General features: G+C 45.5%; 1 protein-coding gene across 3 annotated transcripts; it reads left to right on the top strand.

Moving 5' to 3' along the window:
* The first annotated feature begins 36698 nt into the window (after window positions 1–36698).
* Window positions 36699–138190, top strand: RPRD1A (regulation of nuclear pre-mRNA domain containing 1A). 3 transcript variants are annotated; one of them, XM_075314937.1, is made up of 7 exons: window positions 36699–36979; window positions 47807–47936; window positions 48197–48303; window positions 68809–68933; window positions 93669–93795; window positions 93919–94094; window positions 137438–138190. In XM_075314937.1, the coding sequence occupies exons 1-7, from the start codon at window positions 36829–36831 to the stop codon at window positions 137585–137587; spliced, it is 966 nt and encodes a 321-aa protein (XP_075171052.1). In that variant the 5' UTR covers window positions 36699–36828; the 3' UTR covers window positions 137588–138190. The 3 variants fall into 3 exon arrangements, with proteins under 3 accessions (XP_075171052.1, XP_075171053.1, XP_075171051.1); XM_075314938.1 differs by lacking the exon at window positions 137438–138190 and adding an exon at window positions 107868–108743; XM_075314936.1 differs by lacking the exon at window positions 137438–138190 and adding an exon at window positions 104123–105594.
* Window positions 138191–144179: the final 5989 nt, after the last annotated feature.

Here is a 144179-nt window from a genome sequence, read left to right as displayed (position 1 = left end):
TGATACTCCTTTTTGTCATGTGCTCCAGAGACACACCCTACCAACTTAAACTTCCATGCAGGCCACAGGGAGAGAGATTTCCTGGATGGAATATATGCAGTTGAAATCTTTCCTCTCGTACCAGGACAGGGAGAGAAGGATGAGAACACCCCCTACTCATTTTGAGAAAGTATTTTTACAGGGGTCATCACCTGGACATTGCATCTCACTCATTTATAAAATGCTGAACCAGAGAAATAGGGTTGATAAACCTCACTTTGTCTGTAGGTGGGGAGAGGAACTGGGAGAGGATATTCCAGAGGACGATTGGAGCAGAGCGTACCTGTGGACCCACAAGCTTTCCTTGGCATGCGCCGATCAAAAGAAAAGTTACAAAATTCTCTCAAGGTGGTACCATTACCCGACTAAATTACATGCTATATTTCCCTCTGTGTCTGATGTGTGCTGGAGGTGTGGCACAGACACAGGTACAATGCTACACATATGGTGGAGCTGTACTAAGCTGCAACCCTTTTGGGACTCAGTGTTCTACCTGTACAAAAAGATTTGTGGAGGTGAAATAGAAAAGTCCCCCCAGGTTGCCCTTCTTTCTATGCTCCCAGGAGCTATTAAAACACAAAAAAGGGACATGTTGCGATTTTGCCTGTCGGCTGCCCGTATGATTATCCCACGATTTTGGAAACAGACTAGATGCCCTACGGTGCTGGATTGGTTGGAGGAGATGACAAACCTCCAGAGAATGGAGGAGCTGACAGCAGAACTAAATGGGAACACAGAAAAATTTACTACAGTTTGGGGACCATGGACTATGTTCATGGAGTCCCCAGAGTTTGTGGAGAGTTTGGCGAGCTTTTTGAACTGAAAAACGGTGGGGAGTCTCATTCCTCCCCCCCCCTTTTTTCTTTTCTTTTCTTGCTTTCCCCCCTCTCCCCTCTTCTCTCTAATTTCCTCTTCTTTATGCTTGTATCTTTCCTCTTCTTTCTTTCTTTTCTGAACATTAATCTGCATTTTTCTAGTTTCATTTTTTATATGAAAAGCTTTATCAATAATTCATAAGACAGTAGACATACAATGAGAATGAGTATATTAGGATACGGGAAGTCAAAAGAAGTGGGAATTCTGACCTATAATTTATAAGTGGTTGTATGGTAATAGCACAAAGATAATGACTGCCGAGACCCACCAACCGGTTCCCCCTCCCCACCGCGCAATGAAGGAGACCACACATGGAATATCTTTCTTTTGTTCTTTATTGAAGGTATCCACGTAACACCATTCAATTTTGATATAAAAAGGGGGTTGCTTGTTATTTTGGCCACAGCTTTAACCACAGGCACAAATCCGCCTTAAACCTGAGGGAGGAGGCCCGATGCCTACGGCCGTCCGTGGCAGGTTGGCTCTCACCAAATCCCTCTTCCACCGGCTGTGACTTCCGAACTTGTAACAAAACCTTCTTAAGGGAGGGAGGGCGGGCGATGCTCACCCTGAGGGCAGATGTGGTAAGAGAAAGGAGGGACTCCGGCAGCTGTTTATATGCCCTGTAGGAGGTCCCAGCAGGGAAGGGGGGCAGCGGGGGGCATTGCACAGTGGGGAGGAGGGAGAGGTGACCATGGGGGGGACGTAGTGAGGGGCTCAGCAGTCAGGGGCAGCGGCAGCGGCAGCGGCCGCAGTGCCCTCCAGACTGCCGAGACCCACCAACCGGTTCCCCCTCCCCACCGCGCAATGAAGGAGACCACACATGGAATATCTTTCTTTTGTTCTTTATTGAAGGTATCCACGTAACACCATTCAATTTTGATATAAAAAGGGGGTTGCTTGTTATTTTGGCCACAGCTTTAACCACAGGCACAAATCCGCCTTAAACCTGAGGGAGGAGGCCCGATGCCTACGGCCGTCCGTGGCAGGTTGGCTCTCACCAAATCCCTCTTCCACCGGCCACGGAGTGGCGAAGGCCCACGCCTGAGCTGCGACCCCCACACAGGGCCCTCATGGCCCGCTCAACCCCGTCCTGGATGTCTGACAGGAAAATATCCAGACCTATGTCATTGAGGCTAAAACCATCCTCTAGCACCAATCTGCTGATCTCTGATTCCAGCAACTCATGTCCCAGCACTATCCCTCTTCCTGATGCTATAAATTTGGCGATCTGCATATTGACATGCCGCCTTGACCTCTCCACAGCCGCTATGTTCCTTGCCCCTATCCAGCTTAATCTTGGTAATATACTGGACCATACCACCACTACGTTGCTGAAGAAGCCGCTAAACCTATCCAGGTCTGCTTGCATGACCGCAAGCAGTTCCTGGATCCTCACATTTACCAGGTCGTTCCCACCCGCGTGGATGACTAACACTACTGGGCCCTTGGCTATCCTTGCTATGTTCACTACCTCGGGCAGGACCTGTGTCCAGGCCATGCCCCGAACTCCTCTCCAATGGAACTTGAGGTGATGAAATCCCAGCTCGCTTCCACCTGGTCTCGACTCGGCCCGCCGTGCTGCCCAGAATATGTGTGAGTGACCTAGGATCCAAATGATAGGTCTCGCCGGATCTAGGAAGAAAAGCTGTTAGCAACTGTACTCAGCATATTTATCATAGTGTCAGCGTTCATCATTGTATTAGTGTTGTCATAGCTTTTGGTGGCGGAACTACGGGACTGAACGGTTAGCAATGATTAGTTATCTGAGGGGTGTGGAAAGATGTAGTGACTGCCGAGGCTGGTTCGAGGTTAAAACTTGTGGTAAAATTTGGCGGTTGCCAGGGATCGGGGGGTTAAATTAGATCTGGCCTAATATAGCGGAAGAAACAGTCTGATTTCCAACGCCCTATCCGCTTTATCTCCTCGTTCGAGAAGCCGGCCCTTGCTGCCTCGGTTGCTGCGCCTATGCGGAAGGAGTGCGTGCTATAATCCCCTGGCTGTAAGCCCAGGTTGGAAAGTGACGTTTTTAGCAAGGCTGAAAACTGCGTTGCCGTGAGCGGGGATCCATCCGCGTGCTCTAAAAAGAATTTATTGGGAACCCGAGACTCTAAGTAACACTGCAAGATAAGGATGGGACAGAGGGGGCCGGGAAACGGGAAAATGGGGAACCAAACTCCTCTACCGAGCTGATCTGTTTTAGAGCGCCTTATGCGAACCCGTACTCCACCATTGCAAATTATAACGTCATCGCGTAGCAGACCCCCGGGACGAGCTGATGATCTGCTCACTAATTCACTGACTCGCAAAGCCCCAAAGAATGCAAGCGAGAAGGCGGCCGAGAACAAGAGGACCTCGCTGTCATTGGCACATACGTCGCCTAGCTGGTTTATTATGCCTGAGAGGATGGCAAATGAAATGGGCCTTCTGCTTTCAGTGCACTGCCGCTTCCGCTTCCAGCCTTTAACGGCCTGCGTAAACAGGAAGGACTTGGTGACATCAGGCCATCCACGAACCCGGAAGTGAAAGGCTATGCCTGCGAGCCGCTGCTGCGCCACTGTACCCGACACGCCATTACTATGCAAATGCGCTATATACCGAGCAACGGAGTTGCTGAGAAAATAAGCAGACACCTGGCTAGGCAGCGGTTGTGCTATATTTAACCATTCGTTCCAAGCCTTACCGTACGAACGCCACGTAGATGGAGCTAGAGATGCCTGGACCAAAGGCATGAGCTGTCCTCGGGGACCGTCCAAAGGAACTGTGGACAGTTCTGGCCAATGCTGTCCGCTTCCGGATGTAATACACGAAACTTCTGAAATTCAAAACGTGATCAGGCATCAGCAATAGTGTTATCGATCCCTGGCACGTGACGGGCCCTGAACCAGATGTTATGCTCGAGGCACTTGAGGACTAAATAGCGCAGTAAGCTGATCACTGGCGGGGAAGAAGATGCCAGGTGGTTAATGGCGTGGACGACACTTATGTTGTCGGTCCAGAAGCAGATTCGTTTATTCGCCAGCTGATCTGCCCAAAGATCCGTAGCTACAATTATAGGGAACAGCTCAAGTAAAGTGAGGTTTTTTGTCCAACCTGACAAGTGCCATTTTTGGGGCCAGCGACTAGCGCACCACTTGGGACCAAGGAAAACTCCGAATCCGGTGGACCCGGCAGCATCCGAAAATAGAGATATGTCAGAGCTGGAAACCTCCTGTTCCTGGAAACACGTGCGTCCATTGTAAGAAGCTAGAAAAGACCTCCATACACGTAGGTCCTCCCGTAGGGCGCTGGTGATGCGAATCCTGTGGTGGGGGGCAGCTATGCCCCTAGTGGCCAGGCAAAGCCTACGGGAAAAGATCCTTCCCATAGGCATGACTCTACAGGCGAAGGCGAGCAAGCCTAATAAAGATTGCATTTGCGCCAGGGTTACCTTACGAACCGCACAGAACCCGTCGATAAGCGATGTTGTTTTTTGGACCTTTTCCAGTGGCAACCGAAACATCATGGTAATTGAGTCTATTTCAATTCCCAAAAAGGAAAGGCATGTCACAGGGCCAACTGTTTTTTCGTTTGACAGCGGAACCCCGAATTTGTCCGCTAGTGCCTGGAATGAATTTAACGCAATAGCGCATGTTTCCGAGTTGGCGGGGCCAACGAACAGGAAATCATCTAGATAATGGGTGACTGATTTGATCTTTACCACGTCCTTAACCACCCATTCTAGGAAGGTGCTGAAGAGCTCGAAGTGAGAGCAGGATATGGAGCAACCCATGGGAAGACACATGTCATAGAAGAAATTTTTGTTGAAATAGCACCCTAGCAGGTGGTGACAATCAGGGTGCACTGGTAGCAGGCGAAAGGCGGACGCTATGTCCGATTTAGCCATTAATGCTCCTTGCCCTGCTTTGCGTACCAGTCCGACTGCTTTGTCAAAAGACGCGTAGGACACTGCTGAGTCCTCTGTGGGGATGCCGTCATTTACTGACCTCCCGGCCGGAAAGGATAAGTGGTGTATGAGGCGAAATTCACCCTTTTGTTTTTTAGGCACAACCCCTAGGGGTGAAACGCGAAGGTTTGGGAATGGTAATTTAGTGAATGGGCCTGCTACGCGGCCTAGTGCCACTTCCTTGAGTAATTTGTTTTCCAGGACCTGTGGGAGGTTCCGGGCAGATTTTAGGTTGGGGGCAAAGGTTGGTTCTGAGGAGAAATTAAAGGGGATAAAGAAACCGTGGGTGAAACCGTCTCTGATGGTGTCAGCCGCCGCCTTATTGGGGTAACGTTCGAGCCATGGCTCCATCTCGTGCACGATCACTGGGGTCCTTGGGACCTGGTGGTGCATTTTTTGCATGGTGCCTTGTTGTTTGCTTATCGCATTTGGTGGAGGTGTGATTTCCCCCGCAGGATGAACACTCATGCTTGTATTTGCAGAGACCTTGATACCTGCAATGGCCTTCGTTGAAGAGCCAGCAGCAACCTGGTCTGCGAACATTTGCGGCTCCCGGTGTGCCGTGGTTTGGGGAAAATTGGCCTGGAAAGGACTGAAAGGACTTTTGCGCCATCATGAGTCTGAGCCACGAATCGGTTGCCTTTACACCCCAACCCAATTGTGGTTGGAGTGCCAGGCGTCTCCTAAATTCTTCATCATACTTCCACCAGGCTGATCCCCCATGGGTTTTATAGGAGTTGTAAATGGTGTCGCAGTAAGTGAAGAGTTCTGAGCATCGTTCGGGGTGCTTCTGACCCATCACGCACCCCATAACGCAGAAAGCCTGCAACCAATTATTTATGGTCTTGGCTACGGTGGATTTTTTAGCGAATTGGCGGTCGTTGCCTCGTCTTTCCTTGTCGACGGTGTTTTGATCCGCAGATATTAGGGACCAGATATCCACATAATCATTAGCCCAAATTTTTTGGACTGTTTCCGGGGTTAGGTGGGTTCCAAGCGGTGAAACACCACAATAGAACATGTCCCTGTGTAGGTCAGGGCGCTGATGCGCTATGTCTTGGCGTTTTACGAACGCGGGGTTAACTAGAACTAGTCCCGACGGTGAACGAACCGCTTCCCTCATTACTCCTGGATGGGTCCCCCCTGCCCAAGCGCTGGTAAAGCTGTACTCACCGGCCGATGTGGTAGGTTGGTCCTCTGGCGCCGCCATCTGAGGTAGTTCTTCGGGTAGTGGTTCACTGCCGTGGTGGTGATTAGCAAACCTTTCGCCTGGAGGGCCGCTTAGTGAGCGGCTGCGGCGAGAGTCGGATGACGCAGTGCTGGATGGCGTGTGGTGTCTCCTGCGGGATGATCTCTTGCTGCGGTTGGATGAACAGAAATGGTGATTGTGCCGTGAGCGCCGGGATTGACGCCCGTGGCTATCTCGGCTTCTGCTGCGGGAAGTGGACGGTGATCTTCTGTGGTTATGACCCCTAAGGGGTCTACGATGGAGAGCTGATGATCCTGGCTCGGCTGACCCCACGCGTGATGAGTGCCTTGCTTCTATCTGCGGTTGGCTTACTGGCAGGATGGGCGATGGATGGATTGCAGGGGTTGGCAGGGGGTGCAGGGGGGGTAAATCTAATGGAGGAGTACCTTGGATTTCCTGCGGTTGTAGCTGTCGGTTGGAGCATGGCGGTGTCAGGGGTAAAGATGGATCCTCTTCACCATGGAACTCCGTGCTCTTGCTAGGGTCAGATTGGGGAAGGTGCCCATGATGGTCCCTGTATTCCTGGTGCGAGTCAGAGTGTGCTGATCCCTCCGCTGAAGAGCTTCTGCTTTCTGATGCTCCCATAATGTGGCCTGGATGCTGATGTGTGATTAGAGGGCAGTGGAGATTGCTGGCTGGAGGGTGGGTGCTTGACTGCTGCAGACCACCACGTTCGCTTTGTAAAGAATGCGAACGCTGGGCAGGAAATGCAGTTATAAAGCATGTTTGTTTATGACTGCATTTCCCTTTAAATTTGCCGCTTTTACTTTTAATGACATCACTTCCGGTCCGGGGGCCGAAAACCGGAAGTACAGTATAGTCACATGGTTGCCGAGTCACAGGAAGTGACTCGGCTGCCATGGATACCGGATGTGACGCAGCCTCAGCATGGAGCGGTAAGCAACATGAGGGGCGCGTCATGCTGGGCGGTGCAGAGTGCCTGGGGGGAGGCGCTCTGCATTGTGGTGGCGAACGTGATGCCAGGGTGGGGGCAGCATTCCTGAGGGGAGGGGGAGCATCGCTGCGTGGCGTGGACGAACGCGATGCCTGGTGGGGGGCAGCATGCCTGGGTGACGGGGGTGCAGCGCTGCGCGATATATGTGAACGCGATGCCCGGTGGGGCAGGGGATAGGTGGCCGGGGGTGAGAGCGGACCGGACCTTCTGGACCGGGCCGCCCTGCGCCTGGGGTCTGTTGTGGGGCTTAGACGCTGCGGTGGACGGGAGGGCCTGGAAGACCTGCGCCCACCGCTGCTGGGAACCGGCAGGAGGGAGCTGGTGCCCACAAGGGAGGCAAGCCAATCGGCTCCCTCCCGTCCGATCCTTTCTCTTACCGCTGCTTCCAGGGGGTCCATCGGCGATGCTCACCCTGAGGGCAGATGTGGTAAGAGAAAGGAGGGACTCCGGCAGCTGTTTATATGCCCTGTAGGAGGTCCCAGCAGGGAAGGGGGGCAGCGGGGGGCATTGCACAGTGGGGAGGAGGGAGAGGTGACCATGGGGGGGACGTAGTGAGGGGCTCAGCAGTCAGGGGCAGCGGCAGCGGCCGCAGTGCCCTCCATTGAAGAATTCCAAGAAACTTAGTAATGTAACAATTCCTGGATGTTATCCTGGCAATGAGAAAATGATGTTTATGTATTGTAATTGCAAAAATGATGTTTATATGTTGACAACAGTTTCATCAATAAAACAGATTTGAAATAAAGAAGCAACATGTCAATTATTTTTGCCATTTTGGCAGTGTTTTGCTAACATTGGAGTCAATGAGATCTTTCAAAAAGCTCCTATTTCAAAATTCTAGCGTTTAACATGCTTTTTTGATGCAGCAAACATGCTGTTTTGACAAAATAAACGCATGCGTTTTTGCCTTTATATTAAGGGCATATGTCCCTTTACACACACACATAGTCCGACAATAAAAATAATGAAAATCCATAATTTTTCTTTATTTTATAAATAAATATTTGAACACAGTTAGAATTCTATTAAAATTAGCTATTCTTTGTATGATTTTAATTACGATATTTGTTATCTTTTTTTCCTTTTTTTCATAGTGTTTGTATGTTTAAACTTTATTTAGTAGTGTATTTGTAATCAAAACGCATATGACTTTAAAAGGAATGTGACACGGTTTTTTATTTTTGTATTAAAAATAGTGATTATAAATCAAGTATTTTTAATACAAAATGAAAATCGCTGCTTATTTAGTTTTTATTTAATTCTAATTTTACTGGAGGCACTGGGGGCTGCCATGCTGGATTTGCTGTGTGTGTAACGACAGTTACTCACTCCTTTATGGCAGCCCCTGTGCATAGAGAACAGTGGTCAGGATCCGACCCCATCATTTATGTTACAGTGGGCATCTGCTGTGACCTGGACGCGCCCCCTGGGCTGTCCAGATCACAGCAGAGGGAAGAGATCAGCGCCATTATTGTGGAGCTCACAGCGTATGCTGTTTGCTCCACTATACCCCTGTCAACCGCCAGGATGTGTGAGTACGAGCCGCTTCCCCTCCCCCCGTTACCATCTCCGATGACACCCCCTCCCTCCGCTCTCCCCAGCCCCACTACTGCTACCGCCACCCCTCCCTCCCGCTGTTACCATCTCTAATGACACCCCCTCCCTCTGCTCTACACAGCCCCCGCTCTGCCCGCCGCCGCTGCTGTGTGTGTGTGTTTGTGTGCCACTGCATGTGAGTACCGCCGCTGCTACCATCTCCAAAAACAACCCCCCGCTCAATATACACCCCCCGCTCAGTGTAGTGTATCTAATCCTATCCTGTGTGATACTGTCTGCTGAGACGTGTATGTAATCCTATCATGCGTGATACTGTCTGCAGGGCTGTGTATCTAATCCTCCTGTGTGAAAATGCTGAGCCGTGTATCTAATCCTATCCTGTGTGATACTGTCTGCTGAGCCGTGTATCTAATCCTCTCCTGTGTGATACTGTCTGCTGATCCATGTATCTAATCCTCTTCTGTGTGAAACTGTCTGCTGAGACGTGTATCTAATCCTATCCTGTGTGATACCATCTGCTGAGCTGTGTATCTAATCCTATCCTGTGTGATACTGTCTGCTGAGCCGTGTATGTAATCCTATCATGTGTAATACTGTCTACAGGGCTGTGTATCTAATCCTCCTGTGTGAAACTGCTGAGCCGTGTATCTAATCCTATCCTGTGTGACACTGTCTGCTGAGCCGAGTATCTAATCCTCTCCTGTGTGATACTGTCTGCTGAGCCGTGTATCTAATCCTCTCCTGTGTGATACTGTCTGCTGAGCCGTGTATCTAATCCTATCCTGTGTGATACTGTCTGCTGAGCCATGTATCTAATCCACTCCTGTGTGATACTGTCTGCTGAGACGTGTATCTAATCCTATCCTGTGTGATACTGTCTGCTGAGCTGTGTATCTAATCCTATCCTGTGTGATACTGTCTGCTTAGCCATGTATCTAATCCTATCCTGTGTGATACTGTCTGCTGAGCCGTGTATCTAATCCTATCCTGTGTGATACTGTCTGCTGAGCCGTTTATCTAATCCTCTCCTGTGTGATACTGTCTGCTGAGCTGTGTATCTAATCCTATCCTGAGTGATACTGTCATCTGAACTGTGTATCTAATCCTATCCTGTTTGATACTGTCTGCTGAGCCATATATCTAATCCTATCCTGTGTGATACTGTCTGCTGAGCCGTGTATCTAATCCTCTCCTGTGTGATACTGTCTGCTGAGCCATGTATCTAATCCTATCCTGTGTGATACTGTCTGCTGAGCCATGTATCTAATCCTCTTCTGTGTGAAACTGTCTGCTGAGACGTGTATCTAATCCTATCCTGTGTGATACCATCTGCTGAGCTGTGTATCTAATCCTATCCTGTGTGATACTGTCTGCTGAGCCGTGTATGTAATCCTATCATGTGTAATACTGTCTACAGGGCTGTGTATCTAATCCTCCTGTGTGAAACTGCTGAGCCGTGTATCTAATCCTATCCTGTGTGACACTGTCTGCTGAGCCGAGTATCTAATCCTCTCCTGTGTGATACTGTCTGCTGAGCCGTGTATCTAATCCTCTCCTGTGTGATACTGTCTGCTGAGCCGTGTATCTAATCCTATCCTGTGTGATACTGTCTGCTGAGCCATGTATCTAATCCACTCCTGTGTGATACTGTCTGCTGAGACGTGTATCTAATCCTATCCTGTGTGATACTGTCTGCTGAGCTGTGTATCTAATCCTATCCTGTGTGATACTGTCTGCTTAGCCATGTATCTAATCCTATCCTGTGTGATACTGTCTGCTGAGCCGTGTATCTAATCCTATCCTGTGTGATACTGTCTGCTGAGCCGTTTATCTAATCCTCTCCTGTGTGATACTGTCTGCTGAGCTGTGTATCTAATCCTATCCTGAGTGATACTGTCATCTGAACTGTGTATCTAATCCTATCCTGTTTGATACTGTCTGCTGAGCCGTATATCTAATCCTATCTTGTGTGATACTGTCTGCTGAGCCGTGTATCTAATCCTCTTTTGTGTGATACTGTCTGCTGAGCCGTGTATGTAATCCTATCATGTATAATACTGTCTGCAGGGCTGTGTATCTAATCCTCCTGTGTGAAACTGCTGAGCCGTGAATCTAATCCTATCCTGTGTGATACTTTCTGCTGAGCCGCGTATCTAAGCCTATCCTGTGTGATACTGTCTGCTGAGCCGTGTATCTAATCCTCTCCTGTGTGATACTGTCTGCTGAGCTGTGTATCTAATCCTCTCCTGTGTGATACTGTCTGCTGAGCCGTGTATCTAATCCTCTCCTGTGTGATACTGTCTGCTGAGCCGTGTTTCTAATCCTATCCTGTGTGATACTGTTTGCTGAGCCGTGTGTACCTAATCCTATCCTGTGTGATACTGTCTGCTGAGCCGTTTATATAATCCTCTCCTGTGTGATACTGCCTGCTGAGCCATGTATCTAATCCTCTCCTGTGTGATACTGCCTGCTGAGCCGTCTATCTAATCCTCTCCTGTGTGATACTGTCTGCTGAGCCGTGTATCTAATCCTATCCTGTGTGATACTGTCTGCTGAGCCGTGTATTTAATCCTCTCCTGTGTGATACTGTCTGCTGAGACGTGTATCTAATCCTATCCTGTGTGATACTGTCTGCTGAGTCGTGTATCTAATCCTATCCTGTGTGATACTGTCTGCTGAGCCATGTATGTAACCCTATCCTGTGTGTTACTGTCTGCTGAGCCGTGTATCTAATCCTATTCTGGGTGATACTGTCTGCTGAGCCGTGTATCTAATCCTCTCCTGTGTGATACTGTCTATTGAGCCATGTATCTAATCCTCTCCTGTGTGATACTGTCTGATGAGCTGTGTATCTAATCCTGTCCTGTGTGATACTGTCTGGTGAGCCGTGTATCTAATCCTATCCTGTGTGATACTGTCTGCTGAGCCGTGTATCTAATCCTATCCTGTGTGATACTGTCTGCTGAGCCGTGTATCTAATCCTTTCCTGTGTGATACTGTCTGCTGAGCCGTGTATCTAATCCTCTCCTGTGTGATACTGTCTGCTGAGCCGTGTATCTAATCCTCTCCTGTGTGATACTGTCGGCTGAGCCGTGTATCTAATCCTCTCCTGTGTGATACTGTCTGCTGAGCCGTGTATCTAATCCTATCCTGTGTGATACTGTCTGCTGAGCCGTGTATCTAATCCTATCCTGTGTGATACTGTCTGCTGAGCCGTGTGTATCTAATCCTATCCTGTGTGATACTGTCTGCTGAGCCATTTATATAATCCTCTCCTGTGTAATACTGCCTGCTGAGCTGTGTATCTAATCCTCTCCTGTGTGATGCTGTCTGCTGAGCCGTGTATGTAATCCTATCATGTGTAATACTGTTTGCAGGGCTGTGTATCTAATCCTCCTGTGTGAAACTGCTGAGCTGTGTATCTAATCCTCTCCTGTGTGATACTGTCTGCTGAGCCGTGTGTACGTAATCCTATCCTGTGTGATACTGTCTGCTAAGCCGTTTATATAATCCTCTCCTGTGTGATACTGCCTGCTGAGCCATGTATCTAATCCTCTCCTGTGTGATACTGTCTGCTGAGCAGTGTATCTAATCCTATCCTGTGTGATACTGTCTGCTGAGCCGTGTATCTAATCCTATCCTGCGTGATACTGTCTGCTGAGCCGTGTATCTAATCCTATCCTGTGTGATTCTGTCTGCTGAGCCGTGTATCTAATCCTATCCTGTGTGATACTGTCTGCTGAGCCGTGTATTTAATCCTCTCCTGTGTGATACTGTCTGCTGAGCCGTGTATCTAATCCTATCCTGTGTGATACTATCTGCTGAGCCGTGTATCCTATCCTCTCCTGTGTGATACTTTCTGCTGAGCCGTGTATCTAATCCTCTCCTGTGTGATACTGTCTGCTGAGCCGTGTATCTAATCCTCTCCTGTGTGATACTGTCTGCTGAGCCGTGTATCTAATCCTATCCTGTGTGATACTGTCTGCTGAACCATGTATCCAATCCTATCCTGTGTGATACTGTCTGATGAGCCATTTATATAATCCTATCCTGTGTGATACTGCCTGCTGAGCCGTGTATCTAATCCTCTCCTGTGTGATACTGTCTGCTGAGTCGTGTTTCTAATCCTATCCTATGTGATACTGTCTGCTGAGCCGTGTATCTAATCCTCTCCTGTGTGATACTGTCTGCTGAGACGTGTATCTAGTCCTATCCTGTGTGACACTGTCTGCTGAGCCGTGTATCTAATCCTATCCTGTGTGATAGTGTCTGCTGAGCCGTGTATCTAATCCTATTCTGTGTGATACTGTGATATTGTCTGCTGAGCCGTGTATCTAATCCTATCCTGTGTGATACTGTCTGCTGAGCCGTGTATCTAATCCTCTCCTCTGTGATACTGTCTGTTGAGCCATGTATCTAATCCTCTCCTGTGTGATACTGTCTGATGAGCCTTGTATCTAATCCTATCCTGTGTGATACTGTCTGCTGAGCCGTGTATCTAATCCTATCCTGTGTGATACTGTCTGCTGAGCCGTGTATCTAATCCTCTCCTGTGTGATACTGTCTGCTGAGACGTGTATCTAGTCCTATCCTGTGTGACACTGTCTGCTGAGCCGTGTATCTAATCCTATCCTGTGTGATAGTGTCTGCTGAGCCGTGTATCTAATCCTATTCTGTGTGATACTGTGATATTGTCTGCTGAGCCGTGTATCTAATCCTATCCTGTGTGATACTGTCTGCTGAGCCGTGTATCTAATCCTCTCCTCTGTGATACTGTCTGTTGAGCCATGTATCTAATCCTCTCCTGTGTGATACTGTCTGATGAGCCTTGTATCTAATCCTATCCTGTGTGATACTGTCTGCTGAGCCGTGTATCTAATCCTATCCTGTGTGATACTGTCTGCTGAGCCGTGTATCTAATCCTATCCTGTGTGATACTGTCTGCTGAGCAGTGTATCTAATCCTCTCCTGTGTGATACTGTCTGCTGAGCCGTGTATCTAATCCTATCCTGTGTGATACTGTCTGCTGAGCCGTGTATCTAATCCTATCCTGTGTGATACTATCTGCTCAGCCGTGTATCCTATCCTCTCCTGTGTGATACTGTCTGCTGAGCCGTGTATCTAATCCTCTCCTGTGTGATACTGTCTGCTGAGCCGTGTATCTAATCCTATCCTGTGTGATACTGTCTGCTGAACCATGTATCCAATCCTATCCTGTGTGATACTGTCTGCTGAGCCATGTATCTAATCCTATCCTGTGTGATAATGTCTGCTGAGCCATGTATCTAATCCTATCCTGTGTGATACTGTCTGCTGAGCCGTGTATCTAATCCTTTCCTGTGTGATAATGTCTGCTGAGCTGTGTATCTAATCCTATCCTGTGTGGTACTCCTGCTGTCCTTGGTGGCACTTTAGACATTTCTGGTTACCAACAAAATGGATCCGCACTGTGTCTCTACATTTCATTCTCTGTTCCTTTGGAAACACCCAAATTGGGAGGGGGAGGTGTGACATCACACACAGGAGAGCAGACTCCGCCCACTTTACTGCAGCTGTAATGTGAGCTTTTTCTACAGTGGGATTTCTGTAGGATTTCAGAAGCTGCTCCCCCTAGTGTTTAACAGTGGAAAATATCAAACTTTTTAATTTTTTTTTTAGATTTTGCTCAATTAAAAACAAATAATAATATTTAAACAAAACATTAAAACATTATTACTTTACATTTTTCCAGTTATTAAAATTTTTTTTTTTTTTTACGATTCCTTCCCTTTAAGCAATGAAAAAGCATGTAAATCGTGGTAAAAACGTGGCCAAAACGCTGTAAAAACGCAAGCGTATTTTTAGCACTTTTGTGGTCAAAAGCAAATTTGACAAAGACAATTTCTGCCAGAGAATGCGTTTAGAACTGCAACTACCTCGACGCAAAGTGCGCACATAGCCTTACACATCTGCAAATCTTTTGAGTTTCTCTGGTAGAGGACAGGTTAAGAAACGCTGACATCTTTTTTTGTTTTGCTTCTTTTCTAACATCTTTTTTATTATTAATAATTATTATTATTGAAATTGTATTAAGTACTAGTCAGCAACTTCCAAGCAATAGCAGCTGAAAATCGCTTTGTGTCTTTGAAAACCTGAAGCTGTTAAAAGAAGCTAAAAATACTGAACGTATGCGCAGCAAGTGCTGATCTTCATTCTTTTAACGTTTAGCACTTTTTCAACTGTGTTAGGCTGCTTTCACACTTCCATCTTTTTCCATCAGTCACAATTCGTTTTGTGACTGATGTGACAGATGCCTTGGAGATTGTGGTACAACTGATGGGACGGACCCGTTAAAAAAACAGATCCATTGTAGCAGTTTGTACCTGGCAAAGAGACTCCAGCTGTGGCCGCGGGTTAACTGAGTGACGTCACCGCTGACAGCCCAACTCACTTCAGTTGCTCCGTGGAGCTCACAGAGAGTGGTCTTGCTCTACGGCTGGTCCGGTCAGCTTCCGATATATCAGAGTTGAAAGCGTTGTGGGACCTCGTGTGCATTACGTCAGAGCTGGAGGGGTATTTGGGGATTAATAAAGTGGTAAAAGAGGTTTTTTTCATATTTTATTTCAAATAAAGGATTTTTTGGTGTTTGTGTTTATTTTCACTTACAGGTTAATCATTGGGGGTGTCTCATAGACACCTGCCATCACTAAGCTAGTGCTTAGTGGCAGCTATGGGCTGCCATTATCTCCTTATTACCCCGATTGCCACCGCATCAGGGCAATCGGGATGAGCCGGGTAGAGTCCCGGGACTGTCGCATCTAATGGATGCAGCATTTCCGTACAGCTGCTTGCTGATATTTTTAGGCTTGGGGTGCTCCCTATAACGTGGGGCTCCCAATCCTGAGAAAACCAGCCCTCAGCCAAATGGCTTTACCTTGGCTGGTATCAAAATTGGCGGGGACCGAATGCCGGTTATTTTTAAATTATTTTACTGCAAGATATAGACCTGCCCACCGGCGGCTGTGATTGGTTGCAGTGAGACACCTGTCACTCAGCGTGGGGGCTCGTCTAACTGCACCAGGCGCTAGTGGGCGGGGGAAGCAGTGAATATGAGATGGAATAATGAGTGGCCGGCATTTTCAAAAGCAGGAGAAGTCGTCGGAGCAGTGTCACAGCCGTGCAGCGCCATGCCGCGCCGGTGATCGGTGAGTATGAGAGAGTGGGGGAGGGAGAGACCGACTGACACAGAGAGAGACCAACCGACAGACAGACAGAGGACAGAGAGAGACCGAGAGACCGATCGACCGACAGACAGAGAGACCGACATAGAGAGAGAGAGAGATTTTATAACCAGAAAGGAATTTACACATCTGAGCATGTTCTGTTGCTAAAAGATGGAACCATCGCCGGAATCCGTCATTTGATGGATTGGACTGATTTAGGGGCCCATAGGCTTCCATTATAACCAACGCCAGATGCCGACGGAATCCTGCGCACTGTGTTTTTTCGACACTACAAAAAACGTTACATTTTGCATTGATTACACCTGGCGGTCAGTCATTCCATGACTGATCAGTCGCATAGCAGATGCAATGCAGGGCCATCAGTCGCAATCCGTTGTTAATACAAGTCTATGGGAAAAAACTGAATCCTGCAAATTATTTTGCAGGATTCAGTTGTTTCTCTAAGTGACGGATTGTGACTGCTGGAAAAAGACGGAAGTGTGAAAGCAGCCTTACAGAGTAGATCCACTGTAGTTCTCGGTTCCACTTGCGCAGAGCTCCTAATGCTAATGACTGTGATTGGATATAGCTGCGGAGGAGAGGGAAGGAGCACTTTCTCCCCATCTCCTCCACTGGCCTGTCTCTGGGTATATGGCACTGCGGTCGGATGACATGCGAGTGCAGTGCGATGTTTCACACGCTCCCATATACTTGTATGGGGGTGTATAGGTCAGGTAAAGAGAAAACCGGTTTAAATGCCGCGCTAAAAACCACTGATGCTGTAGATGAAAACGATTTCCTTTATTTCATAATTCTACGCGTTTCAGAGACATCTCCGTCTCCTTCCTCAGGAAAAGAAATCATATATCGTATATGATTTCTTTTCCTGAGGAAGGAGACGGAGATGTCTCTGAAATGCGTAGAATTATGAAATAAAGGAAATCTTTTTCATCTACAGCATCAGTGGTTTTTAGCGCGGCATTTAAACCGGTTTTCTCTTTACCTGACCTATATATTATATACTGCATTCCGGGGCCGCTGCTAAACCACAAAAAGGCACTCACATGCGATCATAAGGAGTTGTGACTTGCACAACCCTACCAGTTGAGTGTACCTCTTTCTGTCTCTCTACCCTCATACCGGGTAAGACCCTATTGCGCTTTTTCCCCCTACAGCTCTACAAGTTGTATGGGGGTGTGTGAGCCGAGACTCGCTGCCAAACGCAGCATGCTGTGATTCATTGCTCATACTGATATGGCATGAGAGATCAATTGCAGATGGACACTGCCCCATTATTCTGCACTAGAGTGAGAATAATCCGATCTTTTATCAGATTGCACTTGTCTGTGGAAAATGCACAAATGGAACCGAGGCCTTAAATAGATATGGTGTGCTCATACGCAGTTTTACGTTGTCAGTAAGGGGCGCAACCAGGGCCGGACTGGGACTAAAATTCAGCCCTGGCATTTGGGGGTGCACAGGCCCACTTTTCGAGTGATGAATGTTTAATATATTTTTGCACTTGTATGTGAGTACTGTATGGAATTATGTGAGCACTGTATGGCACTATGTGAGTACTGTATGGCAATAAGTGAGTACAGTATGGCATTATGTGAGTACTTTATGGCATTATGTGAGTACTGTATGGCACGTGAGTACTGTATTGCATTATGTGAGTACTGTACGGCATTATGTGAGTACTGTATGGCATTTTGTGAGTACTGTATGGCACGTGAGTACTGTATGGCATTATGTGAGTACTGTACGGCATTATGTGAGTACTGTATGGCACTATGTGACATTTTTGCAGTGTGTAGCAGACCTTGATGTATTTTCTGCTCTTTGCTTCCCTGATTTGTGGATTGTTCCACCACATACCTGTGTCCTAATCACTCTACAAGTCACTACAGGGCATTGTACCTGTGCAGACAGGTCCAGGTCTAATATCACTGATAACACACTAATTAGTACTCGATTAATGACTCCGCGCCCCTCCCCACACACACACAATACAATAAACCCCCATTACACACACACACACACACACACACACAATGCACCCCCATTAGCCCCCCCGCCCACACACAATACAATGCCGCTCCATTACCCCTCCCCCCACACACAATACAATACACCCCAATCACTCTCTACACACATACACACAATACAATGCACCCCCATTACCCCTCCACCCAAACACAATACAATGCACCCTCCATTACCCCCTCCCCAGACATAATACAATGCACCCCCATCACACACACAAATTACACTACCCCATAACTACACACTCCTGCCCTCCCCCTCCCTCGGAATACAGTACTCCCCCTCTGCCTGTCATAAATAGAGATGAGCGATGTTCGAGGTTCGCCAATTTCATGTTCAAGTGATTTTGGGGGGTGTTCGAGTCATTCGACGAACTCGAACGATTTGCTAAAAGTTCGGCAGTTCGAGTTACGTTCGAGAACGGTTCGATCACCAAAAGCGTGGCTTTTTACAGCTACGTGTGCAGGGAGCCATCGCTGGCAGCCTGCGGTAAGCTGGTAAGGGTAAATATCGGGTATCCAAGCAAAGCGCTTTGCTTAGTAACCCGATGTTTACCCTGGCTACGTGTGCAAAAATCCCGGAAGCCACACAGAAGCACTTCCGTGTGACTTCCGTCGGATGCCGCTGCAATCTGTGTCCCACTCCAGCCCCAGCCCCGCGGCTGCCCGTTCAGCAGTGTCCACAGGGGGATGACAAGCGCTGCCGTCAGGAGGTTAGTGAAGTTCCTTAACTGCGGTGAAGAAGTCCTGCCCTCCCGACGTCAGCGCTGTCACTGTCTTCCATGACCGCCGCTTGTCACTAGAGATGAGCGAACCGGTCGTGGTTCGGCTCGACTTCGGTTCGCCGAACGGAGGTCTCGTTCAAGTTCGGTTCAGCGAACCGGTTCGGCGAACCGCTCAAACTGCATAGGAAACAATGGGAGGCAATCACAAACACATAAAAACACCTAGAAAACACCCTCAAAGATGTCCAAAAGGTGACAAACAACTCACAACACAACACAAACACATGGGAAAGTGACAAGAACAAATTCTCATGCGAAAACAAAACAGCATTATGAGGAAAAAGAGGACGAGACAAAGATATAGGCATGGCATGCCCTTCTAAAATCATCTAAAACACCGCAAGGTGACTCCAAGCGGAGTCTCCCTTTTTTTCCAAAAATTGGGCCACACAGACACAGGCACTTGTGCCCCAGTTGTACACTTCACAGGTAGATTTGCATCAAGCACATTCAAAAATACGCCATCCTTAACTGTCCCCAGGATGACACCGGGGTAGGTAGCAAAGTCTTTACTGATCCCAGATCTGTTCATCTTGGCTCCTTTTTAAAAACACAGCAAACAAGGGTTACTCCAAGCAGAGTCTCCCTTTTTTCCAAAAATTGGGCCACACAGACACCCACCCCTTCAGTGGCAGCACTTGTGCCCCAGTTGTACACTTCACAGGTAGATTTGCATCAAGCACATTCAAAATACACAAGCATTTACTCTCCCCAGGATGACACAGGGGTAGTAAATTCCTTGTGGATCCATGACTTGTTCATTTTGATGAACGTTAGTCTGTCCACATTGTCACTGGACAGATGCGTGCGCTTATCTGTCAGCACACACCCAGCAGCACTGAAGACACGTTCAGAGACAATGCTGGCAGCTGGACACGACAAAATCTCCAAGGCGTAAATGGAGAGCTCTGGCCATTTTTCAAGATTTGAAGCCCAAAATGAGCAAGGCTCCAGTTGCAAAGTCATGGCATCGATGTTCATTTGGAGATACTCCTGTATCATCCTCTCCAGCCGTTGACTATGTGTCAGACTTGTTGTCTCTGGTGGCCTTGCAAAGGATGGTCTAAAAAAATTATGAAAAGATTCAATAAAATTGCTGTTACCAGCACCAGCTACGGTGCTGCTGGTACGGCTAGACTGTTGAAGATGACGAGACCGTCCCATGTTTGTCGAGTTACAACTGGGAGATTCACTCCCTGCACCACGGGTGTTTTGTGGAAAAGCCGAGTTAAGATCGAGTAACAGCTTTTGCTGATACTCCTGCATACGTGCGTCCCTTTCTATGGTTGGAATTATGTCACAAAATTTGGACTTGTACCGGGGATCTAATAGTGTGGCAAGCCAGTACTCATCATCACTTCTAATCTTGACAATACGAGGGTCATGTTGGAGGTAGTGCAGCAAGAAGGCGCTCATGTGTCTGGCGCAGCCATGCGGACCAAGTCCACACTGTGTTTGTGGCATAGAGGTGCTAATCGTTCTTTCTTCCTCTAACATCTCCCCCCAACCTCTTTCAACTGAAATTTGACCAAGGTCTCCCTCATCCGCTGAGTCTTCAATGTCCATGGACAGTTCGTCCTCCATTTCTTCATGCTTTCCTGCACCTTTCTCAACATTTCGCCTGCTACCATGCGCCCTTGTTGATCCCTGTCCCCCATGGTTCCATGCCTGCCGCCTTGGTGATGATGAATGTCTGGACCTTGGTGATGTTGTTGTCTCTTGCGCATATGAATCCTCCTGTAGTTCCTCCCCTTCCTGTTGTCCCCCTGAGTCCAAATAGTGTTTAGCGTGTGCTCCAGCATGTAAATGACTGGAATTGTCATGATGATAATGGCATTGTCAGCGCTAAACATATTCGTCGCCATGTCGAAACTGTGCAGAAGGGTGCATAGGTCCTTGATCTGAGACCACTCCATCAGGGTGATCTGCCCCACCTCTGCATCTCGTTGGCCCAGGCTATATGTCATGACGTATTGCACCAGTGCTCGGCGGTGCTGCCAGAGTCGCTGTAACATATGGAGAGTCGAATTCCAGCGTGTCGGCACATCGCATTTCAGGCGATGAACCGGGAGGCCGAAAGACTTCTGGAGCGATGCACGTCGCTCAGCTGCGGCGGTTAACGGCGGAAGTGAGCAGACAGATTTCGTGCCCTGTTCAGAAGGCCATCTAGGCCGGGATAGTGTGTTAAAAATTGCTGGACAACAAGGTTCAACACGTGAGCCATACAAGGCACGTGTGTGACCTTGCCCAGGCGAAGGGCCGCACCCAGGTTTGCAGCATTGTCGCACACGGCCTTACCAGGCTTCAGGTTGAGTGGAGACAAACTCAGTCTCCAGAGCTGCCCACAACTCAGCCGCTGTGTGACTCTTAGTTCCAAGACATTTCAAGACAAAGACCGCCTGATGCCGTTGTGCTCTGCTGCCAGCATAGTAATGAGGGGTGTGTGATTCCTTCTCCGAAGTTACAACGCTGGTGGCCTGACCAGGCAGGCTTGGGGCGGAGGTGGAGGACCCAGACGAGGTTGAGGAGGCAGAAGCAGTGGAGGAACTTGGACAGACAGAGGATTGACACACAAGTCGTGGGAATGGCAAGACTTGTGCAGCAGACCTTTCACCATCTATCACCATAGTTACCCAGTGCTCAGTCAGCGACATGTAACGTCCCTGTCCATGCTTACTGGTCCAAGTATCTGTGGTGAAATGCACCCGTTCACACACAGAGTTTCTCAAGGAAGCGGTGATGTTGTGTGCGATATGCTGGTGTAGCACAGGCACACCTTTCTTAGAGAAGTAGTGGCGACTGGGCATCTGGTACTGGGGCACAGCGACAGACATAAGGTTTCTAAAATCCTGTGTGTCCACCAGGCGGAAAGGCAGCATTTCGGTAGCCAAGAGCTTACAGAGGGATAAAGTCAACCTCTTAGCTTTGTCATGGGTCGCAGGAAATGGCCTTTTATTTGTCCACATATGAGGGACAGAGATCTGGCTGCTGTGTGTAGACGGTGGTGAGTAGGGTGTCCCTGGAAAAAAGCAGGTTTGTGAGGAAAGTGCAGGCGTAGACATGATGTTGCCTTCATCCAACGTTCGGTGCTATCGATGTCTGAGAGAGCTGTACACACGCACTTGTTTCTCCTTCCAAACCAAATGACGACCTACCAAGCAAACTGCCTGTTGCGGTTACAGTGGTGGAAGTTGTGCGTGGAAAACCAGGTGTGACAGCTGTCCCCACAGTCCTAAAAGATGAAGAGCGCGTGGATGCACTGGAAGGGGCAGGCGGTGGATGGTCCGTTCCGCTAGGCCGCGTTGCAGCACGGTGAGCTTCCCACTGGGACATATGATATTTATTCATGTGACGATTCATGGAAAAAGTTGTCAAACTGCGGAGGTTTTGCCCTCTACTAACAGAATCACGACAAATTTTACATATTACATGATTTGGGGATCTTTTGCTATGTCAAAAAAGGACCAGGCTAGGCAAGGCTTAGAGGGCATGCGACCTGCTGAGCCCCTCCGACTAGTGCTCAGAGGCAGAGTGGTGCTGAGGATGCAGTTGTAGACGTGCTACCAGTACTCCGACTCTGTCCAGGAAGGCGCAAGGTAACTTTGTCGTCAGTAGCATCCTCCTCCACTGCCTCTGTTGACCTCCTCGACTGCCTGACTGTGGGTTGACAGTAGGTGGGATCTAGAAGTTCCTCATCAAGCATTGTGTTTGCACTCCCGTCCCCCTCAGACCGAGCCTCTTCCTGCCCTGAACAAATATTTAAGTTGTCATCCCAATCTGGTATCTGCGTCTCATAGTCATCAGTATGTTCCTCATTGTCTATTACAACAGGTGTTTTAGTTTGTGAATAAGGGTCAACATTATGCTCAGAAACTTGGTCATCATGGCCTGAATCTGAGTCACAAAGGTTCTGGGCAACACTGCAGACCATTTCCTGGTCTGTACTCACTGTAGCTTGGGAGCAGACCTCTGATTCCCAGGCTATAGTGTGACTGAACAGCTCTGCAGACTCAGCTATCTCTGTTCCACCATACTGTGCAGGGCGGATGGAGACTTGAGAGCTGGGAGAAAGCAAGTGTGATTGGGATGACAACTCAGAGGACTGGTGTTTTTTGGATGCGATAGTTGAGGTGGAGGAGAGGGCACTTGTTGGACCACTTGAGATCCATTCAAGCATTTTCTTTTTTTGGGCAACATCTACCTTTGTTCCAGTTGTTTGTGTTCGTAAAAAAGGGATCACATCCGATTATCCACGTAAAGTAGTAGACATCTTACTTTTGCTGGAAGATGGCCTATCTTCAGCAGATGTTAATGGAGCTTTGCCACCTTCCCCATGGACACAACCTTTTTTTCCTTTTCCTACACACCTGTTCCCCTTTCCACCAGCATCTGTCATTTTGCCACTCATTTTGCTAGCGACAAGAATGTCCACTTAAAATGTGGTAGTAAAAATTGAGAGGTGGTGTGGATTGCAGCGGTGGTCTACCTTTATTGACAGCAGAATAAACAACAACTATCCCGGACAATAAAACTATGGCCCTTAAAATGGCAGCACAGTTTGCTAATATAATAGCTTAGTAAAAAGGAGTTTGAGTGTGCAATACAGAGGTGCTGCAAATAGATTTGCACCAGTGGGACACTAATGAAGTCCAACAGCCACTTTTAGGATGCCACTAAGTTTCCTCAGTGTTTGGTATTATAATGGCTTTGTAACAATGAGCTTGACTGTGCAATGCAGAGGTGCTGCAAATATCTTTGCACTAGTGGGACACTAATGAAGTCCAACAGCCACTTTTAGGATGCCACTAAGTTTCCTCAGTGTTTGGTATTATAATGGCTTTGTAACAATGAGCTTGAGTGTGCAATGCAGAGGTGCTGCAAATATCTTTGCACTAGTGGGACACTAATGAAGTCCAACAGCCACTTTCCTCAGTGTTTGGTATTCTAATGGCTTTGTAACAATGAGCTTCAGTGTGCAATGCAGAGGTGCTGCAAATAGATTTGCACTAGTGGGACACTAATGGAAGTCCAACAGCCACTTTTAGGATGCCACTAAGTTTCCTCAGTGTTTGGTATTCTAATGGCTTTGTAACAATGAGCTTCAGTGTGCAATGCAGAGGTGCTGCAAATAGATTTGCACTAGTGGGACACTAATGGAAGTCCAACAGCCACTTTTAGGATGCCACTAAGTTTCCTCAGTGTTTGGTATTCTAATGGCTTTGTAACAATGAGCTTGAGTGTGCAATGCAGAGGTGCTGCAAATAGATTTGCACTAGTGGGACACTAATGGAAGTCCAACAGCCACTGTTAGGATGCCACTAAGTGTCCTCAGTGTTTGATATTCTAATGGCTTTGTAATAATGAGCTTGAGTGTGCAATGCAGAGGTGCTGCAAATAGATTTGCAATAGTGGGACACTAATGGAAATCCAACAGCCACTTTTAGGATGCCACTAAGTTTCCTCAGTGTTTGGTATTCTAATGGCTTTGTAACAATGAGCTTGAGTGTGCAATGCAGAGGTGCTGCAAATAGATTTGCACTAGTGGGACACTAATGGAAGTCCAACAGCCACTTTTAGGATGCCACTAAGTTTCCTCAGTGTTTGCTAGTATAATGGCTTAGTAACAATGAGTTTGAGTGTGTAAAGTGCTGGAGGGTACAGTGGCCGGGTTGTGGGTCAGTGTAGAGGAAAGGAAGCCTCACTTTCTATCCCTCCTAATCGTGAAATGCAGCAAGGAACTCCCTGACCTTAGCTACACAGAAGCTCTTATCTGTAGCTGTTAAAAACTCTTTCCACGGACCTGTCACCTATGGCTCTGAGCCTGCTGTAATTAGCCCTTAGAAGGGCTGAAAGAAACTTCTATCCCTATTCTGTATAGCGCTGTGTGTAGAGCGTACACAGCAGTATCGGAGACAGGAGCTGCACCTGCGGTGACTGACACCCAGACGCAGAAGGCAGATATGGGCATCTGCCCGTCTGGACGCCATTATTTATAATGCAGGGACATGTGACTTGGACATCCTTTCACACATGCCGTTGCTTCTCTGGCTAAAAGTCCACTTATCTGTGTGTGTGTCTGGGATTGGCTGACATGCTGGCCCGCCCCACTACACGCGCGCTTAGGGAGGGAAGGAAGAACAGAAAAAAAATGGCGATCGCCATTATCCCAGCATCAGTGATCTGAACGCGCTGTTCCCGCACACTATACGCTGAAATTTCATAATAGTGTGAGTCACAGAGTGACTTACACTATTACAGCGGAAAGCCAGCTAGTAATTAGCTTGGCTTTTTGCTGCTAGAACCGTTCTGGATTGTAACTAGAACTATTGAGCTTTAGCAAAAAGCTCGAGTTCTAATTCAATCTAGAACAGCCCCCAAAATCACTCGAACCGCGAACTGGAGAACCACGGACCACGAACCGCGCTCAACTCTACTTGTCACATCTCTTCTCGCTGCCGACCCGAGACTGTCACTAGCGGTGATGTCACAGGCACCCGTGATACTTGGTTGTGAAGGTGGCGGTCATTGAACTCAGTGACAGCTCTGCAATCAGGAATGCAGCGATCACCGTAGGTAATGTACCTCGCTATCCTCCTGACAGCAGCACTTCTCATGCCCTGCAGTGACCTGGGCTGACCTATTGATGTTACCTCAGGTCACTGCATTGCTCTCCCAGCCAATATGGAACATCCTGTTCTTCATTGACTGGGACATTGACTATGGTATGGATCGTCATGGGACCACCTTGGACTATACCAGACCTGGATTTGTTTTTCTTTCTAATAAATTGGTGAAAGAGGGAATGTTTTGGGGAGTATTTTTTCAAATAAAAATGTGATTGTCGTCTAATTTTTTTTTATTACTGACTGGGTTGGTGATGTCGGGTATCTGATAGACGCCTGACATCACGAACCCCAGGGCTTGATGCCAGGTGACTTTACACATCTGTTATTAACCCCATATATTACCCCGTTTGCCACCGCACCAGGGCAACGAGATGAGCTGGAGCGAAGAACCAGGATTGGCCATCTAATGGATACGCCACTTCTGGGGTGGCTGCGGCCTGCTATTTTTAGGCTGGGGAGAGTCCAATAACCATGGACCTCCCTAGTCTGAGAATATGAGACCCCAGCTGTCCGCTTTACCTTGGCTGGTGATCCAATTTTTGGGGGACCCCATGTGTTTTTTTTTTTTTTTAAATTATTTATTTAATTTAAAATAACAGCGTGGGGTGCCCTCAGTTTTGGATTACCAGCCAAGGTGAAGCTGCCAGCTGTGGTCTGCAGGCTGCAGCCGTCTGCTTTACCCTAGCTGGCTATCAAAAATAAGGGGAACCCCACGTCATTTTTTTTTTAAATTTATCTTTTTTTTGGCTAAATACAAGGCTAAGCACCCCTTAGTGCCACATGAAAGGCACTAAACGGTGCAAAATTACAAAATGGAGGAGAGTCGGACATTATGTGTCTATCTGCCATTATAATGACAGAAAAGACTGATATGAGGTGTACAAGCACAAGAAAATCACCAGAGCGCTCTACGCTGTGAAAAGCAGTAGAAAATGGCACTGGAGTGAACATGTGACCGCCCCATATAGGTTGAAGCTATGGATCCTGGGTAAATGTATGTATTTTCCCTCCTTCAGCTTTTTTGCAGTATGCAAAAAAATGGAAGGCACACGGATGACAAACGGATGACATACGGGCTATGTATGGAACGGAAACGGATGCCACACAGATGCATCCGGGAAACAAATGGAGCGTTTTTTGCGGACCGCAAAAACGGATAGGTCGTGTCAATGTAGCCTTATTTTGATCTGCCGTTTATAAACAGCAGATGAGAAACTGTGGAAAGAAAAGCGCAATAGGGTCTTACGCCAAAAGGGGAGGAAGATATGTAATAAAAACACACTCACCTATAATGGTTGTGCCAGTCACAACCACTATACAGGCATATATAAGATCCAGGTCCAGGCAGCAGTCCCAAAGTTGGCTGATAACAGAGAGTGATAGAAGAAGGGTCTTAATTCCGCACCAAGGACTCAATGGATCCAGGAAGAGATTAATGCTTCTTTAATAACATGCACAAGTCTACGCGTTTCTGGAGACACAGCTCCCTTCATCAGGACATTGGCAAGAGAACATCAAATCTGGTTTCAAGTGAGATGGTGAAGTTTGCATGCTTTTATACTTCACCATCTCACTTGAAACCAGATTTGATGTTCTCTTGCCAATGTACTGATGAAGGGAGCTGTGTCTCTAGAAACGCGTAGACTTGTGCATGTTATTAAAGAAGCATTAATCTCTTCCTGGATCCATTGAGTCCTTGGTGTGGAATTAAGACCCTTCTTCTATCACTCTCTGTTTATAAACAGCAGGCAGAAATAAGTGAATAGCGCCCCCCAGCGTCAGAAAACCTCCGGGGTTTCAGGGGGTGGCTGAGACCCTGGAGATCATGATTCAGGCCGGTTTTTCCGGTCCCCGCTCACGTGATCACCGGTATACACCGTATACCGATGATCACGTTACAGTAAATGACAGCGCTGGTAAAAAATTATTTATCTCCCATCTGGCATGAACAAACATGATAAATCTCCTCCCCGGTCCCCTCCAGTCCCCAGTTGTCACCAAAGTGCCCCCCCTCACCCTCCCAGAAAGCCAAGATGGCCACGCGCACAGCAGCGCGCCGGCCGCATTTGTACCGCCCCGTGGGCTCGGCTGCGACCGCCGAGCCGCTTGGATCCGTACTCGTATGGTGGGTGGCTCGAGCGCCTCACGGACCTGAGGGTCACGTCACTCTGCAAGGGGGTTGGCGCTACATGCAGGGACTTCGGTGGGGAGTTCCACGGCCGGGGCCGCGGTGGTTTGTAAAGCCAGCTTTACACCTTACAATTAGGTATGCGATCTCGTATGCGATGTGACACGCCCAGGTCGCATATGCGATTGAATGAGATTGCACGTAGGTCGTTCATTTGCTGTCACACGTGCGTTAGTAGTCTATGTTAAATTGATCAATTTTGTGTTCAATCCTTAGATCATGTGTTCCGTGACGTATGCATTGGGCACCTTTTTTTTTTTTTTTTTATTTATTGACTTGCCAAGCGTGTGTAATGTGTAGGGATGCGTTTTTACTATGTCATCTGCCATTCAGCTCTGCTATATGGCCGCTGACAGCAGACACAGACAGCCATGTAGCAGAGCTGAATGGCAGATGACAGCAGACACAGACAGAGCCGCACTGTCAGAATGAACTCGGGTGAACCTTACCCGACTTCATTGTCATGCTGCGGCTCTGTCTGTGTCGCGTCCTGATTAGCGGTCACCAGTGAAGGACTCACCGGTGACCGCTAATCTCCTGAGTGACTGAATTGAGCAGCCCTCTCTCATATACTCACCGATCCCCGATCACCGGCGCTGCACGGCATTCACACTGCTCCGGCGGCTTTTACTGTTTTGAAAAAGCCGGCTGCCCATTAAACAATCTCGTATTCCCTGCTTACCCCGCCCACCGGCGCCTGTGATTGGTTACAGTGAGACATGCCCCCCACGCTGAGTGACAGGTGTCACACTGTACCCAATCACAGCAGCCGGTGGGCGTGTCTATACTGTGCAGTGAAAAAAATAATTAAATAATTAAAAAAACCGGCGTGCGGTCCCCCCCGATTTTAAAACCAGCCAGATAAAGCCATACGGCTGAAGGCTGGTATTCTCAGGATGGGGAGCTCCACGGTATGGGGAGCCCCCCAGCCTAACAATATCAGCCAACAGCCGCCCAGAATTGCCGCATGCATTAGATGCGATAGTTCTGGGACTGTACCCGGCTCTTCCCGATTTGCCCTGGTGCGTTGGCAAATCGGGGTAATAAGGAGTTATTGGCAGCCCATAGCTGCCAATAAGTCCTAGATTAATCATGTCAGGCGTCTATGAGACACCCTCCATGATTAATCTGTAAGTTACAGTAAATAAACACACACGCCCGAACAATCCTTTATTAGAAAAAAAAACACAAACATATACCCTGGTTAACCACTTTAATCAGCCCCAAAAAGCCCTCCATGTCCGGCGGAAGCCAGGATGCTCCAGCGTCGCTTCCAGCTGTGCTGCATGGAGGTGACCGGAGCTGCAGCAGATACCGCCGCTCCGGTCACCTCCACACAGCAACTGAAGACAGCCGCGCGATCAGCTGATCTGTCACTGAGGTTACCCGCTGTCACTGGATCCAGCGGTGGATGCAGCGGTGGCCGCGGGTAACCTCAGTGACAGCTCAGCTGATCACGCTACTCACCGCCGCTCCGGTCACCTCCAGTCAGCAACTGAGGTGAGTAGCGCGATCAGCTGAGCTGTCACTGAGGTTACCCGCGGCCACCGCTGGATCCAGTGACAGCGGGTAACCTCACTGACAGCTCAGCTGATCGCACGGCTGTCTTCATTAGCTGCGTGGAGGTGACCGGAGCGGCGGTGTCTTCTGCTGCTCCGGTCACCTCCATGCAGCAGCGCTGGATGCGACGCTGGACCATCCTGGATTACGCCGGACATGGAGGGCTTTTTGGGGCTGATTAAAGTGGTTAACCAGGGTATATGTTTGTGTTTTTTATTCCTAATAAATGATTTTTTTCGGGTGTGTGTGTTTATTTACTGTAATTTACAGATTAATCATGGAAGGTGTCTCATAGACGCCTGACATGATTAATCTAGGATTTAGTGGCGGCTATGGGCTGCCAATAACTCCTTATTACCCCGATTTGCCAACGCACCAGGGCAAATCGGGAAGAGCCACGTACAGTCCCAGAACTGTCGCATCTAATGTATGCGGCAATTCTGGGCGGCTGTTGGCTGATATTGTTAGGCTGGGGGGCTCCCCATAACATGGAGCTCCCCATCCTGAGAATACCAGCCTTCAGCCGTATGGCTTTATCTGGCTGGTTTTAAAATTGGGGGGAACCGCACGCCGTTTTTTTTAATTATTTAATTATTTATTTCACTACACAGAATAGACACGCCCACCGGCTGCTGTGATTGGGTGCAGTGTGACACCTGTCACTCAGCGTGGGGGGCGTGTCTCACTGTAACCAATCATAGGCGCCGGTGGGCGGGGTAAGCAGGGAATACGAGATTGTTTAATGGGCGGCCGGCTTTTTCAAAACAGTAAAAGCTGCCGGAGCAGTGTGAATGCCGTGCAGCGCCGCGCCGGGGATCGGTGAGTATATGAGAGAGGGGGTAAGAGGAACAGACTGACATGGACAGAGAGAGAGGGACAGAGATAGTGACCGACTGACAGAGATTAGTGAATGACAGACATTGTGAGGCGCTTCAGAAAGCAGCTTTTCAGCTGCGCTCTGAAGCAGACCTTTTTTAAGCTGCGGTGCAGAGCGCACACCTGCGCACATAGCCTCAGACATCACAGTCGTATGAGGGATGTCACACATTACAATTCACTAGTTTCGTACTACCAAACGTCCAATGTATGAGGAATAAACGACGTGTATGCGATCACCGTATTTGCGTTCAATATCGATCGCACGTAGGTTTCACACGCAAATACGTCACGAACGATGCCGGATGTGCGTCACTTACAACTTGACCCCGACGACGGATTGAAAGATCTATTGAAGTGTGTAAAGCAGGCTTAAGGGATGTAAGTTCGTGAAGCCACCCACGGGTTGTGGTGAATGGATGGACACTGCCGCTGCCGTTGACTAGGCCTCCCGGGGACGGTGTTGCGCAGCTCGGTGTTGACCCCTCCGTGGGTAGGGGAGTGATGGTCTCGGGGGCCCGAGGGAGGTGCCGGGGCGTAGGGACAGGTGCGTACTGGATGCTGGTGCTGACTAGTCCAGGGCATCACATTCTCCCTTGGTTTAAAGCAGACCGTATGCGGGCTGCCTGTCCATCACCGGTTTATTTTGTTTCTGAAAGATAAAAAACGGGAACACAGTACAAGTATACTAACGATTGTATAAACTTCAAATATTGGCTTTTTGAATCTTCCCTTACGGAAGGCACATACTTAAATGTTGCAAACGGTAAACTTTTATTAATAACGGGAAACAGGACCGGGTCCTTCAGTCACCCACCCAGACAACCTGATCCTTGATGCTGCCCCTAAGAAGTGGGCAGCACCCCTCTTCCCTAGTCCAGGAACGGGCCCAGGCGTTATTCAACGGGACGGGTGCAGGGCTTCACATCTGCCTGTCTTTTCAGAGGGACCCCTGACTCGGAGGATGGCCACCGGTTGTAGTGGTGGCGGGCCTCGGCCATCTATTTCCCGCAGGCCCATCCTCCAGGCTGCCTCTCCAGAGGCTGTGAAACCGGAAGGCCAGTTAACAGGGGGGGGGTGGGCTGTTATTTACAAGCCCAATAAACGGGCAGTATGGTCCCAACGGGGACTGTTCAACTTGGCAGCCGGGTTCCGCTGCCTTTAACGTTCATCTTCTTCGTAAAACTCCGCTGCCGGCGCAGCCTCCTCCAGCCACCTTCCCCTGTCCACCATAGGGCAGCACGGGTCCCCAATGCCACACTCACTCACGGTGGCACCGTCCACAAAGACCCCGTCTTCCACTGCCTGCGGTGCGGGTACAGTAGCCGGGCTCTACTTGTAGAACTGTCCTCGCTCCTCTAACTCTCTGCCGTCCTCCACCAGGGGCTCCGACCCCTGATGGCGCCCACCGAGGCTCCGACCCCGGCGGCGTTCAACAATTCAGGCAGGGTTCGGCTCCTTCCACCCGGCGTATCGGATGGCGTCCCACGGTGAACTCAGGGATGTTCAACAAAAGATCACGGGTACTGCAGGAGCGGGTCCTTTAAAACATTAACTTTAAAACGGTGAACTGTGAACTTCAGGGGTTAATTTGGATTGCAGCTACCACCGCAGGGGACCGTGCTGACCGACGGTCTGATGATCAACCGGGTTCCTCATCCAGGTGCAGTAGGTTCCGTTGCTGTAGGCCGTTACCGGGAACGGCGGCGGGGGTAGCGTACTCGGTACTTCTTCTTCCATGAGTTGCACTACACCGGGCCCAGTTGCTGCGGTACTGCCGGGTCCCGGCTCCCAACTAATAAGTGTTGACACGGGAGTCTGTGTGGCTTGATCTCGGCGCTGCACGGCGGCGGCGGCACCCTGCTCACGGGCCCACACCACGGCAACCATCCTGCGGACCTCCGCCTTCCAATCGAGCAGCTGCTGCAGACTCTGCGCCCTCACCTTCATACAGAACCGACCCAGCTCCTGCTCCAAGCAAGCAGCGGTTCCAGTGGGAAGCTTGCCCGGGCCACAGTCCTCAAAGGCTACGCCGCCTCTACTTCTTCCGAGCCCTGCCGCTCCAGCGGCGGGCGCCCCTCTGCTCCCGTCCGGGAACGCCGACATCTCTCCATCTGTTCCCCCCGTGTTCTTTTCCGGGCACTCTGCTCTCTCTTTGCACCGCTCCGCTCTTGGGGGGCAGGGCTTCGCTGTTCGCGCCCTTTCTGCTCGGAGAAGACGGCTCGGGTGGGAACTTTTCACGCCCAAGATGGCGGGTTCTTCCTTTTTTCAGCGGGATGCCGCTAACGATAATTTCAAGGCGCACTTCCACAGGTAAGTGGACGGTTCTATCCTGTTCACAGCGCCAGAAGAATCGATGTGTATCGCCCCGCGGGCTCGGCTGCGACCGCCAAGCCGCTCAGATCCTTGCTCGTACAGTGGGTGGCTCGAGCTTCTCACGGACCCGGGGGTCACGTCGCTCTGCAAGGGGGTTGGTGCTACACGCAGGGACTTCGGTGGGGAGTTCCACGGCCGCGGCGGTTTGTAAGGGATGTAAGTTCGTGACACCACCCACGGGTTGTGGTGAATGGATGGACACCACCGCTGCCATTGATTAGGCCTCCTGGGGACTGTGTTGCTCAGCTTGGTGTTGACTCCTCCGTGGGTAGGGGAGTGATGGTCCCGGGGGCCCGAGGGAGGTGCCGGGGCGTGGGGACAGATGTGTGCTGGATGCTAGTGTGGTGCGGTGTGCGGCCCGAAGGCACTGGTGTACTCACTATGACACAATACCCTGGAGTCTCTGGTAAACCAAACGGGATGATGAACGGGGCCCGCAGCCGACTGCAGCTTCTCCCTTAACAGGTTGGTGGTTTCCGCCTTTCTCCTGCACCTCTTTGTGTGAATGTTTGACTCCTATGCCTAAGCAATGGCAGTCCGTTCCCCGGCTTGCTGGTTGTCGGTGGAGCCCTGTTTGGCGCAGACGCTGGCCCTTTGGGTCTCTATGCCTTGGCGGTGGCTTTACCCTGTATGGTTGGGCTGTTGTCTTCTAACGGGTCTTGTGTGGGAAAGGTCCTTATGTCCTGTCCTCAATCAGTTGATTTGACTCGGCCCTGTCGGTTCGGGGCTTCGTACTGGGTCTGAGTACCCCTCCTGGTGCTCCGGTTTCCAATCGGTTCCCCGGTTCGGTACCGGCGGGCCACCACCCGTCCCCGGTCCCTACGGTTCCACCAGCTGTAATGCCAGTTCCTGCAGGCGGCCACTACCGTCTGCCTCCTTGCCAGAGGTGACTGGGCTCCAACCCAGACACCTGAGTAGACTATTGGCAGGCCTGGTCACAGGTCTGCCCTTGAACGCGACCTCACTCCTTCACTGTCAAGATTAGACTACTACTGCACTAGAACTTGTATCTTTTCCCACCTCCAGGCCTGTGAACTCCTCGGTGGGTGGAGCCAACCACCTGGCTCCGCCCCCCTGGTGTGGACATCAAACCTGGAGGGTGGTGACAAGGTTTTGAAGTTTGGCTGCTGTCACCTATTTAGGGAGGGGGTGTGTGTGCATGGGACTACCTGGGACGACCTGATTAGTCCAGGGTGTCACACATTCACCCTACTCCTCTGATTTCTGTTGCATGTGCCATGACACATGCGATAGAAAACTCCCCCCAAGGCCCTGCCAGGTCACCCACTATAACCCCACCAGTGTTCTCCGGTGTCCCACGGTACCTGTGCAGCATTGATCCCCCACAGCCCCCACCCTCACAATAGACGCTGTCGCATGCACAGAGCAGCTGTCAGCTCAGCTTCCTGTGTTCAGACACAGTGAGTGGCAGTAACCATGCATCTGTAAGCTACTGTGATACCCTGCTCATGAGGTAAGGAACATAATTGATCAGGAGAGCTATACTACATTTCCAAATGGAGGTATTTGATTTTATAGTTGCCCTGCTGAACGACTACCAAACTGCTATTTTTAGGCTGTGAAGGGCCAATAACTATGGACCTTCCCACCCTGAGAATACCAGACCACAGCCACCCGCTTTACCTTGGCTGGTGATCCAATTTGGGGGGGACCCTACTTTTTTTTGTAATTATTATTATTTTTAAAATAATTATAAAAAAGAGCCTGGGGTGACCTCCACATTGGATCACCAACCACGGTAAAGCTGCCATCTGTGGTTTTCAGGCTACAGCCATCTGCTTTACCCTAGCTGGCTATCAAAAATGGGGGGGCCCCACGTCATTTTTTTTTTAAACTATTTTTTTAAATAGAAAAAATTAATGGGCTTCCCTGTATTTTGATTTCCAGCTAAGGTAACGCCAGGCAGATGGGGGTGGCAACCCGTAGTTGTCTGCTTTATCTGCGCTGAGAATCAAAAATACCACGAAGCGCTACGTCATTTTTTTTAAAGATTTATCTTTACAGCACTGTGATGTCCAGCAATCAAAATACAGGGAAGCCCATTTTTTTTTAGTTATTTAAATAAATAATTAAAATATATATATATGGGCTCCCGCTGCATTTTTTGTATTGCTAGCTAAGGGTAATCCAAGCAGCTACTGGCTGCTAACCCCCACTGCTTGGTGTTACCTTCACTGGCAATGGAAAATCCAGGGAAGCATTTTTTATTTTTTTTGCCAAAAAACTAAAACAAAAATGACGTGGACGTCGCCATATTTTTGTATGCTAGCCAGGTACAGCAGGCAGGTACGGCTGCCCCCAACCCCCAGCTGCCTATTTGTACCCGGCTGGGAACTAAAAATATAGGGAAGCCCTTTTTTTAATTATTTCATGAATTTCATGAAATAATTAAAAAAAACAACAACGTGGGCTTCGCCCCATTTTTGTGTCCAGCCAGGTACAACTAGGCAGCTGGGGATTGGAATCTGCAGCACAGGTTAGCCCGAGGTTTCTGGGCCCCTCTACAGCGAATTGCAGTCCGCAGCCGCCCCAGAAAATGGTGCTTTCATAGAAGCGCCATCATCTGGCGCTGTATCCAACTCTTCCAGCAGCCCTGAAGCCGGGTGGCTTGCTGGGTAATAATGAGTTAATACTAGCTACTTGTTTTACTAGCTAGTATTAAGCCAGAGATTCTTAATGTCAGGCACGTTTGACCCAGCCAAGAATCCCCAATAAAGGGTTAAAAAAAGACACCACACAGAGAAAAAATACTTTAATAGAAATAAATACACAGACACATTAGAGACTCCATGTTTATTACTCCCTGTCAGCCCTCCACGATCCTGCTCTTCTGTCTTCTTTCTCCTTCAACCCATGCAGCTCTGCTACATCAGACAGCACTGTATGGGAGGAAGACGCTGCTGCTCCCATGCAGTCTATTCCCTCATTGAGTGAGCAGAAGCTGCGTGCTGTAAGGCAGGTTACCATAGCAACGGTGCTCCGATCTCGTGATTCCCGATGCTATTTACCGGCTGTGACAGCTAGTCCTTGCATGTGGGCTGACTCTGTAAAGAGTGCCCACATGCAGGAACGGGGAGTCGACCATGTGCCAGAGCATCTCGGCGGTACACGGAGTTGCTTGAACGATCACCGCGTACCGGAGAGATGCACTGACAGGACCTAGCAATTACGTCTAGCCATGTGACCAGTCTGTAGCCAATGAGATAATAGACATGTGACTGGACACATGCTATTTTGACGTCATGGAAGGTCCTATCATCAGTGCTGGTTACCGGAAGGATGCAGAGATTATCGGAAGAAAAAGCGGCGGGAGACAGTGTGCAGGACGCATCACGGGGACCTGTAAGTGTTACGGCAATGTTTATTAACTGTATGTGTACATGTATAATGTATTTTTATGTGTTTGTTTGCCTCCCATTGTTTTCAATGGGGTTCGAGTGGTTCGTCCAACGGTTTGTCGAACATTCGTCGAACGGGGCCGAACCGAATTCGAACACTAGGGGGGTGGCTCATCTCTGGTCATAAAGCTGTGTTCCTTCACAAATGTTCCCCGTTATGTGTCCTCAGCCTCTCCCCACTCATCCCCATTAATTAAACCTTTCATCTTCGACTCCTCCATGGAGCACTTACCGCTTCCTGATGCATCCAGTGTGGTGCCCGCAGCACTGTGATGACGTCAGCAAGGTGCTGATCTCATCATGTTGCTGCACGTCGGGGGCGGGGCCCAGTCCCGGCGCACTGTTCAAATGTATTTACGTCTGAAAGACGCAAATACATTTGCATAGGAAGGAGGAAGCTGCGGTCACCGCCACCGTCGCGCTCCTCAGCAGTGTGTGTACGGCCACCGGCACAGCACAGCACTGCCTCCTGCTGCAGCTAGTGTGCCCGGCATGCACACACTGCTGAGGAGTTCGGCAGTGACTGCAGATAGAGCGGCCCACTACAGGACCGGCCCATCTGGCATTTGCCAGAATTGCCCTATGGTCAGTCCAGGCCTGGGTGCAACCATTTAAATTGCCTAGAGCAGCATGAATGCCAAATACAGCCTTGATAAAACGCAACATGTGCACATAGCCCAAAAAAAGAAAGAACAACTGTAGAGTAAAAAAAGCGATTACAACGCAAGTAGCCTAATATACATAATAGCAGCATAACTTCTGCAAGGGCTGTATGGCATGCCCCGCGGTGCCCTGTGCCGCCGCTCATCAGTGCGCCCATCGGGCTGCGCCTCCGCCACAGGCTGTGGCCGTACAACGCCGTCTGCATTACCGCGCTTCACCGCTTGGGGGCATCATCTGTTTGGTTGTTTTTCCCACTATGTACGTAACAAGACGGCCACTGCTGTTCACTGCCATTGGCCGGAACCTGCACGCTGACGTCACTTCCGTTTGTACGCCGGATTAGTGCTGCTGGAGGTGTAGTAACCTCATGAAAACCGCTGCATCCGAGTAGTGTCTGTACCAGAGAGAGGACAGGCTGCGGCCAGTCAGGGCTGTCACCGAGCGCCTCGTGTAGCAGAGCTCAGCCATGTCTGCGTTTTCAGAGGCGGCGCTGGAGAAAAAGTTGTCGGAGCTTAGTAACTCCCAGCAGAGCGTGCAGACCCTGTCCCTGTGGCTCATCCACCACAGAAAGCACTCTCGTGGTATTGTCTCCGTCTGGGACAGGGAGCTGCGCAAAGGTAAGGCGTGCACCGCCTGCTCAGGACAGTCATGCCCCTGTGCCCACTGCACCCAGCTCTGGATCCTGCCCCTGTGCCCACTGCACCCAGGTCTGGATCCTGCCCCTGTGCCCACTGCACCCAGCTCTGGATCCTGCCCCTGTGCCCACTGCACCCAGCTCTGGATCATGCCCCTGTGCCCACTGCACCCAGCTCTGGATCCTGCCCCTGTGCCCACTGCACGCAGCTCTGGATCCTGCCCCTGTACCCAGCTCTGGATCCTGCCCCTGTGCCCACTGCACCCAGCTCTGGATCCTGCCCCTGTGCCCACTGCACCCAGCTCTGGATCCTGCCCCTGTGCCCACTGCACCCAGCTCTGGATCCTGCCCCTGTGCCCACTGCACCCAGCTCTGGATCCTGCCCCTGTGCCCACTGCACCCAGCTCTGGATCCTGCCCCTGTGCCCACTGCACCCAGCTCTGGATCCTGCCCCTGTGCCCACTGCACCCAGCTCTGGATCCTGCCCCTGTGCCCACTGCACCCAGCTCTGGATCCTGCCCCTGTGCCCACTGCACCCAGCGATGGATCCTGCCCCTGTGCCCACTGCACCCAGCTCTGGATCCTGCCCCTGTACCCAGCTCTGGATCCTGCCCCTGTGCCCACTGCACCCAGCTCTGGATCCTGCCCCTGTGCCCACTGCACCCAGCTCTGGATCCTGCCCCTGCGCCCAGCTCTGGATCCTGCCCCTGCGCCCAGCTCTGGATCCTGCCCCTGCGCCCAGCTCTGGATCCTGCCCCTGTGCCCAGCTCTGGATCCTGCCCCTGTGCCCAGCTCTGGATCCTGCCCCTGTGCCCAGCTCTGGATCCTGCCCCTGTGCCCAGCTCTGGATCCTGCCCCTGTGCCCAGCTCTGGATCCTGCCCCTGTGCCCAGCTCTGGATCCTGCCCCTGTGCCCAGCTCTGGATCCTGCCCCTGTGCCCAGCTCTGGATCCTGCCCCTGTGCCCAGCTCTGGATCCTGCCCCTGTGCCCAGCTCTGGATCCTGCCCCTGTGCCCAGCTCTGGATCCTGCCCCTGTGCCCAGCTCTGGATCCTGCGCCCAGCTCTGGGTCCTGCGCCCAGTACTGTGCTGGAGGATCTGTTAAGGACAGTCATTAATACCCCTCTTCCCACTGTGCCCAGCTCTGGGTCCTGCTCATCTGCATTGTACTGTACTGGAGGATCTGCTCGGGACTCGAAGCTCTCCCAAGGAAGGCTGCAGAATCAGGGCATTAAATTTTCACATGTTATGATCCATCCCAACATTCTGATCCAGGCCCATAAATGACCACTGATTGTCTCTACAATACAATACTCTACAGACCTGTGGCCATTTATTTGGGCTGACAAAATGGTGATCAACAATATGATTGTTCTGTCCAAGTACATAATCATGTTCTCGGCAGCACATTTTTCTGTTTGATGTGCTGCCAGTAATTTATGCTGGTGTTAAAAGAATTATCTGACAAATCACCTTGTTGGGTGATTGAACCAGCCCTTAAACAGGATGGCACACTAAGCGACAGCGACAACGAGGTCGCTGTTACGCCACCATTTTCTGTGACATAACAGCGACCTTGTAAGTCGCTGTTATGATCGCTGCTTAGCTGTCAAACACAGCAGCCGAAGCAGCGATCATAACCGCGAGAGCAGGGAGCCGCGCACACTGCTTAGCGCTGGCTCCTTGCTCTCCTAGCTACAGTACACATCGGGTTAATTAACCCGATGTGTACTGCAGCTACATGTGCAGAGAGCCGGAGCAGGCAGCGTGAAAGCTGCGGAGGCTGGTAACTAAGGTAAATATCGGGTAACCACCTTGGTTACCCGATGTTTACCCTGGTTACAGCTTACCGCAGGCTGCCAAATGCCGGCTCCTGCTCCCTGCTCGCTTCATTTCGTCGCTCTCTCGCTGTCACACACAGCGATCTGTGTGTCACAGCGGGAGAGCGCCTTTGAAGAAAACAAACCAGGGCTGTGTGTAACGAGCAGCGATCTCGCAGCAGGGGCCAGATCGCTGCTCAGTGTCACACAGCGAGATCGCTAATGAGGTCACTGTTGCGTCACCAAAACCGTGCCGTAGCAGCGATTTCGGTAGCGATCTCGCTATGTGTGAAGCACCCCTAACTGGGCCAAGAAGGATTGTCCCTGTCTATTGGCCCGTCTGAATGGGCCATTACATTGGTAAGTGCCACAGGCTACGTTATGCATAGACTTATACCGTGACTCATTTGAAACATTATTACAAGGAGCACATGTTGCATACATACCAACATCATGTTAAAAGGGGAATTCTGGTTACCTGTCCACAGAATAGATAACTTTTAAATCAGTGGGGGTCCAGCTGGTGAGCCCCCTGCTTTTGTCAACTGTCCAAATGGAGTGGCCGCGTGTATTCGATATGGCTGCTCCATTCATTCTCTTGGAAACTGCTGGATAAAGAGGAGTACTCCAATCTAGAAGTTCTCTTTTTTTATTGGGTGTACATATCACAGAAATAAGATATTATTTATACGTCCAAAACTTTCACTGTGTAGGCATGACGTAGCATGTATAATCACAGTTCTCAAATGAAAGGGGTTGTCTAGGGAGTAAAACATTTCTACAAAATCTAGAGATTCACTTTCTCACCAGAATCCTTCCTGCTGGTCTTCCACTTAGGCCCCCTTCACACATCATTGAAAAACACTGACGTTCTTCACTGACGTGTAAAACACGCACATGTTCCGTGATTCACGGCACACTTGGGTTGTCCATGTGCAATCCGTGATTGCAAATGGACATTACTCACCTGCCTTCGCTCCTGCTGTCCATGATGCTGAACTCCTCGGCTCTGCAGCTACTTCCGGGTCGGCTATTCCTGCTTTCATGAATATTCATGAGCCGGGCAGGAGCTGCAGAGAGCGGAGGCTGCACAGCGCATCGCTGGAAAGGTGAGTTGAAAATGTTTATTTTATATGTCAGTGTTTTTCTGGTATGTGTTTCACGGATCACACACTGATCACACCATAGTGTGGTCCGTGGGTCATCAGTGATGCCAGAAAAAATGGACTTGTCTCCGTGCAGAATCACGGACACGCGTGTACGCTGCACGGAGACACGTTCAGTGAAAAATCACTGATTTGTGAGCAGACCCATTGATTATAATGGGTCTGCGTATGTCAGTGATTCTGGTATGTAAAAAAAAAGCACAAACGTACCAGAATCACTGACGTGTGAAGATCTACCTTAACACCAAGGTCATGCCGTCCCAGGAATGTGACCTCTGCAGTCAATCACTAACTGTAGTGGATAACATCGTGTGTGGCTGGCTGCAGTGTTCACATGTATCGGTGATTCAGGAAGGGAGAAATAAGACGCCAAAGAAAGATCATGTGATTGGGTTGCCTTGAGGACAGTAAGGTGAGTATTTCTATTTTATTTTGCCAACAACCTCTTTCCGCTGATATTCCTGCTGGAAATGTAGGAATAAATTGACACCCAGTTGGTAATTTATATTATAAGCTTCTAATACGAATAACACAAAAGATACTCCAGAGCTGTCCTCTAATGGGAAATATAACACACATTGCATGTTTGTTCACATAACCTGGAAAATGTTTTCACCTGGTACATCCTTCAAAAATGGGAAGATGACTATGGGGCACAGAAAAATGGGTACAAAAGCAATTGTTCCCTAAAAACGCAACAAAAAAACTGGTGCAAATGCCATAATGGAGTCATATGTTATAAAACCACAGCTACAGCTTTTATTGAGGGAAAAAAAAGGCTAATTTGCAGTTATATATTTATCAGTTTAATCCATTTAAAGCTGCATCAAGCCTATCTGATCACATTCTGTAGTATTACATAGCTAGGCTCCAGACAAACACAGGTGCCCAGTGGTGGCACAGCCCTGACCTATGAATCTCAGCAGTAATGTATGGAAGGTGTTGACCTCCAGGTATAGAGTGATGTCCAGCACAGAGGGGGGAGGAGGAGGGAGGAGGGTGGAGTAGAAAGGGGGGAGGAGGAGGGGAGTGGAGACGAGACCAGAGGGGAGAGGAGGACAGAGGGGAGAGAGACTGATCACGCCAGGCTGGTTTCTGGCCAAACAGGATCCTGTTTATAAGCATGACACCGTTCACATACGTTTGCGTGCTGTTTAGTCAGGATCCAGCGACTTGCAGTATTTGGACGCAGCAGCAAATGTTAAAAAACTGCAACTCGCTGGATCCTGACTAAACCGCACGCAAACGTATGTTGACGCAAGTCCATTGCAAATGCATTGAAATTAAAACGTTGTTGTTTAAAAAAACGTTCAGGGCACATGTTAAAAAACGGAGTGTGAAAGCAGCCTTAGGCCGGTTTCAGACGTCTGTGTTTTAGGTACGTATGACATCCGTTTTTAAAACAGATGTCACACATACCCATGTTATTATTTGCTGTTACTCACACGGCCGTGTTTTCACACAGACCGTGTGACCTCACATGAACCCACACGCAGGCATGTCCGTTTTTTCTCCGGAAGCATGGGTGTCACACGGATTGCACACTGATGTGATCCGTGTGACACATACAGGAGAAAACACTTTTTTTTTTTTTAAATAAAAAGATGTTCTATATTTACCTGTCTCCAGCTCTGCTGCCTCCCGCTCCTGACCCCCGCTCATTATATTCATTGATAATACACTGCAGTGAGCAGCTGAAAGCTGGAGCATTGCGGTGACAGCACTGGAAACAGCACCGCTGAGGACAGCATCGCCGAGGACATTGCTAGTGACAGGTGAGTATCCTGCCAGCAGTGTGTTCAGGGACGTCCAGGAGGTCATCGGATTTCCCAATGAACTCTGATGACCTCCTAATGACACCCCTGCAGCAACCGTGCTACAGCGAGTGTCACGATGGTGACTTCCAGGGATTCATGAGAGTTCACTGGGAACTCCGATGACCTCCTGGACGTCCCTGCACACACTGCTGGCAGAATACTCACCTGTCACTAGCAATGTCCTCGGTGATGCTGTCCTCAGCACTGCACAAACTGCTGTGTACTCACCTGTCACCGGTGATGTTCCCCGCGGTGCTGTCCCCGCGGTGCTGTCCCCGCGGTGCTGTCCCCGCGATGCTCCAGCTTCCAAATCCTCCTGAGCGGGGGTCAGGAGCGGGAGGCAGGAGAGCCGAAGACAGCACCGCTGGATACAGGTAAATATAGAAAATCTTTTCATTGCAGAGACACGTGTTTTACCCGGTACGTGTCACACGTATGCAAACACGCGTGTCACACGTGTGACACACATGTGAGCGTAACCATGCATGTGACTGGTACCTGATTAAACACAGACATCTGAAACTGGCCTAAGGGTATGTGCGCACGTTGCTTTTTACCTGCTTTTTACCTGCTTTTTTGCTGCTTTTTCTTCTGCGCTGTTTAATGCCAAAATGGATGTGTTCTTCTATTCAAGCAAAGTCTATGGGAATTTGGGTTTCTTGTTCACACTATGTTGTTCAAAATGCTGCCTTTTTGTGGCAGAACTTTGGTCAAAAACTCAGCTTTGCAGTGCAAAACCCAAATGGCAAAAACAATTGACATGTTGCTTCTTTGAAAAGCTGAGTTTTTGACCAAAGTTCTGCCACAAAAAGGCAGCATTTTGAACAACATAGTGTGAACAAGAAACCCAAATTCCCATAGACTTTGCTTGAATAGAAGAACACATCCATTTTGGCATTAAACAGCGCAGAAGAAAAAGCAGCAAAAAAAGCAGGTAAAAAGCAACGTGCGCACATACCCTAAAGGTTTAGGCTACAAGGTCCTAGTCATCAGCTGGTTTACAGAAATGCTGCTATGAAGAGGTCACCAGCAATTCTGGGACTCCATTGGTAAGATCATTTCTGGTCCTCACTGCCATTTTCAGAGCACAGGTTCACTTTTTATAGCCTGTTATTAGCTGAGAGACACTTTACACTGGAAAGCCATAGTGATGAATGCAGCTCTGACTTTTTACATAAGGCGTCTTCTACAGACTATGCTGCTGACTTTTATCTCTTGAAAGGGGATCAGAAGAGGTATGTGATTTCAGTTTACGGTGTCTTGTGCTGTCCTTGCCAACGCTACAGTGGCCAGTACCAGGCGGTATGTATGTTTTATTTGTTTGTTTTTTGTGGGGGGTGACAAGTGGAAACATGGGAGGATGGAAGGAAACTGCTATTTACCAATATAAGGGAACTATTTATTTGATTACGTAGCTGTAATTGTTAGCATTCAGGATACTTTGAGCCAAAACAGAAGGGGGCTTCTCTCCTTCGGAGGAACCAGAAGTGCTTGTGCTTTGCTTGGATTGCATCATTCTGTCTGCTGTGAAGACTAAACTCTCCGGACCCTGCAGCGGAAGATAACAACCAGGTCCTTCAGCCATTAGCCTGTCAGTCTAGCATCCTTCAAACAAGAGGCGCTACTTTCACCTTTGGTTGTGCTTCATGTCTACGGCTTGTATGGAAAATGTATAACTTGCTTTACTATTGTACATTGCATGAACATGTTACATTCTACACAAACTTGTATTCTTTTGGTTGTTCCTAAATTCACTCAGCATAATGTACGCTTCATATGAAAAAGCTTTATCCATGATGATAGCAGGCTTTCTTGGAAGCATAGCATGCCTGTAGAGATAAAAATGTGAAATTCTCATATGATTTCATTAATTTAATACAATGTTGATCAAGAGTCTTCTATGAAGACCTTAATTTATATAATTATGGCCCAAACCCCATAGGAAGACATGGAATTACAGATGTTAATGACTTACCAGGGGAATGTGTAGCTGGGAAACATTATATTAGCATGTTTGTCTTGCTGCTATGCCTCACAATCTTTATGATTTTTTTGTTTATCTTTCTGTTATATTTCTGTCCTTGTAATAAAGCTTTCTACTTCATGAAGTGACTACATATTGAAACATAAGCCACACAGATTCTTTGTGCTGAATGCTATATGACCTGGTAAGATATTGTGGCTTACTGCTCACATAAGACAATTGAAACGTGTGACATCCCTCATACAATTTTGATGTCTGAGGCTATGTGCGCAGGTGTGCGCTCTGCACCACAGCTTAAAAAAGGTCCGCTTCAGAGCGCAGCTGAAAAGCTGCGTTCTGAAGCGCTTCACAATGTCTGTCATTCACTAATCTCTGTCAGTCGGTCACTATCTCTGTCCCTCTCTCTCTGTCCATGTCAGTCTATCCCTCTTATCCCCTCTCTCATACTCACCGATCCCCGGCGCGGCGCTGCATGGCATTCACACTGCTCCGGCGGCTTTTACTATTTTGAAAAAGCCGGCCGCTCATTAAACAATCTCGTATTCCCTGCTTTCCCCACCCACAGGCTCCTATGATTGGTTGCAGTGAGACATGCCCCCACGCTGAGTGACAGGTGTCACTGCACCCAATCACAGCAGCCGGGAGGCGTGTCTATACTGTGCAGTGAAATATATAATTAAAAAAAACTGTGTGCGGTCCCCCCCAATTTTAAAACCAGCCAGATAAAGCCATACGGCTGAAGGCTGGTATTCTCAGGATGGGGAGCTCCAAGTTATGGGGAGCCTCCCAGCCTAACAATATCAGCCAGCAGCCGCCCAAAATTGCCGCATACATTACATGCGACAGTTCTAGGACTGTACCCGGCTCTTCCCGATTTGCCCTGGTGCATTGGCAATCGGGGTAATAAGGAGTTATTGGCAGCCCATAGCTGCCAATAACTCCTAGATTAATCAGGTCAGGCGTCTCCCCGAGATACCTTCCATGATTAATCTGTAAGTGATAGTAAATAAACACACACACCCGAAAAAATCCTTTATTAGAAATAAAAAAAACACAAACATATACCCTCGTTCACCACTTTAATAAGCCCGAAAAAGCCCTCCATGTCCGGCGTAATCCAGGATGGTCCAGCGTCGCTTCCAGCTCTGCTGCATGGAGGTGACCGGAGCTGCAGAAGACACAGCCGCTCCTGTCAGCTCCACGCAGCAACTGAAGACAGCCGCGCGATCAGCTGAACTGTCACTGAGGTTACCCGCGGCCACCGCTGTATCCAGTGACAGCGGGTAACCTCAGTGTCAGCTCAGCTGATCGTGCTATTCCCTTCATTAGCTGTGTGGGGCTGACAGGAGCGGCGGTGTATTCTGCAGCTCCGGTCACCTTCATGCAGCACAGCTGGAAGCGACGCTGGACCATCCTGGATTATGCCGGACATGGAGGGCTTTTTCGGGCTTATTAAAGTGGTGAACGAGGGTATGTGTGTGTTTTTTTTATTTCTAATAAAGGATTTTTTCGGGTGTGTGTGTTTATTTACTTATTTTTATTTAAAAGGTATCAGAACTACAACATTTTATTTTTGTTTCTCTCACTGAGAGCAATCAATCATTTATTTACTGTCACTTACAGATTAATCATGGAAGGTATCTCGGGGAAACGCCTGACCTGATTAATCTAGGAGTTATTGGCAGCTATGGGCTGGCAATAACTCCTTATTACCCCGATTGCCAATGCACCAGGGCAAATCGTGAAGAGCCGGGTACAGTCCTAGAACTGTCGCATGTAATGTATGCGGCAATTTTGGGCGGCTGCTGGCTGATATTGTTAGGCTGGGAGGCTCCCCATAACTTGGAGCTCCCCATCCTGAGAATACCAGCCTTCAGCCGTATGGCTTTATCTGGCTGGTTTTAAAATTGGGGGGGGACCGCACTCAGTTTTTTTTAATTATATATTTCACTGCACAGTATAGACACGCCTCCCGGCTGCTGTGATTGGGTGCAGTGAGACACCTGTCACTCAGCGTGGGGGCGTGTCTCACTGCAACGAATCATAGGAGCCTGTGGGTGGGGAAAGCAGGGAATACGAGATTGTTTAATGAGCGGCCGGCTTTTTCAAAATAGTAAAAGCCGCCGGAGCAGTGTGAATGCCGTGCAGCGCCGCGCCGGGGAACGGTGAGTATGAGAGAGGGGATAAAAGGGATAGACTGACCTGGACAGAGAGAGAGGGACAGAGATTAGTGAATGTCAGACATTGTGAGGCGCTTCAGAATGCAGCTTTTCAGCTGCGCTCTTAAGCGGACCTTTTTTAAGCTGCGGTGCAGAGCGCACACCTGCGCACATAGCCTCAGACATCAAAATTGTATGAGGGATGCCACACGTTTCAATTGACTAGGTTCGTGCAACAAAACCATTCAATTCTAGACAAAGATGCGATGTGTTTGCGATCAACGGTTTTGCGTTCAATCCATATCGCACGTAGATGTCACACGCAGATACCTCACAAACGATGCCGGATGTGCGTCACTTACAACTTGACCCCGACGACTGATTGTGAGATATATTGAAGCGTGTAAAGCGGGCTTAAGTGATGTGCTGCTGTCAACTTGCAGACATACTACTGTAATATAAATATAAGAACAAAATCTATATGCCAATGAAGTAAAACATAGAAAGATCTTCTATTACTTTATGATCTTATCAAAATTATTAAGGGCATAAGGGAGGGAGTTTGGTTCACTATGACTTTTAAGCAGTGGAAGATCTGGTTCGGCTACGCTAGAGGTTATACACATTGCGTTGTAAAGGCTGAAATAGGCTGTAGCATCAACATTAGGAATTCACATTGAATTTATCATGCAAAAAAATTTTTACAGCATGAGGATGACAATTCATGTTATGATATGGATTTTCTGCATACAAATCTGCAAGTTAAAGTGCAAGGTGTGAACATGGTGTTATAGTTCAGGTACTTTAAGGCTAAGTTCACACAGGGCATCTTTTGATGCGTATTTGACATCACAAAGATGCACCTAATGCATGCTTCTACTGCCGCTGCTCTCTATACTTAGTGATATTGAGTGAATGCCACCGGCAGCAGAACCACCACAAGAATAAATGCAAAGTTGTTGGAAAATGGCCACAGGCGCTGTCCTGAAGCATCTTCCCCTGGGAAAACTTGGCAGCTGCACCAGGCGTGTAAATGATGCAGTGTACAAACTGTAACGAGTGCTTCCTTTACTTTCATTGACGCCTATTTGAACCAGTAGAAGGGTGCTCCAAAGAACACCCAAATGGAAATCTGCACATGCAATCTACACAGCCTTTTTCTGTTTAAGCTAAAGCTTCACGGAGACTTTGGCTACAACACAAATTTACGAAGTGTCACTGCTACATCGCAGGGCAATACAAGTCAATAGGGTCATGTTGCAACTCCTACTGTACTGAGACCCTGACAAGCAAGTCACAATAAAGTTCAACCTGCAATTTCCCTGTTGTGGTCGCAGTACACTGGGGGTCAGATTAAGACCCCATTGACTAGTATTGTGCTCTAATGTAGCATTGACTCTTTGGACACTGGCAGTGCGACTTGTGTCATGGAATAAGTGAAAGTACAGCCCCAGTCTTAATTATAAATGAAATAATGAGGTAAAAGTCTACACCAGACCATAAAACAGCTTATTAATACTTTTTCATTACTTTTAAGATTGTGCAAATGATATAATGCAAACCAAACCGCTGTATTTCCTGAATGATTAATAAAATATTTGGGTTGATACAATCCTTTTTTTCAATTAGAGCTGAAAGTCTACACTTTTATCACTTGATTATGATGCACCAGAGTACAGAAGTTGGTATATGAAATCCTGCCCTAATACGTGTACACCCGCTGTATGTCAGTCCTACTTTTCCATGCAAGCATGGCATTAACTGATATAATGTACATTGCTCTATCAGATGTGTTATTAATGGATAATGAATTCTATGATCATGTCCTTGATGTTTGCTCATTTCTCTTTCTTCTATGTATTTTAGCAAAACCCAACAGAAAACTGACTTTTCTTTATCTGGCAAATGATGTGATTCAGAATAGCAAGAGGAAAGGACCCGAATTCACGAAAGACTTTGCTCCGGTTATAGTGGATGCTTTTAAACATGTTTCAAGGTATTGATATGGGACCTTCATCCAGTTACATGGTGCAACACTGACATTTCAGTGCTTTATATCCCATCATGTGCATGCACTACTTTAAGGTGTGGAAAGAGAAAACTGTGCTGAACACGGGACTGTTATTCTTGTCAAATATGATGGAGGCTGCCAAATGCAAATGTGAACTCTGCCTGAACGATTGACCTTGTCAACTCTAGTGAAGTATGACATTATTTATAGACTAATTGTCCATTTTTTACCCTTTTTATTTGCAGTGAAACAGATGAAAGCTGCAAGAAGCACTTGGGCCGGGTATTATCAATTTGGGAAGAAAGGGCTGTCTATGAGAATGATGTCTTGGAACACTTAAAGACTGCTTTGTGTAAGTAATGTAATTTATCTCTATGAATCTCAAATATAAGTAGCAATAGTTATGTGCTCCAAGGGTAAATGGGTCAGTAATGACGTAGCTGTAATTTTTATTAGGTGCATAATGTGCCAGAAAATGGAGGTTTCAACCGGAATACTATGCATTGGTGCTTCAAGCCTTACCCAAACATGCAATTTATAAACTACATCTTATTAGAAATGTATTAATTGCCTCTCCTCCTGGGAACATTACTTGCAAAGGTCCAATTACTAATTGCTTTAGTTACTTTGTGCTGTCAACAGGAGGCTTCAGAGAGACATAACCCGGTTACAACTGTTTGTGATCCTTCCCCTATGTTTTATTTACTCCTTTCCGATTTTTTGATGTACTGATTAGTGATGGGCGAATAGTAAAATATTCAGGTTCAGATTATTCGTACCAAATACCTAGTATTATTCAAGTATCTGTCACGAATAACGAACCTAGTGCAAGTCATAGAGGAACCTGAGCATTTTTCTGGGAAATCTTCAAGAATAATTCTTGGTTTCTCCACTGACTTGCATTGGGCTCACTATTTGTGACGAATACCGGAATAGTACTATGTATTTGGTATGAATTATCCGAACCTGAATATTTTAATTTTCGCCCATCTCTAGTACTGATACATCCTTTTTGGGAAGGTGTTCCTACAAATGGAGGTACTAGCATGCCATGGTGTTTGTTTCGGTATAAGCACTGTGCCCAACGTAATCACTTTCACTGACAACCGAGCTCCTGCAACATTAGACAGGACCCTGCCAAATTTCACCTTGGCTGTTTGTCTCTCTGCCCGCTGCATGGAAATGGTTGTGAGACAGAGCCGACTCCTTAACCCCATCTGCTCCCTCACATATAGATCATGTAGTACCAATTGTTGTCATAGATACTGGAGGTCAGACACTTACATCATGGTCACCAGCTATGGTGGCCTGTTAGACAAACGATTAACAGAAAATGCGCTATTCAGTGTTCAAGTGCTATAATGGGACAAAGTAAAAAAAAAAAAAATAAAAAGATCCTGAAAAAATGTTACACCACTTGTAATGCATTCTTCACTTAAAACAATAATAAAATACACATTTGGTAGTGCCACATCTGGAACAACCAATTATGAAATAATTACACTTTTCAACCCCTGCGGTGAACACTATAGGAAAAAAAAACCCCAGCTAAAACATAAGGTTTTTCATTATGGCACCCCACAAGAAGTGGAATAAAATGTGCTCAAAAAGTCATATGTAAAGAAGAATGGTATCATTAAAAGCATCTTATTAGCCTGCAAAAACACAAGCAGCAGTTTGCAAGTGGAAAAGGAAAAAGCTATAGCTATCATAATATGATGCAAAACCAAATAATTTTTAGTAAACAAAAAAAAAAATATTTTAGTGTGCAGAGGTTATTAAAGCATAAAAAACTCATAAATCTGTTTTTTTTTCTGTAATGGTATTGACCCTGAGATAAAGTTTGTCTTATCAATAGTACCATATGGGGCCACCCAAAAATTAGCCATTCTTGCTAAGTGATCAAAAATGTTATGGAACCCGAAATTCTGCTGGAATAAGGTTAAGTTCACATTTATCCTGTGCTATGTGCTGAACACTCATGTTACCGCCTGTATCTCTGGAACCATTCACCATGAGGCTGATGTCACTTTACACTCCATTTGGCTTCTGTTCCCACTGTGTCCTGTTCTCTTAGCCATGTATAAAAGCACAGGTGACCACACTTGTGCACCTATACAAAGATGAATACCACTGGGACAGAGGCCAGACGTCGTCAAAAGTGCTTTAATATACCTCATTATAGTGAACACTTCCCTTTTGGATTACATTTTTCACAGATTTTGATGGAAATCATTATGTAAGTGCTCAGGGTAGTGCACAGAATAAATGTTCACCTAGTATTAAAATTGATCCAAGTTATTTATCCCCAAATAGTACAAAGACTTCAACTAAAAAAAGCAAACCCTCAGATCTCTTTTTTTCAGTGGAAAACATGGGCTTCCACATTACTAGTAGGTTAGAGGCTCTGGAAAAATGTGTTCTTCAAGCCAAAAATCCCCTCCCCCCTTCCAAGCCTTGCTATATACCCACACTGCAGTTAGGCTGCTTTCACACATCCGGTTTTAGCAGTGCGGCTCAATCCGGCTCAAAAACCTATGCAACGGATGCGGCGAAAAAAACGGATCCGTTGCATAAGTTTTTCCCATACGGCCCGTCCGTTTTTTGACGAATGCGGCTTGATACTGAGCATGCGCAGTGCAAAAAAAACGCGTCCGGATGCGGTTTTTGCCAAAGGACGCCGCATCCGGCGTCCATAAGCTTGCATTGTGAATCACGCCGGATCCGGCGCGATGCGTTTTTTTCGACGCACAAAAAACATGCCAGGCAACGTTCCGGCCGCCGCATGGGCTAAATATGCCGCATCCGGTAAAAAACCGGACGCAACACAAGGCCATGCGGCACAATACGGCGCTAATGCAAGTCTATGCGGGAAAAAACGCAACCGGCGGCAAAAAAAAAAACCTGTTGCGTTTTTTCTGCAGAGCGCCGTATTGTGCCGCACGGCAAAAAACGGATGTGTGAAAGCAGCCTGTTCACAGGTAAGGCATTGTTGTAGTGGGGGAGAACCAACTTAAAGGCATATTACCAAAATCAGAATGTGCCCCCAGTTTTCTCTACCTGTAGAATTACACAAACTATTTTTAAATCCACACTTATTTTCAGTTATCACCTCTTAAAAAGCACCACTACAGGATCTTAGGAGTTTTTTTACAGCTAGAGTGGCACTTTCAATGTAAGTCCCATGCCCCATTTCATATACTGACCTTCCGGTGGCTTCATCTTTTTTCAGCGCCGCTTCGGTCCTGAGGCGCCATCTTGTGCCTGTAACTTCTGACTGGCTTGAAGACAGAAGTTATGTCACCAGCTCACAATACATCTCTATGAGATCCAGAATGAGGCCAGAACGAGGTTCTCATAGAGATGAGTTTTGACCTCTGGCTCGACCCATTAAACACTGGAACTGCCGACAGGTCACAAATCACTGGAGACCAACTGGAGCGGCACTGGAAAAAGATGAAGACAGCGGAGGGCGAGTATAAGACAGGGAGCAAGGGACTTTATATATATGTAAGTGCATATATATATATATATATAAAGTCCCTTGCTCCCTGTCTTATACTCGCCCTCCGCTGTCTTCATCTTTTTCCAGTGCCGCTCCAGTTGGTCTCCAGTGATTTGTGACCTGTCGGCAGTTCCAGTGTTTAATGGGTCGAGCCAGAGGTCAAAACTCATCTCTATGAGAACCTCGTTCTGGCCTCATTCTGGATCTCATAGAGATGTATTGTGAGCTGGTGACATAACTTCTGTCTTCAAGCCAGTCAGAAGTTACAGGCACAAGATTGCGCCTCAGGACCGAAGCGGCGCTGAAAAAAGATGAAGCCACCGGAAGGTCAGTATATGAAATGGGGCATGGGACTTACATTGAAAGTGCCACTCTAGCTGTAAAAAATATATATATATATAGCACCACTCCAGGGAGGAAACCGAAAACAAATGCTGGAGTGGTGCTTTAACGACAATCAGCCAAGGTCTTTATTTACTCTTTTCTACTGGATACGTAGTTTGGATCCTCACATGCACCTAATGTCTAATAAAATATGACAGCTGTTTTGTAGCTCAGTTCAGCTGTGCTATGCTGACGATGCCACTTATACAAGCTGCATCTAACCTTATGGCCCTGTCTAATTCATCAACATATAGGGCGAGAAAAACTGGGCACTCAAATAATGCAGTGAATTAATGAAAATGTTAATGCCCATCCAGTTACAGAAATTAATCTCCCTCATTCCGGACTTTCCACAGAATATAAAACAAACATAAAAAACGAAAATATGATAAGAGTCAAAAATAAATATCTACAGAAAGCAAGCAACAAAGAGACAAGGCAAAACATAAATGATAAAGAGATCATATACATAGATACCTATATACAGTTAGACGTGCTTAATAAAAGACATTACTGAAAATAGAAACAAAGTCAAAACAACCTGCAGTGTTTCAGTGATCAGGTGAATGCTATAGCTTAACAGAATATAGAAATACAAGTGACCAAAGAGGGGATACCACGAGTGGCAGATAGATGGCAGCCTATAAACGTTTATATACGTGACTAGGAGAAGAAATCCACAGGAGGGAAAAGCCTGAAAGAGACATGAATGAACAGTATGTTACAGGAATTGGAAAATGAACCCGTGATCTGCACGTTTGATGTAGCAGTGAGGTAACGGAGAAGAGGGCTGGTGGCATTAACAAAGGTGTGTACATTTGTTACCAGATCACCGTGGAGGGAGAGTGTCCAGAAAACGAGCGCAGTGGTAGTTTCTCTATGATTACGGACTAGATCCCTACTTGAGCACCACATCCTTCATTGCGGAGTGATGTATATTCTCACATACTTCAAGAAAACAGATACAGCCATGACCCTGTCTAATAAAACATCACCCCCATTCTCTCACTGTCCTCATTGCCCTGACAGCCGGGTTGTAGCACATTTCAGCTATGCTTTGCATTCAGGGAAGATCATATTCTAAAGATTTCCATGATGCACCAATGAAATATGAAGTTTTTACATTTTAATAAATGTTGGTCAATATGGGTCACAGTCATAAAGATAAAAAAAAACAAACAAATTGATTGTCAGCTTACCACGCCTGTATTTGCCAAGTGATTCTTGTGTTCCACAGGTGCCAACCCCATTGTGGATTTCCAACATAGTATATCCTGAAAAAAGTGGAGGAAAGGAAAAAAGACATGTACACATTTTCTTAAGTGTACTTTATTGCTAATCCATAGAAAGTTGGGAATCTGCACATTATAGTTTTCACACTACAACTATGGGCGCAGAGACACCAGAAATGCTTCAGTGAAAACTTTGACTATATCGTCTTTTTTTTTTTTTTTTTCCTTTTTGTCAATTTTCTATGGATTGCCAGTTAAAAAAATACACTTATAGGCCATGTGCACAAGTTGCGTTTCTGCTGGTTTTTTTTGCGGTTTCCTGATGTCAGCAAAGTGATTGAGAGTCCTGAAGTCTCATGCACACATTGAGTATTTTCTCCTTGCAGATTTGCTACAGAGGATCTGCAGCATGCCAATTCTTGTATCGTTTTTGCAGCGTTTATTCACCCATGGACTTCAATGGGTTACTGTCAAAAACTGTATAAAATCGCAGATTTAAAAATGATTGCAGATTTGCTGCTTATTTACTGCGTTTTTGCTTACATTTTTGTTTGCGCTTTTAGACTGCAGTGAATACGGTAGAGAGAGATGATGATAACATATTTAGCTTCACTGTGAATGAGTGACAAATCCCCCTGGGCTACATTCATATGGCAATTATTCTCCTGCATACTTTACAGGTGTATTAACATATAATAGCTATATGTGGTTGTTTGATTTTGTACCTCGATCTCCTCATTTGTTTGCACTTGCTTAGTTCTCCCTTTGTGAAAACCCCATATTTTCACACCTTGGAGCCATTATTCACACACTCTGTTTATTTTTTATTCTTCTTCTTACACATGTTTTATCTATTTATCCTATGCATCACACATCCATTATTTAAATATGATTTTATATTCTATGTGTGTATACTTTTTTCATCTTATATTTACAATCCATGTGGTGGTTTGATTCAGACAACAATGTTATTGTGCTATTGTGCCCCAAGTCTGTTTTTTGCATTCTACACATTCTCCTATTTTATCTTTTTAACTGGTTTTAATATGTGTATCCTTTTGAAATGATGTACCAATAAAGGATTTTTAAATTAATCATTGGAGAAGTGAGTCTCTTTATTTTGTCTCCCAGATGTATAGCGCTAGATAAAAAAATATAGATCGACAAATATATAGACAGAGCGACAAACAGACATAAAACACAGAGTGATGGACATTTATACTGAGCGACAGACAGATATGCACAAGCAGACACATATACAGACAGACTGGATGACACATATAAAAACAGACAGCTGCAGACAGACAGCGACAAACCTACACAGAGAGGCAGCCAGAGACATGTAGATGGAGCCACAGACATACACTTATGAGCAAAATGGTAACAATGTTTTGAACTTTTAAATCTCCGGCTCCATATCTCACTCTTCACTACAGCTTCAAACTTGAGACTACTTTCATTTTATAGACAATCATCTTGGCTATCTCAAAAATAATTTTTAACTTTTAACTATTTAGCCTATATTTAGTTATGCAGATACTTGTCATGTCACTGCATTGTTACTATTTTGCTTCTAAAAATCTAAATTTAGATAGTGACAGATGCAAACAGAGTGACAGACAGACATAGACATACACATAGACTGACACACATATAGGCAGTGACAGAAAGATTACAGACAAAGCAACAGACAGACATTAAGAGCTAAAAATTCTGATTGTATCAAAACGGCTGCACCCAGTAATCTATGTGATACATTGTTGGATTAAGGATCTCATTGCCTGCGTCATGCTGCTCACAGATAAGGTAGTAAAAACATGCTGACAGATTCCCTTTTAAAGATGACACATTTCCTTTAAATTGTATATTCATCTTTTACATTTTAGAAATTACAAAAAGGAAAATAGTCTGCAAAAGTTTGCGCACGCTTGGAGAGTTGTGTGCTCAGGTAACTGACCAAGGTTTCAGACCTTAATTAGCCTGATAGGGTTATAGCTTGTTCACTATCATCATTAGGAAAGGACAGGTGATGCAAATTTTACAGCTGTATAAAAACTCAGCTTCCTCTAACCTTGTGTGAAAAAACAGCAGCCATGGGTTCTTCTAAGCAAGCTGCCTAGCACTCTGAAAATAAAAATGGTGGAAACCCACAAAGCGGGAAAAGGCTGTAGGTGACAGCAAAGCGTTTTCAAGTTGACTCTCAGTTCAAAATGTAGTTAACCTTTTCCTATCCTGAGTCCCCCGTCGGGGGTGGGGGGAGGCATTCAAAATAATCCGTTAAGCTTCTTTGTCCCCTGGCAGAAGACATCAATATTTTATACACTTTTTACTGTCGTCTTCTGCCAGTGGGTTTGAGCAGATTTCGTTTTCACTACCGAACGCTGGAATAAATATAACTGATGACAACCTATGATAGGTTTTCAATGGGCGAAACAGGAAATTGTATTGGATAGGAAAAGGTTAGGAAATGGCAGTTAACAGGAACAGTGGAGGTCAAGATAAAGTCTGGAAGACTAAGCAAAATTTTTGTAAAACCTGCTTGTAGGATTGCTAGAGAAACAAATCAGAACTCTCTCTTGACTGCAAAAGACCTTCAGTAAGATTTAGCGAACTCTGGAGTTATGGTACTTTGTTCTACTGTTCAGAGACTCCTGCACAAATATGGCCTTCATGGAAGAGTCATCAGAACACCTCTCCTGCATCCCTACAAATAAACTCAGCGTCAGAAGTATGCAAAACAACATCTAAAGCCTAGTTCATTTTGGAAACAAGTTCTGTGGATCAATGAGGTTAAAATATCTTTTTGGCCACAATGATCAAAGGTATGTGTGAAGAAAAAAGGGCAAATAATTTCAGTAAAACATATCATCAACCAATGAACATGGGGGTCGATCAATCATGCTTTGGGGTAGTGTTGCAGCCAATGGCATAAGGAACATTTCATGGGTAGAGGGAAGAATGGATTCTATGAGATTTCAACAAATTCTTGAAGCAAAATATAACACCATCTGTAAAAAAAAAAAAGTTGAAGTTTAAGAGGATGGCTTCTACAAATGGATAATGATGTTAAACACATGTCAAAATCCACAATAACCACCTCAAAAGGTGCAAAGCTAAAGGTTTAACTGGCCCTCGCAGTCCCCTGATCTGAACAGCATTGAAAATCTGTGGCTAGACCTCAAAAGAGCAGTGCATGCAAGACGACCCAGGAATCTCACAGAACTGGAAGACTTTTACAAGGAAGAACAGATTAAAATCCCTCAAACAAGAATTGAAAGACTTTTGGCTGGCTACAAAAAGCATTTACAAGCTGGTATATTTGCCAAAAGAGGCGCTACTGTATACTAACCATGTAGGATGCGCAAACTTTTGCATTGGTCCTTTTTTGTTAATTTAAAAATGTAAAAGCTGATTCTTTTTGGCCTAAAATACAGAGGAAATGTGTCATTTTTAACTTTCTACTTTTTAGAGATCATTTCATCTTGCTTAACTGTTCATAATAACAATGATTTTTTTTTTTACCAGGGGTGCTCAAACTTTTGCATTCCATGGTAGACAGAGCGACAGACATTCATATAGACAGCAATAGACCTCTAGAGAAAGCGACATATAGACAGAGCGATAGACAGAGTGACAGGCAGACGAGTGATAGATATATAGACAGAACGACAGACAGAACAAGAGAGATATAGACTAGGCAACAGACATAGCTACAGAATGACAGACATATGCAGACAGAACAACAGACAGACATATAGACAGAGCGACAGACATATATAAACAGAACGGCAGACAGATATACAGTGACAGACAGACCTATAGACAGAGCTACATAGACATAACAACTCACGTATAGCCAGAGTGACACACAGACAGAATGAAATCTAGACAGAGGGACACATATAGACAGAGCCGCAGACATATAGACAGAGTAACTCGCATATAGACAGAGCGACACATACAGAGAGAATGACATATAGTCAGAGCGACACATAGACAGAGCAACAAACATGTAGACAGAGGGACAGACATATATTGACAGAGTGACAGCTCTATAGGCAGAGAAGCAGACATATATAGACAGAGCGGCAGACATATAGACAGAGCAACTCGCATATAAGCAGAGCGACACACACAGACAGAATGACATAGACAAGAGCGGCAGGCATATTGATATAGACAGAGCGACAGACATGTATAGACAGAGGGACAGATCTGTAGACAAAACGACAGATATACATAGAGCGACAGACATATATATAGACAGAATAACAGATATAGACAAAGCAATAGACATATAGACAGAGCAACTCACATATAGACAGAGCGACAAACATAGACAAAATGACATACATACACTCCCTGATAGAAGTTCTGTAGCTTATCCATGTTATGTAAATAGAAGTTTAGAACCTGACTTTAAATTCATCCATTGGTTTTATAAATTACTCTTTTGAAAGCTGAAACCCTCCCAAATTTGGTTTAGGTTATGAAAATAAAGTTGCTGCAAAGCTGAAATATTGATCATTTAATGAACACAGAAAAGTCAGATTTTGGCAAGACAAAAGTTTTGTCGCCCACAGAGAGTAATGTGAAATTCAAACAAATAATTAACTTCTAATACAAAGATATGTTGCATAACATTGGTGAATGAAGTTGTGGTGCTATTAGAGCCATATGTAATATTTTCTGTGACTTCCATGAGCTTGAAGGACTGCATCCATGCGGTTCAACAATGATTCATACAATTTATTGATGAAGTCATCAGGAATAGCAAAGAATGCAGTCTTACATGCCTCCCAGAATTCATCTAGATTCTTTGGTTTTGTCTTCCAAGCTTCCTCTTTCATCCTACCCCAAACATGCTCAAAGAGGTTCATGTCTGGTGACTGGGCTGGCCAGTCCTTGAGCACCTTGATCTTCTTTGCCAGGAGGAAGTTTGTTGTACAGATGGATGTATGAGATGAAGCACCATCCTGCTGCAGAATTTGACCCCTTTTAAGATTGGGAATGTAAGAGGTAGCCAATACTTCTTGATATTTTAGGCTATTGATATTGCCTTCCACCATGCAAATCTTTCGCCCACCCCCATACTGAATGTAACCCCAGACTATGATCTTTACACCACCAAACTTACCTGTTTTCTGGGTGTATTTTGGATCCATACGGGCTCCAGTAGATCTCCTGCAACATTTGTGGCGGCTGTGGTGTAATTCAACTAAAGATTCATCAGAGAAATCCACCTTCTGCCACGTTTCAAGCATCCATCTGTTTAGCAGGCTGTGGGAAATGCCACACGGTTTTTTAATTGCCTTTTGTTTAGTGCTGGCTTCTGAGCACTTAGTCGACCATGGAGGCCATTTCGAGACAGACTCCTACAAACTGTTCTAGTTGACACAGGTACTTGAGGTGACCAGGCCTGTTGGAGCTCTGCTGCAGTGGAAGAGGGGCTGGCTTTGGATTTTCTAACAAACAAACATTCCTCCTGAGCAGTTGTCTTGTGGGGTCTGCCGGACCTGGGCTTGTCAAAAACATCTCCAGTCTCTTCAAATATTTTTTTAATTCTTTGTACTTGACTCTGAGACACATTAAAGGTGCCAGCCACCTCTGCAGTGGATCTGGTCTTCAGCCTCTTGATAATCAAGGCTTTGGTCGCAGGGTGGATTTTTGGCATGTTGTCAGAGGTCAAGGTGCAGTTCAAGTGAAGGTCTGGGGTGCTGGGTTTCTTTTTATGCACACCCACTAATTAACCGATCATTTAGTGAGCACAGGTGAGGATGTAAACTAGGATTGGGTGCATTATATGACAAGGTGACAAAACTTTTGTCTTGCCAAAATCTGACCTTTCTGTGTTCATTAATTGATCAATATTTCAGCTTTGCAGCAACTTTATTTTCATAACCTAAACCAAATTTGTGAGGGTTTCAGCTTTCAAAAGAGTCATTTATAAAATCAATGGATGAATTTAAAGTCAGGTTATAAGCTTTTATTTACATAACATTTACAGAACTTTTGTCAGGGAGTGTACAGAGCGGCAGACATATAGACAAAGCTACAGACGTACAGTATATAGACAGAGCAACAGATCTAGGCAAAGCAACAGACCTATAGACATATATATAATTTTACTGTGTGTATATATACAGTGCGTGTGTATAATATATACATACACACACACACACACAGAGTGACAGATATATACAAAGCAATGAACATATAGACAGCGACAGACATATACTGTATATAGAGAGAATGATAGAGCGACATATATTTTTTATATATATATATATATATATATATATATATATATATATATATATATATATATATATTTTATATATATATATATACACAGAGCAGCAGACATATAGACAGAGCGACATACATAGACAGAATGACATAGACAGAGCGACAGACATGTAGACAGAACGACAGATATAGACAGAACAACTGACATTTAGACATAGGGCCAGACATAGACAGCGACAGACATATAAACAGAGCAGCTGACATAGTCAAATTGACATATAGACAGAGTGACAGACATAGACTGTGTGGCAGACATAGACGAAGCGACAGACAGAGTGAAAGATGAAGGGACAGACAGACATAGATGAGGCGACAGATGAAGCTACAGACATAACATAGAAGGAGCAACAAACAAAGAGACAAACCTGTAGACTGTGCGACAAATGAAGTGTTAGGCATAGAAAAAAGTGACTGACATAGTGGCATGGAAACGTTTGAGCACACCTGGTCAAAATTACTTTTATTGTGAACAGTTAAGCAAGTTGAAGGTGAAATGATCTCTAAAAGGCATAAAGTTAGAGATGACACATTTCCTTTGTATTTTAGGCAAATAAACAATAAATTATTTACATCTTTTACATTTTGAAATTAACAGAAAAGGAAAATGGGTCGATGTAAAAGTTAGGGCACTCTTCATAGTAACCATTAAATGCAGGAGAACTTATAGTTTAAAAATATTGTGAACTTTATTGATAAAAATGTGATTACAGTAAATAACATACAAATTTGTTAAAAAGCAATAACGTACAACACGTGAGCAAGACAAGTAGTAAAAGCAAGTGGAGTAGAGCTGAAAAAAGTCAGTTATAATATAGTATGTAACTTTAATATAATGGATAGTGGATATACGATGCCACCTAGTGGCTGACTAGCTACATTTCTTAGTAAATGAATGATCACAGTAAAGGTGCACTCCTATATATGTAATAATATAAAATCCATAATCAAAGTAATATCCATTTACAGTGCATATATCAGTTAGGCTAATCCTATAATATTATTTTATACGATTAGCCTAAGCGACAGTGTGACAGACAGGCATATCAACAAAGTGTCAGACATATAGACAGAGCAATAGACGGACATATAGACAGAGCGGCTGTTGGACATTTAGAGCGACAGACATAGACAGTAACATACAAACATATTCTCAGAGTGACAGATGTTTGTATAGACAGAGTGACCAACAAACGTAGACAACAACATACAAATATTTTCAGAGCGACAGACAGACATAAACAGAGCAAAAGACAGCGACAGAGTGACAGACTAACATGTAGACAGAGTGACAGGGACAGACATAAACGGAGCAACAGACATTGACTGGGCAACAGGCATATAGTCTTAGCGACAGATGAAGTGACATATAGTCGGAGCAACAGACATAGACAGAGTGACAATCGTGGAAACAGAGCGACAGTCTTGGAGACAGTGCAACATACGTGTAGACGGAGCGCCAGTCCTATAGATAGAGCAACGGCCTGACATATAGAAAGAGCGACATACATATTGACAGAGCGAAAGACATATTTAGGACAGAGCAACAGACATAAACAGAGCGACAGACAGAACAACAGGCAACCGTATAGCCAGATCAACAGACAGACGTATAGACAACGACAGACATGTAAACAGAGAGAGATAAAGACATGTAGACAGAGTGACAGACTTGTTAGTTGCAATTAGTTGCCCGTGGCGAACAAAATTGTTAAACCGCCGTCACACGTACTTACCTTCCAAACGACCTCGCTGTGGGCGGCGAACATCCACTTCCTGAAGGGGGAGGGACGTTCGGCGTCACAGCGACGTCACACAGCGGCCGGCCAATAGAAGCGGAGGGGCGGAGATGAGCGGGACGTAAAAATCCCGCCCACCACCTTCCTTCAGCATAGCTGGCGGGAGCCGCGGGACGCAGGTAAGCTGTGTTCATCGTTCCCGGGGTGTCACACGGAGCGATGTGTGCTACCCCGGGTACGATGAACAACCGACGCTAAGTAGAATAAACGATTTTTTAAAAATGAGCGACCTGTACACGATTCACGATTCGTAACCGATTTGCGATCGTTTACAGACGCTCATAGTGTCACACGGGACGACGTCGCAAGCGATGCCGGATGTGCGTCACGAAAACCGTAACCCCGACGATATATCGCACGATAGATCGTCCCGTGTGACGCCCGCATTATACTGAGCAACAGACATATATTGAAAGAGCGACCAACATATAAACAGAACAACAGACAGACGTCTATAGAAAGAGGGACAGGCAGACCTAAATAAAGCTACAGCGTGACAGACAGACATATAGACAAAGGAATAGACATACACAGACAAAGTGACAAACAGACAGAACGAAAGACGAAGAGAGCGTCATATAGACGGAGCTGCTGACCTAGAGCGACAGACATATAGAATAGAGTGACAGACAGACATGTGGACAGAGCAAGAGATGGAGTGACAGACAGACGGAATGACAGACATACAGTTGCATGCAAAAGTTTGGGCACCCCTGGTCAAAAATTACTGTTATTGTGAACAATTAAGCAAGTTGAAGATGAAATGATCTCAAAAGGCATGAAGTTAATGATGACACATTTCCTTTGTATTTTACATCTTTTACATTTTTTAAATTAACGAAAAAGGGAATGGGCCAAAGCAAAACTTTGGGCACCTTGCATGGTTAGTACTTAGTAGAACCCCCTTTTTTATGTATCACAGCTTGTAAAGACTTTTTGTAGCCAGCCAAAGGTCTTTCAATTCTTGTTTGAGGGATTTTCATCAGTTCTTCCTTGGAAAGTCTTCTAGTTCTGTGTGATTCCTGGGTCGTCTTGCATGCTCTGCTCTTTTGAGGTCTAGCCACAGATTTCAGTGATGATCAGATCAGTGGACTATGAGGGGCTTTGTATAACCTTCACCTTGCACCTTTTGAGGTAGTCTATTGTGGATTTTGATGTGTATTTAGCATCATTATTAGAGATGGGCATTCACTAAAATGCTCGGGTGATCGGTCATCGAGTCGAGCAGGTCATGCTCTGAAAGGGCTCAACTCTAGTATTAAGTAAAAAGGGCAATTCGTCTCTCCTCCAGTCATAAAGAGAGCATTTCCGATTGGAGGGAAGGCGGATTTTTTTTTTTTTTTTTTTTTAGACACCGTATATCCGAAATGTTGCTTTAACCCCAGTAAGAGCCATTCAGAGACTGTGAATGGCTCTTCCTGGGGTGCCTGCACACATCATGCAGTGAAGCAAGCCTGTGCTTTGTTGTCGTTTCACGAACGAAACATCCAAGCACCCGCTATACTCGGCCGAGCTCCGCGAGTACCCAAGCAGCCCGATGTTACGATCGTTTCCCTGCATGTTGAGACCAATGACAGCCTTTGGACTGGAGCCTCTCATCTGGCTCTTTTCATTTAAATGGATTTTATTTTTCTTGGTACTGAAGTGGTTAAGTGCCAGTTTTGCTTCTGCAGCTTTTTCAAAACAGTTCCTTGCTGAGTGGTCAGTTGCATTCACTAAGTAGTCACGCCCTTCAGCTTTAAATAGCAGTGTATGTTCAGCCATAACGTTTTTTTCTGTGCCATTATGGCTCATGCAGCTGTACTTGCTCAACTGCTCCAGACCTTCTTTCAGGAGATGTCTGACATGCGTGCTGAAGTCATGCAGCAGTTCACACCCAGGTTAAACCTGAACCCAAGATAGCACTCATGGAAACGTTTGCTGGTGGCAGGGATAAGGTCACGACTTTCTGGGAAGCCTGTAAATTGTTCTTTAGGCTCTGCCTTCGATCTTCCGGGAGTGAGGAGCAGAGGGTGGGGATAGTTGTCCCTCTATTGCGGGGAGATCCCCAGTCCTGGGCTTTTTCTCTACTGGCCGACTCCCAGGCATTGCGGTCGGTAGATTAATTTTTCGCGGCTCTGGCCTTAGTGTATGGAGACCCTGATGGCATCACGCTCACAGTCTAAACTCCATAAACTCCAGCAGGGGGCATGGCCAGTAGAGCAGTATTGTTTGGAGTTCCAGAGGTGGGCCACTGACACCCAGTGGAATGACCCAGCGCTAAGGAGGCATTTTATGAAAGGGTTTTCAGCTAGCCTAAAGGGGGCTTTACACGTAGTGACATCTCAAACCGCCCCCGTCGGTTGTGCGTCACGGGCAAATCGCTGCCCGTGGCGCACAATATCGTTAGGATCCGTCACACGGACTTACCTGCCTAGCGACATCACTGTGGCCGGCAAACCGCCTCCTTTCTAAGGGGGCAGTTCGTGCGGCATCACTAAGCGGCCGCCCAATAGAAGCGTAGGGGTGGAGATGAGCGGCTGTAACATCCTGCCCACCTCCTTCTTTCCTCATTGCTGGCGGCCGCAGGTAAGCTGTAGTTCGTCGTTCCCAAGGTGTCACACAAGCGATGTGTACTGCCTCGGGAACGACGAACATCCTGTGTCCTTAACAATCAGCGATTTTTTGAAAATGAGCGTGTCAACGATGGACGATTTGGTTAGTATTTTCCATCATTAACGGCTGCTAGTTGGTGTCACACACAACAACGTCGCTAACGAAGCCGGATGTGCATCACGGAATCCGTGACCCCGGCGATATAGCGTTAGATACGTCGTTGCGTGTAACGGGGCCTTAAGGGATACTCGGGTGCAATACTCTGCCCTGGAGTCGTTAGGCCACCATGGCTCTCTCTATATGAGTGGATCGCCATCTCAGGGAGAGACCCTGTAGAACCCTGTCCCCTGTAGTTTTTCTCAGGGAACATTTCCCACTGGTGCCAGCCGACAAGTCGGGTGAGCCTCTCCTCAGATGGAGTCGCTTGCAGTTCGTCGTGGGTCTGGGTCCTGCTTCTACTGTGGGAATAAGGGGCATTACATTGAGACTTGTCCTATAAGACCTAAGCCAACTCCATCTGGCAAATAGCCGCGTCCTCCTGGTCAGGTGGAGGGAAACGACCAGGCTGTGTACATCTCCTCCATCTACACGTCCCAGTTCACCATCACAGCAGAGGTGGCTATAGGTGGAAAAACTGAGACGATCTGTGTGCTGATGGACAGCAGAGCCGGTTCCAGTTTGATGGATTCTTGCTTTGCACAGTCTCGGGGTCTGACATGTTTTGCACTGTCAAGATCCTTTCCCATCCAGGCGATTGACTCAGCTCTCCTCAGCCAGAGAGAGTTTACACATTCCATGCCTTATATTAACCTGCGAATGGACTCGGTTCATAAGGAACGTCTATTCTGTTATGTCCTGGAGGGTTTGCCTACTATTGTGCTGGGACTACCCTGGTTGAAGAGGCATATACTGGCAGTCAGTGGAAGTTGGGGCAGTTTTTGTGAGAAAACGTGCCTGGCTGCTACCATTGCTGCGGTACTTATTAAACACCCACCACACTGCCCACAAAGTAGTGACCTTTAAAGCGTCAAATAAAAGTAAGGGTGCACTACTCCTGCCTCCGGGCAAGAGTAGACCTCGGTGTGGCTCCAGTAGAGGTGATCGGGGGAGGGTAGTCAGTCCCTCTATGTGTGCTGTTTCGGAGTGTAAGTTGCTGAATGGGTGGGGAGACTCATCTGTTGTTAGCTCTGCCAGGAGTTCTTCCTGTACCATCCGGTGCATGCGTGTGAATAAACATCCAGGTCCGGACCTGAGAAAAAATGACCCTTGTATGGGTTTCCACCAAGAACACCAGGTGGAAGTGTGTGTCTGGGGCTCTAGGCGCAAGGCTGATTGGTCCCTTTAGGGTTCTTAACATTGTAAATCCTATGCCCGTACAGCTGGAGTTACCCCCAGAACTAAACACCCATGACATAGTCCACAAGTCCCTACTTCGGAAGTGTGTTGCTCCCTACTGGTAATCGGAGGGACCAGTTCACATTTACATGACGAGTACCAATCTTGAGAGACTGGAGGTCTCTCGATCAGGGGGAGATACTGTCACGATCGTCTCCCTGCATGTTGAGACTAGTGTCTGCCTTTGGACTTGAGCCTCTCATCTGGCTCTTCATTTATATGGGTTTCATTTCTCTTGGCACTGAAGTGGTTAAGTGCCACTTTTGATACTACAGCTTTTCCAAAGTAGTTCCTTGCTGAGTGATCAGCTGCAGTCACTAAGTAGTCACACTCTTCAGCTTTAAATAGTAGTGTATCCCAGCAATCCCTGCTGAAGATACAAACCCATTTGTCTCCTGGCCACCTGTGAAGAAGGTTCTGCTAGTCTAATTCCTGTGCTCAGGCAATATCCTTTTGGTTATTATTTTTCCCCGGTTTGTCTTTACTTCCCTGGTGTGTTGTTAGTGCAGCGGTGAGGTCTAGTGAACCTCATCTCCCCCTCACTAGTCAGGGTTACTATAGGGCCTTTTTTAGGCTCCCAGGTTCTTGTTCGGCGACAGTTGTGGAAACTATAGGGACTGGTAAGGAGAGAAGGGACCGTTGCAGGTGAGGTTAGAAGGTTAGTTCCAGGGCCTCCTGTTGTTTTTGTGTCCCTGGTCCCCCCTTATCTTGTGTTTTTGTTGTGCTTCAGACTCACGTAGGTCTGGACGCACTTGCCACGCTTGCTACACGCGGCAAGCGTGGCACCCAATGCTCGATCGAGTAATGAGCAGTGCCAAGCACACTCACTCCTCACTAATCATTATCCATTGTAGAAGCCATCCTCTTTTCAACTCCAGCTTATTTACAGATGGTGTTATGTTTGCATGAAGAATTTGTTGAAATTTCATTGAATGCATTCTCTCTACCTGTGAAACTTTCCCCCTGCCATGGGCTGCAATACAGCCTGAAAGCATGATTGATCCAACCCCATGCTTATCTGCTTCCCAACATTGGATGTACCATGTACGTCCTTTTTGCCTACTCTAGCAAGGGTTGCTTTCCCTGCCAAGGACCTACGGTTTCCGTCCTAGCTTTCATGCCACCACCATGGTATTATAATATTCTAGTTTTCTGAGATAATGACTTTTGGGTTTTCATTGGCTGTAAGCCATAATCATCAACATTAACAGAAATAAACACTTGAAATAGATCACTCTTTGTAATGACTCTATATAATATATGCGTTTCCTTTTAGTATTGAATTACTTAAATAAATTACCGTTTTGATGATATTCTGATTTATTGAGAACTGGTAAATTCAAAGTCTTACAATTGCTATTTCTCCAAATTGTTGTCAAACTAGATATTTTCATAGATAAACACAAATTATATCAACCTGAATTTACCACTAAGGCTAAGTTCACATTTCCGTTGTTTTGTATCAGTCACATGCGTCGCTTGACGCATGTGACTGATTCGCTGTTCAACGCTGTACGACGGATGACAAAGAACAGAATTCTTTGTCGGATTCCGTTGTGTGCGAGGGGGCGGAGTTCGGGGGGTGGGGGGGGAGCCGAGCGGGGCCGTGGCACTGAGGACGTCAGTGCCGCAGGGACTGCAGGACAGGTGAGTGTGTGTGTGTGTGTGTGTGTATATACACATGCTGAATTCAGGAGGGGGCGGAGCCGAGCAGGGGACGGGGCCAGGCGCTGAGGATGTCAGTGGCAGTGCTGCGGTCTGCATGGCTGGGGACAGGTGAGTGTATCTGTGAGTGAGTGTGTGTGTGTGTGCGTGTATGTATGTATGTATGTGTGTGAACATGCGGAGTGCGGGAGGGGGCGGAGCCGGGCGGGGCCAGACGAGGGTGTCAATGGCAGTGCTTGTCTGCATGGCTGGGGACAGGTGTGTGTGTGTGTACATACATGTGCGGAGTGCGGGAGGGGGCGGGGCCGAGCGGGGAAGTGTCGGCCTCCCTGCACACGTAACCAGACTAAATATCGGGTAGCAAAGCACCCGATATTTACCTTGGTTACCCGATATTTACCTTGGTTACGGGCTTACACCGCTTAGCGCTGGCTCCTTGCACCGTAACCAGGGTAAATATCGGGTAACCAACCAAAGCTGGTGACATGTGCAGGGAGCCAGAGAGCATGCGCAGCGAAATCCGACGGATCTCGCTGCTCAAAAAACGTTACATGCTGCGTTCCTCCCGCCCGGCGGTCAGTCGTTCCACGACTGATCAGTCGGGCGGAGGGTGCAATGCAGCATCATCAGTCACAATCCGCTGCTCATACAAGTCTATGGGAGCAACGGAATCCGCTAAATAGATTCCGTTGTTTACAAGAGCAGCGGATTGTGACTGATACATTTTAGCGGAAATGTGAACTTAGCCTAACATAAAATAAAAATGTGTCATGAAAAAATATTCTTAGGATTGTTAGACATATTCCAGAATTATTACCACAGATGTCATATTTGAAAAATGGGCTCTGTAAGGAACAGCAAAACTAGCTATGCCAGGAAGGGGTTAAATGAGAATTGCTGGATGGAGCATACCTAGATCACAGTTCTACAGTATTGGTATGGCATTCCTTTGTTTTGAGTTAAGATCTGTGAAACTGTAGTGTATTGCTATACTTTTCTGTCTAACCCATTGATGTTCCGGGTTGTGTGGAGCTGAATCTGATCCACATAGGAGTTGGCTGAATTATACAGCTAGCACCTGTCTATAATGGCAGTTACAAAACTAGATCAGGGGTCAATCAATAACCATAAGCCAAATCTGTCAGCAGGTTTTTGCTATGTAAGCTGAAGCCAGCAAGCCGCAAGGGTTAACACAGAATGTTCAGGCATGCCTATTTTGTCACAGTCTAATCTTTTGTTTATTTGCTATGTTTGTTTAAGCAGCAGGATTCATCATTATGGGACTACAAACTCATGTGCAGGGAAGCTGACATGCCCCCTGCTGTGATTGACACATTGTTGTCAATGTCAATGTACAATCTCTATTGAGAGGCTGGTGTGGGCGGGGATAGTTCCCTGGGCTCAGCTACACGACTAAACCTAAAAATTCAGACTGTGTCAGAATAGTTGCAGCCAGTAATCTAAGTGATACACTGTTGGATTCAGAATCTCCTTGCCTATATCATGCTGCTCTCAGATGAGGTAGCCAAAACCTGCTAACAGAGTCCCTTTACATTTGCCATCCCGGTGGCACTTCCTTTCTGGCGTCCCTGAGCAACACAATTGTGGTGTACTGATGGGTTGTCATGCCCTTGTAATGGTTTAGAAATCTGTTCTAACCCCACAAAAGCAAAGTTCCCATGTCTCTGCGTTGTGCTTTTTTTTCCCCATATGATTTATCAATCACAATCTACCCTCATTTATTGGTCTAAAGTTTCCATCAGATCATTCACTCGAACTGAGAATATCAGTAGTTTTTCATATGTAAAAATAATTACAAAGATAAGAGTATTTGGGCTTGCAGTTAAATCCAGTTGTAGTGTTACTTTGTATTTACCGTACAATGCAAACACTGACCATGCTTAAAATTGACATGAATTGACACAACGGTAGCGTCAGTTGTAATACTACTAATAATTTTTACTTTGGCTTTAAAGATGGAGAGAGAAAAACTAAAAAGAGGCCCTATGAAGAATTAAAGATTGATAAAGATGAGGAGGATGATGATGATGATGATGAAGATGAAGAATTATCTAAGATTGCTCCAGAGGAACCTCCACAGGTATTGCATGAGTGCATTGTGGTCTTCAGTATGTAGAGTAAAATTTCTAGTTTACAATGTAAGTGATGAAGGACTTAAAGGGGTTGTCCACTACTTTTACATTGATGGCCTGTCATTAGGATAAGTCATCAACATCTGATTGCCCAGGGTCCGACATCTGACACCTCCGCAAAACAGCTGTTCTTGGTCCCAGCGGCGGCAGTGCACAGCCGAAAATGCTAGGTTCTGGAGCTGCTCATCTTCTGATAGCAGCTGCATCTGGTTACTGCACATCTGCCTCCTATCCTAATCAAATGGCAACAGATGTGCAGTACTCGGCAGCGGCCGATATCTGAAGATGGAGCAGCTCCGAAAGTGAGCATTTCCGGCTGTGTGCTGCCGCCGCTGGGCCCGAGAACAGCTGTTGTATCGGACCCCAGACATCATAAGGTTAGGCCATCAATGTAAAAGTAGGGGACAACCTCTTTAAGTTATTGCATCTCATTTACTTCCTGCTGATGTCCTCTTTCAGAGTAGATAGACAGTGAGAGAGATATAAGTAAAATATCCTAAAGACGTATAAGTGATAAACAGGGAGTGAGTGGCGAGCTGCAGCTCTCACTTCCTCTTAATTACTTATTTGTCTGAATGCAGGGACTGTGAAGCTGGCTGTGATTGGGCGCAGAACTCGTATGATGTAACAAGCTCATGTGCCCCCTGGGAACGCGAGTGCCGACAACGCTGCAACAAGGCTGGTACGGGAGGTGAGTATATCTTTTTTTCTATTTAAAAGGGGCAAACATAGGGAATGAGAAGTTCTTAGGTTAGTGGACAATTCCTCTAACCCCTCTGACCTCGATAGCTAATCAGTGACCACTGATACTGAGTGTCTGCATTGATCACCTGATTCTGCCAGAAGAGGATGTCTAGAGAGTCATGGGTAACACGAGTAGCAATACCTGAAAGGTGTTTTTTTGTTTTTTTTTTATAATTTGAAGATCTCTCAGGGCTGCGCTGATCCTGCTAATGCTTTGGAGTGCAAGCCCTTAAGTATTACTATCAGACCGTTGCAGGGACTGGTGCTGAAGACTAGCAGGTGCTAGATAAGTAGTTATTTAGATTATTCTTGTGGAACTTGTGCTCCTCTCTGACTGCTGGTATCTGCTTCTTGTGCTGTCATGTCTGTCTAGAATAATGAATGTCTGTGTATAAAGCCCAGTCCAGCTCTTTGGACTCCTCTGCCTTGATACATTACTACATCTGTTTTGCTTTCTGTTGTCAAAGTTTATGTAACAATATACAGTACAGACCAAATGTTTGGACACACCTCATTCAAAGAGTTTTCTTTATTTTCATGACTCTAAAAATTGTAGATTCACATTGAAGACATCAAAACTATGAATGAAAACATGTGGAATTAAATATTTAAAGTTTGAAGCAATTGAAAATATGTCTTATATTCTAGGTTCTTCAAAGTAGCCACCTTTTGCTTTTTAATTACTGCTTTGCACACTCTTGGCATTCTCTTGATGAGCTTCAAGAGGTAGTCACCAGAAATGGTTTTCCAACAGTCTTGAAGGAGTTCCCAGAGATGCTTAGCAGTTGTTGGCCCTTTTGCCTTCACTCTGTGGTCCAGCTTACCCCAAACCATCTCGATTGGGTTCAGGTCTGGTGACTGTGGAGACCAAGTCATCTGGCGTAGCACCCCATCACTCTCCTTCTTAGTCAAATAGCCCTTACACAGCTTGGAGGTGTGTTTGGGGTCAATGTCCTGTTGAAAAATAAATTATGGTCCAACTAAACACAAACCGGATGTAATAGCACGCCGCTGCAAGATGCTGTGGTAGCCATGCTAGTTCTGTATGCCTTCAGTTTTGAATAAATCCCCAACAGTGTCAGCAGCAAAGCACCCCCACGCCGTCACACCTCCTCCTCTATGATTCACGGTGGGAACCAGGCATGTAGAGTCCATCCGTACACCTTTTCTACAAAGACGCGGTGGTTGGATTCAAAGATCTCAAATTTGGACTCATCAGACCAAAGCACAGATTTCCACTGGTCTAATGTCCATTCCTTGTGTTATTTAGCCCAAACAAGTATCTTCTGCTTGTTGCCTGTTTTTAGCAGTGGTTTCCTAGCAGCTATTTTACCATGAAAGCCTGCTGCACAAAGTCTCCTCTTAACAGTTGTTCTAGAGATGAGAAGGTGTGTCCAAATGGTCTGTACTGTAAATATTTTTGATGTATGGCACATTAGAATTTCATAAAGAGGAAGTAACACGGCTTCCATGCTTTGGCTTCCATATTTGAATCAAGTTTTCCAAAGTGTTATTATATAGCAATTACAGTCACCAGCTGAATAGCTGTGAGATTGGGAAACAGCCCCCATTGTTCATGGCCAGAAATATTTACCCGGTTAAAGATGTGCATGGCAAGCCCCTGTATCACCTCACAAGCATGGTTTAGACGTATTTGCGTCGCATAAATGTGAACATTATATTTATTGTATGTAACTTTACCACCTGCTTTCTGTCAGTAATGATGTGATAATACTTTAAAAGGGACTAAAATTTCATTATTCAACCCAAGAGGCCACTGCTTTTCAGCACAGATGAAAGCCTGCAATAGGTAGCTCAGATGGGGCGGAGCTACAAGCTGAAATAAAAATGTACATCACAGGAAGTAGAGCGGCGGCTATCTTTAGAGGCAGTTGTCAGTGAATGAACTCAGAGACAGAGGACGTGCAGAAGAGGGAAGAAATATTTACGAGTAGAAATTTATCATCTTGACCAGAGCTGTGACACAGCAGAGCTGTCTGTGACTGTATCCGAATCCTTACCAGATGGGAGAAGATTGCTGATAGGACACTGCCGTGGAGTTGATAGGACATTGCCGAGGAGACAAGCCACAGTTACCAGCAGGATTACTCATCTGTTGGAGAGGCCTCTCATCTGACTGTGTACTTCAGACATATTGTCCAAAGCAGACCCGGGTTGGTAATACGGTATGACTAAGGCCCACTGCGCAATCGCAGTGGGTAACCATACACGCACCTCACATCAGTTTGGCGCCAGAATATTTGAGACAGAGTCAAGGCCTATAGTTAGTTTAGGTAGGTGCATTGTAACCCTGTCAGGCCGCAGTTACTGCACAATCATCATTTGGGACCACCATTTCCACGACTACGTCATCTAATTCTTCGCCATTGAGGATTCTGTGTGGATCACAATGACCTCACTTACACCTGGAAGTTGTTAAGGCCTTTCACAGACTTTAGGCCAAAATTGAGCTCATCGAGGAGGAAGCTTGTAGCGAACAATATACCTGTTATTATTCTCTTCGCTAAGCAGCCGTTGCATATAGTAACTTGTTTGATCATTCAACGTGAATCTTGGGAAGGATCCTCCATTAATGTGCACTGTATTTATATCGGGGCAGGGGAATAGTCAGTTGGGGGTTAGAGCAAATTTATCTTAAGTTTGTAAACTCTTGTGCTGTACCGCGGGCGACTTGTATTTCACACCCATTCATTTGTTTCATGTTTAACGGTATTAATAGGTAATTGGTTGGATTATCCAGTCACGCCTGTAGGTAATGCATAGTGTATATATTATAGTTGACACATATTGTAAGGCAGAGGTCTCCGCATTCAGGTGTTCCCATCCTTCCAAGGTAATGATGAGGTGTTTAGATCTGAATGGGAGGAGGCATCTAATAAATGTTTTATGGAACATTTGCGATTATTAGTGAAAGCCAATGAAAAAACCATTGCAGAATATGAAGTGGAGATTGAGAACATTGAGGGCAGATTGTCTGATCTTCTCACTGCTGCTGATTTAGCCAAGGTCCATGACCAGATTGATAGAGAATTCCAGAGGTGGGAGAAAGAAGTTGTATTGGTAAAAACCAAGAAATATCAACATGATGTTCTAGATTATAGTAAAAAAAACAGGTCTATCAGTGGAGAACTGGCTTTGGCAAGAGGAATAAAGAAGTTGTATCTTCTAGACTGGCTTCAACACCTACATCTGCCACCTCTATGTCTTCATTGTCCTCTTTTGAGGATATTGGTGGATCGATCAGACTCAATAAACCTATTACGAGGGCAGTTGCTGCTAAGATGGGATAAAAGACTAAGGTAATGGGGCCCAGGTCATTTGTGAATGAGAATACGAGTAATGAATCTTTGGTGGTTAATTTATCTGACCACCAATTGACACAAGCCAAGAGGGAGGTACTACAGATGCGACAGCAGCGATAATTGGGAGAGGACCCCCATATCAACGAGGAGCGATTTTGGACGTTTTTGCAACGATCCAAAATCGCTCCTAGGAGTCACACACAACAAGATCGCTACAGCGGCCGGATGTGCGTCACAAAATCCGTGACCCCAACGAGATCGCTGTAGCAATCTCGAAGCATGTAAAGCCCGCTTAAGGCGCCATGCTGTAGAGCACAAGGGTCTCGACCTCTTCCCTGAGTGTCTGTGGATTTTTCTTGAGTGTTATCCCCTGTTTTGATTGTGTTCATATCCAAATTGTAGTAGAGTACTTTCGTTAGTTGATCTAGTTTTGGGGCCATTTATTTTCCGTTCATGACTTTGTTGTATCCTAAAGAGCCCACCCCGGCACACGGCTTACAACTTGGCGTAGTTGGCAGGATACAGCAACTGTTATGGACGGGAATGCGGCGGGAGTCAACTCACCAGCATCAGCAACACCAGTCCAGGCCCCAGCACAGGCAAGTCAGCTTGCCCTACTGTCATGAGTGCAATCTGCCATGTCACGCCAGGTAGGGTGCCTTGCAGCGGGGACTTTGTTCCCTCCCATATTTATTTTTGATGGTAACAACATCGGCCTTTAGAATTGGATGGAGAGGGTTCGGAATGCAGTCAAGATGTGTAACCTGACTACGGAGTTACTGGCAGAAATAGCTTTTAATGTCCTAGAGGGTGATACTTGACGGACACTGATGGTGCGTCCTGAATCCGAGGGAAACACCATAGAGAAGGTATTTACCCTGCTGGCGTAGTCTGCAGGATGGACTTCCGTGTCCTGGAAAACAAGACCCTGCTCGCAGGTCAAAACTAAAGTGGAGCACCGCCACCAGAGTGCGGCTGAAGAGAACTAACATGGCTGCCGCAGCGCGGCTGAAGACAACTAAAATAGCTGCCGTAGTGTGTCTGAAGAGAACTAAAATGGCAGCCGCAGTGCGGGAGAAAAAGCAAGCCCATTGTGTGCGTCTCCGCAGCGCTGTGGTGCGAAAATGTGGCCAGTCCCGGAGGGTGTTCTGAGGAAGCGTTGCCGCCTGAAGCTGTACAGAGAGGTGCGGTGGGAGGAGACTGGAAGAAAAAAATGGGTGCAGCGACTGGAAGAGGCTCCACCCTGGAGGGTGCGGCCCACAAGAAGAGAACTCCCTCAGGAGAACCAGGCCGGCGCCATTGTTGGTGTGTCATCGAGAGAGAATGGATCGGCTCCTGGAGAAAACACGGTGGGAAAAAAAAGGCAGCGGCTGCCATCCCATCGGTGAGTGTAACCTGGAAGAAGTGACTGCACCTGCAAGAAGCGGTGTTGCAGTCATGAAGCCTGATGGAATTGGAGATCCCCGTCAAGTTCGGAATCTGGGACCGGAGACACTGACAGCTGAGGTGTATGTGAGAGCGGCTGCAGTGTAAAGCAAAGTGTAAAGCTGGCGTCAGCAACGCTAAGCCCTTGTTGTGACGACTGTTGCACCTGGAGAAGAGGAATTGTTCTGCATTCCTGAGGGCTATAGCAGATGACTGCTGTGAGTACGCCTAACAATGGCTGAAGTCTGTGTTGTTTTCCCACCCACTGTTTGAAGTGCTAAGGGACTGTTCCGCGTCCCTAGAAGTGTGAGGCTAGCGGGCCTGATGTTTATGTTTGGGCTAGAAGCGGCCAAAATTGTTTGTTTCTCCCCACCCTGCAAGTTTGTTTAGCACATGTTGCGCTTCCCCCTACTGGATTATCGGGACTGTTCTGTCACCAAAATCCTATGGACCGAGACCCTTATCCGTCGCCCATGGAACTCTGACTTTGTCCGCCGGGCAACCCTGGGATAACAAGGGGACTGTTAAGGAAAAGCAGGGAGGGGAATGAATTCTGGAAAACCGAAGGGCTTGTCAGGTCCTGTCTCCGTGGACTCGTGGCCCTGCCGGGTCCCGCTGAAGGAGTTCTGAGAACTGTGAAAGGCAGCATAAGCTACTCTGCACATCTCAGTTGTGGTTGATTTTTCCATTTTTGCAGTCACTGCACCTGTTCACAATGTTTGAAGGGACTTCCCAGGGAGAGGAATCCATTGGCATCTGAGCTCCCTGTGATTTTCTTTTTGTTTTAAGGACTGTACCCGGGAAAAATAGACTCTAATGCAACATTAGCTTCCTGTGTGTTTTTTGTTTTTGTGTTTTTAGGTGCTCAGGTGAATGGACTCTCGAATGTGAGCCCCTGAGGACTCAGGCTCTTAAAAGGCTTCGGGCCTGATGTACTGCCGGTTAGACCCCCGGGTCACGGCAACAGCTGAACTGTCCAGAAAAATGTTTTATGGGAACGTGTGATACATGTTTTATTGCTGGTGTTTTAAATAAAATGTGTCTTGAATATTTTATGCAAATATAGCATGTGTTTTGCAGGTCCAGAGTACACTTGGCCAGGAGGCCAAACTTAAAAGAGGGAAGAGTGTAAGGGTGTGTAAGGTTCAGCCGCGCCACACCTGCTTGTCTACTGTGTATAAACTGTTATGTCTAAAGTTTATGTTATGGTGTCATGTGTTTAAATGGCCACTAGGTGACCACAATGTGTAAGCTGCTTCCCTGGTGCTCCCAGGCTAGAGGGAGTTAGTGAAGGGGAGGGGCATAGTTTGAAAAAGTCTCGGTTAAGAAGTCAGTTGGGAGTGTGAGGAGAGTCCCTGAAGGAGAGTGACAGACTCTTTGTGAGAGATGTGGTGAAGGAAAACCCCAATAGCTCTAATTTGGCGTGACCTTGTGGATCGAATTCGGGTGCCGGACACGCAGTGCTGCCCGGGTGGTGGCCATTCCCTGGCAGAGACCTAATGAATTCCCCTCAGTCAGCGAAAGGTCAGTCCTGACTGACTGACTGGAAAGACGGTTGATTCTGCCGTGGATAGTGAAGCTGAAGGGGAGGAAGAGGAGCTTAGGGACCCCAATGGGAGCCCAAGTACCAGGGAAGCATTGAACCGAAAAAATATACAAATTAAAAGTGGCTCCAGTTGCTAACTGCAACAACTGAAGAAGAAAGCTGGCGCGTATGTCCAAAGGACGGTATTAAGGATGATGTGCCCGCCGTTGCCAAGATGTAAAAAGTAAAGAGATGTTTTTGTTCAGAAAAGTCTGTGTCAGTGTGTGGTGTTTGCCCTCAAACACCACACACTGACACAGACATTTCTGAACAAAAACATCTCTTTACTTTTAACTGGGACCTGCTGTAACCGGCAGCTGGGAAGCGGTCCTGAAGATGGAACAAGACCTGGCCTCTTGCCTGCAAGTAAGTACCCTGCACCACAAGTCCTAGGTACTCTTCCCCTGTACTAGAAGGGTGGACGTGGTGCAGAGAACTGTTTCAGGGCTGCACTGCAGCAAGCGGGCAGCTTCTGGTACGACTACCATCGCACCCTGCCGCCCATCTAACTTAACAAGACCCAGGAATCAGACTCCTACTCTTAGCAATTCTCCCACTTTCCATGAATGGTCAAACTCTCGGTGCTTGTCTACCTGCAGAACTGCTTCTTCCACTGTGCCGTGAGTGCCTAATAGATTGCAGGCATGCTGGGAGATGTAGTTTAAGCTGCAAAGCAGGATAGACTCCTCTTCCTTACTGCAGATGAACCTCTAACAAGCGGCAGTGACTAATTCAGAGCATCGCTGCCCACTACTACAATATACTGCACTGCTATGGCTACAGACAGGCTGGTGAAGGAACTACAGGACAGAGTCTGGACATAGAAAAGAAGCTGAGTAGGATCAGGAGAAGACAATGTACTAAGACTGTACAGATGAGTTCAAAGGTGGAGGATTTCAATCCATCTAGTTACATGTGCCAGCTGGCAATCACCCAACATGGGCATAGAACTACAATGGTGGTCACTGTCTACAGACTGAATGCCTGCTTGGGAGTGCCAGCCACTTCAGCTCACAAGCCCTGAGCTTTGCTTTCTAATGAAAAGAAGCACTTCACAGTGTTTGTGAGCTGAAGGAGCCAGTGCTCCATAGCATTAGGATATGTACAGAGGAGTGGAAGGGAGTCTCTGATCTGAGGATGTGTAGCCAGACTCCTGCCAGTCATTGAAAGGTAGCCCCACCCCTATCAGTGGCGTACTTTTCTAATTCCACTCAATTCCGGTCTCCATATCGGAAGTAACAGACAGGAAGCAGTACCTGAATGACAACAAAAGGTTTATACGACCCATGCAGAGATGTGCCCATAGGAAAACTACAGGTAATGAGGTCTTATTAGAAAAGTTATTGTTAGAAAGAGTTAGGACAAGGGGTCAAATAGAAAATGAAAAGCTCCTTTAAATTTCTTACCCAAACATTAATTGAAAATTAGTGAGTTTATAGACCAGCCATTCTCAAGTGCAGCTAGAGGCATATTCAAGGGATGTTACCACTAAGAACATTTGTCACATATCCAAATGATAGGAGTAAATTTATGGTCTCTGTGAGTCCCATGGATTACTAATATGAGGATCCCTTGTTCTTCCTCGTTTTGGGGGCAATAGATAGAGCCTCATGGTTGAGTAGGCATGATGCTGTTCTATTCAATGTCTATAGGACTGGTGGAGATACTGCAGCACTTTATTCCATTTGCCTCTGTTACTCCCATTGAAAATTAATGGAGTGGCATTACACATACTCAAAGATGCTGCAGTATTCCGAGAGAGGTGATGAAGAATGGTAGTTTGGCACCCAATTTAATTGCTTAATAAAAGCCTTGGTAATCAAACATTTATCACCTCTCCTGTAAGTAATAACTAAATGTCCTATGGTGGAAAAAAGCTTTAGAATAGATGTTTATATAAATAAATAAATAGTATATTATTATATTATTATAGTTAGACTGTGTCCTAATGATCATGGGCTACTCTGAACAGCATCACAAAAGCATTTCGCCCCAGAGTCATAGGTTAGTGCACCCTTGTTTTAAGCCTATGCTCCATACAATGATAGCTAGGTAAATTAAAATATAACTTTTAATATATCGATTAAGATCAGGAGAAATATTATATACAAAACAGTAAAAACCCTTCAGGATTTCTGCAAGGGTTAATTTATGATAGCTCCCCCTTGAAGATCCAGCAGTTCTGGTATGAACATATGTACTGAACCAGGTCAACACGCCGGTGAGATTGTTCCATTTTCTGACGTTTAACCCCTTAACGACCGCCTATACGCCTTTTAACGGTGGTAATTAAGGGTACTTCTTCCGATCCTACTTTTTAACGGCGGTCGGGAAAAAGGGTATAGCGCCCCCCAGAGTCGAAAAATCTCCGGGATTTCAGCTACCGGGGGTAGCTGAGACCCTGGAGATCACGAACAGGGTCGGTTTTTCTGGTCCCCATTCACGTGATCGCCGTTACAAACCATGTAACGGCGACGACCTAAAAGTTAATGCAGCGCTGGTAAAAAATGATTCTTCTCCCATCTGGCATGATCATACATGTCAGATGGGAGATGTATGTCCTCCCCCGGTGTAGCCAAAATCTCACCCCCCCGGTCCCCATCCCCCTTCCGACAATCTAAAATGGCCGTCGCCGCACGAGTCGTGTTCTGCCACATTCATCCTTCTTCTTTGATTTCTGTGCCATCTGACATGGCAGATGGCACAGAAAGGTCCTCCCAGGTCACCCACTGTCAGGGTGTCTCCCCCGATCTCCCTCGTTACCTCCTGCAGCATCAATCCCCCGCGCCCTTCCTTCTCCTTGTCTTCAGCAGAAATGCTGCTCGCCTCGCATGCGCAGAGCGCCTGTCAGCCGGCTCTCTGAACGCAAGGACACAGCTTGCTGCAGGTTCACACTGCTGTGCTGTGGACCCAGGCAGCGTGCTGGGGAGCATGAGTGCAGTATCACTGCACTCACACTCCTCAAATGGAGTGCCTGCACTTCCAGAAAATGGTGGATACGTTCCCTGAGCGTATCCCCATATCCTGGAACACAGAGTCGTTGTTGGACCTCCAAAATTGATTATGGTGGACCAGATTTATTTTTTTTTCAATAAATTAATGATAGAGGGAATGTGTTTGAAAGTGGTTTTTTTTCAAATAAAAATTTTTTTGTTGTCTTTTTTTTATTATTGACTGGGTATCTGATCGACATCGTGACATCACTAACCTCAGGGCTTGATGCCAGGTTACATTACACAGCTGGTATCAACCCCATATATTACTCCGTTTGCCACTGCACCAGGGCAATGGGATGAGCTGGGCAAAGCACCAGGATTGGCGCATCTAATCGATGTGCTACTTCTGGGGCGGCTGCGGCCTGCTATTTTTCGGCTGGGAAGGGCCAATAATTATGGACCTTCCCACCCATAGAATACCAGACCACAGCTGTACGCTTTACCTTAGCTGGTGATCCAATTTGGGGGGACCCCATTTTTTTGATTATTTATTTATAAATAATTATAAAAAAGAGCCTGGGCTGGCTGCCCTTCAAATTGGATCAGCAACCAAGGTGAAGCTACCAGCTGTGGCTTGCAGGCTGCAGCCGTCTGCTTTACCCGAGCTGGCTATAAAAAATGGGGGGACCCCACGTTTTTATTTTATTTTTTTAATTATTTATGTTTTGGCTAAATACAAGTCTAGGCACCCTTTAGTGCTACATGAAAGTCACTAAAGGGTGCCAGCTTAGAATATGTAAAGGGCTGGGACATTATATATGTGTTTGACATCTGTCTGTCCATCCATCCTAGCTTTTTAGGCTGCATGCCCGCAATTAGGGTTTCAATAGTTTTGGACTCTGAGTTTTCGCTGTGTCCATAACGCTGCGTTGTACAGTAGAAGTGCAGTGGGAGGATTTTTAGAAATCTCCTGCTCACGGTGCTTATTTTCTCCACAGCATAAACTGACATTTGGTTCTGCAACATGTCAATTTATGCTGCAAAGATGAGAGTTCTCTGTGGAGAGAATAGAGCTAAAGTCAGCATAAAATTCTAAGCCAAATAATTTAGAAGTACATTCGTGAAAAACTAAAGAATAAACTCCTAAAAATACCATTTCATTAATATTCAGTATTCAAAGGGGAAAGAAAAAATCACAACATCTATATCAAAGATTAAAGATAAAAACTACAATAGATATCTATAAAGTACAAGGGAGGGGCCTGACCCTTATATCGCCCTAAACTCACCCCTTCCTTGCCGCGGAGGTTGGCACCCTAAAGCCTGCGTATTTGGCACCCCCGCTGAGCTTAGTTTTTAGCTAAAGTCAGCAGCAGTCCAAACCTGGACCGTGGACATCACTCACATCTCCACAGATTCAGTGTCGCCGGATCGTGGGCACATAGCCTAAAAGTGAGAAATTTGCTGCTAGAGCAACATTTCTGTGATGCCCCTGGAGGTTCAATATGCTCACTATACCCCTGAATAAAACCCTTGAGGGGTCTAGTTTCCAAATTCAGGTCACATGTGTAGGGTTTCTGCTAGATAGGTACCCTAGGGGCCCTGAAAATGCAACATGGTGCCCGCAATCTATTTCAGCTTTACCAAAATTCAAATGGTGCTCTGTCCATTCTAAGCCCTCCTGTTTGTCCAAACAGAGGTTTTTGTCCACATGTGGGGTATCCCTGTGCTCATACGAAAATGGATAAACTGTGGGTTCCTTGTTTTGGTGTTTCCTCTTGAAAAAGTGTTACATTTGGTGCTAAAGCAAGATTTTTGTGAAAAAAATGAAAATTTTCAATATGACGACCTAAGGTTATCAAGCACAGCACATATGAGGTACTGGCATACTCAAGAGAAATTGCACAATACATTTTTGGTGCATTTTTTCCTGATACACTTGTAAAAAAAAAAAAAAAAAAAAAGCTACCTGGTTGAAGTAACAATTTTGTGGTAAAAATTTATTTTTTTTATTTTCACAGCTCAATGTTATAAAATTCTGTGAAGCCCCCAGGGGTTCAAAGTTCTCACCAAACATCTAGATAAATTCCTTGAGGGGCCTAGTTTCCGAAATACGGTCATTTGTGGGAGGTTTTTGCTGTTTAGGTACCTCAGGGGCCCTACAAATTCAACATGGTGCCCGCAATCTTTTTCAGACAAATTTGCTTTCCAAAATTCAAATATTGCTCTTTCTGTTCTGAGCCCTCCCATTTGTCCAAATAGAGGTTTCTGACCACATGTGGGGTATCAACGCGCTCATACGAAAGTGGGTAACAAATTTTGAGTTCCATTTTGTTGTGTTACTTGTTCAAAAAGTGTATAAATTGGCGCAAGAGCAACATTTTTAGGTAAAATATGTATATCTAATGTAAGAAGGCTACTCACTTGGCTGCGTGTTGAGGTAAGGACAGGAACGGTTTCATTAGAAAAGTCCCGCAGGTTTATTTTAAAAGTCTCATAACCTGCTTCAGCAGAAACATAAAGCAAGCCTTTTCGGCCACAAAGGTATAAAACAACAAAAAAAACCCCCAATAAGTCCGTGTCACTGCGGGCGTGCCCGCTCAGCATAAACAGTCCACTTTCACACAGAGCTCCTCTCTGTTAGAGTCCAGCAATCCCCAAACACAGACACCCTATGAGACTCCTGGTCTCCTTTTATATCCACAACCAGACCCAGAAGTGGAGGTATGTGAGCAGCCAGACCCACCCATCTCTCCGGCTGCTCGTAAAACCCGGCCCTAATATTCTCCTAATATTCTCCCAGCACTACATGTACTGGAGCTTACTCCCGGGCTTACATTACAGAGGATAACCATCTCTGCGACACATACCTCCCATCGACTATAGGACCAGTAACCCTGTTACACACCTCCCCCCTCTGCCCAAAGCCGTGGGGCTTGGCACCTTCTACCACTAGACAAGGGAGTCTCGATAGGGCATCAGCATTACCATGCAGCCGCCCAGCTCTATGTTCAACACGGAAGCTATAATCCTGCAGGGCTAGAAACCAACGAGTAACTCTGGCATTCCTACCCTTTTTCTCCCTCATCCACCTGAGCGGGGCATGATCCGAGATCAGCCGAAACTGCCTACCCAGCAGGTAGTATCGTAAGGTGTCCACCGCCCACTTTATGGCTAAACATTCTTTTTCTACGATAGAATAATTCTTCTCACAAGGCGACAGTTTTCTACTCCGGTAAAGAATGGGATGTTCTTCTCCGTGTAATTCCTGAGACAGGACCGCTCCCAATCCAACTTCTGAGGCATCCGTCTGGACCACGAACTCCCTCTTGAAGTCGGGTGCCACTAGGACCGGTTGTTTACACAAAACACTTTCAATTCCTGGAATGCCGTTTCCACCTCTGAGGTCCACTTGGCCTTAGCTGATTTCGTCCCCTTAAGGAGGTCAGTCAGAGGTGCAGCTACCACGGCAAAGTTGGGAATAAATCTTCTATAGTACCCTAAGATTCCTAGAAAGGCCCTGACCTGCTTTTTCGAAAGCGGTCTTGGCCAGTTCTGGATTGCATCCACTTTGTTGATTTGGGGTTTAATTACACCTCTACCTACCACATAGCCTAGATACTTGGCCTCTTCTTTTCCCATGGCACACTTTTTTGGATTTATATAAAACCCCGCCTTCCTCAGTGCATCAAACACCGCCTGGACCTTTCCAAGATGGCTTCCCCAATCAGGGCTAAAGATCACAATGTCGTCCAAATATGCCGCTGCGTAATCCTTATGGGGTGCCAAAATTTGGTCCATGGCCCTCTGAAAGGTGGCCGGGGCTCCCTGCAGTCCAAACGGCATGCGGGTGTATTGGAAGCATCCGTCAGGCGTAGAGAAGGCTGTCTTCTCTTTGGCATTTTGTGACATGGGAATTTGCCAATATCCTTTTGTCAGATCCAGGGTGGTTATATACCGTGCCGGGCCCAACCTCTCAATCAGCTCGTTGACACGAGGCATCGGATATGCATCAAACTTGGAGACTTCGTTCAGCTTCCGATAATCGTTACAAAATCTCCATTCCCCATCTGGCTTCGGCACAAGGACAATTGGACTGGACCAACCACTCTTGGACTCCTCGATGACTCCTAGTTTCAGCATTCGTTTCACCTCTTTGGAGATCGCCTCTCACCGAGCCTCAGGAATTCGATAGGGTTTTATGTTCACCCCCACGTGGGGTTCCGTCAGAACCTTATGTTCTATTACCTGGGTACATCCAGGTAGGTCCGAGAACAGGTCTCTGTTCTGCTGAAGTAACTCTCGACATTGCTGTTTTTGGGCTTTCGACAGCGACTCTGCCACGATTACATCTTCAACGTTATCTTCTGGCTTGGGCACCAAACATGAGGTTTCCCGGGATTCCCTGTCTTGCCATGGCTTGATACGGTTGATGTGGTAGATTTGATAGGGTTTCCGCTTCCCGGGTTGATGTACTTTGTAGTTCACTTCTCCCAGTTTTTCTACTATTTCATATGGGCCCTGCCATTTGGCCAGAAACTTACTCTCCACTGTCGGAATCAGCACGAGTACCCTGTCTCCGGGGCTGAATTGTCTCACTCTGGCAGACCGATTGTAGATCCTTGCTTGAGCTTCTTGTGCCTGGAGGAGGTGCTCTTTTACGATGGGCATTACCTTAGCCATCCTCTCCTGCATCTGGGCGACGTGTTCAATGACGCTTCGGTAGGGGGTCACTTCGGCTTCCCAGGTCTCCTTGGCTACATCTAAGAGTCCCCGGGGGTGTCGGCCATACAGGAGTTCAAATGGAGAGAAGCCAGTAGAGGCCTGTGGAACCTCCCGGATAGAAAATAGTAAATACGGTAGCAGGCAGTCCCAGTCGCGGCCATCCTTCTCAATTACCTTTTTGAGCATATTCTTTAATGTCTTGTTAAACCTTTCCACTAGACCATCCGTCTGCGGATGGTAAACCGACGTCTTCAATTGATTAATCTGGAGGATTTTACACAAATCCCGCATCACCTTGCTCATGAAAGGGGTCCCTTGGTCAGTCAGGACCTCCTTTGATAGCCCTGTCCGGGCAAAGATGTGAACCAACTCACGGGCTATACTTTTGGCCGAGAGTTTCTCAGGGGCACTGCTTCCGGGTAGCGTGTTGCATAATCGAGGACCACCAATATATATTGGTGCCCACGAGCAGACTTGACAAGAGGACCTACCAAGTCCATGGCAATTCTCTCAAACGGAACTTCTATGATGGGTAACTGTTACATCACCGCCGGAGTCTGCTCCAGCGACTTCTGCTTTGATCGCCAGGCGACGCCGTGTTCCTGCCGTGGATGGTGCTGGTGATGGGAGAGAAGTCGATGCCAGCGGCACCAGTGGGCGCAGGCTCCGATCATCCACTGGGCTGGGTTAGCTTGGGATCTGTAGTACCGCTGGCTGACTGTGGGTGGCATGTGTCTTCCAGCTGAAGTTGCCAGCGTTCAGCTATAGCCAATGGAAGACCCCACACCCTTCTTATTTCCCCTCCTGTCACATGATTACTGCCAGATATAGTTCTGATTTTCCTGGCTCCTGTTACGTTCTATTCTGTTGGTGATTCCTGTGTGCTGACTTCTGCGTGTTTTGACTACTCTTCTGCCTACTGTTTTTGTACCTTGCTGCCCGACCCGGATCTGACGTTTGCTGACTACGTCACTGCCTGCCGATTCTGTCCCTGTTCCGCTATTCCTGGTTTGATCCTGCCTGACTAATACTCTCATCGGACTGCAGCCTTCCACAGGTAGTGATCTCCAGTTCCCTGTGTAATTCCAAATCCCTGTATAGGGGTTAAAGGGTTTCAGGGTTCTGGGGGTCCTACTTGGTGAGTGGCTTCCCTCTAGCCTCCCCGTTACAGCCCATCTGAGTCTGTGGATCCAGGCAGGCGTTACATTATATCTGGCCATCTAACCAGGAGAGAGAAAAAAAAAATGGATTCTCTCCATGCTGTGCTAAATCAGGTGCACACTCTTTCTGGGCTTGTACATGCACTGACACAGCAAGTGCAGGATCTCAGGTCTGCTCATGTCCAAACCCCCGCTGCAGTACCTACCTCAGCATGTCCAGAGTTTCGTCGACTGCAAAGGAGCAGATCACGTGGTGGAGTGCCTGGATCAGAGAGGCAATCGCTTCCAAGGCAGCAGCACCACCTGAGCAGACCCCAGGATACCCGCTCAGGTGCCCAGGTACTTCCTGCAGACCCTATGAGGTTAATGTTACCTGTCTCATTGTCTCACCAGGGAAAATCTGTACGGCTGCAGGCCTTTGTTGATTGTGGCTCTGCTGCTAATTTTATAGACACTATTGTAGCAAAAGAGCTGGGTTTGACTTTGCTAAGGTTAAATGCACCTATTAGAATCTCTGCTATTGACAGCACACCCCTCACGCAGGGTGTGGTTACTTTTGTAACTCCAGAGATCTCCATGCTTGTTGGTGCTCTGCATGTAGAATCTGTGTCATTTTTTGTTCTTGAGAATCTGATGTCAGCGGTGGTTTTGGGCATGCCTTGGCTGCGTAAACATAACCCGCTCATAGACTGGCACCAGGGTGAGATTGTGCGCTGGAGCCCTGAGTGTCAGGAGACGTGCATGTCTTTATCTGTGAACCTGACTAGAGCTGAACCTATCTTCATACCTTATGCATTCAGGGAATTTGCTGATGTGTTTTCTGTATCTGAATCTGAAAAATTACCTCCGCACAGAGATTATGACTGCCCCATAGATTTGGTCCCCAATTCCCGACTCCCCAAGGGTAAAATGTATAATCTTTCTGGTCCGGAGCGTCAGGCCATGAAAGATTATATAGCAGACAGTCTGCAGAGAGGGTTCATCAGACCATCCAGGTCACCAGTCGGCGCTGGATTCTTTTTTGTTGATAAGAAAGATGGTGGCCTCAGACCTTGTATTGACTACCGTGAACTGAATGCTATTACTGTAAAGAATCAGTACCCTCTGCCACTCATCCCCGATCTGTTTAACCAGCTCATAGGAGCCCAGTGGTTCACCAAGCTGGATCTCAGGGGTGCATATAATCTCATCCGTATCAGAGAAGGTGATGAGTGGAAAACTGCATTTAATACTCCAGAGGGACATTATGAGTACCTGGTAATGCCTTTTGGATTAAGTAATGCGCCGGCTGTGTTCCAGAACTTTGTTAATGACATTTTCAGAGATATTTGTGGTCAATATGTGGTGGTCGATCTGGATGATATCCTGATTTATTCTCCTGATGCTACGTCACATGTCCAACATGTATGCACTGTACTCCAGAGACTCAGGGAGAATTCCCTATTTGCTAAATATGAGAAATGTGTTTTTTTGAGGCAGAGGTTAATTTCCTGGGTTATATATTGTCGGCAGAAGGCTTCCGCATGGATCCCTCTAAGCTTCAACCGATTAAGGAGTGGGTGCAACCCAAATCTCTGAAAGTCTTGCAGCGTTTCCTTGGATTCGCTAATTATTATCGCAAATTCATTAGAGATTTTTCCAAAATTGCCAAACCCCTCACCGATTTGACTAAAAAGGGGGCTGATGTGGTTAATTGGAAGCCAGAGGCGATCCATGCCTTCTCAAAATTAAAAGAATGTTTCTCCTCAGACCCGATTCTGCTTCAGCCTGACCTTATGCGTCCTTTTATTGTGGAAGTCGATGCATCCGAGGTTGGAGTGGGAGCGGTGCTATCACAAGGTACTCCGTCTCTTACTCAGCTTCGTCCTTGTGCCTTCTTTTCCCGCAAGTTTTCTCCCACAGAGAGAAATTACGACATTGGTAATCGTGAGCTGTTGGCAATTAAATGGGCCTTCGAGGAATGGCGCCACTTCCTCGAAGGCGCCAAACATAAGGTCACAGTCATCACAGACCATAAGAACCTCACTTATCTGGAATCTGCTAAGAGACTCAATCCTAGGCAAGCTAGGTGGGCATTGTTCTTCTCCAGATTTGATTTTGTGGTAACATTCCGGCCCGGTACCAAGAACACCAGAGCTGATGCACTTTCCCGTAGCTTCTGTCCCTCTCAGTCTGAAAACTCTGAACCAGTGTATATTTTAGCTAAAGGAATTATTATGTCATCGGTTTCCTTAGATTTGATAGAAGAGGTCCATAATACCCAAGACCAACCTCCTGAAACCACCCCTGTCCATAAACTGTTTGTCGCCCCCTCACTGCGCCTACGGGTACTCCCAGGAATCCCACAATTCTGTGCTGGCAGGTCACCCTGGTATCGGCAATACCCTCCGATTAGTAACCAGGAATTTTTGGTGGCCAACCGTAGCGAAAGATTGTAAGGAATATGTACTGGCTTGTGAAACTTGTGCTCGAGCCAAGACACCCCGTACCCGCCCTGCTGGATTTCTCCAGTCCCTACCTACTCCAGTAAGCCCTTGGACACATCTCTCCATGGACTTCATCACTGACCTTCCACCCTCAGAAGGAAAGACTTGTATCTGGGTAGTAGTGGATAGATTCAGCAAACAGTGTCATTTTGTTCCTCTGTCCGGATTACCGAATTCTGAAACTCTTAGCAAGTTGTTTATTAGGCATATTGTGCGGTTACACGGGGTTCCGGAAAATATTGTTTCTGACCGAGGAACACAGTTCGTCTCGAAATTCTGGAGGGCATTTTGTAAAAAGATCAATATAGAGCTATCTTTTTCATCTGCCTACCACCCAGAGACCAATGGTCAGACCGAACGTTCCAATCAAACCCTTGAACAATATCTCCGGTGTTATGTGTCTGTCTGACCGTCAGTCTGACTGGGTGGAATATCTGCCGCTAGCTGAGTTCGCTATCAATAATCAGTATCAGGAATCCATCAAGACTACCCCCTTTTTCTGCAATTTAGGGTTGCATCCACGTTTTGGTTCTTTTTCTTCCGCTGTGGTGGATACTCCTGAGGCTGACTCAACTGTGGACAAATTAAAGGCTATCTGGTCTGAGGTGAAAGAGAACCTGAAGAAGGCAAAGGTTGGGCAAGCCTCCTCTGCTAATAAGAGACGTTCCAAGGGCCCAACTCAAGGTTCCTTCTGCTAAGTTGGGTCAGAGATTTATTGGACCTTACGAGATAATCGAGGTAATTAATCCCACAGCTTTCCGCCTGCAAGTCCCCCCATCCTTCAAGATATCGAATGTGTTCCATAAGTCCCTCCTCAAGTTATATCGTGTCCCCATTCACCCAGTCAGTGACCCTCCTCCTCCAGTTTTGGTGGAAGGTAACTTGGAGTATGAGGTAAAGAGAATACTTGATTCCCGTATTGTCAGAGGGGCGGTACAGTATTTGGTGCATTGGAGGGGTTACGGCCCGAGGAGAGGTCATGGGTCCCTGCGAGCGATATTCATGCTAGGGGTCTGGTCCGACGGTTTCACCTCCAATTTCCTGGGAAGCCGGGTTTTGAGGGTCCGGAGGCCCCTCGTGGAGGGGGGGGTACTGTTACGTGACCGCCGGAGTCTGCTCCAGCGACTTCTGCTCCGATCGCCAGGCGACGCCGTGTTCCTGCCGTGGATGGTGCTGGTGATGGGAGAGAAGTCGATGCCAGCGGCACCAGTGGGCGCAGGCTCCGATCATCCACTGGGCTGGGTTAGCTTGGGATCTGCAGTACCGCTGGCTGACTGTGGGTGGCATGTGTCTTCCAGCTGAAGTTGCCAGCGTTCAGCTACAGCCAATGGAAGACCCCACACCCTTCTTATTTCCCCTCCTGTCACATGATTACTGACAGATATAGTTCTGATTTTCCTGGCTCCTGTTACGTCCTATTCTGTTGGTGATTCCTGTGTGCTGACTTCTGCGTGTTTTGACTACTCTTCTGCCTACTGTTTTTGTACCTTGCTGCCCGACCCGGATCTGACCTCTGCTACGTTTGCTACGTCACTGCCTGCCGATTCTGTCCCTGTTCCGCTATTCCTGGTTTGACCCTGCCTGACTAATACTCTCATCGGACTGCAGCCTTCCACAGGTAGTGATCTCCAGTTCCCTGTGTAATTCCAAATCCCTGTATAGGGGTTAAAGGGTTTCAGGGTTCTGGGGGTCCTACTTGGTGAGTGGCTTCCCTCTAGCCTCCCCGTTACAGCCCATCTGAGTCTGTGGATCCAGGCAGGCGTTACAGTAACGGCACTAGGGGACTGCGGAAATGAGAAGTTGGAGCGGTTAGCTGGCAGGTGGGACAGGACCTGCAATACTCCCTGATCTCACAACATCCGGGCCAGAAAAACCTTCTAGTAATCCTTTCTTGCGTTTTATCTATGCCCAGGTGGCCACCCAAGATATGTGAATGGGCTAAGTCCAACACTTTCCGCCTATAGGGCCCTGGGACTAGCAGCTGCTCAATTGTTTCCTCTCCTATCTTTGTGACCCGGTACAACAAATCCCCGCCCATCATGAAATATGGATATCTAGTGTCATCTCCGGGCTCCTGAGCTATGCCATTTATGACTGTTACACTATTGAATGCTTTCCTCAGAGCTAGGTCCCTATGCTGGGCAGACCCAAAGTTTTCTATGCTCACCCCTAACTCAGGAACATCTGGTTCAGGAGACGTTGTCTCCTCCTCATCACCCACAAACACACACAAAGGGAAACAGTCAGACACCGGCTGTGGTGGGGCTTCGTTTGGAGCGATCTGGCTTTGCTCCGAGCCTCCGGTCACGTCCCCCTTCCCCCACAAGTCCCAAAATAAGGAAAAGTCTCGACCAAGGATAATGGGGTGCAACAAGTCTGGGACCACGCCCACTTCGTGGGAATCAGAACCTTGCATCGTCTCAATAATCACTCTGGCCACAGGATAGTCTTTCGCATCCCCGTGGATACAGCGGACTCCAATCCTCTTTCCTGGGATCAAGTTCAGCGGGGGTGTGGCCCTTATCAGGGTCACCAAACTCACCGAGTCTAATAGACCAGTCATTCGCACCCCGTCTACCTTTACGGGACATGCTTGTGGCCCCTCACTGGGGGGACAGTCCACACTGCAGGCCAGATATGCGTAATAGGAGCACCGCCGACCTAAGTTACATTCCATCTGTTCGGTGGTCAGGGGACAACGGGCAGCAATATGACCTGGGCCATGGCATCTAAAGCAAATTATGTCCCCAGTTGAAACCTTCGGTACTAGTTCCGGCGCCCCCTTTGCCCTTGAACGTCCCGCCCCTTTTTGGGTATCCACCCCCTGTTGGGAACCCCAGTATGTAGAGGGTGAGTTCTGTGGCTTCCCCAACGACCCCTCTACCACCTGGTATCGCTCGATCAAACCGACCAGGTCGTCAGCATTCTGGGGATCACCCTGGGCAACCCATGTCTGTATCGGTCTCGGAAGGGAGTGCACGAACCGATCCATTACCACTCGCTCCACCATCTGTGCTGGGGTAGAAGTCTCTGGCATCAACCATTTCTGGACCAAGTGTACTAAGTCAAACATCTGGGAGCGGGGCGGTTTGTCACGGTGATACGCCCAGCGATGGACCCGTTGGGCCCTGACAGTCATTGTCACCCCCAGGCGAGCCAAGATTTCAGTTTTTAATTTTACATATTCTTGCGCATCTTGTTGGGCCAAGTCATAGTATGCCTTCTGCGGCTCCCCTGTTAAGTATGGCGCCAGCACCTCCGCCCACAGTACTTGCGGAAGTTTCTCACGCTCGGCAATTCTATCGAACACCGTTAAAAAGGCCTCTATGTCATCCCCAGGGGTCATTTTCTGCATCGCATTCCTTACCGCCTTCCGGATGCATGAGTCCTCACCTGGTCTCTGGGTTGGATCAGTTCTCGGACCACGTATCGCCTCTGCAAGAAGTTTAATCTGCTGCTGCTGTTCCTCTCGCTGCTGCTGCAACTGTTGTAACAACAGCCTATTGGTTTCCTGCTGGGCTTGTTGTTGTTGCTCCTGAGCATGCACCAGGTGTTTAATCACGTCCTCCATCTTGGGTGAATCAGCCTTGCCACTCACAGCCGCCTTCACCCAGGACATATATTGCTCCTGCCGCCGTCACACGTTGTTCCTGGGAACGTTGCCCGCAGACCAACACCAAATGTAACAAGGCTACTCACTTGGCTGCGTGTTGAGGTAAGGACAGGAACGGTTTCATTAGAAAAGTCCAGCAGGTTTATTTTAAAAGTCTCATAACCTGCTTCAGCAGAAACATAAAGCAAGCCTTTTCGGCCACAAAGGTATAAAACAACATAAAAAAAAACAATAAGTCCGTGTTACTGCAGGCGTTCCCGCTCGGCATAAACAGTCCACTTTCACACAGAGCTCCTCTCTGTTAGAGTCCAGCAATCCCCAAACACAGACACCCTATGAGACTCCTGGTCTCCTTTTATATCCACAACCAGACCCAGAAGTGGAGGTATGTGAGCAGCCAGACCCACCCATCTCTCCGGCTGCTCGTAAAACCCGGCCCTAATATTCTCCTAATACTCTCCGAGCACTACATGTACTGGAGCTTTCTCCCGGGCTGACATTACAGAGGATAACCATCTCTGCGACACATACCTCCCATCGAATATAGGACCAGTAACCCTGTTACACTATATATATATATATATATATATATATATATATATGAAGCAAATGAAAGTTAATAAACTTCTTGAATGTGGTTTTGAGTACTTTGAGGGGTGCGGTTTTTAGAATGGTGTCACTTTTTGGTATTTTCTGTCACCTAGGCCTCTCAAAGTCACTTCAAATGTGATGTGGTTCCTAAAAAAATGGTTTTGTGAATTTTGTTTGAAAAATGGGAAATTGCTGATGAACTTTGACCCCTTCTAACTTCCTAACCCCAAAAAATTTTGTTTCAGAAATTGCGCTGATGTAAAGTAGACAAGTGGGAAATGTTATTTATTAACTATTTTGTGTGACATCTCTCTCTGGTTTAAGGGCATAGAAATTAAAAGTTTGAACATTGCAAAATTTTCATCAAATTTCCGATTTTTTTCACAAATAAAAGCAAAAAATATCATTCTAAATTTATAACTATATGTCACGAAAAGACAATTTCAGAATCACTGGGATCCGTTGAAGTGTTCCAGAGTCATAACCTCATAAAGCGACACTGGTCAGAATCGTAAAAAATGGCCTGGGCATTAAGTACAAAACTGGCTTCGTCCTTAAGGGGTTAAATAACTCTGGGGTGTTTATTTACAAATTTTACCAATTTTTACATGAGGCATATTTCCATTTGGGTAACAGTTTGCATTTAGTTTTGAAGTGTTAAAAATCACCCTTCTATCCTATTACCCTCTGTTACCCTCTGCTATCATTGTAAGTGCATTTCACCACCCTTGCCAAATTGATAGCAGTGTCTTAACCCTTGCAGAAATCCTGAAGGGTATTTACTGTTTTGTTTATAATATTTCCCCTGATCTTAATCGATATATTAAAAGTTATATTTTAATTTACCTAGCTATTATTGTTCACATTTTGGGGTAATTGTGTTCTGCTATTCAGTTATGCTCCATACAAAAGTGAATCCGTGTCGGGAATGAGAGGTCAGACCCCAGATCAGGGGTACAATAAATAGCTCTCATAAGTAAATATTGTGGAGACACGAGGGTCAGTGGGTGCTGTCGTCCGCTGGCCCGGTCACCTTTAGAAAGACAGCATGGCCCAGGGCTCATCCCAACTAAACACCGACCTGTTTAACCGTGGGCGGAACACTACTCAGACAACACAGGATGAGGGAATCACAATATTAAGACTTTATTGGATCCCCAAACAATTAACGGCATATAACACATAACCAGCAAAACACACAAATGTAACAGGCAACAAAGTCTCACCCTTCCGCTGGCTCACCAGGGATTTAGAATGTCCGTGCCTCAGAGCTTCCAGGGCTACTTACTCCAATCCAGCAGCAGCCTGCTTTTGGCGGGCACCCACTGAGACTGGAATAACGCCAGATATAGGAAGCTGGTTGAGGTCTGTAAAGTCTGTAGCCAGGTGACTGGATTGTCCTATCCTTGGTTTCCTCCTTATGTAGTCTCTGGTATGATGATATAATCCTGGCAGCCGGAGTCGAAATCCCTAGACTGCGGTTATGGTCTCCAATCGGAATCAGAGTCCCTAGATTGAAGCCATGTAGCAAAGTGATCCTCTAGTCGGAGCCAAAGTCCCTAGACCGAGTTCACAAGGCATCCTGGTTCTGATCCCCTAGCCAGCTCCTAAGAGCTTAGACTGGATAATGCAGCATCCATCAACCCCTGGTGACTTAAAGAAGTCCCTTTTTATAGCCATAGCCTTCCCTTCGGATAAATTGTGCCCTTATCGGATTGGTTGTACAAGATTGCTTCTCTTATTGGATGAATTTCAAGCTATATTCAAATATCCAGAGACAAGGGTGAGACAGGTAAATTACATCACATTTAGCAATTCACTTAGTAATACAATGGGAAGTTCGCATAATTGAGTTATCTGGGTGTTTGGCCTTCAGTGGCCAAAACAATTACATGAGTCAACAAAAACTTCAATACTAAACTCCCAAGAGTCTTGTAGAACAATGAGGGATTATCCCCCATCTATAAACAAACTGTCTTCTTGTCTGGCTGAATGTTATTAAACTTTAACCCATGCTAGGCAGTGAGTGTCCATGTCATCACAAATATATCTTTTTTTTTCCCTGGCCTTTACCTGCATTTTCTCTTCCTCTTAGACAACAGATCTAATCCATGCACTGCAAGAACTTGAAAATGCAGCTTCTGGTGATGCAGCTGTACACCAGAGAATAGGATCTCTACCTGTGGAAGTACAAGACGTGTCTCTTTTGGATAAAATTACTGGTAGGTGATTATTGTATCTAAAATGAACGTGGCCCTGATATAAGCTGTTATGTACATAGTTAAAAAAGCAGATGGGTCACTTTGGGTTGGGTTAAATGAAAAGGATATTGCTCTTATTTCTAGATAAAGCCTCAGGTGATCAACTTTCTAAGATGGTGGATGATGCCTGCATGCTCCTTGCAGATTACAACGGCAGATTGGCAGCAGAGATAGATGACCGTAAACAACTTACAAGCATGCTTTCAGATTTCTTGCGCTCTCAGAAGGAGGTACTTGATGAAAAGGAACAGCAACTGGAAGTGCGTAACAATTTAACATTTTATCTTTTATGTTATGTTTATGTTAAAATAATATAGACTTCGACAACATCCTCTTAAATTAAACTTGGCCCCATTGAAAATAAGAACTGTTTATACTCAGCTCCTGGGTCTTCACTGTTCCAGCAATGTCGGTGCTGTGTCTGCCTGTACATGCGTGACATTGCTCTGTCACATAAGCACTACACCCAATTGGCGTATATCTGACTTTAGTTCAGGGGAAGTGTGAGTAGAATAAGCCATTCACAGCCACCGATTGGCTGCAGTGCTCATGTGATATTGTCACACAAGTGCTGGAAAACGCCACGTTGACTTCACTTGAACAACACTAGTCCGGACAAAAATAATGATAAATTGTTTTTTTTTTCAGTGGGGCCTTGCTACATTTCAGAAGGGGTTGTCCATAATGTGCGCAAATAAATAAAGTTCCACTTTTTAGTTATACATCAACTTAGAAGATCGAACTGACAGAAGAATTTAAAAGATATAGACTCCTTGCAGGAACATTTTTTACCTTAAATTAATGTATTTTGGCTAATAATAGTTTTTGCAGTTGGATTCCATAAAATATTTCCAATGTTTGGCTTTTGAGACTATGTGCACATTGCGTCCTTTAGAGTTTTACAAGGAGACAAAACTTTAGGAAAACGCTGGCCGTCCTTTTCCTGAAGCAGCTTTGCCAGTGGTATTACGGTCATTCTTGTAGTGGCTCTGCCGCTGGCGTCCTATACTTGATACCATGTAGTGTGGAGAGACCAAAGAATGAGCATGTCACTTTTTAACCTTTTCAAGGTTTGCTAAATAAATATATTTATGACTTTATTTATAATTACATTTTTAAAATATTTTCTATATACTGAGAACCCCTTTTAACACGTTACTAAAATAGGACATACATCTAGTGTCGAGTCCCCCTCTTTAACACGGGCTCAGCTTCTGAGCCTGCATCATATCTGGGTGACACTGTTTGTGTTACATGGCCAAGATCTGCCTCAAGCAGTAGAAGAGCTCCGCACACTGCGGTTATCCTCTTTAATGCCACTGTCAGTCTCTTACATTGATATTTAAAGCTCGCCATCCATGTCCATCAGCCGCCCTGGAATGTAATCACAGCTTGTAACCATGACAGTCGGCTAGCTAAAGGCTCCTATGCCTTCCATGACATTGCTTCTGTGAAGACGAGCTTGTAGCTGGTCTTCATAGGAGACTGATTTTCACTATATATTGCTGTACTGTATTATTGCATTTTATTGTTTACGCGATCAGATGATCATAGGTGCAAGTACTCTAAATTAAAAGTAAAAAAAAGTTTGTAAAACAAATTAAAAAGTTGATTTGCACCTTTTTCACACATTTTAAAATAAAGAAATAAAAAAGTGGTACTGCTGTGTCTGTAAAAGTCCGATCTATCCAAATTCAGTATAAAATTAATTAACCTGATCGGTAAACTCCATAAAGAGAAAAAGTATTGTAACAATATTGTAAAAATATTGTTTTTTGGTTGTCGCAGTACAAAGAAAAGTTGGAATAAGAAGCATTCAAGATGTCATATCTACCCTAAATTATATACCTCAACAAAAACATCAGCTTGTCAAGCAAAAAAAAACCCAATCCCTGACACATCTCCTGTTACAGGTCTTTATCAAGTAAATAAATTAAAAAATGTATAAATATACACATTTGACCTGTTCAGCAGTCACATTAATCCAGCGCAGTTTATCTCTCACAGTCAACTCTGAGGAACCTACAGGAAGTCCTAAAGGTCTCAACATTCCCAACGTCCCCTTCTCATAAAATGCCAGCCATACTGCTTTATATAGAAACTGTATGTGCAGAACTACACTTGTTTTAACCCTTTTGTTGTTCAGATTTTCTGCTTTATTTTTTTTTTCCATTCATAGTAGATGGGACAATTTGTTAAATGTACAAATACAACTAAATAATGAGATTCAGAATAAATCTCCATACCCATGTATTTTGAAAATGTAGATCTCTAACATATCATCAAAATGCCACTTAGTTATTTAGTGGACTTCCAAACCCGATGTTTCTGTTTCCAGAATGGAGACTCTCATATGATTAAATGTGCTGTGACTTCCTATTGACAGCCATGTTAACCTTTACCTAATTATTTGTCTAATTCGCTTGAACGAAAAATGCATTAACTCTTATATGCCCATTTAGAAAGCTTTGCACACAAGAGCAATGTAAAAATGATAATGCTGTGCAATCCCAAATTCAGGTCTCATAGCCCCCCAACAGATCGTGTTTTCAGGATATTGCACAGGGGAGAGAACTTGTGGCAATGACTGATGCGTCTGATAATTCCTTCAGCTGTGCTATACTAAGGAATCCTGTAAACCGGATATTTTGGGGGGCTATGAGGATTGGATTAGGGAAATTGTCTTCTACGCCAAGAAGTACTCAAATAGTACTCTCAAAAATGCTGAACTAGTTTTTTTGTGCAACTTAAGTGATGCTGCACAGGTTAATTGCCTGGTTGTCGATACATGGTCTAATCATATGTCGCGGGCGGAGGGGACGCACTCGCCACGCTCGGGTCCGGGTCTTCTGTTGCTGCTCGGTGGCTCGAGTGGTGGGCCGGACCCGGGGACTCGAGCAGAGCTCCTCGTCCAAGAGTGAAAATGGGGTGGTTTGTTTAGGGAGATAGTTCGTGACGCCACCCACGGGTCGTGGTGATTATTAGCACCACCGCTGCTGGTGACGGGGATCCCGGGAAGGATGGTAGGGAGCAGCTAGGATGTTGTCCCCTCCGTGGGTAGGGGTTGGTGGTCCCGGGGCCCGGTGGTGATACGGGGAGGCTGGATGGCTGGGGGTGCAGGGTTGCAGGGACAGCGCGGCGCGGTGCCGGATGGTACTGGTGTACTCACTCAGACAGTCAATGACAGAGTCTCTGGTAAACCAAACGGCTGGATGGACGGGTCCCTCAGCCGGCTGCAGTGTTGTGCTCTCCCCGGACGGCTGATGGTGGCTGTCTTTCCCTGCACCTCTTAGAATGTTCTGACTCCTGTGGTTGCCCACCGGTAGTCCGCTCCCCGGCGTATATAGGTGCCGTAGGAGCCCGTTTTGCCCGCAGGCGCTGGCCCTTGGATATCTAGCCTATGGCGGTGGCTGTATATCCTCTCAGTGTGGACTGTTGCCTTCTGTCGGGTCTTGGTTGTTGGGAAACCCCTGGGGTTCCTGTCACACTCGGATTTGACTATTGTCGGCGACTCCAAGCCTGGTCGGGGTCCGATGGCCCTGCCTGTGTGCTTAGCTTCACTCCACTCCCCGGTTCGGTACCGGCGGGCCAACACCCGACCCTGGTCCTACGGCTCTGCAGAGATTCACTAACTCCTGCAGACGGCCACCACCGTCTGCCAACCTTGCTGTTTGTGTCTGGGCCCCTACCCAGACACCGACAGTTTTGTGTCCTCTCACTTTCACTGTCTACACAGATCTCTGTTTTCCTGCCTCCAGACCTGTGAACTCCTCGGTGGGTGGGGCCAACCGCCTGGCTCCGCCCCACCTGGTGTGGACATCAGACCCTGGAGGGAGGCAACAAGGGTTTTTGTTTGACTGTTGTGACTGTCTAGGGAAGTTGGTGTGTATGTTGTTATATCTGTGACTACCTGGCTAGTCCAGGGCATCACACATACTTACAGGAGTGATTAGATGAGCAAGTGCCAGTCCTCTCACTCCTTTTCTTGGGGCAAAAAAAATACCCTCCCACCAATATCAAAACTGACATCCAGAGAGTAAGTATTACGCAGTTGATAATTTATTTAGGCAGGGTGGTAACATTGGCAAAAGCCCTTGTTACTCGAGTCATTGACATCAATACACCAATACTGTGCAGACATTTCAGCACCGAACTTGCACCTTCTGGCAGAAAACCGCACTGAAATGGCATCAAAAACGTTTTTGTGCATTTTTTGGCCAATAGATTTAGTTTTGGTGCTGAAATTTTTACACCATATTTGTGCACCCAATCTACACCTTTTGGCAAAAAGTTGCATTCCTATCACATCAAAACTAAAGGCTGGATGATTTCCTCAGTACAAACAACATTGCCGGTTATAAATGACATAATGACAAAATGTATAATTAGTGGCGGAAGGTTGAACTAGATGGAGCTAGGTCTTTTTTTAAAACTATGTAACTATGTAACCACATGGTATTTTGATATATTTTTTTTTACAGGAGGTGCATATTCGGCGCAGAAATATGTTGTATAAATTTGAGCACCAAATATGCATTTTTTTTGAAAAAAAACCCACGGTTTTCTGCCAGAAGATGCAGGTCAGTGAATCTGTAAACTCAGTGACCTCACCTGCGTGGGAACCTCCAGCAGCGACCACAAATATTTTGTATGACATCACTGCTGATCACTTCGGCTCAGTATGCGCCATGTACTATACCCTCGTGCTGTCACTTCAGATGTAGCAGAGCTGGAATTGTCAAGGATCCTCTTGTGGATTACGTTGGATTTGAGTGTTTTGAGGGTCAATAAAGGGGTTAATAAAGGGATGAAAGAGGGTGAGTTTTTTGTATTCTATTTCAAATAAAGGATTTTTTTGGTGTTTGTATTTTTCTTTTTACGTACAAATTAGTGATGGGGGGGACTCATAACTGCCTCTCATTACTAATCTAGAGCTTAGTGGCAACTGTGAGCTGTTATTAACTCCGGGTCGGGTAAAGTTCCGTGATTGTCGCAACTAATGAACGCGACAATCCTGGGCGGCTGCAAGCTGTTATTTTTAAGCTGGAGGGCCCAATAAGCATGAGTCACCTCAAACAGAGAATACCAGCCCCCAGCTGTCGGCCTTATCATGGCTGGGTATCAAAATTGAGGGGGACCGCATGCCTTTTTTTTAAATCATTTAAAACCAAATGTGGTCTCTCTTATTTTGATACACAACCAAGATAAGCGCATGGCTGGGTGCTGCAGCCTGTAGCCCAATGCTTTATGTGTGATAGGAATAATTCTAAGGGGAGACCCTACACCAGTTTTTTTATTTATTTATTCTTACACCAATATAGACATGCACACAGTGTCTCTGATTGAAAGAAGTCAGACACGCTGTCACACGGGGTGACACGTCTGACTGTAACCAATCATATATGTGGAGACTGCCGGTGGGCAGGGAAAGCAGTGCATATTCATGAGCAGCTCCGGAAATAGAGTGAGCGGCCCAGAAGCAGTGTACGGCCGCGTGAGAGATCGGTTAGTGCAGGGGACTCAAACACGCGGCCCGCGGGCCGCATGCGGCCCGTCAGGCTGCTTCGTGCGGCCCCAGGCCCGTGCCCCTGGTCACTATCGCGGCCGGTGCAGGGGCCGCAGCCACTGTCTGCACTTTGTTAGATGAGTGTTTTGCCGGCGCTGCGTTCTCAGAGGCAAGGACTGTGCGCGCGCAGCGCCGGCAAAACAACCATCTGATCTGCCATAAATCGCTGCCAGGGGCTGCGGCCCCTGCACCGGCCGCGATAGTCACCGGGGCACGGCCTGCAGACAGCAAGAAGCAGAGGTGAGGAGCCGAGGAAGCGCGGGACAGGTGAGAAGAAAAGTGTTTTTTTTATTTGTTGTGTATGTGAAGGAACGGCACATTAACCCCTTAGCAACCTATGACGTACTGGGTATGTTATGGCTCCCTGGTACTTAGGATCCATGACATACCCAGTACGTCATGGCGAAATTGCAGCCCCGGTGGCTGCGATCGCTGTTTGCATTGCAAATAGCAAATACCTTAGATTCGGGGAGGAGGGGATCTCAGGAGGGGTGGTGTCTCCTCCCCGGACCTACGGAGGCTGTGATTGGCTTTGCGGCGTTCGTCAGCCAATCACAGCCACTGTAATGTTCCAGCCATTGAAAATGGCTGTAACATTGAAATCCAGCCCTGATCAGTGCAGCTGTAGCACCGATCATTGGCTGGAGCTGGGTGACCTCAGTTTCACCCGCCCCCAGCTCTGATTGGAGAGATCGGCCTTGTGACCGATCTGTCCAATCACTGTGGATCTGGGGCCAGAGACCGCCCCCTCAGCTTCACTCAGGAATCTGTGGGTGGAAGCCGAGCGCGATCGGTAAATTATCACCTTTCACCCGCCGCCGCCACTGCCCCCACCACCCATTACTACAGGATGGGGACATTACTATAGAATAGGGACAAGGTGGGCACATGACTATAGAATAGGGACAAGGTGGGCACATGTCTATAGGATGGGGGACAAGGTGGGCACATGACTATAGAATAGGGACAAGGTGGGCACATGACTATATCATGGGGACAAGGTGGGCACATGTCTATAGGATGGGGACAAGGTGGGCACATGTCTATAGGATGGGGACAAGGTGGGCACATGACTATAGCATGGGGACAAGGTGGGCACATTACTATAGGATGGGGACAAGGTGGGCACATGTCTATAGGATAGGGACAAGGTGGGCACATGTCTATAGGATGGGGACAAGGTGGGCACATGACTATAGGATGGGGACTAGGTGGGAACATGTCTATAGGATGGGGACAAGGTGGGCACATGACTATAGGATGGGGACAAGGTGGGCACATGTCTATAGGATGGGGGACAAGGTAGGCACATGACTACAGAATAGGGACAAGGTGGGCACATGACTATAGGATGGGGACAAGGTGGGCACATGACTATAGGATGGGGACAAGGTGGGCACATGACTATAGGATAGGGACATTACAAGAATGGGCATAATACTATTGGATGGGGACATTACTATAGAATAGGGACAAGGCTGGGATCATTACTATAGGATGGGGACAAGGTGGGCACATTACTATAGGATGGGGAACATTACTAAAAGATGTTGGCCAAAATTTCTATATAGTGATAATTGTAACACTCTTAGTTACAAGAAAGGGATAAAATGTAAAAAAACAAAACAAAACAAAATAAGGCATGACTTTTTTTTAACATCAAATTTTTTTTTTTTAGATTTAACCAAAGATTGTGCACATTTGTTATAATAAACAAGTGAAAAATGTTGAAAGTCAGTCATCCAAAGGTGTGTAAAAAAATATATATGGTACCAATAAAAATGTCACTTTGTCCTGCAAAGAATGCGGCCCCCCAAATTATTTTTTTCCTCTGTGCGGCCCATACACCCAGCCGAGTTTGAGACCCCTGGGTTAGTATAATGCACCTGCTTTTCACTTTTATTCTTTATTTTTCATTTAGTTTTTTTAATTACCTGAGTTGCTGGACCCAGATCAATAACCGGAGTTCCCTGAGAATTCCGGGCCCGGGTTCGGTGCTGGGGTACTTTTGAACCCTTTGTGGATCCGGGCTTTTACAGTCCGGGTCCACCCATCACTAGACATTTTATACACAAAATGTTCGTGGTTACCTAATAGTGTTGCTTTTAAGACAAGGGCAAGATTTAATATGTTCTTCAAACTATTTTTTTACACCCCTCACATTTTTGTACATATTTTATTATATCTTTTCATGGGTTTGCTATTAAAATGAGCAAGGCAGCCAGCTCTGTTTAAAGGGAATCTCTCAGCAATATCAACCCCCTAAAAAGTCTAAAGAGGGTGTTACACACAGCGATATCGCTGGTGAAAGCACCCACCCCCGTCGTTTGTGTGTCACGGGCATATCGCTGCCCGTGGGGCACAATATCGTTCGGAGCCGTCACACGGGACTTACCTGCCTAGCAACGTCGCTGTTGCCGGCGAACCACCTCCTTTCTAAGGGGGCGGTTCATGCGGCGTCACTAAGCTGCCTCCCAATAGGAGCGGAGATGAGCGGGACGTAACATCCCGCTCACCTCCTTCCTTACGCATTGCCGGCGGCCGCAGGTAAGCTGCAGTTCGTCGTTCCCGAGGTGTCGCACGTAGCGATGTATGCTGCTTTGGGAACGACTAACAACCTGCGTGCTCAACAACCAACGATTTTTTAAAAAGGAACGATGTGTCAACGATGGACGATTTGGTGAGTATTTTCCATCGTTAATGGTCGTTCGTGCGTGTCACACGCAACGACGTCGCTAACGATGCCGGATGTGTGTCACGGAATCCGTGACCCCGGTGATATATCGTTAGATACGTCGCTGCGTGTGACGGGGCCTTTAATGTGCATGTAAGTCATAGAAAGTAGAATAAAGTGATACCTTAATAGCTGCAGCACGATATCTTATTCCAAAAGAAATACACGTCTTTCATAATATGTAACTGAGCTTAAGATCTATGGGCCGAACATAGATCTCCCTCCCTAAATTTGTTTACGGTAGATACCGTGTTTCCCCGAAAGTAGGACCCCCCCGAAAGTAAGGCAGGGTGGGGGTTTCGGGGGGGTCCGCCAATGTAGGGCACCCCCCGATTGTAAGGCAGGGTAGCGGGGGGCCCGGGGAATGTAAGGCCGCCTATGGGTGGGGTCAGTGGGGACAGTATGGCCGCATATGGGTGGGGTCCCTGGGGAAAGTACAGTAACTTACCGCTGCCGCTGCCACCCGTGGTCCGCCTCCGGTGAATGGCCCCCGCAATCTCGCCGGCCTGCGGCGCGTCCCGTGTCAACTTCCTTCATGCTCGATGCTGATTGGCCGATCAGCCTGTTCGTCACAGGCTCCCTGCTGGCCATCAGCTCGAGCTGTGATTGGCCAGTCAGCCGGCCAGTCAGCCGCTCCGATTGGTCCAGCGTCCCCGGCATCCGATTCGTCAGCCCGGCACCGCAGAGGAGATCGAAACAGGAGGAAAGTAACGGTAAGTTACGAAACTGTGTGTGTGTGTGTGTGTGTGTGTGTGTGTGTGTGTGTGTGTGTGTGTGTGTGTGTGTGTACGGTATGTGTATGGGTGCCGTATGGGGCTGTATGTGTCAGTGTGTGCAGGGGGGAGGATGCCGGACTGTGAAACATTGGGGAGGCTGCAGGGGGGAGGCTGCAGGGGGGAGGCTGCAGGGGGGAGGCTGCAGGGGGGAGGCTGCAGGGGGGAGGCTGCAGGGGGGAGGATGCCAGACTGTGAAACATTGGGGAGGCTGCAGGGGGGAGGCTGCAGGGGGGAGGCTGCAGGGGGGAGGCTGCAGGGGGGAGGATGCCAGACTGTGAAACATTGGGGAGGCTGCAGGGGGGAGGCTGCAGGGGAGAGGATGCCGGACTGTGAAACATTGGGGAGGCTGCAGGGGGGAGGCTGCAGGGGAGAGGATGCCGGACTGTGAAACATTGGGGAGGCTGCAGGGGGGAGGATGCCAGACTGTGAAACATTGGGGAGGCTGCAGGGGGGAGGCTGCAGGGGGGAGGCTGCAGGGGGGAGGCTGCAGGGGGGAGGATGCCAGACTGTGAAACATTGGGGAGGCTGCAGGGGGGAGGCTGCAGGGGGGAGGCTGCAGGGGAGAGGATGCCGGACTGTGAAACATTGGGGAGGCTGCAGGGGGGAGGCTGCAGGGGGGAGGATGCCAGACTGTGAAACATTGGGGAGGCTGCAGGGGGGAGGCTGCAGGGGGGAGGCTGCAGGGGGGAGGCTGCAGGGGAGAGGATGCCGGACTGTGAAACATTGGGGAGGCTGCAGGGGGGAGGCTGCAGGGGGGAGGATGCCAGACTGTGAAACATTGGGGAGGCTGCAGGGGGGAGGCTGCAGGGGGGAGGCTGCAGGGGGGAGGATGCCAGACTGTGAAACATTGGGGAGGCTGCAGGGGGGAGGCTGCAGGGGAGAGGATGCCGGACTGTGAAACATTGGGGAGGCTGCAGGGGGGAGGATGCCGGACTGTGAAACATTGGGGAGGCTGCAGGGGGGCAGCTGCAGGGGGGAGGATGCCGGACTGTGAAACATTGGGGAGGCTGCAGGGGGGAGGATGCCAGACTGTGAAACATAGGGGGGGCTGCAGGGGGGAGGCTGCAGGGGATGCCGTACTGTACCATACAACAATGGGGAGGCTGCAGGGATTGCTTGCTTGTTGAACAGTCTACCGTAATGTAAAGTACCGTACTGTAAAACAGATACGGAACCAGAAACAATGCTGATACCGTATATTTTTACCCCCAGATGAGCTCTTCCGGTCCCAGTAAAAGAAAAAGCTACTCTGTGGAGTACAAAAAAGGGATAGTGGAGGAATCTCGGGGCAAGAATCTTGCGGAATTCTGCAAACAAAAAATGCTGGCTGAACGTTTGGTCCGCAAATGGCGAGCTGATTATGATCAGCTCAGTGAACGAGCGGAGACCGGAAAGGCTAAAATGCGTAAGGTTGGATGTGGTCGGCAACCAATGTTTACTGAGCTGGAAAGCCTGGTCTCTGAGTGGGTTGCTGACAGGAGAGCGAAGACATTGGTGGTGACCAGGGCTCAGATTCAGGAATTTGCTCTTGCAAGTGCACCACAGTTTGAGATTTCCCCTGAGGAATTCAAGGCCTCACAGCACTGGGTGGATAACTTTCTGGAACGCAATGACCTGTCTCTGAGAAGATCCACCACGCTCTTTAGGCTGGAGGATGCAGAAATAGTGAAACGTGCTTTTGCCTACAAAAAGTTTGTGGATGACACTGACTTCACAAAGTACAGTCTCTCCAACATGATTGCCATGGACGAAACCGCAGTGTTCATGGGTCAAGCTGCTCAAACCACCATCGAACAACGAGGTGCCTCCTCCGTGTATGTTCCCTCCACTGCGTATGAAAGTGCACGTGTCACCTGCATTTTGGCAATTCGGCTGGATGGCACTAAAGTCCCACCGCTACTCATTGCAAAGGGCAAGAAGGACAAGATTGAGAGGGTGTCTGGCATTTATGTGCTGGAAACTGAGAAAGCCTGGGCCACACAAGCGGTTATAAGGAAGTGGCTTGATTTAATGTTGCCGCTTGTTATGCGAGGCACCCAAAGAGGAATGCTGATCTGGGATGCAGCCAGCACACACCGCGCCAAAGACATGAAGAACTTTCTTCATGAGCGACGAATCGACCAGATCATGATTCCGGCAGGGATGACGGCTTATCTCCAGACTCTGGATATCGCCATAAACAAGCCCTTCAAGGACTATCTCCGTGCCGAGATCAATGACTACATTGAGAACAGAATGGAGAGAAATGTGCGTGGGAACTTTGTGAAGCCCAGACTGCCAGAGATCGTGAATTGGGTCAAAAATTCATGGGCTAAGATCACGGACACTTGCATTCAAAATGCCCTACGAACTGGCTACCTGGACAAGACCTGCTCATTTCTGGACAGTGCCGTGGCTACACATGAGCGATATGGCCCAATGATTCTGCAGAAACTTGAGTCCCAAGCAATTCCAGAGGAACCTCAAAACTTGGATGTTTATGGTGATGTTCCAGAAGAGGATGACATGGTTGTCCTTGAATAAATCTTGCTTTATGTTACGGTGTTACATACGGTATTGAGACTGTTCGTTACTGTTCATTGTTTTGCATGTTATACATGAAAATACCGTAATGATACGGAACTTTAGTACGTAACAAGATATTCTTGAGACATTTGTTTGATTATTTGTTTGACCATACTGTTCAGCCTGTTAATAAATGATAATTTTATTGTTAAAAAAAATTGTTATTTTTTTTTTTCCAATGTAAGGCCTCCCCCGAAAGTAAGGCAGGGTGGGACTTTTGGGGGTAAAATTAATGTAAGACAGGGCCTTACTTTCGGGGAAACACGGTAGTTGATAATAGAGACAGTATAGAAAGATGCTCAACATTTGTTTACTTGCACTTGCATTTATGTTTACAAACTTCTGACGGTTTCCTTCGAAGTTTGCTGCTCCCTCTCTTTACTTAGAGTTTCATTAGTAAGATCCCTGTTTACTTAACAGCATGTGCTAACAGCAAAAAAAAATTTATGTCAGCATAAAGAAGTTTACACTGGGCAAAGGTTTTATTTAACCCATTATCAATGAAGCCAATTTTGACCTTAATGACCAAGCCAAATTTTATAAATCTGACCAGTGTCACTTTATGTGATAATAACTCTGGAACGCTTCAATGGATCCCAGTGATTCAGAGATTTTTTTTTATTGTGACATGGTACTTCATGTTAATGGTAAATTTAGGATGATTTTTTTGCATTTATTTGTATAAAAATCACAAGTTTGGTGAAAATGTCACAATTTTGTAAACTTTTAATTTTTTCACCCTAAACAAGAGAGTTATGTCACACAAAATAGATAACATTTCACACGTCTACTTTACATCTTCATCATTTTTAAACATATTTTTTTGAGTTAAGACAGTAGAAGGATTCAAAGTTTGTCTGTAATATCTTATTTTTCCAACAAAATCATTTTTTGAGGGACCACATCACATTTGAAGTAACTTTGAGAGGCCTAGGTGACAGAAAATGCCCAAAAGTGACACCATTCTAAAAGCTACATATCTCAAAATGCTCACAACTACTACATCCAAGAAGTTTATTAACCCTGCAGGTACTTCACAGGAATGAATGCAACGTTGAACAAACGGGAGGGTTCGTAATGGAAGGAACACTATTTGAATCTTGGAAAGCATATAATTGCAGTCACCATGTTATTCATTGACAAGGTCTCAAAGGTACCTTAACAGCAGAAACCCCCCACAAGTGACACCATTTTGGAAACTAAATTCCTCAATAATTTTATGCAGGAGAATAGAAGCATTTTGAACCCATAGGTACTTCACAGAATTTGATATTAGGTTGTCATATGGAAAATTTACATTTTTTTTTTTAGCAAAAATGTTCTTGAACATCAAATTTCTCACTATTTTTGACTGCGCAATCTAAGTGGTTAGCAGGCGCGGGTGGATTTCTGATAGCACAGTCTACAAAATAAATGCAAAATTCCAATTGTTACCTGCCGTGTGGCAGCAAAAAGGAAACTTTTTTTCAGGCTCCTGCTGATTGAGTAGGTCTATGTAGATTTGCTTACACTTTATGTATAGTGCTACTGTAGTGTGAAGAAGATAGCAGTATTAGCCTGAAGATGTGTTCATACGTTAAAGATTCTGTCAGCTTCCAAAGCCTGAGTCTTGTCAGACTACTAGAGTTCCACTACTGATGTATACAGTATAAATATAGCTTTATGCCCTATTCAGATACTTAAGGAAATGTTTAACAAAATCATGAAAGTAAGGTGGAATTTGAAGGAGTGTTCATTTCCATATTGATATCTTATTTTAGGATATGTCATCAATATCAGATCACTGGGGAAACTGATACCCAGCATCCTAGTAATCAGCTGCTGGCAGCTCCAGGTATTATCAGTGTGATGGAGGAGAACACCACCGCATTGTCAGTGTTTAGTGCTTGCTCTCGGGTGCTGCAGATCAGCTCAATTCATTTGAATAGGCGCTGGTGTGCTGCTTTGCTGTAAATAAGCAAGGACCATGCAATGGACAAGTATTGTCTCGACCCTTTTATGACAATGTGGTAAGCAGTATTATCTTTTCTGATTGTTATTTATCCTATCAATAGCTCATCAATATCAGTGTAGGGAAAACCCCTTTCAAATCCATAGCATAGATATTAGTCTTGCAGATAAGGTTCCATTGAAGTGAAATAATTATTTCAGTTCAGTTTAACTGATCTGCAAGAATATTATTATAATTTGCATTGCAATGTGAGTCAGAAATCTGGATTTCTTATTTCCGATGCAGATTATTTACAAATGAGATTTCCTATAGAAGAGCAAAATAGAAAATCAGTGAGCTGAGCCCTACGTAGTGTTTTGTCTTTGCTTATTGGTAAGGAGTAATGGAACTCTAAATTCTTATATGCATTGTTTTGTTAACATATTATGGCTTCTATTTCAGGTAAAGAATATGGTCACATGAAAAAATTGCCATGATTGAACCAGTCTGTTGGAATTAAGTATATTATAGTAACAATTCTAGCCCTTTATGTCGGTTGGAACATTTTCAAAAACTGCACTAGTTGTTACTTGCTTGTTAGAGGGCAGTGATCTAGATTGAGACTGATGTCTTACAGAGCTATTATCTGCCTACTCCTTGGTACTAGATAAGAAAATGGCTGCTGTCTTGCAGAGAAATACTCCCCAATGGTTTATGTCTGGTATTGCAGCTTAGCCCCATGGAAATGAGTAGGTATGAACTTCAATACACACTTGGTAAGTCAGAAGTTTTATGGGAGAAATCGTCAATGTATTTTTCTAATCCTGAGCCCCTTAAAAGGAATCTGTCAGCAGGTACTTGCTTAATTAAATGGAATTTTTCACCAGGTTTTTGTTATGTAATCTGTAAGCAGCGTGATATTGAGACAGACCTTTATTCCAGTGATGTCATTTACTGGTCTGCATACTGTAACTTTTGATAAAATCACTGTTTTCTCTGCTGCAAACTTAACAGGTCTCTGAACACTGAGCTCTATATAACTCTGTCCATACCACTGATTGGCAGCTTGCTGTTTACACTGTACATAGGCAGAAAGCTGCTAATCAGTGGTGGGGCAGAGTTAGGGTCCTGTTACACGTAGCGACGCACCAGCGATCCGACCAGCGATCTGACCTGGCAGGGATCGCAGGAACGTCGCTACATGGTCGCTGGTGAGCTATCAATCAGGCAGATCTCCACAGCGATTAGAAATTAGCCACCAGCGATCCGTGTAACAACGGCTCCCTGCTGGCTATCGGAGGAATCTCCTGTAATGCCAGGCCTGGATTCAGTTACCTGCTTTGCACTCCGGAGCTCTCAGCTGCAGCCTGGTCTGATCTCAGAGTTTCCAGGACTGCACCGCGAGCACCAAGTAATTCCCCGGCGATTGTGGTTCAGTTCATAACAGCTGCGGACAGGCCGGGGGTGCAATCCGGAGTTCAGGTGAGAGTACCGGAGATCAGCCTGGCATGTCTTAAGCTGTCATGAACTGAACCGCAATTGCCGGAGAATCAATCACTCGGCGCTCGCGGTGCAGTCTAGGCTGCACTCTGGAGCTCAGGTGAGAGCTCCGGAGTGCAATGCAGGTAATTGAATCCAGGCCTGGCATTACTGGAGATTCCTCAAGTAGCCAGTCCGACGCTGGGCGCTCTTTGGTCTCCCGCTGTCAAACACGCCGATGTGTGCTGCACAGCGGGAGACCAACGAGCAAAAAATGGTCCTGATCATTTTGTCACGATCAGCGACCTCGCAGTAGGGGCCTGCTTGCTGCTGCTTTTCACACACGAGGTCGTTGATATGTCACAAAACCTGTGACGTTTCACCGATCTCGCTAGCGATCTCGCTGCGTGTGACGAGGGCTTTACACAGAGCAGAAGGACTACATGGCACTAGACAACTAGTCCTCTAATGATCAATCTCCGGCTGACAAAATACTGATTTTTATTGAAACTGCAAGAAGCAGACCAAGAAGTGGCACACCTCTGGTATCAAGGTCTGTGCCCCTACATCATGCTGCCCTCAGATTACATAGCATAAACTTACTGATTCCTTTTAAATGTTTACAGTAGGGTAGATGCAACTACATATTAGTGGCTAGGGTATCAACTAAGTTATTTTTTTTCTAGCAATATTTTGCTTAAGCCTGAGGAGCATTAAATGCCAGATATTGGATCACCATATCTATTTGGTTTTAAACCCAAATAGCTTAGAGTTTGATATAAACTGATATAAACTGCACACAGCACATATTTATTGACTGGATGTAACAAAGCAAAGGTGAAGTTCCAACAAAAAGTACCAACAAGAACCATGTTGCCTTTTTCAAGTTAGCAAGGTATTATCTTTCCCTGAGAAATCATATCTACAACTGACCCTTAGAGTTTTCATCTTCTTTTTCTTGTTTTGTTTTTTTTTTTGTTTTTTTTTTTTTAAAAAGAAAATAAAAATGTGTCAGCCTCTTTATTCTCAACCTGTGTTAAGGACTTTTCATCATGATAGTGAAAAGATGATTTTCATGAAACATCGAAGATGAGGACAACGTCAATTGTAGGGTATATAGCTAATCAATCAATCTCCCTTTTGAAATCCTAAACTGACCTGTCATTTTTGAGTTCTTAAATATTTTTTAATTATTTTTTTAAAGCTTTTAAATATGGTTGAAACAGGTTCTTGTCAGGTAGTTTCAGCTTCCCCTGCTGCCCAAGTAAACATGATCATTCACTGCCTAATCACACTACACAAACTGACCCCACACTATTTACCTGTCAGAGTTTTAACACAGTTTGATCACCTGTAAAGTAAACACGTATTAAACTTGTACGTTTAACACTGAAATCTGAATAAGCCCTTAATCAGAGCATGTACCTCTACATACAGTTTTGTCTCTTCATTTATGTCTAAATGGAAATTGTCATGTCCCCAAACTTTATTAATCTGCAGATATAGGGTTAATCTGCAGGATAATTGATTTACAATGCTGTCTGGCCACCTTACTAAAAGCTTCACTACCGGTAGAAAACAAACCTTATTCCTCCCAGGAGCCATCGGCTTTCAGTCATAGAGGCCTGGCATGGCTATTCATTATATTATGCATTTAGTAAAAAGTGAGCAACGGCTATAAGTACGCCCTGGCACTTTGACAGCTCTGCGGCACATATATGCAGAGTGAACTGTCAATAAAAGTGCCTGGGCATATTTACACACTGTGTACTGATCAGTGACTGAAGCCGTTTCATGCCCCTATGACTGAAAGCCAGCAGCTCCTGGGGGGAATAAAGTTAATTTTCTCCCAGTTACCGGTCTTTTTAGTCAGGTGGATAGACAGCATTGTAATGCTATTAACCTGCAGATTAACCTTATATCTGCATTTTAATAGTGTTTAGGGAAATGAGAGATTCACTTTAACCATATCCATATGGTTATATATGCCAGATAGTTGCCAAAGCAGTATCCTTTTGTCATCTGCAAAGCATATATAAGGCGTTATACCCTTTTTACACTGTACATGAAAGCATATGCAGATTCACTTTTTTTGTGGGTGTTATTTGTACATTAACAGTATTATGTAATATGCTTGTTTTCATTATAGAAAGTTAAGAATAAGTTCCCACAGTGGGGATTTGGTGACTTTGTGATGTTGCAGATTTTCTGCAGCATTTGTGCACTTACATTACTTACATTTTTTTCCTTTAGTTTTTGAGTGTTTTTTTCCACGTTTTTTTGGCTATGATTCAGGTCTCTTTTTCATCCAAGTTTTTGATAAAACTGTTTTGTGTTAGAAACATCCTCTTTTCTGACCTTTCAAAAAGCTTTCTTTTGTCATGTGTGGATTACATGTGTTTTTATTGCATTTCCTGCGGAACACAATAAAAATGCATGCTCTTTTTTTATTTGTGGATTTTCTATATCTCATTCAATTTCATAGGGAAATTGTCATTCATAAAACTTATCCACTTTGTTGTAACTAAATAATATGTTGTAGAATAAAAGAAAAGTAGTGCTAATCATGGGAACCTAAGATCAATATACTTGTCAACATTGAAATTGCAACAGCAAGAAGGAAACGTGTAATGATGGAATTCTCCTAGGCAAGGTTGTTTCAGGAAAAAGCCAGCAGTCTTTTTCCTCAAGCAACTTTGCTGGTAGTTATACCAGCAACTTTTCCCTACACTTTCAACTGTAAAGAGCGTGCAGCTTCATTTGCAAGAAGAATGAACATGTTTCTTCTTTTAACTGCTTCACGGTTCTAAACCCTGAAGTGATTAAAAGAAGTAACAGAAGACTGAACATGTGCTCAGCATTTTAGTTTTTCATTGCTGTGGATTATGTTCATTATTTGCAAGCCTTTTTCAGGCTGATTCTCAGTGGAATCTGCCTGAAACAAGCATAGACTGCACATACCCTAATACTGAGTTATTAGTATACCTGTATGTATACTAGAGAAGTCCAGCTACTGTACTGTACATACCACCCTATACCGTAATCCTGGGAGTAGGACCGGTGTGATGTTCCCTCATGAAGGCCTCTTCATGGCATTGCCCTCATGGTCTCAAGACCAATCTCCATCTTTGATTGTGTTCAAGACAAAAGAAGGACTCATCGTTGAAGAGGATAGACCTCCAATCCAACCTTTATTGCTGTTTTCCTGTGCACCATTATAGCCTTTGAAGATATAGGTAGGCAGAAAGGGGTTATGCCATGCTATCACCAAGAAGTCAATGCTGATTAATAAATCTCTTTATTTCTTTGCACAGGTCAGCGCGTTTCAGAGATCTGGTCTCCTTCATCAGGACATCAAAGAAGAAATCAGCAATCTGTTCTCGTAGCGCAAGAGTCTTTACATGCATGGCGGTACTCATCCATAGGTGCTCGAGTTCTGGACTCGACTATAACGATTTTTTGTTTTTTCTTTTTCAGTTCTTTTTTCCTTTTTCTTCCTTAATTTTAGTTTTTTAATCCTCACAAAGTTTTTGTATTTCAAAATGTTCGCATCAGAATTCTTGTACACTGTTGTTTGAAGCATGTTTCCTATAATTGACCTGACGTTTTTTAACTGTAAAGGATCCCGCCAGTATTTGAAATACAGCGGGCGGTTCTCTGACGTGCAGTATATGTTCATGTGTATATATATATATATATAGGCTCTTGCTCTATGACAACAGATTGTTGATTTCCTATTTAATGTCCTGATGAAGGAGACCAGATCTCTGAAACGCATTGACCTGTGCAAAGAAATAAAGAGATGAATTAATCAACATTGGCTTCTTGGTGATAGTGCAGCATAACCCCTTTCTGTCTTCCTATATCTTTATTGTCCGCCAGTGGGGGCTGCTACTCTTTGCCTTAATACTACGCCAATATAGGAGTTGTGACTGTCACAACCCCACCAGGTGAGTGTGGATTTCTTACACGTACCTGTAGTCATACCTGGTAGGACCCTATTTGCGCTTGCTTCCACAGCTTATTCTACATTTCCATTATAGCCTTTGAGAGTGGTGGCATGGGGTCGATGGAACTGGCTCATAGCCCAGTGTCGTATAAACGTGAGCTCATGGGTTGTGCAGACATTGATGCCTTAGGATTTATATGCGATATTCAAATTCACTTGCAGTACATAATGAGTCAATTGTGGATTTGGTGTTATGGTCATTTCTCCAAAGTGTCCCAGGAGCAATTCTTCAACACAAACACAGCGCTATGCCGTATGTTGCTTGTGCTACAATCAGCAATATGTGTTGTCTAAAAATGCTACTATGACCTACAGCATCTCCAGTCTCCCATTAAGCACATCTAGGACATATTGATTGGCAGTTACAAAGGGAGCTACGAGTAGTGGATCTTGATTTTTGTGCCCTTTTGCATTCAGCATGGCAGAACATTCCTCAAGACAAACATTAATAACCTCATTAATAGCATATTAAGTCTTTGTGTATTTCTGCACATGGCGCTAATAAATACGGAATAAATAGAGAAGTTTTGAAAATTTAGTTTCTATTTTTTTTATCATTTGCATATTATTGCATATCTATTTATCCTGTGATTTTCATAATTCCAAAACTTTTCTTCTTGGTGTTGCAATTTTTGCAATTTTAATGTTGAGATTGTATAACACTATGCCTATACAGAAAACATACAACCCTGGGCAAATTTTACAGCCTGCATAATGGTATTAACATAATGAGAGTGTGCTGGCTCATAATAATTTCTCAATGCAGAACTAGTCTGAGGGAAGAGATGCCATTCAGGCTAATCCTACCTCATTCACATTTGCAATAAAATTACATTCTCAAAAAAAATGAGCATTGTGCACATGAAGCATCTTATCAAATAAAAACTAAATCTTCTCCCATACCGTTATAGTAGTGGTTGGCGACCGGCAGAGGATCTGACATCTTCACTTCAATGTGTGGATTGTTTGCACAATGTAGGTTCAGAATTGACAGGACAATTTACTGTATTAAAGAACAACATAAATAATGCTTTTTGAATTCAGAGATAAAGAATTTAATTCAAGGACTTTTCTTACTCACAATTCACTTAGTTCATATTGCCACACAAGCATGATACCATGGGAATCCTCACTCTTTAGCGGTCATAAGAAGCAAGTCAAAGCCAGCAGTGGTTTGTTCTTTTTCCGAATAACTCCGCTTTCCAGCTTGTCTAAAATACAGAGCCTTCCTTCCAGTGGTCACTAGTAATTACCCCTTTGAAAGACTATATCCGGACCTTAGAAAAAATATCCTAAGCACTAACAGGCAGATAGTGGCTAATTACCTGCCTAATATGACCAGCACCAGTCTTTGCAACAAGCATTCCTGCTGGCTATTCAGTGCATTGGCCCTTTTTTTTTACAGTCCTGGATACAACCTTTAATCTTCTTTAAGGGAATTCCTGGAGGTTTGGTTCAGCAGGCTAAACACCTGGAGTGTAGTACAGGAAAGATCATCCTACTTAGGCAACGTAAATTCTTGTTCAGTCCCTAAAACCTCTCCTGGATTTAAACCACTGAAAGCAGCCACCCAAGTGGCACACCCCTACCATGCAGCAATTTCACTGCTGGCTGCTTACACTTCATGTATAATTATAGGGTCAAACTACTCACTACACCCCTTTATAAAGACTTCAGGTTGTAGCTTTCCAAATTTGTTTTTTTACTGAGGTTTTTTTTATTCACCTCTGTGATTGATAGCCAATGTTTTTTAAATCCCTAAATTAGACTTCTAAATTTCCATAATTCTCCATTCCTAAGTCGTGTCACATGTCCATCCAAAAGATAAGAGATACACAAAGGATATTTCGAAATCTGGGAAACGTTTTACTGTGTGTGTAGGGGGGACCATATTGGTGATTTAAATGTCATATTTTTGGAAAAGTCTTTTTTCTTCAAATTTCTGGAAAACACTTGGGGTTAAAAATGCAGACTACACTCCTTGATAAATGTTTTGAGGGGGTATAGTTTCAAAGAAGGGATAATTTCTCAGGAGGTTTTTTATTTTAGCATCTAGAACCTCTGAAATTGTCTGAATTATCACTAACCTATTAAATGATTGACTTAAAGGGAATCTGTCTCCAAGTTTTTGCTACCTCATCTGAAAGCAGCATGATCTAGGCAAAGAGACTCTAAATCCAATGATGTATCACTTAGAACCTTTGCACCCAGTAATCAGAATTTTTTAGTTTGCAGCAAAGCTGAGAAAGCTGTCCCTGCCAACACCAGGCTCTTAATAGACACTGTATATTGACAGTGAGGTGCTAAACAGAGGGTGGGGCGTGCTGGACAACATGGCACAAGCCAGCAAGTCACATTAATGATAAGGTCTTGCTGCTTACACAAACATTGCAAATAAACAAAAGCAGGGTCCTTGATAAGAGAGGCATCCCTGATATTTATGTCTTAATATTGCAGCATACTGTCTTCAGATTACATAGTAAAAACCTGCTGACCTAATTCCCTTTGAGTTGTGAATGTCCCAAATAAGGTCAACTTCCGGGAGATTTCCACTGTACTATTCCAGGGCTCTGCAATTGCAGCTTGGCTGCTGAAAGCCATTTTAACAAAATTTAGATTCCACAAGGCAAATGGCACTTTGTTTTCTGTATGCTCTGCTGTGTGTCTAAACTGTTCTGTATGACCAGATATAGAGTATTCCCATACTCAGAAGAACTTAATACAATTTGTGGGGCATTTTTCTCTTATTATGTTTTGTAAGTACAAAATAAAGGAATAAATAAATAAAGGAATTCTTTTTTCATAGCCCAATATCATAAAATACAATGAGGCACTTATTGAATGAAAATGCTTATTACTTCCCACCATAAGGAGGGTGCAGTTTTCAAAACAGTCTTTATGTACGTGTCTTGTGTTTTCGTACCTCAAAACCTCTACAAACTGAAATGGTGCCTGATAAAAACCTTGATACAAAGACATCCCTCAAATCATGAGGTGCTCCATCAATTTTGAGGATTTCATTTTAGTCAAGTATAGTGATGGTCAGACTCGCAGATATCCGGGATCGGCGGCTCTAACCGATTAAAAAAAAAAACCAGTTCCGGCCCCAAATTGATCCTAGATGTCTGGCTGGATGCCGGTCCTAAAATAAGTTTATGTGAACTAGAAACTCCGACTTAAAAATGGTGGTAGAAGGGGTGTAGAAGGATTAGAGCAAGCTCGCTATACTTACCGAGTCTCTGGCACAGTTGTATCTGATTCCGGGCTGCTTATTAGCCTTATACATATTCACTGCTTCCTCTGCCCACCATCTGTGATTGGTTGTAGTCAGACAGCGCCCCAAGCCTGTGTGACAGTGTCTGACTGCTTGCAATCACAGACCCTGTCTGCGGGTCACTGTAGATTGGTATAAAAATAAATAAATAAACCACTCTTTCACCAATTTATTAACCCCTAAAACAACAAGGTCCAATGTAATTCATACAAGGTCCCTCGACGATTCCAGCTCCGCTACATTTGAAGGTACAGCGCGCTGCCGTAGAACGTGACCACCAGCTGTGGATTTCAGGCAAAGACTGAGCCGCGTGATGAGCAATAAAACCCACAGCGGGCGGTCATGTTCTATGGCCACCCCCTGTCACTTCAGATGTAGCAGAGCTCGAAATGTTGTAGGGCCTCATGTAGATTACTTTGCACCTCGGTGTTTTGGGGGTTACTAAAGGGGTGAAAGAGAGTGTGTGTATTATATTTTAAGTAAAGGATTTTTTAAATTTTTGTGTTAATTTCTTTTCACTTACAGATTTGTAATGGGGGTCTCATAGTTGCCTCCCATCACTAATCTAGGGCTAAGTGGCAGCTGTGAGCTGTTATTACCCCGATTGCCACTGCACCAGTGCAATCGGGTAGAGTCGGGTAAAATTCTGGGTTTGTCACATCTAATAGATGTGACAATCCTGGGTAGCTGAAGGCTGCTATTTTTAGGCTGGGGGGGCCCCAATAAGCATGGGTCTTCCCAACCTGAGAATACCAGCCCTCAGCTGTTGGCTTTATCATGGCTGTGTCTAAAAATTGGGGGAGACCGCACGGCGTTTTTTTTTTTTAAATTATCTATTTAAGTAATTGGAAAAAAGGCGCAAACGGATACTCTTATTTTGATACACAACCAAGATATGTGCATGACTGGGGGCTGCAGCCTGTAGCTGTATGCTTTATCTGTGCTGGGTATCATAATACAGGGTGACCATATGCCAATGCAAGCAGTGAATATGTATGAGGCTAATGAGCGGCTCTGGAAGAAGAGTGAGCGGCCTGAAAGCAGTTACAGACGCGCAAGAGACTCAGTAAGTATAGCATGCTTGTTTTACTTTGATTTTTCCTTTATTTTTTATTTACTTGGTTTACTCATGTTTTCTATTTAGAAATTTTCTATTTTGTTAAAATATTTACTTATATAAAAGTAGGTGAACTCTGGAATAGCTCAGATAACTATGGTAATTTCTAATAAACTTTAGTCTGATATTGTTATCTGAGTCACAATTGTAAACAAACACATCTGAAGAAACTGTCTACTAAGACCCAGATAGTACTGATCCCTTACGCCTCAGAAAGATCTGTTTAAACAGTTCATAGAAATCTGAGCACAGGGCTTTTGCGGTATAGGCTGAAGAGGACCGAGGACAGTTGACTTCAGGGTTTGAACTGCGCGAATTGATGGCAAGGTGCTCCAATTTTTTTTTACTTGTTTCCATTTGGGACATCAGTAGAAATGAGAAAGGAGTACAGTTGTACATTTAACTCCTGGGTGCCCGGAGAGAAGAATAAGACTAAAGGCCCATTTATACACACCGATATCGCTAACGATATGTCGTCGGGGTCACGGAATTCGTGACGCACATCCGGCGTCATTAGCGACGTCGTTGCGTGTAACAGCTAGGAGCGAGTGTTAACGATCAAAAATAATCACCTAATTGTTGATCGTTGACACGTCGTTCATTTTCAAAATGTCGTTGGTCATTGTGGACGTAAGTTGTTCGCCATTCCTGAGGCAGCACTCATCACTACGTGTGACACCCCGGGAACGACGAACAACAGCTTACCTGCTTCTTCCGGCAACGAGGTGTGCGTAACTTTCCTGCGGCTGCTCTTTGCCCCTCCGCTTCAATTGGACGCCTGCCGTGTGATGTCGCTGTGACGCTGCACGGACCGCCCCCTTAGAAAAGAGGCTGTTCACTGGCCACAACAACGTCACTTGGAAGGTAAGTCCATGTGACGGGTATTAGCGAGATTGTGCACCACGGGCAGCGATTTTCCCGTGACGCACAAACGACGGGGGCGGGTACACTCGCTATCGATATCGTAGCGTGTAAAGCAGCCTTTAGAATAAGAAGATAAGACTTTCCGGCAGATTATTTTTCAGAATAGAAAATGTCCTTTAGGTTGAGAATTGCAATAGGAGATTGTAACAAGGATATGGTCATGTTCAATGACATGTGAGGGTAAAACACGGATCAAAGGACGTAGATACAGTAGGTCATCAGCCTTGCATCTTGTTATCAGGAATATAAGTAAGAATGAAGTCCTATCATGAGAAAATGAGAGACCAACTGTCATGTACGTGGGTGTGGACCAATTGCTCCACGGGATCGGGCTAACTCTGGCTTGCTGCTGGTAGCCACCAGGAGCCACTCCAGGGGAACTCTCAATACAGTAGCAGGTGACCACAAAGGGTTTCAGATTCAGGAGATGGGCAGAGCAGGACTAGAGGCTGGAGAGGATTCAGGTAGTGGTACCAACAGGATGGATGGTGCAGGCTAGTCTGGTTTTGGGTCATAGACAACTGGTTCGGGTACAGGTGCAGGCAAAGGTGGAACAGTCTGTCGTGGGATATAGTCACAAGACAGGAACACTGGATACAGATGCAAGATCCAGGACACGAGTACTGGATACAGGACAGGATACAAAAATAGGTTAAGTGCACAGGGTCAGCAACATTGTTGCAAAGGCACCTCCCTAAGGGAGAGACTGCCCAATATAATTAATGCCTCCCAGCAATAGGTTGGAGGCATGACCAAATTGAGCACTCTGCTCCTTTCAGAGACAGGAGATGCACAGTCCCCAGAAGCAAAACAGCAGCAGGGAAAGGAGCTGCTGCGGAAACAGGATGGCCTGGGAGGTGAGAGTGGCGGCTTCCCAGCTGGGAGAAGGAAGTGGGGCAGTGCAGGAACGCCGATGCTGGCGTTACAGTACTTCCTCTTTACGCCCCCTCCTCATCTTGCCAGACATGAATTTCAGCTTATAAGAGACATCGTTGATGCGTCTGACAATTTGAAAGGGACCAATGAAGCTGGGACCCAACTTGTAGGAGGGAGTCTTCAGATGGATGCACTTTGAGGATAGCCACACTTTATCTCTAGGATGAAATATTGGTGAATCAATGTCTCTTGTCAGCATGCCTCTTCATCTGCTCGGATGATCTCTTGAAAATGGATTTGGTGCCCTCCCAGACCTTAGAGAATTCCCTGGTGTGAGTGTTGGCCATAGGGATTCCAGAAGTGGTTGACACTGGAAGCTGTTGTCCATAACCCACAAAAAAGCATGGTTTCGTAAACGCCTGATGTCATTGTAAGAGAACTCCCCCCAGGGTAACAACTTGACCTAATAATGGTGCACATTTGTGAAATGCCACAGAAAGATTCTGACCATTTAATTGACACGCTCAACCTGTCCGTTGGACTGTGGATGCTGTGCTGAAAAGAAATCCAATGATATATGAACTTGGAAGGTTCAAAGATGTGTTGAGTCTCCTCCTCTTGGTTAATGGGTAGGAAATACCTACAGAGTGCATCCACCTTGACATTCTAGTTCTCTGGCTCTAAGTAAAGGACAAAGTCAAAGTGGGAAAAAAAACAACCATTTAGCTTGGCGGGAGTTCAGCCTCTGGGCACACTGCAGATATGCCAAGTTCTTGTAGTCGATGATTATGACGGCTGGATGAATAGCACCCTCCAACAACACTCCTCCAATGTCCTTTTTATAGCCAGCAGCTCATGACCTTATATAGTATAGTTAGATTCAGTAGCGGAGAAGGTCTTGAAGAAGAAATCACAGGTCACCAAACATCTAAATGTGAGAACAGCTCTAGAAGATGAACCATCTACCTCCAGGAAGAATTGCTTTTTTTCATTTTCATTACCTTCGCTGTCAGATAACCAGGGAAGCCACCAGCCGGGGCTCCTAGATTCCTGTGTCAGCTTTTGCCACAAGCCACTTGTACTGCCTGCTTGTGTGAGCTTCTTCCGGATCCCATTCTGCTTGTCACCCATACCGCTTGCAACAGCTGTTGCCCATATGGTGAGCACTTCCTAGTGCCTGCACAACTTCAGTGCGGCCAGCAACGCGGTCCAGCTCCGAGCCACCTTAACCAGCTGCAGTATGCAACAGGCCTCCCATCACCTGTTTTCAGCTAGCATCAAATGGGGCTCTGGTGCATTTTCCAGTCAAATTAGTGTGATTAGTAGGTGTCAGGAAGCACAGTAGTTTCTGTTTTTTATTGTTTTTTTCCCCGACCAGTTTGATTTAAGGTACCGTCACACTAAGCATTATCGCTAGCAACATCGCTGCTGAGGCACAACTTGCTAGTGATGTTGCTGTGTGTGACATCCAGCAACAACCTGGCCCCTGCTGTGAGGTCGTTGGTTGTTGCTGAATGTCCTAGACCATTTTTTAGTTGTTGCTCTCCCGCTATGAAGCACACATCGCTGTGTGTGACAGCGACAAAGCAACAACTAAATGTGCAGGAAGCCGGCTTCTGCGGACGCTGGTAACCAATGTAAATATCGGGTAACCAAGAAGCCCTTCCCTTGGTTTCCCGATATTTACCTTTGTTACCAGCGTCCGCCGCTCTCACGCTGTCAGTGCCGGCTCCCTGCACACATAGCCAGACTACACATCGGGTAATTAACCCGATGTGTACTCTGGCTAGGAGTGCAGGGAGCCAGCGCTAAGCGGTGTGTGATGGTAACCAAGGTAAATATCGGGTTGGTTACCCGATATTTACCTTAGTTACCAAGCACAGCATCGCTTCCACGCGTCGCTGCTGGCTGGGGGCTGGTCACTGGTTGCTGGCGAGATCTGCCTGTGTGACAGCTCACCAGCAACCCGTGTAGCGACGCTCCAGCGATCCCTGCCAGGTCAGGTTGCTGGTGGGATCACTTGGGCGTCGCTTAGTGTGACGGTACCTTTACTCTCACTCGTTGGTTATCTACTACATGGGGCTCCATTTAATTTAATTACAGTTACAGTTCATTCATAGACCATTGTGTGCTTAGGAAACTTTTCTACCTACAAGTTCCAGCACATCTGCATCTGAGTGCTGGTGTTTATTATATCTTATTTTTATATCTTATTTTTATTTATTTATTTTTTTCATTTCAAGCCTATAAAGCCCTGGAGCCGAAGAGAATGCCTGCTTCAAGGAGAGGAATGCATCTTCCACTTGAGGAGTCCAAATCTTTGGATTAGCACCCTTACGAATCACAGCAGAGATCAAAGCTGATCGAGACAAGAAACAGGGAAAAAAAATGCAGATTAATAGTTGACAAATCCTGAGAAATGCTGGATAGCCTTCTTGCCAACTGGACATTGCCATTTGACAATAGAAGACACCTTCTCAGGATCCATCTTCAGCCCTGTATCAGAGATGATATAGCCCAAGAAAGGAAGATAAGATTGCTCAAAAAGATACTTCTCAAAATTGGTATCTAGACGATTCTCCCTCAAATTTTAGAAGACCAGGCGTATGTTTCTCCATTGGGAAGGCTGATCCAAAGGGAAGACCAGAATACCCTCCAAATAAACTACTACATATGAATAGAGAAGGTCTTGGAAGATATCATTCACAAATTCCTGGAAAACAGCTGGGGCATTAGTTCAAACGGCATGACTCGGTATTCATAGTGACAGTCTCGGATGTTCAAGGCGGTCTTTCATTTATCCCCTTGGTGTATAAAGATCAGATTGTACATCCCTCTCAAATCGAGTTTGAGCCGGAGGGTTCCATCCTTCTTGATAAACAAGAATCCATCTCCTGCCGGTAAAGACTACTCGATATTCTCTCTCCAGATTATCCTGAATGTAGATGGACAAGGCTAGAGTCTCGACATGGGACAGAGGGTAAATACAACCTTGAGGAGGGGAGGATCCCGGGGGCAGACCTATAGGACAGTCATAAGATCTATGAGTTGGTAACATCTCTACTTCTTTATTGTCAAAATCATCCACATACGACCAATAAGCAGACACAGCAGAGTAGACAGCAGCAGCCGCGTACAAGCAAGAAGGTCGGAGGTGAGGCAATATCATGATAGGGCTGTCCCCATCAAAGAACCTCTCCTGTCAAGGACAGGTTTGTGAATACCTAGGAGAAGTGAAGACAGATTCTCCAGCACATCAAAAGCAGTCTTCTCCATATGTAGAGCTCCACCTGCTTTGTGACAAAGTGCACTGTCTCAGACAAGGCTCTTCCATTGACAGACAATATCATCAGAGGACTCAAAAGACTTATAACGGTTCTGATACAGGTTCGCCATGGCCTGCTGTAAGAAGTTTCCTACCAATCTAGATAGGCCGCCTTCATCAACTGGACGTCACCAAATAACTCAAAGTCAATGATGAAGTGGAGTTACTCTCGCCTAGAGTTTCCTCTCCTACAGACCATGCGCTTGGGAGTTCCCAGGCTTCTCAGGACAGGAGCAGATTAAATGTGTCTCACTTCCATAGTAATAAAACAGCGCCTTGACCTGGCGTGTTTTCAGCCACTGCTCAGCCATCTTGACACTGTCAACCTACAAGGACTCAGGAGGAGTGGTGGATGCAGAAGGCAGTGGAATGAGCAGCCTCTGTAAGGACGGTGCTGGCATGCGAAGATCACCTGTTATGGGTCTCCTCTCTGGATCGCTATTGGAACCTCAGGTCGATCCGAATCACAGCCAACCAGCTCATCCTTTATCCTACCAGATAGACCCTCCCAGAAGGTGGCTTCCAGCGCCTCATTGTTCCAGCCAAACTCGGTGGATATGGAACTGAACCACATATTGGTCCAGTCTGGCTTCCCTGTTGCAGCCTGAAAAGAGAGGATGTGGCTAACAAGACTCGACCTGGCTCATCAAAGACCTTGCAAAATGCCTCAAGGAAGAACTGCACATTCATGGCCACCGGGTCACTTCTCTCCCACAAAGTACTGTGCCAAAGGGAAACTGATGTGACAAAAAACTCATAATGCAGCATACACTGGTTAATAAAGCCTCATCACTATTTAGGATTGCAATTGAATCTAGTTGGAGCAGACAGGCGTAGACCAACTCCAGGTGCAGATATTGCAGAAAACGGAGGATCAAAAGGTTGAACAGGAGCTGGTGCTGCAGTCATCAAGGTGTTTAACCGGGTGTTCACTGAGCACAAGTACATCAGGATCTGATTTTGCTGCTTCCGTTGGCAGTTCATCTCCTTGACAACTCTGTGAGAAGAACGGTATTGGGATCAGTGGGGTCCATGGCCTTTGCAAACTGTCACACACTCGAGTGTGGACCAACTGCAGCACACGTGACCAGGTTCACCTTAGAGAGGCATAACTAAGTAGCTACCAGGTTCTTCACTAGAGCCTCTGATGGTGACATTAGCCTTGCTACTGTGGGTACCCGCCAGGTGCCACTCCATGGGTACAGTAGCAGCTGACCCTAAAGGGTCAGGGACGATGGTACAGATTCAGGAGACTAACAGAGCAGGACCACAGGTTGGTGAATGCGGGTGCTGGTACCAACAGGATGGATGGTGCAGGGTAGTCAGGTTCTGGTCCTAAGTCACAGACAGAACTGGTTTGGGTACATGTGGCAGAGGTGCAACAGCCTGGCGTGGAATACAGTCACCAACTGTAAGAATAATAATAATCTTTATAAAAATAAAGATTATTATTATTACAGGACAGGATCATTGGCTACAGATGCAGGATACAGGACACGGGTACTCGACACAGGACAGGACACAAGAACAAGTTAAATGCACAGCAGTACAGAGTCAGGAACCTTGTTACAAAGGCACCTCCCTAAAGGGAAAGGTGTCCTATATGCCTAACACCTCCCAGCAATAGGCTGGAGTCATGACCTAATTGAGCACACTGCCTCTTTAAGAGACAAGGAAGTACATGCACATGCTCCCTAAACTCGCACCCAGGAGACGATAATGGTGTAGGCATGCCCCGGGAGCAGAAGGAAATGGCTGGGACAGGAACTACAGCAGGAACCAGATGGCTGGGGAGCTGAGAGCCGTGGTGTCCCAGCCAGGAAGAGGAAGTGGGGCAGTGCAGGCATGCTTTCTACGGCTGCCTTTATACCATTGAGCCTGGGGAGGATTCATTGTATGGGCTGGCTGAAAATATTCCAGATTTTTGTGCTCCATATAGATGGTCACCAGGAACTTAGCTCATTTAAGTAGATGTCACCATTCGTCAAGAGCTAATTTACTGGCTAGATGCTTTCGGTCACTAATAGAATAATTATTTTCTGGTGAAGAAATTGTATTAGCGAAAAATCCACACACATGATTTCCTGATCAAGAAGAATTTGTAAGTCTAAAATAGCAGAAACTTTCTCCAGATCATTTGCAGACTTAAAGATAAGATCATATTTCTGAGAAACTGCAGTTCATGACATTTAAGAGACATTTTTGCAGCTATACATAAAGATGTTTTGGGCATATTCTCCTTAGAACAGAGTGGACAAGTAACTTTGTGATCTAGATCTCTTGAGAACATTAGGATGTCACCCATATAAACTAAGATGTACTCATACAGGAAATCCCAAAATATTTCATTAACAAAGTACTGGAACACAGCTGGTACAATGCATAATTTGAAAAGGATGTCAAGAAATTCAAACTGACAATCATGGGTGTTAAACTTGGTCTTCCATTCATCACACTCTTTTATATGGATTTGGTTATAAGCCCAACACATTTCTAATTTGGTAAATATCATAACACCTTTAATTCTGCCGAATAATTTAGTGAATAGGGGCAAAGGTTAATTGTCTTTCAGCGTAATTTTATTCATACCTCGATAGTCTATGCATATAGTCTTAGAGACTCGTCATTCTTTTGTACTGAATCAAGCTTATACTGGCCAAATATGAAAACTTCTAATGATCTCACCTTCTAGATTCTCCATGATGTAGGAAGATATGTCAGTCCCAGGCAGAGATAGAGGATAAACTCTTGTTCTGGGTAGATAAGGACCTCTAACTGTCATGATTCTGATTAGCGGTGCTCTGCTCTCATGCAGAGCCTATACTCTGCCTCATATTTTCCCCTGGTGAACTCATTGTTCCCGATCTAGTCCTGTGTGGTATGGGAGGGGCCTGTTCTTTGGAGCCTCATTCCGGGTGATTGCTTTGCTTTATCAAGGAGCTATTTCACTCGGAACACAGCCAGTGATAGTGTGCCGCCCCCACGTCAGCAGCCGAGCTGCTCGGATCTGGATCCGCAGTGGCTCGAGGGGTCTCCGTACCCGGGGGTCGTGTGGACACTCAAATAAAAAGGGACGTAATATGTTCAGGGGATTGTTGTAGATACTTTGTGACGCCACCCACGGTGTGTGGTAAGATGGGGTACCACCGCTGCTGTTGGGGAGCACCCGGGGGTGATGGAATGGCAGCTGGATGTTAACCCCTCCGTGGGTAGGGGTGGATGCCCCGGGGCTCAGTGTCCAGGACACGGGAGGTGATGGCTGTTGGTGATGCACCAGGCCGGACCGGAGGGTGTTACTCACGATTGAATAAATGCACACAAGTCTGCTGGTAAACCAAGGTGTTAGTGGCCGGCTGCCGCTTCAGGGTGTATACGGTTCCCACATCCGGCTGGTGTACCAATGTCCCTTCCTCCGCACTCTGTATTTTTCCTTTATTCTGGATGACCTCATATGGAACGGGGAAGTCCGCTCCCGGTATGTTCTGGTTGGGAGACGTGCCCGCGAAGACTGACCCTTGGGATCTCAGTGGGTGTTTGCGGATACCCTATCCGCCATTTCGCTCTATCTGGGCTAACACTTTGGAACAATGTCTGGAACCTTGCTCCCGGCCTGGTTAATTAGAGAAGGGGCTTGCAACCGTCTTCCAACTAGGGTCCAGGTACCCCGCCTGGGCACGGTTTCCGGACCGGATCTCCGCTGTTGGTACCGGCAGGCTCCAACCCTGCTCCGGTCCACTTTGGATTTCCCGCGACCGGACTCCCGTCACCTTTCGACACGGTCCACTGCTTGCCACCTAGCCAGTAGACCAGGGCTCATACCCTGGCTACCCTTCACTAGGCTCAGACTTCACTCCTCTACACTGTACTTTAACTTGACTCTTTCTGCACTGAACTCAACTTAAAACTGACTGATTCCCTCCCCCGGATCCTCAAGACCCCTAGGTGGGCGCTCCCAATCCACATGGTCCTGCCCACTGGTGTGTCCTTCTTACCCTGAGGGGGGGGGCTAGGATTTTGTGGCTGATGGGACTTGGTGTGGGATGGTGTTGTGTGGGGTGTATGTTTTTCTGTGACCACCTGGCGGCGCCAGGGCGTCATAATAGTTCCTGTAAAGCAGTGTACATATCTGGTTCCTGTAAGTGACTGATCCAATCTTGTCTCGCTACCTAGTTCCTCATACTCCGTCCCATTTCCTTCTCTAATCTGACTTGTATCCCTGCCTCCCTGACCGTCGGCTTGTTTTCTGACCTCTGCTCTGCTCTCTCCTGTGTACCTGATGTTCCCTCTTAGCTACTGACCTCAGCTCATACCCCAGCTTCGCTCTCTTCCTGGTACTTGATGTGACCTCCTGGTTAACTGACCCTCGGCTAGCACATTGACTTTGGCTTCTCTCTCTCCCTCTGTTACTGACGGGATCTCCCTTCGACTACCCTGCAGATCTCCACTAGTATATCTAGCGACTCCTACTGGTTTAGCATCTAATTACACCTTGGTGTTTAACATCAGACTAAGAATGGGAATAGTGTGGTCAAACGACCGATGTGGAAGTAGTGTCTTGGCTTCTGCTCAGATAGTACATCACTTCTGGTAAGGAGCAGCCACATTGGAGGCAGAATAGAGTTTCAAAGAAGTTGTTTGAGGTAGAGGCAATTAGGAATGCAAAATTATTCTCACTGAGCAATTTGATTGGAGGACCAATCAGTGGCCAGAGCATGTAGTTTTAGCTATGGTATACTCAGAAGCAGTGGCGTATCAGAAAGTGGGAAAACTGAAAAACAGATGTTCTTAATTCATAGTGCTCAAAGTTGCAGGGTCACCTTCTCAGTCCAGAATTAATACGACCACCAAGAATTGCAGAGCCATTTTTGGCTTCAAAGTCACCTGCAATGAAACAAAATGAATCACTGCAGCTTCAAAATCGATACTTTACCCGTGAACAGAAAAGCACTGAAAAAGAATTTACATTGATACAAGTAGTTTGTCTTTGGTACAAAACAGAGTTATCGCAAAGGTTTTTTCTCCTCCTTCCCCTAGCGATGGAAGTTTCCCTGTTTTGGCCTTGAATTTGTAACAGTTTTGCGTAAATGATTCTGTTCACAATATAAACAAGGTCCTTCTGTAGGTGATGGGGTCTATTGACCAATGTCAATTTCTTTTGGCCAAATTCCATGGTTTCTTTCATCGTCTTTGTTGGAGGGGATTTTGAAAATGCTCTAGAATGTGGGATATGGGTTTATTGGGCTTTTTGTCTTGCTTAGTTTTGGAAATATAAGTTCACTCAGATGATGAGAGAAATTAAATCATCAAGGGAAGATGGCAGATTCCTACCAGCAAGTTCATTTTTGATCTGACTGGATAGGCTTATGTAGAAGATAGCCAGAAAATCATCATTATTCTTCACCAATTCAGCAGACCGTATGGAACTGGATGGCATAACAGTAGAACAATGTACCACAACTCCAGGGTCTGCTAAATCATCTACTGTTCAAAGACACTTGCACAAATATGGCCTTCATGGAAGAGTCATCAGAAGAAAACCTCTCCTGCATCCTTTGGCATCAAAAATATGAAACGAGCATCTAAAAAAAGCTGCTGCATTTTGGAAACAAATCTAGTGCACCAAAGAGGTTAAAATATAACTCGTTGGCCACAATGATCAAAGGTACAGTTGTGCTCAAAAGTTTACATACCCCGGCAGATTTTTTGCTTACTTGGCCTTTTTTTCCGAGAATATGAATGGTAACACAAAATCTTTTTTCCCCACTAGTGGTTGGGTAAAGCCATAGATTGTCAAACTTATGTGTCTTCTCTTTTTAAATCATAATGACAACCAAAAACATCCAAATGACCCTGATCAAACGTTCACATAGCCTTGTGATATTGGTCTTATAACATGCACTGAAATTAACACAAATGGGTTTGAATGGCTAAGGCTAGGTTCACATTTCCGTCAAAATGTATCAGTCACAATCCGAGGCTATGGTAAACAACGGCATCCGTTGTGTCCCATAGACTTGTATTAGTGGCGGATTGCGACTGATGACCTTGCGTTGCATCCACTGCGCCGCTGTCAGTCGTTTTTTGACTGCCAGGTGGGAGCAATGCAGAATGTAACGTTTTTCTGGCCGTCAAAATTAACACGCCGCGCAGGAATCCGTCGCCATCCGTCAAGCTTGTAATGAATGTATGGTGCTGGATTCCGTCCTAATCTGTCTTACAACGGAATTCCTGTGAAAGGAATCCTGTGAAAAACACATCTGTTGCGTCAGTTGACATCTAAAAAACAACTGATCCGTTGCTGACGGACCTGACAGATTTAAAACAACGGAAATGTGAACCTAGCCTTATAAAGGTAACATCCTCACCTGTGACCTATTTGCTTGTAATCAGTGTGTGCGCATAAACGCTGAGTGAGTTTCTTGGATTATGTCAAAAAATACCTATTCACTTTAAGTGACAAAACTTTAAAAACTTTTCATCTTTATTCAAATATATTAAAAGGAAGGTTTTTTTAGACCAAGACAAACATAACACTAACACATACAGTGAGCAATAACACATAAAGTGAATGACCAAAAATAGTCTAAACCACTTTATTGGAGACAATTATTTTTGAATATTGATGTTATCTCGGGTGGAAGTACTGCGAGTCTTCCACTCTATACCTCTCTAATTGTCTCCAGTAAAGTGGTTTAGACTATTTTTGGTCATTCACTATATGTGTTATTGTTCACTATATGTGTTAGTGTTATGTTTGTCTTGGTCTAAAAAAAACTTCCTTTTAATATATTTGAATAAAGATGAAAAGTTTTTAAAGTTTTGTCACTTAAAGTGAATAGGTATTTTTTGACATAATGCTGATTTGAGATACCTCTTAAAACTTAGTTTCTGAGATCTTCTTGGTGAGTTTCTTGGATCCAGACAGACTCTTGCATCTTTCATCCAGCCACTGATGTTCCTGGATTGTGAGTCATGGGGACAGCAAAACAATTGTCAAGTGATCTACAAGAAAAGATAGTTGAACTGTATAAAACAGGAAAGATACAAAAACATATCCAAGGAATTGATAATGCTAGTCAGCAGTGTTCAAACTGTGATTAAGAAATGGAAACATGGGTTCTGTAAAAACCAAACCACAATCAGGTAGACCAACAAAAGTTTCGGCCACAACTGCCAGAAATATTGTTTGGAATACAAAGAAAAACCCACAAATAACATCAGCTGAAATACAGGACTCACTGAAAACAAGCAGTGTGGCTGTTTCAAGATGCACAATAAGGAGGCACTTGAAGAAAAATGGGATACATGGTCGAGTTACCAGAAGAAAGCCATTACTGCGCAAAAGCCACAAAGTATCTCGCCTACAATACGCCAAACAGGACAGAGACAAGCCTCCAAACTTCTGGAACAAGGTAATTTAGAGTGATGAGACCAAAATCAAACTTTTTGGCCACAACCATAAACATTACATTTGGAGAGGTGTCAACAAGACCTATGATGAAAGGAACACCATTCCTACTGTATAGCACGGAAGTGGATTGCTGATGATGTGGGGATGTGTGAGCTACAAAGGCACAGGAAACTTGGTCAATGTTGAAGGACAGATGAATGCAGCACGTTATCAGCAAATACTGATGGCAAATTTGTACTCATGAGCCCGAAAGCTGCGCGTGGGACGTACTTGGATGTTCCAACATGACAACGATCCAAAACACAAGACCATATCGACCTGTCATTGGCTACAGCAGAACAAAGTAGAGGTTCTGGAGTAGCCATCTCAGTCTCCTGACCCCTCTCTGGGGAGAACACAAGTGAGCATGCAAGAAATCCCAGGAATTTACAGGAACTGGCTGCCTTTTGCCAAGAAGATTGGGCATCTTTACCATCTGAGAAAATAAAGAGCCTCACCCACAACTACCACAAAAGACTTCAATCTGTCATTGATAGCTTGAAGAGGCAGCACTACACGGTATTAAGAACTGAGGTATGTGAACTTTTGATCAGGGTTATTTGGATGTTTTTGGTTGTCATTATGATTTAAAAAGAGAAAACACAGTAGTATGACAATAAATGGCTTCACCCAACCACTAACCATGAGTGGAAAAAAAACATTTTGTGTTATCGCTCATATTCTCTGATAAAAGGCCTAGAGAGCAAAAAATCTGCCGGGGTATATAAACTTTTCAGCACAACTGTACTTGTGGAGAAAAAAAGGCACAGAATTTCAGCAAAAGAACATATCGCCAACAATTAGGCATGGGTGTGGATCAATCATGCTTTAGGGTTGTGTTGCAGCCAATAGCGCAGGGGACATTTCACTTCTACAAATGAATAATGATCCTCAATACCTCAAAATCCACAATAACTACCTCAAAAGGCATAAGCTGAAGGTTTTACAATGGCTCTCATAATTCCCTGATCTGAACATCTGTGGCTAAATCTCAAAAGAGCAGTGCATGCAAGGCGACCCAGGAATCTTACAGAACTGGAAGACTTTTCCAAGGAAGAATGGATGAAAATCCCTCAGTGAGCGATCATATTCCCTGAGAAGTCCATGTTCAGGGTCCATGCATGGACACTAGGTGTTCGCTACACACCCCAAACTTTACAGTTTGTGTTCTTCCATCACTAGTCATGAATGTTACAAATATTTCCAGTTCATCTTTGCTTCATCACCCTTCCCCCTCCCATCAGGTCACAAGTGTGAAGCCAATCTCCCCCATCATTCTATCACCTTTGTAGTTTTACCTACACCTCTGCTTTAACTATAGCCAGTGGACATTCTGACTCCAGTATCTTGACTAAACATTTGCTCTGGAAAGAACAAAGCGAAACTGAAATATGACAGTAATAGGTGAACTATTTACTGCCCATGTATGGGATTGGCATTCCTGGAATCAGGATGCTCCAGTGGATCCAGGGGTACAATTTTCATACATGTGCCAGATGAAGAAGGACCCCAAATCGAGATCTCCTTTATCTAGGGACACTTGTCCGCTTTGTTTGGCATCAACTCACTCCATAATTTGAGAGATGGAATATGGCAGGGTTATTTTGGATGCAAGGTGTTCCCTTGTTGAAATATCCCTGAAATACCAAAACCAGAACTTCTGCTGAAGGTGTGATCTTACCTCAAACCACTCCTGGCCAAATCACACAAGGGCAAGCTCGAACCTGGGCGATATAGGGAGCCTGAGCCCCTCTCAGAAGAGTTGTATGTTTAGCAATTGGTTCAGTATGTGCTGTTGCTAAAGCTGGGAGGAGCTGTCCGAGACCATCAGTGCCTCGAGAATATGTAGAACATTGCACCCAGTCAGCTCTATTCTTGCTTTGGTAACCAGACACTAAGGGGTACTTTGCACACTACAACATCGCAAGCTGATGCTTGCGATGCCGAGCGCGATAGTCCCCACCCCCGTCGCAGCTGCGATCTCTTGTGATAGCTGCCGTAGCGAACATTATCGCTACGGCAGCTTCACATGAACTTACCTGCCCTGCGACGTCGCTCTGGCCGGCGACCCGCCTCCTTCTTAAGGGGGCGGGTCGTGCGGCGTCACAGCGACGTCACACAGCAGGCGGCCAATAGAAGTGGAGGGGCGGAGATGAGCAGGACGTAAACATCCCGCCCACCTCCTTCCTCCCGCATAGAGGGCATGAGCCGCAGGACGCAGGTAGGAGATGTTCCTCGGTCCTGTGGCTTCACACACAGCGATGTGTGCTGCCGCAGGAACGAGGAAGAACATCGTAACATCGGTCCTTCCAAAATTATGGAAATGACCGACGCTACACCGATGATACGATTTTGACGCTTTTGCGCTCGTTAATCATATCAAAAACGATTTACACACTCCGATATCGACAGCGACGCCGGATGTGCGTCACTTTCGATTTGACCCCACCGACATCGCACCTGCGATGTCGTAGTGTGCAAAGTACCCCTAAGTCTTTGATTGTAACCTTATTGTATCACCTGTATTGCAACTGAATCTGCAAATTGTACATTTCTTATAAGTCTAGTGCCTCTCTTATAGCAAATTAAATATATAAATTAATCTGAGCAGTCTTGTATCTCGATCAAGCAAATCCAGTTAATCCGTCTCCCGGTCATCCTTCCACACTGCAGGGCAGGTTTAGGGACCAATATACTCTTGTACGGCCTAAGCGTATATTAAACAAATGTATTGGTAGCAGTCTACCTGGTAACCATAAGTGGATTACCTGTACTGAGTGATCAGTTGTGGCTACCGGTCAGGGTCTTGGGAGAGAGGTGAGGTAAGCCAAAAGGTAGCGTGCATCAGACTCAGGCAATTCCCTGGCCCCTCTAACAGTTTGGGTTCATTCAGCCGCCTTCCGGATTGGTGGTCCTCTACTTTGCGCAGGTGGTGAGAAGGTGCAGGTAATTAAGCCTGAAAAAAGGGTGTGTGTGGAACCTCAAGAATAGGGCTATGTCACAAAAGGAATGTCATGTACCAGTCGTTTGTTTTGACCACACATGTATTTATACTTATAAATGAGATCTCCTCTGTTTGCTAACCTAAACAAACCCAACATTTCCAACCTCTCATCATATGGGAGGCCTTCCATTCCTTGTAATAATCTAGTTGCTCACCTTTGTACTATCTCTAACTTCTGAATATCTTTTTTGAAATGTTGAGCCCAAAACTGGATCCCATATTCTAGATATGGCTTTACTAGTGTTTTATAGAGCGGTAATCATACGTTGTGATCACAGGATTTTCTCTCTCTTTTTATACACCCTAAAGTCTTGTTTGTTTTTGCTGCTGCTGCTTGACGTTGAGTGCTGCTGCTCAGCTTACTTGTAACCAGAATACCCAAGTCTTTCTCCTGTTCTGTAGTCCCTAGTTTACTTCCATTTAATGTATATGCAGCAAAAGGATTACTCATTTTAAGTGCATTACTCTATATTTGTCAATATTAGACATTGTTTGCTCATTCAGTGGGTGGCACAGTGGCTCAGTGGTTAGCACTTCAGCCTTGCAGGACTGGGGTCCTGAGTTCAAATCCCAAGGTCAATACAGTGGGGAAGAAAAGTATTTAGTCAGCCACCAATTGTGCAAATTCTCCCACTTAAAAAAATGAAAGAGGCATGTAATAGGTAGACCACATCTATGGGAGACAAAATGAGAAAACATCCAGAAAATCACCTTGTCTAATTTGGCAAAACCTTTTGGGAAAATTATGGTGGAAAATAAGTATTTGGTCAATAACTTAAGTTTATCTCATTATTTTGTTATATATCCTTTGTTGGCAATGACTGACGTCAAACGTTTTCTGTAAGTCTTCATAAGGTTGGCCCACACTGTTTGTGGTATGTTGACCCATTCCTTCATGCAGATCTCCTCTAGAGAAGTGATGTTTTGGCCCTGTTGCTGGGCAACACGGACTTTCAACTCCCTCCAAAGGTTTTCAATGGGGTTGAGATATGGTGATTGGCTAGACCACTGCAGGACGTTCATATGCTTCTTACGTAGCCATGGCCCCATTCATTCTTTCATATACACAGATCAGACGTCCTGGTCCCTTTGCAGAGAAACAGCCCCAAAGCAAGATATTGCCACCCCCATGCTTCACAGTAGATATAGAGTTCTTTGGTTGCAACTCAGCATTCTGTCTCCTCCAAACACGACAAGTTGTGTTTCTACCAAACAGTTCTACTTTGGTTTCATCAGACCATATGACATTCTCCCAATAATCTTCTGGATAATCCAAATGCTGTCTAGCAAACTTCAGAGGGGCACGGACATGTACTGGCTTAAGCAGGGGAACATGTCTGGCACTGAAGGATCTGAGTCCCTGGCTGTGTAGTGTGTTACTGATGGTAGCATTTGTTACGGTGGTCCGAGCTCTATGCAGGTCATTCACTGGGTCCCCCCATGTGGTTCTGGGATTTTTGGTCACCGTTCTTGTGATCATTTTGACCCCACAGGGTGAGATCTTGTGTAGAGCCCCAGATTGAGGGAGATTATCAGTGGTCTTGTATGTCTTCCATTTGCCTATTATTGCTCCCACAGTTGATTTTATCACACCAAGCTGCTTGCCTATTGCAGATTCAGTCTTCCAAGCCTGGTGCAGGGCTACAATTTTGTTTCTGATATCCTTCAACAACTCTTTGGTCTTCACCATAGTGGAGTTTGGAATGTGGCTGTGTGAGGTTGTGGACAGGTGTCTTTTATACTGATAACAAGTTCAAACAGGTGCCATTACTACAGGTAATGAGTGGAGGACAGAGGAGCCTCTTAAAGAAGTTACAGGTCTGTGAGAGCCAGAAATCTTGCATGTTTTTAGATGACTAATTACTTATTTTCCACCATAATTTGCAATAAAAATCTTGCCAACTCAGACAAGGTGATTTTTTGGATTAATTTTCTCATTTTGTCTCTCATAGTTGTGGTCTACCTATGATGTCAATTACAGGTATCTTTCATCTATTTTTGTGGGAAAACTTGCACAATTGGTGGCTGACTAAATACTTTTTTCCTCACTGTATCTGCAAGGAGTTTGTATGTTCTCCCTGTGTTTGCATGGATTTACAGTCATGGCCAAAAGTTTTCAGAATGCTACAAATATTAATTTTTACAAAGTCTACTGCTTAAGTTTTTCTAATGGCAATTTGCATATATTCAAGAATGTCATAAAGAGTGATCCGCTTTACAGCAATTACTTGCAAAGTCAATATTGGCTAAGAAAATGAACTTTAACCCCCAAAACACATTTCAACATCATTGCATTCCTGCCTTAAAAGGAGCAGCTAACATTGTTTTAGTGATTGTTCCATTAACCCAAGTGTGGGTGTTGATGAGGACAGGGCTGGCGATCTATCAGTCATGATTAAGTAAGAATGACACCACTGGACACTTTAAAAGGAGGCTGGTGCTTGGTCTCATTGTTTCTCTTCAGTTAACCATGGTTATCGCTAAAGAAACACGTGCAGCCATCATTGCTCTGCACAAAAATGGCCTAACAGGGAAGAGTATCGCAGCTACAAAGATTGCACCTCAGTCAACAATCTATCGCATCATCAAGAACTTCAAGGAGAAAGCTGCCATTGTTGCCAAAAAGGCTCCAGGGCGCCCAAGAAGGACCAGCAAACGCCAGGACTGTATCTTAAAACTGTTTCAGCTGCGGGATCGGACTACCAGCAGTGCCAAGCTAGCTCTGCAATGGCAACAGGCTGGTTTGAGTGCTTCTGCATGCACTGTGAGGTGGAGACTCTTTGAGCAAGGCCTGGTTTCAAGGAGGGCAGCAAAGAAGCCACTTCTCTCCAGAAAAAACATCAGGGACCGACTGATATTCTGCAAAAGGTAAAGGGAGTGGACTGCTGAGGACTGGGGTAAAGTAATTTTCTCAGATGAATCCCCTTTTCGATTGTTTGGGACATCTGGAAAACAGCTTATTAGGAGAAGAAGAGGTGAGCGCTACCACCAGTCTTGTCTCATGCCAACTGTTAAGCATCCTGAAACGATTCATGTGTGGGGTTGCTTCTCAGCCAAGGGAATCGGCTCACTCACAGTCTTGCCTAAAAACACAGCCATGAATAAAGAATGGTACCAGAATGTCCTCCAAGAGCAACTTCTCCCAACTGTCCAATAGCAGTTTGGCGCCCGACAATGCCTTTTCCAGCATGAGGAAGCACCTTGCCATAAAGCAAAGGTGATCACTAAATGGCTCATGGAACAAAACAGAGATTTTGGGTCCATGGCCTGGAAACTCCCCAGATCTTAATCCCATTGAGAACTTGTGGGCAATCATCAAGAGACGGGTAGACAAACAAAAAACAACAAATTCTGGCAAAATGCAAGCATTGCTTATGCAAGAATGGATAGCTATCAGTCAGGATTTGATCCAGAAGTTGATTGAGAGCATGCAAGGGACAATTGCAGAGGTCCTGAAGAAGGGTCAACACTGCAAATATTGACTTGCTGCATTAACTCATTGTCAATATAACCTTTTGGTACTCATAATATGATTGCAATTATATTTCTGTATGTGATGTAAACATCAGACAAACACAATTAAAAACCAGAGGGCAACAGATCATGTGAAAATATAATTTTGGTGTCATTCTCAAAACTTTTGGCCATGACTGTACTACTGGCACTCTGGTTTCTTCCCACACTACAAAGTCATACTCATAAGTAATTTAGATTGTGAGCTCCAGTGGGGATATTGTTGCAGGTGTATGTGAAGCACTATGGAATTAACGGCAATATATAATAAATTCAGATATTTTATCTCAATTGTTTTATAATATTGTGCTATCATGCTATCAAGGTCAGTTTTTAATATCCTACATAGTTTGGTATCATCAGCAAAGACTGACACTTTGCTCTTAATCCCATCCACAAGGTCATTAATAAAGAGATTAAAAAGAATTGGTCCTAGCACAGATCACTGAGGGACCCCACTGCTAACTTATAGCCCATTTAGAGAATGTACCATTTATGACTACTCTTTGTTTCCTATCTTTTAGCCAATTCCTTACCCATCTGCTTATATTTCCCCTAGTCCCTGCTTCTGGAGCTTCATTACATAACTGTTATGTGGTACAGTATCCTAATGCCTTTGCAACGTCCAAATAAATCACATCAGCTGCATGACCAATATCCAGATCTGCATTCACCTTCTCATAGAATCCCAACATGTTGGTTAGACACAGTTTAACTTTCATGAATCCATGATGGGTATCAGTTATTATATTCTCTACTATATATTTCTGCAGGTTGTACCTCATAATTCCCTTGAAAACGTTGCACAGCACTGATGTGATACTTACCGGACGGTATTTCCCTGGATCCACCCACTTACCTTTCTTAGTTATTCTTAGTTCTTAGTCATAGTTAGTTATTCTTATATTAGTTATTCTTAGTCTAATTGTTCTATATTGTCTGTAATTTCCTTGTCTAACTGCAGATTAATTAGTATTTTTAGATTATTTGTATTTGTAAAAAATAAATGCTGTCACAAAGGGGTAGTATAATTTTTTCATGTCTTCAATTTTGTTTTTCAGGAATACAAGCGTAAACTGGCAAGGGTTTCCCAGGTTCGCAAAGAACTGCGTCTACGTATCCAAAATCTGCCAGATCTTTCGCGCCTACCAAATGTTACAGGCAGCAGAGTCCATTTGCCATATGCTGGTGATCTCTACAATGATGATTGACAGAAAACCATACGCGACATATTTATGACAGTTTAACAATTTGGCTTAGAATAAGTAAATTTTGGTATTACTTTTGTATGACAGTGTGGTTTACCCAAGACATTTAGGTGTAAATAATGCATTTCAAGTGTGTTAAAATGTGATCCTTATGCCTGACTTTAAAGTGTTCTGTGAATATTGTTTAATAGGTCACTGTTCATAAACGTTTGTTGCTATTGTACAAAATGTTTCGTTTTGTTTAGTGTAAATTATTACCTGTATCTCTGTATGTACATATCTGCATTTATAATTACAAATATGTACATTATTGATTGTTACAAATAATATACATATATTTTCTCACTCTTGGTTATATTTCTGAACTACCATCCGTACAAAATAGGTTTGCACAAACCTAGACTGGTTTCATATGGTCACACTACCAACTTCTCAACATTGATCTCCAGCAGAATTCCTGGGGGTCATTTTTGAAGTCCTAATTGTGTCTATTTTAAGTGAAATTGCAATAAAATAAGTTTAAATAGTAATGTGAACATTGTATGTTTAGAATCCAGAACATTTCATTAAAATATTTCTCGTTTGGCTCTTGTTTGTCCAAACTAAGTGCGTGTTCACATGTCTCATTTTTTATGCTGAGAAATCAGACACTGATTTTAAATAAATCCAGCAGAAATCTGCGGTTGACCCTAATGTACTTCCACTGCAGATCTAAAGGTTGCACTACAGTTAATATATACTGTTTAATCACCTTATTTGGGGTTAATTTGCATGTGGCTGTATGCTGTAATTTCTGTACCATACTAACTATAGCACAGATCACCCCTCAAAGCAATATGAAATAAAATTCAGGTTGATTTTGGGGCAGAAAACAAATTAGAATTGGTGTGAAAAAAGCCATATGGGCTATACCTTATAGGGGAAGTCCCACTTTGGACAATGTTCTAAAGTTTGTTGGGAAACAATAAACAGAGCTGTACTTTCCTTCCTCATGTCCACCGGTGTCACTTTGATGCTGCTCATACTGTCTGACATTGGCTGCGGCACCTGCATCAAGTCAACAGCATAGCAACTAATCACTGAACTCGGTGGCTCTGACATTGTAGACAGATCGCCTTCACAGCAACTAATCACGGAACTCGGCGGCTCTGACAATGTAGACAGATCGCCTGCACAGTAACTAATCACTGAAATCGGCGGCTGACAGTGTAGACAGATCGCCTTCACAGCAGCTAATCACTGAACTCGGCGGCTCTAACAGTGTAGACAGATTGCCTTCACTGATCGACTTCACAGCAACTAATCACTGAACTCAGTGGCTCTGACAGTGTAGACAGATTGCCTTCACAGCAACTAATCACTGAACTTGGGGGCTGACAGTTTAGACAGATCGCCTTCACAGCAACTAATCACTGAACTTGGGGGCTGACAGTTTAGACAGATCGCCTTCACAGCAACTAATCACTGAACTCGTCGGCTCTGACAGTGTAGACAGATTGCCTTCAGAGCAACCAATCGCTGAACTATGTGGCTCTGACATGTAGACAGATCAGCTTCACTGCAACTAATCACTGAACTCAATGGCTCTGACAGTGTAGACAGGTCGCCTTGTTCAGAGCTGCTGAAACTCACCTGTGGACCCGTGGACAGTATAGCATGGTTTGTTGTCTTTTTTTATATATAAACAGCAGCCAGGGCAGTACATTGTCTGAAAAGGGTCAACACTTTTAAGGCTTATTTCAAATGCATGGGGAGTTATTTGTTCTTGAAACTTTTTTGGGTTGTAAGGTTTTTTTCCAGAAATTTTAAATGCAAAAGAAGCTCCTGAAGTTTGGTGAGTGTCAATATAGAAATATTAAGTGCAAGACAGACACTATGTTTTCCAGTGACATTTTTTCCACTTTACATAGTTTTATTTTCCTTCAAAATCACAGCATGCTGTAGGTTGGACATTTTCAGGCAGTTTGTGGCATTTTACTACCGTACATTTTTTCCAAACTGTTAAATGTGTTAATATATCATGAGTTTTTGGTGACATTTTTGTTGCATTTCTGATATTAATAATTATTTGGTGTTCACAGGAATCTTAGACTCAACTAACTATACATCATTTCTCGTGCTGTTGAAAATGTAAACAAACCGTACAGGTACTAAAACATTAATTTAAAAGAAAGACACAGAAAAAAATAAAATAATGGCCAAATAAGCATTTCAAAGCAATGTAGTCATATAAATAAATAAATTCATAACTATGAATACATTGAAAATTGTGGGATACAATTCCACTTGTCAGTGGGTTGTGGTTCAAACATTTTGGTGCTGTCCAGCCACTAACTTTGTAGGGCCACACCGTAAGGCTAGGGGAATGCTTGACTTCATATATCAATGTGTTCATATAATCCCATAAAGGTTTATTCCAAACAAACCAAATTTTCCATACATATGTAAATATTTCCGTCAGTTACACAGTGAATATAGCAGAGGCAAAACATAAGCACTCAGGACAGCTGCCTGCACACTTAGCAGTAAAATGTCCAAGAAGCTAGCACCGTCTGTATGGGCATTCTTTTAATAGAGATGTCAGCTTTGATTGTAATGCATAAGATGACTACTGAAATGTGAGGTTTATTCAGCTGGAATCATCAGCATATTATGTGAGGATCAGTATGGATAGTATCAAATTTAAAAGATTTCTGGAACAGATTTTGTAGGTTGTAACACGAAAAATTAAAAAAAAAACTTCTGACATTTTAAAATGCCTAAAATAAAAACTTTATTTAAAAGGAACTTTTCACATCCCCAAATGCTATTAGCCTGCAATTATGGGATTAATCTGTTGGTTAATAGTGTTCCAAAGCTGCCCAAACGCCGCACTGAAAGAGCAGCTACCGGTAGGAAATTAACTTTATTAATCCCGGAAGCCTCAGGCTTTCAGTCAGAAGTGTAACTTTGATCAGCAATCAGTAGTGTGGCAGCTGTAACCATGTCCCCACATTGACTGACAGCCAGCTCAACAGTGTGTCAGGGCGAGGTTACAGCTACTGCTCACCATGTGCTGAGCAGTGACTGAAACTGCTCTGGCCGCCAAACTATGGCTGAAAGCTGGAGGCTGCCAGGAGGAATAAAGTTTATATCTCCCATGGTAGCTGTGCTTTCAGTACAGCTACTAGCATTAACTTGCATATTAACCCCACATCTGTAGGTTAATAGCGTTTGGCAACATGACAGGTTCCCTTTAAATAATATGTCATTTTCTGACAAATTATTGCTGTTAAGAAATTCATCATACAAGAATGATGGATCTAAAGCGTATTAAGGGAAATGTACTAAAGTAAATACGGTAAACTAAAAGTATGGCTCAGATCTAACAAAAATATGGCATAATGCGTTACAGCACATTTCGGAGTTTCAGATGCGTGGATGCTTGCTTTGCTTAGCTTAGAGGTTACTGAAAAGGAGGGTGACTTTTTTGTTTAATATTATACAGCTGCCTAATGCATCTACAAAGATGCACTAAAGTTATCACAAAGTGGTGCATCGTACACTTGGTATATCTTCAGATTGCCTAGTGTACATTGTCTATTAGATAGAATCACTAAATCGACCCTATTAAATGTTATGACAAAGTTGTTCATTTTAAGGGGGGATTCTTCACCATTTTAGTTTGCTGTTAGCACAGTTTTCACTGGTAGAATCAATAAAATACCTTTTAAAAAAAAAAGGCCCATGTGTAAACATCAGATTGTCGGGTAGAAAATTAAGTTATATCATCATTGTCCATCTTTTTTCAGAACTTTTCTGGGCGATGCTTATTACAGCGGTGACTAGTCAATGCTTTAGCTCCGCCCAGATGACTAGAAGACAGGGTTGCACAGTCTTTATCACACAAACTGCTGATTTACACGTGGGTATGTCTAAGATTTGCCAGTAAGAACTGCATAGATAAATTTTAGAGCCGATAAGAAATAAACCATCACAATTGCTAAATAATCCTTTTTGAAAATTAAAACTAAAATTTCCACCCACCTAGCTTGACTGATAAACTCCTCAGTGTACCCCCACCCCCTTGAAATCTTTGGGTGGGAGATGACTGAATACCCTTGCAATTATAAGCTCTTTATTTAGCTGGGCTCATAAAATGCTCATTTTAATATTAGGATTGGATTATGCAGCTATTCTGAGAAGAAAGTACACCAGCTTCTTCAGCTGAACAGATTTATTAATATTGTGAAATGTGGTGGTATTTCACTTTCACATTCTGCCGAGTGGTGGGCTACACCCACTGCTCATCTCTTTGGAAACAGTCTTCCATAGGGTTATTGAACATATGCTGCTGATGGATGCTCTTTACAAATATTGGCACTGTACTACTAATACTATATTAGTAGTGGATTAAATGAATGTTTCCAGCACATTAGTAAAAAAAAAAAATAGAAAATGGCCAACCCTTTTAACTAACTTCCTAGTTTTGTGTGTTGGAGCAACCATGTCCTACTTTTACCTCATGTTCATAATACCAAATTGGTAATCAGTAAAACGCTTTAAAGTTATTGATTTGTATGTTTCCTGACCTGTGTACAATCATAAACTGAGCTGTAAAATAAAAGTATCCCACATCTTTGTTTTATTGGCTTGTCTTTTCATAACATAAAATAGGTTTTTGTTCTTTGAGAAAGCTTTTCTGACTGATTTGAGAAAATGGTATCTTTAACCAAGTTGTGACCTGCAGTTGTAAAACATAACTGCATAATTAATCAAGACTTATATACACTGTGCAAAAATATAGGCAGGTGTCAACAAATGCTGCCATGGAGAGTGAAGGAATGTAGCAGGGAGGTTGTTTCAATCTTGGAGAACTAACCATAGATCTCCTGTGGATGTAAGCTGGTATAAATCCTTCTAGACAAGACAATCACTGATCTCGGGGAGACCAGCCAGAGAAAACACTGCCGGCAGCCAACGAGGGCGCTCAACACAGTGAAATCCTAGGTACATTGGCCTTGGTATTTCCCTTGTCATATCTTTAAACTTGTCAAAGAGTTGGATATTGACTAAAAGGGCCACTTAATATGGTGGTTATGGTGGTCTCCTAAAAAGAGCCACTCCTTGGCTAGGTCCTTCCCGGAGGGATATCTGGCTAGTTTCTGTGTCGAGACTCCTAACAGAGGCTCCATGGACTTTTTTGATTTGGTATAAATCCTTCTGTCTCTTGATGTAATGCCAGACAGGCTGAAAGATGTTGAGATCAGGGCTATGTGGGGGCCATCACTTCCATGGCTTGTCCTTCTTTACACTGAAGACAGTTCTTAATGACACTGGCTCTAGAGCTAATCATATTTCTCCCTGATGATATATAAGTATCTGCATGTACTTCTCAGCCTTAAGAACACCATTATCCTTGACCTAAACCCCAAAGCAATTTATAATTGTACAAGACTTTTTAATTCTATAGGACCAACATATTTCACAGCACTTTACAATGGAGGGGGAACATGGAAAGACAGTATGAGACAATACAGTAACAAGTGAGAGGTTTGGATTAGAGGATGTCAATTTTAGGTCATTAGCGGAACAGAGGGCATGGGCAGGGTGATAGACAGAGATGATGGAGGAAATACACTAAGGTTACTTACTGGTAGCCGGTTTTTCCAGAACCCATGACAGCATCACGTGAGAGAGGGATCCACCCAGCGAGGGCAGGAAAACATTCTGAAATAAAAGGGCGGTACCGCTCCCCTTCCCAGTTGATTACCGAGAATTGAGAGGACCTCCAACATTCGTTAGAACTTAACTCCACCACCAACTATAACACACACATGCACACCCAGAATAGTGCACACCAAGGGTGAGAAAGGAAGGGATTATATGGGTGCTGTCCTGGGTTCTGGAAAAACTGGCTACCGGTAAGTAACCTTGGTGTTTTCCCTTCACCCATGACAGCACCACGTGAGAGATTTTCAGAGAACCACTTGTTTAGGGAGGGACCACCGCCTCAAGCACCCTTCTACCAAACGAAAGATCCGCCGAGGAGGATAGATCCAACTGATAGTGTCGGAAGAAAGTAGATTCTGAGGACCAGGTAGCTGCCCTACAAATCTGGTCAATAGATACCTACGCCTTTTCAGCCCAGGAGGTTTACACCGCTCTGGTGGAATGGGCCCGAATGTCCACGGGAACGGTAGCACCACTAGATGAGTAGGCTAAAGCAATGGCCTCCCTAATCCACCTAGCAATAGTGCTCTTTGATACCCCCAGACTCTTTGTACTACCCTGAAAGGCTATGAATAAGGATTGTGTTTTCCTCACCGTATGTGTCACTGAGATGTATTGAAGGAGGGCCCTCCGCACATCTAACGTGTTAAACCTGCGTTCCCCTGAATTAGTGGGATTGCTGCAAAAGGGAGGGTAGAACTATTTCTTGCGACCTATGGAAACGAAAGGTGACCTTTGGTAGATAAGCCGGGTCTGGCCGTAATATAACCCTATCATCGAAGACTTGAGTGTAGGGCTGCACTACCGATAAGGCCTGTAAATCACTAATTCTACGTGCTGATGTTAAGGCGACTAGCAAAATTGTTTTTAATGTTAGCAACTT

This window comes from Anomaloglossus baeobatrachus, chromosome 6 (genome assembly GCF_048569485.1).
Source record: "Anomaloglossus baeobatrachus isolate aAnoBae1 chromosome 6, aAnoBae1.hap1, whole genome shotgun sequence".
Taxonomy (NCBI): Eukaryota; Metazoa; Chordata; class Amphibia; order Anura; family Aromobatidae; genus Anomaloglossus; species Anomaloglossus baeobatrachus.
This window is presented reverse-complemented; position numbering and strand designations above follow the sequence as displayed.

Excerpts from the sequence above, each read along its gene's own strand:
- RPRD1A (XM_075314936.1), top strand. The coding sequence starts at position 36,829 with ATGTCTGCGTTTTCAGAGGCGGCGCTGGAGAAAAAGTTGTCGGAGCTT. Across the intron at positions 36,980-47,806 it reads GGACAGGGAGCTGCGCAAAG|CAAAACCCAACAGAAAACTG; the intron begins GTAAGGCGTGCA and ends TATGTATTTTAG. Across the intron at positions 47,937-48,196 it reads GCTTTTAAACATGTTTCAAG|TGAAACAGATGAAAGCTGCA; the intron begins GTATTGATATGG and ends TTTTATTTGCAG.